This window comes from Anguilla rostrata, chromosome 11 (assembly GCF_018555375.3).
Source record: "Anguilla rostrata isolate EN2019 chromosome 11, ASM1855537v3, whole genome shotgun sequence".
Classification (NCBI taxonomy): domain Eukaryota; kingdom Metazoa; phylum Chordata; class Actinopteri; order Anguilliformes; family Anguillidae; genus Anguilla; species Anguilla rostrata.
The window spans coordinates 17,199,321-17,318,361 of record NC_057943.1 but is presented as its reverse complement, the minus strand read 5'-3'; the positions used below and the strand labels follow the sequence as shown (position 1 = coordinate 17,318,361).

The window sequence follows — 119,041 nt, the reverse complement described above, 5'->3', positions numbered from 1 at the left end:
AATGCCCTACCCCTACGGATGGACAAGACTAGATGAACTAGGGTAAGCATCCAAAACGTTCAAAAACAAAGAAAAAGAAAAAAAGAGTGCAGCTCGTATTGAAGTTTTTATGTTAAAACTAAAATAACTGACAGTGGATAGCTAATAACTCAGCATTCTCGAGTATTTGACTTAAATCGTACAATTGTGAGATGTTCCTAATTAAAGAGTGGCTGGCTACTGATTTGAGTGACTTTGACAACACCATTGTCCAACTTAATTTCCTCTTTTGTTTGGTATTGATATCATCCTTAATTATTTTGCTGTAGACATGCGCCAGCCCATTGAATTCAATTCAAACCACAGCTCATGTCTGCCACTACCTGCTATAATGCTATAAAATATAAGTGCCTCCTGCGAATGTTTTTTTTCTTCCTACGTCCTTACTAAACGTGTCTTATAAGTGCGCCTCCATTTCTCACGTTGCCTGTGAGAAATTCAGGACCTCCCTAGTTTACAGAATTGGTTCACCTTTCTTGCACAAAGAGATGATAGCAGGCCCTTTTATTGCATCTCAACTGGTACACTGTGGAAAACATGGTGGACTCATTGACTGACTCGCTGTCCAGGAGACTGGATTCCCCAAACTCACTATGCCAAAACAAAAATAAGGGTATGAGGGGTAACTATGAGCTGCAGTTTCACTTTTGATTTTCTTTTGTATAAAAGGCATCGATATGTAGGCTACTATGTGCAAATTTTACTGTTCATCCGGCATATTGTCTTAACCCATATCTACACAAATTATGTAAATATGCTATGCATAAAAGGGCAGTAATTCCTACAAGAAGCACCTGATATGGATGTAAATACGCTCATTGTTTTATTTCAAATTCAATGTGCAAAAATGACAACAACTGTCCCAGTACTTTAGCATTTCACCACGAAAAACAGCCCCACTCCATTATTCCTCCTCCACCAAACTTTACATTTGGCACTATTCAGGCCAGTACAGTTGACACTACGCATTCCGCCAAACCCAGATTTGTCAGGGAGACTGTAAAGAGATAGTAAAGTGTGATCCTTCACTCCAGAGAACACGTTCCCACTGCTCCAGAGTCCAATAGCAGTGTGCTTTACACCACTCCAGCCGATGCTTGGCATTACTCATGGTAATTATCAGCTTGTGTACAGCTGCTCGGCCATGGAAACCCATTTAACGAAGCTCTTTTATAAACAGTTCTTGTGCTGACGTTGTTTCCAGAGGTAGTTTGTAACTCTGTAGTGAGTATTGCAACCAAAGACAGGTGATTTTTACACACTACACACTTCAGCGCTCGGCAATCCCATTCTGTAAGCTTGTGTGGCTTACCGCTTTGCGGCTAAGGTGTTGTTGCTTCTATATGTTTCCTCTTCACAATAACAGCACTTACAGTTGACTGGGGCAGCTCTAGTAGGACATAAATTTGATGAACTGACTTGTTGGAATGAGGCATCCTATGACAGTGCAGCATTGAAAGTCACAGCTCTTCAGTATGACCCATTCTATTGCAAATGATTGTCAATGGAGATTACATGGCTGTATGCTTGATTTTATGCACCTGTTGCAATGGGTGTGGCTGTAATAGCTGAAACCACTATATATATATATATATATATATATATGGCCCCTTCCCATGAGTTTAGTTGTTCTGAGATAATAGTGGGGCCTGCTATTGAAGGTGCTCACCACATGGTGGTGCTGCCAACTAATATATTTAAATTCATTTGCTTGTACGATTTTGTAGACTTCTGGAGAAGAATAACTACTAACTATGCCAGTCAAACCAAAGGTCTTGTTTTCGTGGCCCTGGACAGCCAGCAAAACCAAAATTACAGACTTTTCTGTCTGTAGTACTAGGAGTCACAGGAGGTCACTTGTTTCATTCAATATCATTGAGATAGTGATTTTAAACTAAACACCAGATACTTTACTAACAATTTATAATGCTTTAAAAGACCATGCTTTAAAGACCATGTAGCAATATATTTCCTTTTCACAAATTAAAGGCACAATTTATCTAAAAAACCATTGATCTCCTCAATCATTGATGTTTATTTAATTAGTTACAATTCTGTGCTGTTCAGTTTTATGTTAATAGATGTAATGTGAATAGGACAGCTTTATAAGGACAGCATTGTAAACATGATTTGAAGCTGTAGATGCCGTTTTTTTAGATGGTGATGATTTTACTGACAAGTGTTAACAATGGTGAGACTTGCATTGGAACGAAGTGGGTGGTAGCACTCTCTGGAAGATAAGAGGTAATAACAGCTTGTAGTAAACTTCAAAATGTCTGAAGATTAGAAAAGAACATTCTTTCTTATCTAATAAGAGATGCTTTGGGTATTTTAAATTAGTAGTTACCATTTTTGTTCTGGGAAACTGGGGGCCAGGGAACTGAACTGCATCTTTGATAGTAATATAAAGGGACAGTATTCTCCACAGTGTCTAGGGGGGTTGGGGGGTGAGGGTGGTAAAGTTAGAATGATTTCAAGAGCCCTGACAGAGGCCCACAGAGAATATTAGAACATTGGCTTTTCTGAGGTGCTGTGGCCCATAATCCCCAGTGGTGCCTCTGTTGGCAAGAGTAGATTCTGTGAGTATAAATGTGCACAAACCCAGTGGCATCATCCCCATTCACTTTGGGGGACCTTACTTTTCTAATTATTCAGAAAAATGTTGGGGGATGGGGAACTGAAGCACCACTGTACAAATACCAAACACATACTATATTACCTGCATGCCAGGCTTTTCCCACAGTGGAAGGTCCAAACTGATGGCTGATCCTAGTTGTCATTGTGTTTGCTATGGATGGAGTCAAGCAAGGAATGTACATTGCACAGCCATTAGATGAGGCGGAAGCTAGATAGAAATATTGATTTTGACATATTGATATCTATAAGTAATTTATTGGCAGCAAGGTTACAATATCGGAGTTAAACAACATGATAAAAGCAATTCGCTCATAAAGTTATCTTCTGTTTTTGTACAAAAAAATATATTCAAAACAGTATAAGTAAGCCAATTTCTTGTTTGTAATTGTCTTTATTTTTTATATATGCACATATTGTGTTGTAATGTGTCCAGGTAACTGGTATGTTTGTACAAATCATTGTTTTACAATGTGCACGTGGTAAAAGAGGGACTAATATTAATGTTGTTATTATGTTCATTTAGCTGCATTTGCAAAAATGAGATCGTGCAGTGAGGACTGCTTTTTTTGCCACTCTTGGAGTGTTTTTCATCCCACTTGCGGAGTTTTTTTAAAATCTGATTTCCTGGTGGTTATTTGAAGACTTCAGCCTCTATGTTTCCCAGTTTTTCTATTTCCTGTTTTCTGTGATTCATCTTTGTCACAGTGTCCCTGTAAATAGCACAAGCCTATATGAATAAAATTGAATTTAATGTGAACCAGGCCAGTGCAGAAGCCCCTTTTGAGTGAGAGCACAATCACCAAGACGGATGAATGCAGTTCATGGGATAAGCATATAGGAATATCCCCTAAATTCAGTATCTACAGTGTAACTGATATAGAGTGTGCTGAAATCCAGGAGAAATGCGCAACTGGAGTATGAGTATAATCACATTTACACTAGCATCATGATATCCCTGGTTTGACCTGATTGTGCTGAGACTGCATATATTGCAGACAAGGATTCATTATCTAGAACAGGGACGCAACCCCAGAAATATTGCTCAAGTTTGGCACATCTTCAGACCCATTCGCGAACACCTAGTGAGAAGGGAGAGAGTTTGGCGAGTGAATAGAGCAGACACTGGTTTATCATTCTCTGCACTGCTGTGTATGAACTTTAGTGTGCTCTGGGAAATGGTTTTCAATCAAGCACTTAGTGGGGGTTTTTGAATGTCATTATTTCTGTAGGAGAAAGATATTTTTCTTTTTAAACATGATTTTTGAAAAACTTCCCTCATAAAAAGTGACTTCCATAAGAACATGATTTTCAAAACACGTTTGCTTCCAGAACAACCTGAATTCTCTGCAGCATGGATTAAATAAGATGCTGGAAATATTCCTTAGGGATTTTGATAGCTGGATAGCACCGCACAGTTCCGGCAGATTTTTTTGGCCGCACATTTATACTGCAATCCTCCTGTTCCACCTAATCCCAAAGGTAGGATTTGGGGACTGTGCCAGCTATTGGAGTAAACTGAGGTTGCTGTCATGTTCATGGAACCAACTTGAGATGATGCGTGCTTTGTGACTTGGTGCATTATCCTGCTGGAATTATCCACTGAGGTCATAAAGGGATGCACAAGATTCATGCTGTTTACACCAAATTGTGGCCCTACCATCTGCATGTCACAGCAGAAATGGATATTTGTCTCGGGAATGTTTTCCAGTTGTCAGTAGTCCAGATTTGGTGATTACGTGACCACTGTTGCCTCATCTTCCTGTTTTTAGTGTGGAGTGGAACCTGGTGTGGCCTTCTGCTGCTGTAGCCCATCCACTTCAAGATTCGGCACAGTGTGCATTCAGAGATACCCTTCTGCACGCCACTGTTGTTAACAGATGTCATTTGGCCTCTTTGCTTGAACGAGTCTGCCCAATCTCCTCGACCTCTCTCATTAACGAGGTATGTTTACACACAGAATTACACAACACTATGTTGACATTTAATGCTGATGCTTATTATTACAAAAGCAGTTCACACTTAAGATGAAAAGTAATATTAAATTTTAAGGAATATTGTTGATTTAAAGTACTGACAACATTCCTTAGAATTTTTCCTCTCTTCTAAAACAAGGGGAGAAAGTTATGATTTTTCCATTCTGGAAATTAGCAAGATGAATCAATTTCATTTGTGTCTTAGGTTTTAATGTGTGGAAATGCAGGGGGGTGTGACAGGCTGAGGAATGGCCTCACTGGCCTCAGGCTGAGGCGATGATTAGCTGCAGTATGTCTCACTCTGATTCCTGGGTACAAATGCTAAAGAGACTTTCCTCCCATGCTCTGAATCTCTTATTGCTTGTGGTATTTTATTTTATTTTTTTTAAGAAATTTTTTTTACAAAAAAAAAAACAAAAGTTTTTAAGGAGCCCCAAAGCTGTGTTTGTGTGTGTGTGTGTGTGTGTGCGCGTGCGTGCGTGTGTGCGTGCATACGTTGTCTGTGTGTGTGTGTGTGTGTGTGTACATGTGTGGGAGTGATATTTTGCAGGAGGGTTGTCTTGTTAATCTTGGTTAGAGTTTAGTAATACACTAAAGGGAATAATACCATCATTTGAGCTTTGGTGCAAAACTATACGTAGACGCTTAAACTGAGAATTAAAGGCTTTTGTCTTCTGCCGGATGTGAAGTCTGTGTACTTGTTGGAGAGGATTATAATCTTTGTTATCAATGACAACCCAGAAGTACACTTCACATAGTGGCTCATATCAGAAAAAACACATAGATGATGTATCTGCACAACTGTTAAAGTGTTTCAACTCAAGGAACACTGACTGCCAAAACAGAGTTCACTGATATCAGCTTCTGGACATGAGGAAAAAACTGATATGGGGAAAGCTCTTCCCCTTAAGCTACGGTACCAACTTTTTCATGATTCTCATTTTTAATCTAAGGTCATGAAAGTCCCTGGTTTTAGAAAATATGGTACAGTAGCCCAGGGACATTTTTTCCAGCACTCCCTGTAATTGAAGACTAAATGTTTTCATTTAAAAAGGTTAGGTTAGTACTTACACTCATTTAATACAGTCTGGAGATCCTGTGCGACCAAGCATGTTGCTTATATCTGAGTGTTGCTACCGCTGTCTTCTCTCTGTTGCATTCGATCATAATACTTTCCTGACTTTGTGCCTCCTATGGTATTCAATGTTCACTTGTTACATTCAAGCGACCTTTTTCGGTTTACCTCAATGTTATGACAGGTTAACTTGTTTGAACAGTAATCTTCCCCATCCTGTTTAGTTTTTAACTAAAACTGCAGTAGACCTGTGTGATATCCTACGCTATAGCTCGGCACTACTCCCAAGAAAGCTGTATATCCAGTTTATCTCCCAGGGAACTACACAGAGAAAAGCATTCTCATTTCTTGGCTCCAAAGCTCTATGCCTGTTTCAGTCTCTCATAAAACACCTCAAAATCAATAGCTAGTGCATTTCTCAAAACTCAGATTTATAGCCCTATAAACATGAGTCACAATGCCTCAAGCTTATGGTTATATATATATATATATATATATATATATATATATATATATATATATATATATATCCAGTGCTGGTATATTCAGTGGAAAGTGTCTCAGAAAAAGGCAAGGTTATCTGTTAAGTGAAATATACTTAAAAAATATAACACAGAGGTCCTGTTGTTTTGGTTTGTTGTATCCTCTTCAGACAAATAGTTGATACAGTGTAATATGTCTAACATTTCTGCAGTGGATGACAAGAACAGTACAATGAATGACTCACTTCTACCTTATTATATTACATATCATAGGCATAATGAGATGCTCTTTTTCTGGGCAATTTTACATAAGTGTATACAAAAAGGGTTAGGTAACATAGACCTGGTGTTAAGTCTTTGGGGTTACAACCAATAGTAGCCATTAATACATAACTTACTTATATGTAGAGCATTCATAAATGCACAACAAAATGTTAATAGCCAAAGTAGGAGAGAGAGACTGAGAATGTTGTGCTTCAAGTTGAAACTGGATTTGAGGATATGATTCTTCTGTGTAGCACTAGTAAAGCCATGTTAAATTTCCAGAGATCAGCTTTAGGTAAGCCAAAATGCATTTTGCATGATGCAAAAGTGAGTTTTCACTTGACATTTGTTGTAGGTTGTCATGAGAGGCTTTGTCTTGCTCTTGTGTTAAGGCTAGGGTGTTCGCTCAATGGTAGAATTGATTTGGTTCATTCTAACCAAAATAATGTGCTCACAGTCCACTGGTGGTATATGAGCAATTAAGACTGTGGAAAGCACAACTGTCACCAGTACTGCAAGGTACTGGCCAGCAAAATTGAATAAGCAAAAGGAAATATATAAAATTGCAATGTCAGTTACCGGGGTATTTATTATTCATTCCCCCACAGAAGACCAGCATACTTTCCAAGAACTGGAAAAAGGTCAAAGGGTAAAACAAACAAATAAATAAAAAAATCATTGCCACTTGTTAGATAATTCCTTCTGAGGTACACACAGTATAGCCTGTTTAATTTCATATTCATAATTAGGCAGTTGAAAGGCAAAATAGGAAACGTCACATTATTAACAGTTGTTTTATATCCTGTAAAACGTATATATCCATTTGTATAAGTTAATTTTATTGTTTAGGCCTATCATTCGAATAGCTTATCGTCATTTCTTCAGCAAGATTGCACTTTATCCCAAAATAATTACAATCGTGTAACCAATATTCGTGTTGAAAAACTGCCGACTGTGCCGAGAGTATTGTTCATTAGTTTTTTCAGCAGATGTGAAAATATAACAAGATTCAGATACACATGTAATTATAGCCTAAATCTAATACATTTTTTAGTCTAACCGAGGCCGCATGCGATAATGAAGCTTCACTGAAAAAGCGGTGCAATTACGCACAAAGAGATTTCATAGTCGGCTGAACTTCTTTCTCGAAGATGGGCATTGCAGACATCAATGGAGAAGGTCGATGAAAACTTAAGACTATGTGCTACATCTTAAATCGATCAGATGCCGTTACAATTCAACAACGCAATGACTGAGTAGTAGCTACACGTATATCGATGTCATTTTTACCGATATTGACATGGGAGAGCATTATTTAAACACCAAATTTGTGTATGAGGATAATTATTTTTAGGGATGAAATAACGTAACGCACGTTCAAAACACGTTCAAAGCTCTTAATTCACGGTCTTGCTGCCTACTACCTCTCTGAATTACTCTTTCTGTACACTGCCAGTATAGGTCCTCTGGCACTGGCCTGTTTATGGTACCTAAAAGCAGACTATCCACAGACCGATCCCACATAGGCAAGGCCTACTTTGAAATGCCCTCCTTCAACACCTTTGTGATTGTACTAAATTTTCCTCGTTCCTCAATTTCCTCACTCGGATGCTAATATTTTTATGTTTACAGTTGTGTTCCCCCTCTTTGTTTAAATATAGGCTATATCTACATTGCCTTGCTATGTTAAACGACTTTAGGTTTGAGAATGGCGCTGTACAAATGGACTGCATTTATATAGCGCTTTTATCCAAAGCGCTTTACAATTTATGCCTCTCATTCACCCATTCACACACACACTCACACACCAACGGTGAAAGGCTGCCATGCAAGGTACCAATCAGCTCGTTGGGAGCAATTAGGGGTTAGGTGTCTTGCTCAGGGACACTTCGACACGCCCAGGGCAGGGGATCGAACCAGCAACCTTCTGACTGCCAGACAAGCGCTCTTACCTCCTGAGCTATGTCGCACAAAAAAAAAAAAAAAAAATGGAATAATAATAACAATAATAATAATGATGATGATGATGATGATGATGATGATTAAAGTAACTTAACGAAAACCGTAAGTGCCAAGGTTAAACAACGAGTGTTTTTTGCGATTACGATGCAGTTATTCATAATTTTCTCTTCCTCTTCGGGGCTTAGGCTAATCCTGTTATCCGTGGCATGTTCCTTTCGCTAAAACGCCACAATCAACAAACAAAATAGCCTACAAATGATAGCACCTTTCCGCCATGAGAATGTTTGGCAGGATATTCATCGATGCAGAATTAATTCGGTAACTGTACAGCGCGCAGAGTCGGTTACCGATATGCGGGTTACAATCTAAATGATTTCTTTATTTGCACTTAATGTCAGTGTTTATGTTACATCTGAACATCTGTCCATCAGTGTCAGAACAGTTTGCAATAGAAATTAACCTAGTTCAAGTGGCCCGCAATAAAGGGCAATAAAACATTAATAAATAATTGTGAAATAATCTTTATTATAGTTATTAAGATGATATATTCAGATCTTTACATTAAAGTTATACATTCGCTCTCCCCTTTCTACTCCCGTTCCATCAAGTCTTCTTCATAAGCGAACCTTTTTCCTGGATGTTGTCTCTTCTCTTCGGCTCGGCTCTTGGTTGCGTTGTCCAGCAACTCCAGCAACAAGCTTGCTTTGCTGCAGCTCCCTGGATCACTGGGGCCACATGGATCGTTGGGGGCGAAATCGGGACTCGTGTTATCCACAAAGCGTTTTCCGGGGTGCTGACGCTTCTCCAAATCCGGCAGCTCACCTGAGTCCATCTCCTCCCCGAGCTCACGTCTGCCCGGGTGCTGACGTTTCTTGTACATCAGGTAGCGTTTACCTGGATGCTGCCTTTTGGAAAGCTCTACCAGGTACGCCGCCTGGGTGCCAGAATTGTCTGGTAACTGTTCCAGCGGTGAACGCTTACCCGGGTGCTGCCGCCTTTGCAACTCCACGTAATTGTCCATCTCATCCTCTCGCTTCCCTGGATGTTGCCTTTTCTGGAGATCGGCGTAATCCTCGACCTCGTCCTCCCCACGTTTTCCAGGATGTTGCCGCTTTTCTATTTCATCTTGGTATCTCTTTCCCGGATGCTGCCTCTTAGCGATCCACTCCTGTTGAGAGGAGATCAGTTCTGTAATTGAAAAAAAAGAATTACTTGCCTATCTGTATTATATACGTTGAAATTACTGATAAAATTAGACTGACATGAATTAATAAAATGCCAGACAATCATAGGCATACGCTATTTTCTGCTTAAATTGTATAATGGCATATAGCCTAATGCTGAACATTGACTTAGACTTTATTTTTTATGTCGGCCAATTAATATTGAATCAATAGCCTAGTTCATATATGCCAACACGAGGCCGTGGTATTTGCTGTCATGCAGCCAGGTTTCACTTTTGAAATGGCTGATTTCTATTTTAAATTTAATCATATTGACTTTTTTGAGGTAGACTGCTCGGATTGAAACATGTTAATTATTATTATTTTTTAAACTAAAAATTACTTTTCATTTTAAAAATGTGAAATAATTGATTACTTGGCTGTTATTCTGTGCAGCGAGGATACAATCTGCTCAATGACTGATGCCTAATGTGTAGGTTCCTTGAATTTTTCAATGAATGTTAAAATTGACCAATGGGATAAAGAAACAATTTCTAATGTATCTTTCCTCAGAACGGTAAAACTTGCGTTTATTTAAATATTTAGATGACACAATATTAACCACATAAATATGCACTTTGAAGTCTTTATATAATAAATATTATAAATAATAAAATAATGTTAGAATTAATCTTCATAGGAGCTACCTTTTGTGGGGCAACGGAGAATAATTATAAATACATTATCCGGAATAATTTACTTCCATAGTCGGACAAAACATACCGTTTGTGCTTTCGTCTTCCCCTATCTTTTTAAGTATAGATCTGAGTAATAGATTGTCCGCTCTCTGAAGCATTTCATCCAAAGTTGCTCGGTTCTCCACATTATCCTCTTCAGAGATGTTTTGTCCTAGATTCATGGTGAGATTGCAAACCGTCAAAGAGGCAAGGAGGACCAGGCACGCGGGCTTCATGGCGAAATGGGTGCTAAAAAAAGATAGAAACTTTATAATCTCACACTGTAATATCATACTGTAAGATAATCAAGAAAAAGTAGCCTACGAATAAAATCTCGCGCAACACCGAGGTGATGCTGAACGATATTTTTCAGTTTTGCTCACAAATGCAATGCACATTGTTGCTAAGCTTGAAATAATTATAATGCCTGTGTGGATTCACTATGAGTTTGTCTTAATCGTTATAATGCTCTGATAGTTCTGAAGTCTAATACTTAGTTAAATAGTTATAGGCTACGCAATGTAATCACGATAAGAAATCCGAGACAAGAACTTGTAATAGTAATAAAATGATTATCTAACTTACCCTTTTGTTTTCCGTTAGGTGAAATACGGATGTAGCTTAGGTTTAAAATGAACTTCTTCTTGAAATGACGGCAGGCAGGCTAAAGTTTTTCTGTTTGATTCCGATGGCTGACCTGTTCGGATCGGTTGTGAAGTTAGATGCCGATATGTAGTGCCTCTTAATTTATAGTTGCGCTGCACCACCGTCATGCCACAACCCTGTTGTAATTTGGGTGGCATCTCCGTCTCATTGATGTCACGCTTTCGCAAGCCAAACTGCGTTCACGTTTTTCGCTATACTGCAGATGTCGCTGTGCTGTTTCTAGGTGCAACAAGTGATTTTGACCAAAGTAAGCTAGGTCTAAGGTTAAGAGCGCGACTGTATTGAAAGTAGAGAAAACCCTTCACCCTTAACATTCTTATTCTTCCACAATTTTTGCATTTGTCGTTAATAGTAACGGTGACGACAATTTGTCAATGTTGATTTTAGTCACTTATTTTGAGTTGTTAGACTGTATCGTAAACGACATGTTTTTAACTGAAATGCTGAAACTTGCCTACAAACTGGAGTGCAGGTTGGGTTGCACGTACATTTGACCCGCATTGCTTCTCTTTTCTCCGTTAAGCTATTGGCTCCTTCTAAAGTAAGAGACCCCAGCTGGGGGAATGAACGTAAATCATATAACAGTATGTCCTCATCTTAATCATACCTCACAAGAACAGGTGTCAGTGAATTAGAGTGATTTCATCATTAAAATAAACATCAATGCATGATTAAAAAAAAAAAAACCAAACATGAGACCTATATGAAGTCTTATAGGATAAGTCTAATAAATTAACATAAGATAAGACTGACGAAATTACTGAAGAAAATATCAATTCCGTGATTTGAAAGACAATAAAACTATTACATAATCAGTTTATTGCCAAAAATTCTTTTCACAAATTAAAATGTGGAAAGTACAAATGGAAAAGACACACTGTGGTGTATTTCACTAATTCACGACTATGTGACTTGCATCTCTGCTGTTTTTTGAATGGTGGGGTACACATTCAACTGGTCCTGGTGCAGTTTCACTTCATCATTAAACTTGTAGCTCGCAAACCAGTTGAATATGCTAAAGCAAGTGAAATGGTTCTTGTTGGAGATGCTTGTTTTGCCATTAATTTCAGAAACAACGGTGCCACCATTACCCATAACAACACACCTATGATCAATGTCGTAAAATGAATAACTGTTACTACTACAAAACTATAATGGTTATTTATGCCACATTAACAAAATCCTTCTACAAAAAATAAAAATTTAAAATGTGCAACTAGAGGTAGCTCAATATCTATTGTTTATAAATAGCCCTTATTTTAACATACTGAAATTAGCATTAAAAGTTGATGAAAGCATTGCGAAGTTATTGGAAATATAAAATCATGTATATACGCATGTTTCCAGATTTGTTTCTTACAGTGTTTTTAAAATATATATATTTTAAAGGAGATCAGTCTTCCTTATTTTTAATTTTTTTTAAATAAAGAGGGAAAAGCAGAGCTATAGATTGCAATGGGATCAGAGTACAGAGTTCTGTGACAGGAGATCACACCTCTGGCTGCATGGGGGTCTATGAGTTGAAAGTCGGCTGCCCTACGGACCACACCACACGATCTCCCCTTCCAGGGTTTGATTTAAATTCAGCGACTAGCTACCCCAAGCACTCTGTTCCATGTGTGGTCACCCCCTGTCTATGCGTAGAGTTGAAAAATGCCATAACTGCTCAACAAACATTCACGTCTAATGAATACTGACATTTCCTCACAGTTGCTGCTAAGGCACATGGCTGAAACTGGTGAAAGATTTAGTAACATTACAATGCTGAAGGTACCACAGAGTCTGAAACCTTTTCTCATTTTTCCTGTTCATTTATCTGTGAGTATGGAGAGAAACTATATGTAATCGTAACATGAAATATAAATGAACAGACCACTCAATTTGAAAAAAATGATTCAGTATACTATGGAAGTCATTCATGGAGTAAAATTACAGGACAAATGAGTAAGGTCATGCCTGCCAAATATATAATTGATTAGATTTCTCAGTGAGAGGTAAAAAATATCTATTAAGGCTCTGACTGATATTAACTTTGACATTTCAGTTCATATGAATGTTTTGATAACGTCAGACCATAAATTAAATAAGTTATCTATTTATATACCACAGAAAAATCATTAAGCATACATAAATAAACACATTTTCCAAAAATAGAAGTCTAACTGTGGTTTAATTATTTTTTTGCTCTCCTGCTAACCTAAGTAAACACATTTTGAGAAATTTTGATATGTAGAAATATTTTGAGGAATTCCACTACATGACTATTGCAATGTTGGTTTATGTCTATTGTTAAATTAAAAATGTAATAGTATTTCTTCATTTAGTTGTGGTTTACTAGCACTGTGCCTCCTCATCCTCTTCAAACACAGTTCAGCAAACTAGCACACAGCAGTGTGATATGGTTGTTATAGTGGATCAAAACGTACTGTAGCAAAAATATGATGTGTGCACCAGTTCTGTTGTGCAAGTTCTCATCTCCACACACACATTAAGTGAGCTAGGGCTTCAGAGAGGAATGACTCCAGGACATCAGTGAGGAATATCGTATAAATATTCATGCATGCAAATCATTCAGCGGGAAGACAGATTCTATGGATGCGCTTGGATATTATGGCTTCTGCAATACACTCTCTCACGCATCACATTTTTCTTCCTCACACACTACTCTTAACAAGACACACACATACAGTAAACATGCACACAGCCCCTCATCTTTCCCATGGGTCCCTTTTCCTACATTTTCCATGAGATCTTTCATACGTACATAACACTTGTCCTCGTCCTTATTTTGTCATTTCTTCTTATTCTTTTCCCATAATGGAAAATGTGCTCTCTGTCCCCTCTGCATGTCCATGACAGTTGGCTGTATCGTGGTTTGAACTCTCCCTTTTACAATGTCTGCGCTTTGTGCTGGTTATCTATGCTGCCATGCATAATATATGATGAACGCTTTCCGTTTTTAACGATAAGGTAAAGTTTATATAATTATCGGTGTAAATGGCATTGGTCCTGGTTTGCCCTCTGAAAAAGAATATGCTTTTGGAGGAGATGAGAAAGAGTAGTAGCAAGAATGCACTTAAAACATGCAGAGCCTTGACCTGCAGGAGACAGGCTATCAGCAGCCTGTTATAAAGGGCTGGAATTTCAGAAACCATAATTAAGGCACACCAAGAAGCTACACTCTGGGACCAATTAAGCACGCTTTCATTGCTGAGAAAAAAGTTTCCGTTTGTTAATTTTCTTTTCATAAATATCACTTTTTCAATACTAACCAGGAAATTAAATAGCTTTATTAACCAGCAAATTATATATATATACATATATACATACATACAGTATGTTTATATATATATATATATATATATATATATATATATATACATGCACACATTTTATCATGGGAATAAAATGAAATAAATAAAATAACAAACAAAGAGTCTAATGAGCATGATATTTAATTCACGACTGAGTGCTATAATTGTATTAGAGAAGCTGTATCTATATGCTGGTATGAAGGCTACCCCACCTGATTGTTTGCTTTTTCCCCCATCCAAGAAAAAGCTGCTAGTACAAATTGCAGTGCAAATTAGCCATTTTTTGCCACAAGTGATAACTTTTTGTTAGTGTCCTTACTCCAACCTTTTGATTAATACCCTAGAGAAAATGCAACGTTTCTTACATTTCTCTTCACTGCTTCAGCTGCAAGTTCACTGCTTGAAATCTCTATCACAGCACGCACACACGCCGTGCTTCAAGCCTGACTCTTCATTGTAGCAGGCATTCATCACGCAAGCCACACAGTTGTAACATGGCCATAACTCAAATTCAATTCACCAGACTCACACCTCTATGGCAGCTTGCATTCCCCTCCTCACAATCCTTAAATTTTCTCTTCTGCTTTTTCCAGATTTTGAGCCTGTTATTAATTTGATCTGCCCTGCAGAATCGGTTGGAGTGGAGAAGTCAACAGCCCAGGAATATCAGAACAAGGATTTGCCTAATGTCCTGTGCAAATGTTTGTGAACTATTCTGTAGTAGTTATATATATTTATAGTAGTGGATACACACTCCCTATATCCTATCTCTACATATATCTACTGCTGTCTAGTTAGTCATCTCATCCATGTTTCAAACTATAAGGGTTCACTCTTTATTGCAGTGGCATTTACAGTTGTGATTTCCATTAAATCCTCCTCACAGTAATCCAGAGAGTGCTGGGAGTATTTCCTTTGAATTTTCTTTCTCTTAAAATTGATAAGGAAAGACGGGTGCTGAGGGAATGACACTGCATTGTAACTGCTCCCTGAATACAAAGTGGGAGTATAAATACTGCTTCAGAGGATTTAATTTTTTGCATCTTGGATTCAACTCTAAGGCGCACTTTGCCAGTGGAAGTGAGAGTTGTTAGTGGGTGCAGACACCAGGGTATAATTAAAAGAAATACAGCTCTTTTTTTTCAACAAAGAACAAGGCTAAAGCGAAAGAACAGATCCGCCAAGCTAAAGAAAATCATAGCAATTAGTCCTCAGGTTTGTGTGCTAATTTAAAGGACTGTTTTGCAGTAACCTTATCAAGCAGACAGTAATGGTGCTGTCCTATTTAATATTTTATACTTATATGTATATAATGTATATAAATAATTGATGAATTAAGCAGATGCAGAGCCCACCCCAACACCTTCCGAATTTTACATCCGTGTCACACAGCTAAAAGTTGTTCAACACTTCCGCTACCTCGAAAGCATCTGGACTCCCACCTGTATCATTGATCTTCCAGGCACACATCAACCTGGCCTCTTCTACTTTTGATCAGTTTTACTCTTGGGTCTTCGACAAGAAAAACCTCTGCACTTCTATTACAGGCAGTCTGTGTTTTGACTGTATTGTATGGTGCCAATGCCTGGACTCCCTATTGAAGACTCATTAAGTGACTCAAGGCCTTCAACAACACCTGCCTACAGCATATTTTAATGTCACATGGAGAGACAGAATCCCCAATACTGACTATACACTAATGCTATAATGCCAGCAGCATAGAGACAGTGCTTGTCAGATGTCAGCTGCGGTGGGTAGGGCTTGTTATGCGCATGCCCCCCAGTCTTTTAGCTCATCAGGCCATCCACTGACAGATCTATAATGCCACTATAGGAACCACCTCAAGGGGATCCTAAATACATGTGACATAAAACCTTGAGACCTTGAAAGTATCGCTGCCAAGCAGCAGTCTTGGAGCATGCGATGTGGGGATCAAATAACAGGAAATCCAATGCACCTACCACAGAGCTGCGCTACATTAGTACAGACACGCGCTACGTTACCACGACCACGTCCATCCCCTGACTCAACATTCACATGCCCCAATTGTGGCAAGACATGTGGACCAAAAAATGGTCTTCATAGCCATCTGCAATGGCTCCACCCACATTGGTGGCAGCCTCTTCAATGCACAATCAAAGCCATGTTAGTGACGTCATCTTCGGCAACAATGGACAGGCATAAGCATGCACACACACACACACGCGCACGCAGCCTTCCACCTGACCTCTGCTCAAGGCATCTGAAAATGTCCCAGGGAGGATGAATCTGCACTGCTGAGATAAATTAGCTCAGAATATAAACAGTCAATATTTTTCTGAATTAATTCAGATGCCCTAAGTTACTGAGCATAGCTACTGTTCATGACTTAGCTGGAACATCCTGGATACCTGTACTGGTCTTGCAGAGGAAATAATTCAGCCAAAAAGGAGAATGGGGAGGTATCTGCATATTGTACTACACTGTATGTACAGGCGACACCATGCTTCAAATCACTATTAATAATTCAAAATGGAATGTGGAGGACGACAATTCTTAGCACAATGATCTCTTAATTATGTTTTATTTTTTCCATTTTATTATTATTATTTTTGTTTCTTTGCAGTTTTATTGCCAAGAGCTTAGATTTGAAGAAACACCCCCAGCCTTTTACTATGCTAGACAGAAAGTCTGATGCATGCTATCTTTTAGACTTACCTGGTGTAATAATGAAGTTGGCCAAACCATCTTTAGAATGATTCAGAGCTGATGAGGTAGAAAAGATGCTGTGCTAGAAGAATCAATAAACTGTTCTGCAGGGAGACATTTTATTCCCTCAGACTGTTATTGAATACCCTGCATCAAAGTTAATCGGTTGTATTGAATCTTCCCATTAAAGAATACTAGCATTACATTTGAAAAATCAGATGGAGTAACATTTTCCTCCATTTGTTGATATGTGTTGTTAAGTGACTGGAGTTTCATTTCACAGCTACAAGTTTGGAAGCCTGAGAGTTTTCACTTAATACTCAAACATGAAGAAAATTCAGTAAAATCCAGTGGTATTTAAAAAACAAAAGTATAAAATAACAGTGAAAAAAGGAAATGAAAGGAGATTTTGATGAAAAGCAGGGTAAAAAGGTGTTATCTTTTTTCTGAGGGGAGGGTAAAATAAACAAGTGAATGAAATACAGAATGACAGTTCCAGCTCCCTTTGTTGACAGGGTGTTGATGGGGTGAGAGGCCATGTCTGTAGCTGTGTGGTGTGTCTGACATGTTGAAGTTGGGGTCAGGGCTAAGGCAGTGGGTCTGGTGGGTGATGCCCCCATCTGAGTTCATCTGTCTCAAAAGTGTAGGAAACTCTGGTCCTGGAACTGCCTCTTCAAGCAAACTGCAGTGAGGTCAGATTTTATTTAAGGGCTGGAGTTGTTAATGAATGTTAATGAGAATCAGAGAAGGGCTTATACCGGCTGCCCTTTTAATGCAAGTTGTTTCAGCTTCCGATGTATAAATACAGAAATGGGTTGAGAGCAGTCTAATTTATTGAAGGGAGGTAATGAGTTGGGATGCAAAGAACAGCACATTTGATTGGTGTGAAGAAAATACTTGGCGAAGCAATGCTTGCATTACTTTCGATTTTATGGCCCTTACAACCTGCTTTGCCCAGAGTGAAAGTAAGTAGGAAAACAGGAGATAAGCAAGTTAAATGCATACTTTGTAATTTAGAGTTAACATTTGTATATGGCATCTCCGGAGCTCATACACATCAAATCATAACTCTGCAATAAAATGAATGATGTGCCCACTGAACCTTTACAGACAGCTTGCATATCAATAACTGGCTAAGTAAGCCTTATCATTGAGATTCTCAAAATATAAATGTTGCTATTAAGATTCACAGCAATTGTCAGGTTTAAATAAGGAATATAAATTCAAATTTTATTTTATGGTTATTTCTAAATGGTTTATTGGATATAGCAATTGTGCTAACAACCTTTTGAATAACAGATATAATATTTTTCGTGTATGCTCTTATTTTTGCTCTTATTTTTCCATTATCTATTGAATACATTTGAGCCAAAATATATCTCTAGACTGGCAATGTGATGTCAAATGAAGGCTTGTTTTTTGACCCAAAGGTTGATTCTTTGCGGGAATGAGTGTGGATTTGAATTCTTTGAATTATTCAGTGTTCAGCTGTATGAACAGGGAATCAGTAGACAGTGGTCTTATCCATGCATGTGCATACAATAACTGACTGTTACCTTTTCCCATTTTTATGTCTTTTTGAGATTATCTTCAGATCAGGAGTCCTTTTATGTTCACCTCTTGCTTTCATCTTTAGTGCACAGGAAGACACTTGCACACAGTTTTACAAACCCGAACATGTTTATGACTATTTGCATCTGCTTTTCTCTGAGAGCCCGGAATTACCTGAAAGGCTCTTGCTGTGCTGTCAGACCCAAGACTGTGAGCTGGAACCAAGAGCAATCAATCTGCAGGCTACTGAAAGTCCCAGGGAGGATGTTGTCTGTGAAGGAAGGAAATCAATAAAGTTGCAGAGGGAGCAATGTGCTGCTTCTGCTCCTGTGATAGAACCTGAAGTCTGCAGTATAATAAACACTTTATTTGCAGGCCCACAAAACAATGAAGGATAAGGAATTTGTATATTTCTTTTGTTTTTTCTCTGTACATTTTTGAGGGGAGTATGAATATAGCAGATGGAGATCTATCAACTGAAGCCCTGGTTGTCTTCTTGAATAATAGTATGCTATCTGTGGAAAAAAAAAACATTCATGTAAAATGCAGCCTTGCTGGTGCCTGAAATTCACAGGACTGATCAAGCGACATAGCTCAGGGGGTAAGACCGATTGTCTGGCAGTCGGAGGGTTGCCGGTTCAAACCCCGCCCTGGGCATGTCGAAGTGTCCTTGAGCAAGGCACCTAACCCCTAACTGCTCTGGCGAATGAGAGGCATCAATTGTAAAGCGCTTTGGATAAAAGCGCTATATAAATGCAGTCCATTTACCATTTACCATTTACCAAGTGAAACACTAAACATTATCCAAAACCCGCTTCCTCCTCAGTTGCCCTTTTATCTGTGAGATGAGTATTATTGTCAGTGAGGTGCATTCTTTATTGAGCCCTTGTATCCATTTCACTATTGACAGATTCACAGTGCAGGTCCCTTGTTTGGTCGACCCTTGAAAATGGATTACTTTTTTCTTTTGTACCTTGTTGTCCTTTGGCTTAATTGTCTTCAAAATGTTTAATTCCCAATTGCCCCTCTCAGGTTACTGCTCTGCCACTCACACTTGCATACTGGGAGAATTGAAGGTAAAATGCATGCACATCCTCAGTTCACTTACAAATGATCCGTTGACAACTTTACCCCTGCAGACTGCACAATACTACAGGTGAGAGCTAATGTCTATTTGAGGAGAGGATATAATTTTCACTAATACACGCATCTGCAGAAACACTCTCCTGCTACTGAAAATTCCTGTTCTCCTCCTCTTACACCAGACTTTTCTGAGCATCCACAAAGCTTGCTCTGCGTATCATTTTTCATTATTTTCTAGTCTACAAGTATACTCATTTGCATATGTTTGTTTTAGCACTGATGAAAATTATGCCTGTAGTTGGTGCTGTGCATCTCACTGCACCTAATGTCATGTCAACCGTCTTGTTAGTTGTCTGATTTTAATGTTGCTGAGCTACCTACTTCAATAAAGTATAAAAGAGAGTTAAATAAAAGTTTAAACACAGATCTTATTCAGTTTCTCTGGGTGAATTTTACAGCATTCGCTCGGTTGGCCCATAGAGTTAATTTTGAAACTCATGCATAAGAATCTATTGTATGTGGAGATTTGCCTCATTTTTTTCTAATTCATTTTGTGCAGATAGAGAAGATTTGTGCATCAGTCTGCTTTAAATGCAATGAGTCTGCTGGTGTGACAGTCCTGGAATGATTCATAAGCTTTACTCATTATTTTCCAATTACCTGGGAGTCAACCATTTTTCTTCAAATGAAATTTTCTCGATTGATGCTTCCCCACGTCTCACTATAAACAGCTCCGAAACAGACCTACATGTAGAGTACAATGATTCACGCCGGGTCTGTGAGGAAGTCTTCAACAATATTACTATTCTCTGCAAAAAATATTTTAAAATGACTACGCAATGTCTGGGATGTACTTGGCTATAAAAATTTAGAATTACAAGACACATAACTTTATTGAATTAAATCACTAATACCCAGAGAAGCAACAGTCTTATTGTTTTTGCTGGAATGCTCTAAAATCACAGCTAGGCTTGTTCAGACTAGGTGAATGTTTTGAATGCGTAGGGTCAGTGAGTTTGATATTTGAGAATATTCAGAGAGGGTGGGTGATCCTGTGGAAGTGAAGATGTTAAAAAGGTGAAAAATAAACCTAAGTCACCAATCAAAGGAAGTCATGAAGTAATGCATCAATAGCAGTATCTGGCAGCATTAACATCAATATTTACAGTAATCTTGAGATGATTGTCAGCTCTGTAATGTGCCCCCTGTGCTCATAAACCATCATCAGAGGGAGTCCCCTGAGATACCTGTCCTAGACAGGGCCCTGCTAGACTGTCAAAGACTAGGGGGTGGAGATGGGGGAGGGCAGCCATGGTTAAACTAATGCTGTATCACAGCAGGATGATTCTGTTGCCTGGGAACAAGTGCTTCCAGGAGCCACAAGTCTGTCATTCAGCCAGCAATGCTGGCCATGGAGTGTAAGGCTAAACCTGCCCATGGGATCTTTACTGTGATGGCCTGCTGTGTTCTCCTCTGATTGGTTCCCCTGAAGCTCAGGTTCAATCCCCAGACAGAGTCCAACCTGAAAGGTGACGGTTGCTCTCAGTACACATGGCAAGCACCCGTCCTGCATTGTTGAACCTTGGGACTTCTAATGAAGGTGGATGACAAATAATTCAGGTGTTGCTCCATTACGTATTTGCTTCACATTGTGCAGGCTCTGTCAATATCTGCAGACCCACTTTTTCAGCCACAAGTAACAACACATGGCCAGTTTGCTAGCTACACAACTAGTTACTTCTGTCTGTTGATTTATTGGTTGACAACATCATCAGCGCTAAACTGTGAAGTGTACAGTCTTTACAGCCTTAGCTTGTGTGGATCACTTGTTCTTCCACTGCTTATAAATGTGATTGCAGTCTGGATAAGTATCAGCCTGGTATCTAGTCTCACAATATTGTGATCAAGAACATTACTTAATTTCCAGAAGCTCCATCGTATTCTTCTTATATTTAAAAGGCTTTACTGCGACCGCTCTCAGCTTTTAGGTCCCCAAAGCTTTATGTTCCTCCTTTCTATCTTTTTTTCAATTAAAGTTGTCAGATTTTCCTTGATTTAAATTAGTATACCTGTAACAAGATCATTTATGTATGCATGTCTACAGTATTCGTGGTGGTGTAGTTTAGTCTAGGAATATCAACATTACAGGAAAATTGCATTCTTCTTGTGTACGTCCTGAACAAATCTGGGGATTATTACATTATGATGTTCCACCTCAAAGTGTGTGCAGAAATATGGTATTGCTTATGTAAATCTGGCCATTGCTGCTCTTACCTCAGTATGTCATAGTGTGCCAAGAAATATCATTTGTATGCATTTTTAATTACATTTCAATTGCTAAATATATTTCTATACACATGGGATGCTTGGCCTTGACCAGATCTGCACATTAACACATAAAAATAAAGCGCTCAGACAAATAGAGCACTAATAGTTTTTTGGTTGAGAAAACAGATACCTAACAGGCTTTTATATACCTTAGTTCAGTAAATAATGTGAATCTAAGCCTTTTGCTTTATGATAGAATTTGACGCCTTTTAGATTTTAAACAATGTGAAGGCCAGCCTTGCTTGGGCCTTGCCCTAGTTTTGCCTTTGGAGTAACCTTATTTGCTGCGGTTGAAAGGCAAACTTGGCAGTCGATGTGTTTGCTCACTCAAGCAGTACTTCAGACAGAGAAGTTAGCACAACTGTGATTAGGACAATGTGTGTTGAAGTGCGAATGGTTGGTTATGAAGAGGCTTGCTGCTGGTCTTTTAGTCGATAACTACTGCTGTGCTATCAGGGGGTTCACACAGAATGCACAGCCTTGAAATCTGATTCTCACCAGGAAATGTTTGCTGCCTGGATTGAGGAACCTGACCTCAAGAACGCAACCAAAATTTGTGTACCTTGTACCTTGATATGTTTTACACAAGTGATAGTCGAACGCATGAGAATATGCTACTCGTTGTGATCAAAACATATGGGACAGAATGAAGTAAACATGCATAAATTCCTCAGTTTACCATAAATCAGATCATATCTATTCAATGTACTTCTCTTCAGGGATGTGAGCTATGTTTACCTGCAATCTACCGACAAAATGCCGGAAGATCAAACACATCCATTTAAATCTTTAAATGACACCAGTTACTTTCAATACAGCATTAGCAAAATCTTTTTTTTTTTTTTGCAAGACAAGCTTTAGCCAAACTCACTGTGAACCAATGATAATATGATCGTGATAAGAACACCATGTCTTAACTTTTCACATAGAAATCATAGGATCTCTCCACCACTTATTTACATTGCTAGCAACAGATAAAATATTAGCAATGGTATATAGGTGGTAATAGGTGGACACCTTCTGGCTCTATTTCCTAGATAGAACACAAATGGACAGCACACTCTAGAATACTAAAAAACTGTAATCATTTATTCCAGGGATGTATGAAGTATGATACAATTTTGTGAACATTTAGCACGCTGAGGAAGGCAGCTGCCTTAATGTTTGTGCTCATTCATGCTTCATACATCTATTGAATAAATTATTACAGTTTTTGAGCATTCTAGAGAGTGCTGTCTGTTTGTGTTCTATTATTATCTTGTGCGATTCAGCTTGCAATCATTAGGGAACAGTTTTGAGTTGAGCATGTTTCAAAATACATTTCAATTTTTCTCATTTGTTGACATGAAAAATCTTTTTTTTTTTGTTTTATATTGTAAAATATCTTCAAATTATATTTTTTGTTGAGATTTTGATAAACTTAAGAAAAGTCTTCCAGTAGAAGATGGAAACTGTGCTAGATGAAAATGTGCTTATCTACAATTATTATAATTGTAATTACAGATTACAGTTATCTAGAGCAGAATCAAAAAATATTCTTTTCAGACAGTCATTTTTACAACATACATTAGAGAAATTTCTGTGTTTGTGTTTTGGTTTGAAAATGTTGCTGTGATTAGGTATCTTCCTTAGGGCTTTTCCATTACCGAGCCATTGCCTATGGCAGTGTTAATAGTTAAACACCCACACGAGGGGCTCTCAGCTTGCCCCTGTGCTTCTGAGCATTTGCTAAAGGGATCAATTATGTTTCTTTCAGGGAAGACAGGGTATCCCTGGAGTCTCTCCCTTTTGGAATATTCCAAATCCATTCTCTACATCAGGGGCACCTGTCAATCTTAAAAGAGCAGGCCCTCCATTGTTATTTGTGAATACTCTGGCCTTCTATCTGAATGGGCCCCAGGAACAATGATATGTAATGAGGTCACATACATGGGTGATGAAACCATTGTTCTTGCCCAGAAAAGAACAGTGAAAACAATGTGCTAATCTCTCATGTCCATTGTTCTGTACACCAGTTTCTCTTACCCCTCAGAAACATATATTCCCTGGGTAAAATATCAAATCAGTGTCAAAAGATCAAGAATGACAGCTTTCTATCCCATTTTAAGGCGCAAAATGAAAACATACAACCTAGATTAAGTTTTATGATCATTTTAACAAAACGCTTGAAGGTCAGAAATGAAAAGGTTAATGGACAATGTTTCTAGTTTACCATTTTTTAGTTTTAACAAAATTAACTAAGACTAATGGAGATGTATTGCTTCTGTGGTGACAGTTCCACATACATTCTTAGGGATAGAACCATATTTACAAAGTCATCATTTAATTAAAAGTTTTTTCAAATTGTATCGCTTGTTATTGAACAAAATATATTGAAAATAAAAAGCATATATTTTGTCCCATTCATCTCGTCAATGATTTCAGAGACCTTAACTTATGACATATTTAATATTCTTGCCCCCAGTAATATCTTTTTAATCACAGTGCACCACTGAAATTATTAGTCGGGTCTCAAACCATCACTTAATTGTCTTCAAAGCAAAAAAAAAGAACATCCGTTAATGCCTAACAAAGCTACTGCCTTCCTTTTCTCATTATCAACAGCTTACTGCTTGTTTTGACCTGAGCATTGTTCATGAGAATGGAGCAGATTAGTGCTTATATGAGGAGTCCTCTGATCCTTCCAGAGAACATCTGTCCCTGCATATATTTTCCCTGATGCTGTTCAGTAATGTTTAAAGGAAGGTCATGAATAATAACCAGGAAGGATCCAGTGATCCTTCCTGAATACTTACTGTTGTTTAAAGAAATTACTTAGTACCTTGTGAGAACTATTGGCCATCTGCTTATTTACATATGTACACAAAGCTTAATCAATGGAGAAGTTTTTATATTTTACGATGCTTACACATGCACAGATTGTCCACCTTTGCTCCGATGGATGAATGGCAGTGATTTGGAGGAAGTGGAAACAATCCCTTGAAGACAGCAAATTTGATTACAGGAGCTTGTGTTCACAGTCTGGATTGATCCAGTGTAGCATTTCATGAATACAAGCGCAAAGAATGAGCACAAGTTATTGGTGTGGAGAGAAAAGAAAGAGGAAAAAACAGGACAGATGGAGCTGCATCTGACAGCTGCTTTATCACAATCAAACAATTAGTGTAGATTCAAGCCATTGTGCTTGCTGTACTGTACTGACTCTTAGAGTAGTCTTCAGCTGGTATGTAGAACAACACACACCCATTGCAAATACTGCCCCGATTCGATCATCATTTGTATTCAACTTTGACTAAAAATTAATTGCTCCTTACTTTTTAATAAAGAAAACAGAGCCTGGTAAAAATCTAATTAATTTTAAAAACTATTTGTGAGAAAAAAACTAAAGTTTGAGATAAATATTGATTGAATCCAGTCCTGTTGATAAAAGATCGCTTTAAACATTGAAAGTCTGGTAATGTTTTTTTAAGTAACTGAAAAATATTGTATTGAAAATGTACATGAACATATATGCTCAAAATGATGAATCCGCTTATGGAAAATCATGTTTGTACCTCAAGTAAATATGCAACAGTAAATACCTCAAGTAAATATGTACCATCACAAATTATCTGACGTTCGCTTCAGGTCAATCATTCTTAACATTGGGAGACTTTAAGAATGCATTTGGAACAGCACGAGCCATCAAACAATCCACAAGAATAATGCATCTCTGTTGAAACCATTTATCATTACACTGCTCTCTGTTTAATGTGCGTCTTTGAAGACTGCCCATGTTTGTGTTTGTGGTGGAGACCGCGTGCTATTGTTACTTCTCTCACAGAGACTATGCTCCTCCCCAGAGCTTGCTGGCCAGGGCCCAGCACCTGCTATATCCCAATATACTGATTAAAAAACAGAAATCAATTTCAAATGTAATTTCAGCTGGCGTCAGGGAAAGCCATTGCCCTGGCTGTCGAGAGGCGCTCCGCATCGCGTGAGATAATGGTTTTCTGATCAGCTCCAGTGTTTTGAATGGAAAGTATATTAAGGCTCAATAAGTGTGTGTGGTGTGCATCATCTGCCAATGTGATTGGCGCGCCTTCTCATATCAACAGTACACTGGCTTCAAATCGAGGGCCATCAAGAGTGGTAAGCTCTTTGAGTGATTAAATGCCCCAAAGTTTTGGTATTTTGCTAAAATGGCAGTTACCCTTTTAACTGTCTGGAGCTGAATGGTCCTTTTTCAAGCGTTAAACGAATTTCATCATGACAGAAAATAAATTCCAATAAAAAGTCAATTTTTACAATAGCTTAGAGTGTAGTTCTGAAGAGTTGGTTGAGTCATTTTTAGTAGTCGGAGGTCAGATTACAGTTTCAGTTTTATGAAAAAGAGAAAAAAATAACTAAGCTGGGATTTCCCTTCCCCCAAACGGTGTCTGAAAAGAAAAAAAACTAATTTGATGTGCTAGGATTTTTATTTTCTTTTTGTTTAAGAAAAGACATACTAAAATGATAGTTATTTTATACATATGTCACAGATCACTTACACCCAATAATACCTACAAAAATAATTCACACCCAAGGTGCACTGTGTGAAACACTAGCAAGTTATTTTGCCAGCTATGCTACTCTCTGTGGCAGGCTTACTGGACTCCGAAGGAGAGGACAAGGAGTGTCAGCCCCCACAGTATGGGCCCCCTTCTCCCTGTGTTTCACTAAACACAGACTAATTACTCCTTTCCAACGTGTGAGCAATGCATAGCGGAGGGGGGCAATTATTGCAATTATCATTTCAGCAATGCGTGGGGGCGATACTCTGCCTCTTCTGTTATTGTGGTGCTGACAGGAATTCAACATGGTGACTCAAAACCAAGCCACCCCCCCCCCCCCCACATCGAGGATGCCATTGCGATGGGACTGAAGTAAAGAATCACAAGGCCACACCCATTCATCGGGGGGTCAGATTTTAAGTGATCTTTTTCACAACTGTGAATAGTGCTGTCAAATGTATATAGCATTTATGTGTTTTAATTGTTAAAATGCAATGCTAATGGCCAGCAGAGTTATGAACACTGCCGAGAGGTGTAAAAATATAGAGACAGTCCTATGAACTCAGCTTTTCAGGTGTTATTCCCCTGTGGTCTACTGACTATTAAACTTAAATTTTCTTAGTAAATATCTATCCCCTTACATTAATAATGTACAAAAACTGTTGGCTTTCAAATCACCTTGGACCAATTCACCCTGCATATAATGTGAGTTTGGTGCAGGTGTTCCCTGTTTTCTTTCCCTGTTAATCCAATATAAAGAATAAGGACATATTTGACTGGGGACATTCCTTTACCGGACCCAAAGCACAATACTGTGGCCTCAAAACACTGTGACAGCAACCAACTTCAGATGAATGGGAACATAACACTAAACCACCAAGCATAAATGCATGTTATAAAAACACTATTTTAAAAGCTTTCCAAAAGATACACATTCCTTGAATGTTCTTTTCTTTGTGTTTTCTGTCATGGTTTTGCTTGGTTGAGGCTTGAGAACTGAGGCTTGTTTCAGATGTCTGCAACAGGGACACAAAGAAGAAGCTAAAATTATGTAAGGGCAGAGATGCATTGTTTGCCATGTACTGTGCAGTATCTTTGTTATGGGGAAAAAACAGACTTGCAATTTAAGATGCAGTATTTCGACATCAAATGAGGAACTGCAGGGGGGAATATCAAATAGCAGTTATATGTAAATTATGCATACCCATTAACTCCACACTCAGAACACTGTCAGAACTCAGTTCACTGATGTATGTGAAACATCAGGTGCCATAGACGTCTGACAGCTCCATTGGAAAGTGTCAATCAGTTGCTCCACAGGTTCCCCTGGAAGACCGGGTACAGGAATCAGAGAGAGGAGTGAATGAGTCTCTCCAGCCATCAGCAGAAAGTCACAGAGCACACCAGGCTCTGAAGCTGGTAATTGAATGAATGTTCTCATTTTCTGGGGTGCAGTTGTTTATGATGTAATGGAAGCAATGTAATGAAACCATAAAGGATATATTACAACCATCTTAGAATCTAGTAAATCCACATCCTGGAGTTCCCTTGGGGCTCGGCAGCACTCTGACTCCTGCCTCCTGCCTCCTGTGAACAGACCCCCCTGCATTCCCCAGCATGTCCCTTTTAGCTACGCCCTCTGCCTGAATAAAAACGTTCAGGCCGATGCCAACAGCCCACTGACAGCTAGTGACTCATACCCATCAACCATAACTTCTACTGAGGGGAAAAAACGAACGGCACATATATCTTACTCAATAGAAAACTTCTGAAGTTTCTATTTCTGTTATGAGGTTTAGAAGATGTCACAGTTGTCTCTTCTGGATATTCATAAATAATCTGACAAGCAGAGGAAATCTGACACATTTGAATTGCTGTCTTGCCCTGGCCTGTTTCTCTGTTATATTTGCGATGTAAACAATATTAGGTCTGAAAATAAAGCTGCAGTATTGATTATTCTCTTTCACTGGAAGTTGCTCTGGATTGTCTATTAAATAAATGCAAGGGAATTCATGTATTGTGGACTGACAGTTTAGTAATAGTATACATTTGGGCTGATGACTTTGAGCTGATTTCAGACAAGGTTGGAGTCAGATTGCTAATTCCTGCAAAATCATATCTACTGTAAGTACTTCTCAGCCTCCCTATATACTTATGATGCTCGGTTGTTCCATGCTATCCCTGTACCTCACCTGTAATTTACTTTTTATATTTGGTTGTCACCCAGATGGGAATTGATAGGAAATTTTCTACATGCTTACCAAAAGATTTTACCAAATGTTTTGGCTTTTTGGTAGCTTTTCATCCGCAAAAGAACAGTCATAATAGTCATTTCTATAAGTTATATAAAACATATCTAATAATGAATATAATGCCTTATATAAGCACTATAGAGCATCTTATATTTCTGCATTTTTATATTACATATGTCCATTGGTTAAATGCGAATGTCTGTGACTGACTGAGTGACTGAGTGACTGAGTGAAGAAGTTACACCATTGGTTGGCCGAGTTATGAAGTTATACCATTGGTCGGCTGGGTCTTGTTGTAGGTATTATTGGTACTTTGTGGATTAATAATGGCAAGAACAGGATCGGGTGGCAAATCTCGCTAAAACAACATGCATCATTTAGGTCTCCTCTGTGATGAACAACATCCCTGAGCATTTGGCTGACATTTAGAGTGACAGGTGAAGGATGGCCTCTGTGCTGCTGGGTCTAAATCTGTTTCAGGTTCCCTCACTTCAACACCAGGCTACCAGATCTGGTTGGCTTAAACTCCATCGTTGTCCAGCTGATGAGCCTCACAAGGCCTTCCAGCATTCATCTGTTATCTGGAACTGACCCACAGTGGCAGTAATGATTCAATCATCTATGAGGGCTTTGGCAGTTTCCAGATGCCACACCAAAACTGCTTCTCAATTAGATTTCTTGGCAAAAGCATTTTCATCACTGCTGAGAAAAGATTAACTGCAGTGGTCCACCCCTTGTTGATGACATTCTCCAGGATCTGCCAAGAAATTATGAAAGTGCTGGTAAAGAGCATTTTTAAATCATCAAAGTATCACAAGAGAGGAAATGACGAGGGTGGTATGTCTTCAGTATGAAATAATGGGTTTGGTCAGTGTTCTGCTTCAGAATAGTACGAAAACTTTTAGACAAGAAACAGAAGTATTCTTCAGATGAAGTAAACTGATGTTATTCACAGATCTGTTTATTTTTAGGGGTTCAAGCCCCAAATGGTCTAAAACCGTATTGTTTTTGTGCTGGTTTATTATAAATCTTCTTCAGAAATGTTTGCGCAAATTGCCGTGAGATGGTAAATGGTAGAGACATGAAATTCTGCCCATTGGAAGTTGTGTGCAAGTGCTGCCCAAGAAATATGACCCCAGTCGGCTTGATGGGGACGCTATAATTAAAGGTTAAAATTTTGAACTTTGAAAAGTCATAACTCCTGCACCGTGAGTCCGATTTACACGAAACTTGCTACAGACATCCATCTATCCTCACTCTACAAATTCACTCTCATCTCCTCCTAAACCGTAGGCTTGATTGCTACCAAATTTTCAGTGGATCATTACTGGACCAAGCTTATCAAAAGTTCTCAAATGCTTTTTGATATCTTATTGCGTTTTGAAGATACAGAAAGAGATTGTTTTGTACTCCTTTGGAGTAAATATTTTTGGAGTGCCCAAGCAGTACGGTTTTCTAACGGTGCAATTTAGTCGGTGCCTGCGGCTCCTCACATTTTATTTTCCCTCCGTTGTCACGACAGGCTTCTGTTTGCTTGGATAAAAAAAGAGGGCGGAAGAAGAGAAAAGAGTGTGGAGGACATGAAAAAGCTAAAGATAGAGAGAGAGAGAAAGAGAGAGCGATAGCGCAGGACAGCTCATCAGCTGTGAGTTGAGGTCCCCTGTCGAGCATGGGCTGGGCTGCCCCTTCGCTTGCGTCTGATTCACCTCTCTGCGCGCTGGGAGGATCCGGGATGGAGAGTGTTTGGTGGCTCTGGAGCTTAGCTGATGCAGAGAACAGGCAGTGGAGTAAGTGTGCGTTTAGGGGGATGGTGGAGTGGGACATGGTAATAAGTATGAGAGAGGCGAAGGCACACAAAGCCGCACAGGCAAGCGGGAACACATAATGGAAATCCAGAGCGCTTCCTAACAGCATAATAAGCAACGCGAGAGTGAGGTCACACCTCCTGCCTCTCCATCTCTCTGAGTGCCCTGAGAAAAACAAGAGAGGACAGTAATGAGAGAGAAATAACTTTCCACTAAGTAGCAAGCTGTCTGCCGAAGTGAAATAACGAGTAAAATAATGGATAAAATCAGTCAGCAAAGACATACAGAATCTGTTCATAACTCAATACAGTACACTCCCCTACTCTGCCCCACACACACATACACACAATAATTACATTTTGATAATATGATTTGATTCATATTTTTGTTAACTGAGTATTTCCAAAGATAGATTTGGGATGTGTTTCTCTACTTGAGGTTTAGTTGGGCACTATGTACCCCAATGAAATTATCACCAATGAATTGACATTATAGTATTGAGTGTAAATCCATAGTTCATAGATTCACCTGGGTAACTACATAGAACCAAACATATGGGAAAACCTTTTTAAAGTGCACTGTAGAGTGTAGATGCATTTAAAATATATTAAATTCAACATTCTCACCATGGGGACTAATTGGAATAGTTATAACACAGCCCTACGTGTCAGACATTTTGTTTACTGTTTTTTTTTTTTTACCAACCACATCTTGGTCACTCAAGAATTATATTTAATTAAATGGGCAGCTTTTTCCTTAAGATATATTTATTAAATATATAAGAATGAATTGAAACTAAGAATGTGTGACCAATTATTCTACCAGGCAATTTTACATTTCTGAGGATCTAATGGGAGTTTTTTCTGTCATAGAGGACCCTTGCAAAGTGTCAGCCTTGCACTTAGGGGTAAAGCACTGTGAGGGCAATCAGGGGCAGTTCTTATTTCAGAGGAGAGTGACAGCAGAACTGGACCAGACTGGCTGAGGGGTGGAAAAACGGGAAAGATTTTATAAGATCCGCTTTACAGTAAAACAAACAATATTCAAAAAGGAGCAAAAGGAGGAAAAGGTTTTCTAACAAAACTTTATATTTTCTCATTTTTTTCTGACATAACAGGCACTCAGCATGTTAAAAATCAATGGAAGAAAGTGAACAGCAGAGAATTCATTAATTGCCACGTCCTGTTTCCACACGTAGGTGGTTAAACGGGCTAGCCCACAAGATATTACTATTCTTCTCACTGTAAGGAAGATTCAATTAGTGACTGCGCTTTTAAAACACAGTTTAAAACACAGTCCTCTCCAGGCTCCCTATGTCAGATGTGTAATAGCTCGCTTCCTCACTTTAACCATGGAGTATGAATGCTAATTGGACTGGGCACTAAATTGAGGAGCTTGAGAGATTGGATATCTTCTCACTGGGTAAAGAAAATGATCTCTCAAACCCCACCCCCATAAATTAGCACAGTCCAATCATTTCAATGAGATAAGACCTCTCATTTTCTTCACCTTCCATGTCAGGCTGTTTCTGAAAATTTACAGAATTCACTGTTTGTGTGCAGGATTCCTTATGTGCATATTTGTTTTATATAACAAATTGCAGAACTAGAAATAGAGTGTTAAACCTGGTACCCCAGTGAGCTCAGGTTTTGCCCATATATAGCCTGGCTATGTCTTAGTCGGATAAAAAAACTTTCACTTTGCAACCAAAGGTAGCTGGGTTTTCACCTGAATGCCTAGGCACCATTTCACTGACTTTTCACCGCAAAAATGTTACCCGGGGCACTATTTCATTATGTATTATCATATGTATTTATTTTAATATTTTATTATATGAATGGCTGACATCACAAGGGCAACGGGAGGGTCCATGGTTACTGGTGACAGGGAAAAGGAAGTCCTGATGGTGCACTCACTGTCAGAGTTGTAATTGCTAGTGTCTATCAATTTCCTTTATTGGGAGTTACATGGCTATTTTAGAATTTTTTGGTCAAAATAATCCATTTTAATTTATTAATGGTATAGTATTATACGTCAACAATAAAAGATTAATATAAATCTTTTATTGTGACGTATACCAACCATTACCAGAGGAGGCGATTGAAGCCTCCTTTCTTTCAGGTCCTTTTTTGTTAATTGTGAAAGTGATTAAATGCCTCAATGGAACTAAATAAGTGACAGGTGGTGCCCTTTTCCTATCTGGAAGGTCAAGTCATCTTCATTCATGAAGAATTGAAATTTGCTTCATTGCTTAGAGGGCAAATTTTAAAGCTCGTGGGTTGATTAAGAATTCCAATGCAGATAGAACCCAGAGTGAGTCCTTTGTAGCATCACAAAAGGTTTAATCGCATGATCTTCTGCCGGGATATTATCCCCAATGCTTCTTTTCAGACTCACTCTCAAGGCATGCTATTTACACCTGGAGACTAAAGCGTCTGTGGAAATTGCGATCCATTCATTTGCCGCGGGCTGCTTTTTGTCATATTAGCAGACTGGTAGCTCAATTTTCATTGATATTTTCTGCATATGATTATGTGTTTGATTATTTGAGTAAGTTTCAGCATACTGAAATAGTTGTTGTGCCCTGTGAATTCTCAGTGGGTATGTATAACTTTGCTTTTATTATTGTTAATGGCCACTGTAAAATAACATAAATTGTACCAACAGTTGGTAATATAATATTCAACATTCCATTATGGTTTTTTTCCATGAGTCATTCAGTTTTGGATTTTATTCAGTGAGTGGATTTTATTAACTGGCTTTCTGGATTTTAAAATGTCTTTTTCTTTGCAATTATGTGTAAACAACCAGTGATCTTATCTTTTCACAAATTATACACAGAGGCTATGGAAATACACAGGGGACCATCTTAAGCCATCATGCTTTTATCAGTCTTGTTTTGATCTGATGCTGGGATTAGGCTTGTTTTACAGCAGTTTATTCTGTTCATTCTGGTTTGATCCTTAAATGCTGTGTTGTAACATGACAATATTATGCTTGAAAAAAGTACGTGTGTATCTCCACCTCAAAACCAGAGCCTACACCCCCTGCTTCTTTTGTTTCTAACTTGTTATGTGCGATATTTATCCTCCTGCTTACCTTTCTTTCTGGCGTTGTTCATTGTTTTCATGATTTTTCCTGTCTCTATTTCAGGTGCAGCGTTTGTGGGTGGATGGATGGCGATGTGTGCTGACTGCCTGCAGGTTCAGGTAGAGGAGAATGACTAACTGAGACCCAACCCCGTTCTCAGAATGGGGAGCACTCGGGGGAAATCACACAAGCAGATCTGCCTTCTCCCACTCTCCTGCCTCCACTCTTCCTGACGTCTTGGTTCAGACCCGAGAGGAGCATCGCAGTAATACACGCAGAAGACCAGAGGGTATGAGAGGCGCAGATCTCACTGCGGGGGGTTTGCACAGATTACACCCCTGTGCGTAAGCAGGGATCATGCTATAGGCGTATACAGTTCTGAATACTCTTATTGAAGCACTGTACAATACAGAGAGAAGCACGGCGGTGTTAAAGTTGTATGGTTATGTATAGTGTGGAGCCTTTAAGTCAGATTTGCATGTATAGATTGCTGTGAAGGGCTCAAGTTCCTTCCAGTGTATGTGGCCATTAACCTTTAAAGAGCCTGACATCATTAACTCATAGCATAAATGATTTCGAATTGACTTAAAGGATGAGTGTGCATGTAGATGAGTGCTTTTTTTCCTAACCAATATGGTATGCATTCAGAGTGCATTTCATTGCAATTTAAAAATTCCTTCCATGATAACAGTTATGCAGTAAGAATTGATTTGTTTGTGGATGCTCCCTGTAGACCAAGTGCTTATGCCCATCACCTCTGTGTTACACAGTGGGACAAGAATATCTAGAAAAAGTTGGTCTGTGGCAAAGTCCATTCGCTGCTGTTCTAGTTGGAGTGTGTGTTGACCTTCTCACTCATTTGTATGCAGGGTGTAGGAAGGGGATGTCAATCTCAGTTGCTGCAGTGTTGTGTGCAGGTGTTATAGTTTTTAAATACCATGTCCACTAGCATTTAATCTTCACATTTTCCAAAACTCCACTGTATCCAGATACAAATCCCCTATCTCCGAGATATAAATTTCAAGAGGTTGAGTTTAACCACTCAGGAAAGAATGATTTCCCCAGTTACAGAGAAAAGCATGGGTTTGGAAGAGACCTAAGGCTGATGTAGTCATTGTATTGTTCTAAAGAAAAAAGCAGATCATTCTTCATTCTAATCTGGTTCCCCCAACTCTCCTATTACATGGAACGCCACAGATGCCTTTTTGATGCATGCAATGGTTTCTGATGCTTAATATTTACCAATTACAGTTGCTCTTCACTGGGGCAAATTTATATGAACCCTAATTCTTGGTGGAGACAGCCATTTCTGCACCTCTTTTCAGTAAACTCTCTAGCTTTCTCCAAGACCAACACATCTTAGTGATGCATGATGGTCCGTTTTATTCTGCCTAGAATTCAAGTGATGCACACAACCAGAGCTCTGACCATGGCCCCTCCAATCATTTTCACTTTGCATAAACCATTTCCCTGTAGGTATTTCATCCCAGCAAGCTATTTATGCTAATTCCATAATTCTTCTCATTGCATATTCTATCTGTACACCCATCTCCATTCAGTGACAGCCTTAATCAAGTGCTTGAAAGTAGCCTTTCCTCTGGAGTAGCCTGGTTTCAATCATTCACATATGTTCTTCCAAAGCCCTTTAAGTTAAGAAATTTTTATCAGTGGTCAGTTTCAAGAGCAGTTTCAAAAAAATAATTTTTGCAGATTGTAAAATGTATCTTTGATGGCATAATTATATTGTAAACAGAGAATCAGAGGAACTAGAAATATATTTAATACACAGTTTTGAATATTGATAATAAACTATCCTTTGCAGAGGCTGCCTTTGTAAGGTTCATATGCACTTAGCAGACCTCACAGTTTTTCAATAAATTGAAATGGATCTTTTTTTTTTTTTTTACCGCCATGGCATTAAGGAACAACAATGAACTCCTTTCAGTATTTCACTGTTACGTGGTCCCCTTTTTTCCCCCTCGCTCCTGGTCTCGTGCTCTCTCCTGCTGCGGAAGTGCCTGATTGGTGACAGCGGTGCAGGTGGAAGCCTATATATACCTGCCCAGGAGGGAGAGCAGGAGCTCTGCGCTGCCCCACTGCTAGCACGTCTTTTGTGCTGTCACTTTGTTTCTGTGAGTTGTTGCTTTTTTTTTTCCACGGCAGGGCGTCCAGCAGTCTAATTTTCACCCTTTTGTTTGTCAGTTTTAGTTCTTTTCCCTTGTCTTGCTAGTTTAGGAGGTGGCAGTGGGTGCGAGGGCCTGCCGCACGGTTGGCCCGGTGCACCTCATGTTTTTTGGCCAGACCACTTACCTCATTATCTGCTGTTTCATGTTATCCTTTGGTTTCTGTCATTTATATGCCTGTGATGTTGTATCAACTATTTGTCACAAATTGTGACAAAAGGTACCACTCCTAACAGCACTGAGCACCATTTACATCTCAGAATTGAAAATGTACTAGGTGAGGATATCAAAAACACACAATTAAAAGACATTCCATAATTCTTTATATTGTTTATAACCATCTCCACAATTTTCTTTTTGCAGCCCTGGCTTGAGTTGAAAGAGCAACTGGCATTACAAAAATGTAAAATAATGATGTAGTAATGTACAAATGAAGAGAAGTTGCTGTCAATCAAGCATCCAATAATGGTCACAGTTCTAAAATGCATAATGTGCCATGAACTTGTTCTGCCCTATGCAATTACATGTATTCTTTTCCAATTATGTGAGACCACAGATAAGCAGTTACAAAGCTAATAAGATGTCTTTCACTCCTGTCTTATTTTATCATCATCTGAATCCCATTGAGTGACAGAAGTTATGAATAAGCTTCATTACCAAGTTTTACCCTATTATTAATATATTTTTTAAATTCAAATCATCCCCCCATAATATTCGCTACCATTAGATTCTTTTGAAATGCAAGTACTCACTTTTTCATTGTAATAAAGCAAACTATTGGCAGATTACTTATCAAGCGAATGGTGGCAGGGATGGTAATTGGCAGATTCTAAGAGGCTTCCAGAGGCCTGTGTCATGTTTCTTTTTAATTGCTATTTTCTGCAATTGTCAGGAAAGACCTCAGAGCTTGATCAGACACATGAGAGCAGGCAGAGCCTGCAATCCAATCACTAGGTGCCTGGTGCCAAACTATCTAAGCAGCTGGAAGGGTGAGGTGTGAGCTAAGAGTTAGAAGAGGAAAAAGGGGGAAGACTGTAACTGGATGTCACAAGAACAGGCATCTCAGATCAGGAAGAGGATCTCATTCATTCCTATCCTGTCTTCTGTCATTTTTTTATTTTGATCTCATTTTCAGGCTAATGCCACTATACCATTTCACTATCAACCCTTCTTCAGTGTGATTTGCTTTTTAAAACTGGTTTCGTAACATGCAGAATATTTTTCCATCCCTTTAGCCTGGAGAAAAATGTTGTAATGAAGATATTGTATATATTATCATAATATTGAATGACTTTCAGGAAGATGGATCCTGAATAAATGAGCCGTTTAGTGTGTGTGTGTGTGTGTGTGTGTAAGTATATGTGTGTGTGCGCGTGCGCGTATGTGTGTGTGCATTTGTGTGTGTGTGTGTGTGTGTGTGTGCGCATATGTGTGTGTATGTGTGCATTTGTGTGTGTGTGTGTGCGCACGTGTATGTGTGTGTATGTGTGCATTTGTGTGTGTGTGTGCGTTTCATTGCATTAGTCATTAACCACATGAGGTTCATTGGAATGAGCTCTGCATAGTCACGGTGACAGTCGTTCCAATATGACGGTGGATTTGACACTGTGTGGGAGCGATAGCAAAGTCGTGCCTCCCTGCCCTTCCGCGAGGGTTGCAGTCTGTGTCAGGTGGAATGCTAATGGCTTCCTCTGTGATTTTGGATGGTAATTAGCTCTCGTTTACCATGCTTGTTGTCCCAGTCCTGCTCGATTGAAGAGTAGATGGAGAGGTCCTAACCTTTTCAGCATTCCTCCACATCTTCTGCTCTCAGAATACAAAGAGGGGGTCACTGACATTTTGGTGCTAATCTTGTTGTTGCAGCAACCACCAGGAGTCCTTACATTACCCAGGCCATGTTCTCATTGCTCTCGCACACAGGGTCACAGGGGACATACTGACAACTCAGAAAGTTTATGACACCTTTATACAGTACCTATATATTATTTTTATTTTTTACCAGGGTCAACGGTGTTGATTTGAGACTGTAATCAATATTTTCTGTATGGATGAGCAGAATTACAGGGAATATGATATCTTGTCCTTTTTATCAGTGGAAATGTATTCATTTGGCTCCTTTAAAACGAGCTCATCACAGAAAAACAATGCCTTTCTTCTTATGTACCAACATTTCCCATTCACTAAACCCCTTGATTGATTCTACACAGTTAGCAGAATCGCTGTAAACTATCGGTAAAATGAATATTCTCTAGAAGGTAGTTCAATTACATTTTAGGGATTTAGCAGATGGTCTTCCCTAGAGGAACTTCTAAAACTTACATTCTTCTACATGCCATTATACAGGTGGATATTTACTGAAGCAATCTAGATTAAGTACTTTGCTTAATGGTACAATAGTGGTATATACTACCAGCATAGTATAGTAGTACAGTACTACATTGTATAGTACAATGGTACCCCACCTATGAACTGAACCTACAATCACACAGTTTCAAACCCACTTCTGTAACCAGTATGTTATCCTGCCACCCTTAACAATTGTCTCACACATTTGCAGCAGTGAAATTCAAATAAAAGGAACTCAGATGAGAAGATTAGCAGCACTGAAAGTAAATTTACTCCAACACTCACTGTTATATACTGAGGTGTTCACCTTACCCCTCAATAAATAAGATATTGCAACCTATCTGACATGTATTATTCTAAAGTTGTTTTGAGGTTACTGAAAAGGCTTCGCTTTGATTAATAGTATGGATGTAATTACAGAGATTGCAGAAAGTCAAAGGACATTTATATTTCCCATTTATAGACCTTACATAGGCATAGCATACACTTCCCCTATCAGTTCATATGAGAATTTAAGTGGAGATTAGTCAAAAAATATGTTGAAATTCCACACTCAAGTTCTCAAGAAAATAAACACAGAGATCAAGAGATTATCTGTGGTGAGTTGCAGAGGACTCTGAGAGGGAGACCGGAAGGGTGTTCTCGATTGAGCTGAGGGTCTGAGAGATCTGGACCTGCGCTTCAGAGCCCAAGCTCTCCCAATAGACACCCAGCTGTGCCCTCGCAGCGCTGGAGTATCGACTGTTTGGCCATCCACTCCTTCTCTGGGCTCTCCATTAGCCATCATTCACTAAAGGCGCCTGAGAGTAATTAATTGACAGGAGCTGCAGGGAGCTGGCAATTGCGTTAGCCCCTCTCAATGAACCTGGCCGTCCAGACCCATTCCCACAGGCTAATGTGCTCCATTATCTCCCCCTGCTGTAGGACTCAAGGCTGACAAACAACCCAGTATATCAGCTGCGCTCTTTGGCCGTCTCAGCCAATACAATTGATCTCCCTCTCTGATGTTTTTTTTTTTTCTTTTTCTTTTTTGGTGAAACAAGGGTGGAAAACAACCATTTCGTGTGTCCATTTCTGTGTTTATTTTTATGCTGTTATCACAACTCTGTTTTGTATCTTCCGGAAAAAGGGAGTACATCACGTACAATTAGTTCTGCATGATAGCTATTGCATCACTGTCCATAACTCTGGCCATCAAGAAACACTGACATAATCCTGAATCACAATACATCTTTTACAAAATATGGCTGCCTATAAGGAGTAACCTCTCTCCCTGTCTGATATCTTACTTTCATTTAATTTGCTTTTAATAATAAAAACCTTTCATTAAAAAGTTATTCTGCCCTTTTAGCTGTCTCGCCTGGCCAGGAATAAACATCAACATCGATAATATTCTTTTGTGAAACCAGTTTACAGCATACAGTATGTAAGACCAGCAATTAAATACATGCGACAAACAGACAAAACATTTTAACTATTTAGTCTAGGATTTTTGAGTGACATTTCTCATGAGTGAACCCAGTGACCACTTAAACATTCTGCATAATGCAGAATGATGGTTTTTGGTTTTAAGCATTAATTGTAAGTAGTAACAGGAGACCCAAGTCTGTGGCCAAAGGTGCTCAAGCATTTTTTTCCCCAAGTTCCTGGCGTGCCATTGATTTTATTAAAAGAATTGTTCTGTTATTGTCATTATTATTTCTGTGTTTGATTAATTTTCATTCATTCATTTTGCTAAAATATATTCTGTACAATAATTGGATGTCATAAAAAGTGGGTGGGTGTTGTAACAAGTTTCTCTAGGCTGGTGTGTCCTTTTCTGACTTTGAATACTTGCTCCTCAAAAGGACTCTACATGGCCCTGGTCAGCACTATTCTATTAACTTATATCAGCACTGAATTTAATTGCTTATATTAAATATAGTTTGTGCCATGATCTTTAAAAATCCTTTTGTCAAGAGCACTGCAGCACATAAAATTGCAAATTTCTTGAAAAATCATTACAAGGTCTGGATAATTCTGTTGCTCTCCATTTATTTCAAGTGACCAGTATCAGTCCATATTTATATACAAACAAATCAATCTGTTCAGCAGGCACATAAATAGAGACTGGCTTGTTTATAAAAAGGATTACACACAGGCCATAACATAATATTCGCCTCTTTTTCAGTTTTTGTATTATTGATCTATAATTTGTGATGACATACATTCATCATACCATCTATTTTTGACCGATCTGATAAGAGCAGATAGCTCCCATCAGGTTCTCATTCACTGTTTAATACAGAGTAATATCCAGAGGTAACATCCACCAATGTTTCTACAGTGTCTGTAAATAGCAGTTCTGTAGAACTCTCCTCTAAGTCTGTGGGAAGGAGGTTGGCTTCAGCCTGCTTTGCTCTTTATAAAATTGTGCTTAACGTAATGAATTTGTCCACATCTCTTCATAATTGGTAGAACGTCTCAGGGGATCTCCTTAGCAAGTCAGGCAGGCAGGCCTTGGGTCTATGGGAGTGGAAGCTGGTACTGGAGCTGCCAGTTTGAGTAATCATTGCTGAATCCAATTTGAGCTGGCACAGATGCCAGTTTAATGATATATTAGTTTATACAAAGTGGCAGATTTATGAACCTGCACCCTCAGCCAGCCAGATGATGGGCTCCCTCTATTAAGTCTGGTTCCATCCAAGATGCTATTCAGGGAGTCTACCACTGTCTCATCTGGCTCACTCTTTGGGGGTACAGGCAAAGGTAAACTGTGGAACTTGTAGTGACAAATTATTTGTAAAATGTGCTATATAAATTCCATTTGAATGAAGATTTATTGATTGTTGATCTTTGAGATTTCCAGCAAAATTTCCCAAGGTCTGTCTTCCTGCAGTTCATAATAAACTCCCAATTACTGCATGTAAAGCCGCGTTTCCACCGCAGGAACTATACCCCGGAACTAGGAACCTTTTGAGGAACTCAGTGCGTTTCCACCGCAGGAACTAGGGTCTAAATTTAGTTCTGGGGGCTTTGTTTTACCCCCCAAAACGTTCCTGCTCGGGGGGTAGTACTTTCCGAAAGTACAGGAACCTTTTGGGTGGAGCTTGCAGCGCTGAACATTTCTGATTGGTCGAGTACTCGCAGCATTTGTGTTGTATTTATTTTCCGCCATTACCCGCCATGTTTGAAAATATGCAGCGGCAAACCAATTTATTTTCATAATAACTTCAAATCAAACTTGTATGTTATGCGGCGCAGTAGCCTAGTTTTGGTTATAGCCTGTCAACGTCTTGGAATTAGGCTATAACGTGTGCTCTTCTGTTCTTTTCTTGCTTTAGTATTCGTTTTATAAAATGCTAACCATTCGTGCTGGGACAGCATATTACGTAGGCTACCGAAACATTCAAACGGATTAATTCGGTTGCTGAATATTTCTTCCGGATTTTCTTTGTTAGTCCGTTGTAATTGACTCAAAACGTTTGATACAGTTATGTGAGGTATGCGGTAGTTAAGTGATACAGTACAAGCAAACTGGAAATCACCATCCGCACTTTTTATCCGGGTAAAATAACAGGTTAATTCTAGTAATCTTCCCTTTAGCTTTTTCAGACTGCCGTAATTTTACTGCCATTTTTCAATTCCACGAAAAGACCAGGAAGACTATGGACTAATTTATGGTGCATGGTTCGCATCTGGAGGGCACACTTCGCTGCTCGGCTAGCAGTAACTTCGAAGGAAAGCAAACGGTGGCTGTACCACTACTAAATTTACATTTTCACGCAAGTCCGAGTTTTCGTTCTATTCTTGTCATTTTGCCATTAGCCTATATGGAATTGACGACGAGAAAGTAATCAAACAGCAAATTGTTTACAACGTGTGCATGTTTTCTGCTGTTGTTGCCAGTTATACATATAAATGTGAATGCATTCTGTCGCTTCGGATGTCAAGACATGAAAGCGAATGTTCGCATACAAACATAATGAATGTGTTTGAGAGGATATATGAAAATCAATAAATACAAAAGTAACCATATATAGTCATTGTTGGTAACCCGTTGTATAAGTGGAATAAACCCCTCCGGGCTGTCCCGGTTATTAGAAAATAATGTAGGCTACTTCGGTGGTAGTATGGGGTTACGGAAGAAATCATATGACAGATGGACCGACGACAACGTTGCTTTTTCATACGTCAGTGGGCTACTTTGCCTAATCTTCGCGGTACTTTAGACCCCGGTGGAAACGCAGACAACCATTGGCTGAAGGAACCTTTTAGTTCCTGGTAAAGTAGTTCCTGGGACTGAAAGTTCTGGGTAATTTTGGTGGAAACGCGGCTTAAGTCAACATTTTGAATGTGAAGGTGTTGGAACTTAACATGACTTTTAAATAGTAGCGTTCACAGCCAAGTAGAGCTACATCCATATTTTCATGGCAGAAGAAGCCTTTGTACTGTAGAAAAGAAAAAAAAAGAAATATATTTTTCACATCCAGTGCTAGAATTAATTAAACAAAATCACATCTTCTGAATCAACCATCCGAGCCTCAGACTGAATGATCAAAACACACCCTGTAACTTATTTATATATTAAGATATGACACAGGGCCAGATCTGTTATTTATGAAGTAAATTGAGATGATCAAACAAAATTACTATTTTATTATCAAAAATGTACAGAATAGATGTACATAAAAAATAAATGAGTCTGAATATTGTACAGTATACACATTGTAAAATAATGTTGCAAGTTTGAGTTTGCAGCTAGACCAATTAAAAAATACTTTTGGCCTTCATTAGTATTTAATTGGAGAAATGAATTACCAATTAGGGATGGAAGAAGCTTGGAAAATACAATTTGCATCTGTAATGCTAATCTAGGAGGCAACATGTGATATAAAAACACAAGCTTAATTTTTTTATCATCAGTGTTTATGATAAAAGCACACATATGCTTGGACAGAACTCAACATCATACTGGGAAAGCATTAACATGTGCAATATTTTTTTCCAACACACCTCAAATTTGGTGGACTAGCGTCCTTGGTCACCATCATTGAAGTCACCACTATGCAGACTAATTGCATTCTGCATGACCCCTGGTTGTTATGGAAACCAAGGAAAAGCCTATATAGCTTTAATAGACTCTTTCCCCCAGCTGATAGGCATCCAGTGGGCACTTCAAAAGCTTCTCCCACAGTGACATCCAGGAACTGTGGATTCTGGCCTCCCTTCCGCAAGTCGAGCTTGAATAGCCATGGATATTTTTAAAAAAATAGCATTTCAGTTTCACCTCCCTTGCGTCATGGGTGCCAACTGCTGTCTAAAAGCTTAAAGTTGTAAGGTTCTCCTCTTGTGAAATGTAATGGCAGCTGTGGTCATTGTGCCCCTTGACCCTTTCTGGACACCCTCTGATGGTTGGGTCACGGACACCTCCTCACTTTGTGATGTTGCTATCCTCCAACACTGAACCTTGTCTGAATCAGCAGGCAGAATGGGCACCCCCGGGTATCAGGGAGACGACAGTGTGCCGCTTCTGTGTGCTCTCTCTTTCACTCACCCATCACTCACTCTGTGGTCGGACACATATTGGCCCAGGCTGCATTTATTAGCAGGTGTTTCACTGAGGGGCTGGTGGAACGATGCTGTTGGATTTTTTTGGACATTGCGCTGAAACAAGAATACTTGGGGATGAACTGATCATGGCCGGGGGGGTCGTGGCAGAAGCAATCACAAACTGATTGTCGCAGACACATAAATAGAACACAACAATACAGTGTAAATGAAATGTCTCGCATGAAAAAAATGTAACCTTCAGTTATGTGTCCCAGGGATGCTTGTGGCTCTCAAAGACTGCAGTCAGCTCTGGGAAGACATGTCTGCAAAGGGAGGTTTTACATTTTGTTTACTGTCTGAACATCACCTCCTTTCATCAGTCACTATGAAAATGTGTTTTGACACCCAGCCCTGATAGAAGTCCCAATGCAATTTCTTTATGCTAAGCCTCAAATGTTTTTTCTTCTTCATCCACTTTTGTTTTTCCATACATATTGAGGGCGCATCACACCAGCACTTCAGTAAATGTGTGAAGGGATTGGTTTCATTGAAGGAGACAAAAGATGGCACCTCACAGCAGACGTGCCACCTCACAGTACACAGTACACTTACTAAACAGAGCCTATCAAGACTGCAATTAGTTTAGAATGCTGCTGCCAGATTTCTCACCAGAAACAAAAAGAGAGAGCACATTATCCCCTTTTTAGCCTCCCTTCACTGGCTTCCTGTACCATTTAGGATTGATTTTAAGATTTTTAACACACATTGTGGTCTAGCTCCTCGCTATATTACCGATCCTTTAACTCCTTATGAGCCTAAGCACAGTCTGAGACAGAGGTAGGTAGAGCTCTCCTGGTCGTTCCACTGTCTTGGCGTAAGACCAAAGGTGATGGGGCCTTTGCCATCAGGACCCCTAGACTTAGAAATGACCTGCCTGAGGAGATCAGACTTGCAAAGTCCATGTCCTCTTTTAAATCACTTTCATAAACTCATTTTTTAGACTCGCTTTTAATTATTGTATTTAATAGCTCTTTATTTTACTTCATATTTATTCATTTTATGTTCATTTTATTGTACAGCACTTTATACCTATGTTTTGATAAGTGCTATATGAATAAAGTTATCATTATATTACAGGTCAGACAGAACCTGTAATATAATGGAGTTTCTTATTGTAAATTTAAGAAAGGCTTGGTGGAAATACACTGGAGCTGTTGGAAGATTGTCATGCTTTGCTGTTTTGTGGAGACTATCAACATATAGCAAGGCTAAACAAACAAGTCTAAAATACACCAGCTCAGCACAATATGCTACAGGTAACAAGTCATGGGCATTTAATGGTGGCACAATCTTGCCTCAAGATGTGAAATTGCTCCATATTTTCACTTGTGGAAGGTGAAGGTTGTAAATTTTAGGCTGCATTTTAAGCTTAAAGAAAACAGAGATGGAGATGGTTGAATGGGTGTGTATTTTGAGGTAAGAATGTCTTCAATGTCTAGAAATTATACTCCACGAATTTAAAATTAATGCCCATGAACTTCTCCCTAAGACTTCTCACTCTAAGGATTATTTTCTTAATGGAAAGAATCCCGAGATAACTGTGACCTTACTATATCTTTAAGCGGTATCTTGATGTGTCCTTACCAAGGCTATGTATATTATAGTTTGTAATGAGATCCCTAGCAGATGACGTATATTTGTTTCATAATGACTTCCTCACATGACTTTGGTGTATATTTCCTTATCAGGCACATTTTCATATATACAACCATGGTGATGGGCAACCAATGGGCAGTTTTCATTGTGTCAGTATCAATCCTGATAAAAGATGGGGCAAAAGTTGGCCATAAGAGATGGGGCTTTTCTTGGCTGTGCCATGGGAAACAGCATTGCCAGGCCATCCAAGTTCCTGAGAGATAGCAAAACATTTTCAAGACATATTTCCTGGTGGTATAACACATAATTGTAAGGCACTATTCAAAAGATGTGGAGAGGAGGAGCATCACACTTAACCCACAGCAGCACTTAATAGCTAAATCAGTGTCCTGTTCAATTCTCAGTTTTATAATGAGGCATTGAGGCAGGAGTTCTTTCTCGCGTGCCGCAACGTGGTAACTCTCCATGTCATCTGGCTAGGAGCTGTTTCTCGCACCGCGCAGAAATTACAGCACAGAGTGTCTGGGGGTCTTCAGGCTTCTCACAGGCAAAGTGTCCTGTTTCCAATAAGCAAGGTGTCCCTTAAGTGGCGGCAGGGGATTTTCAATGTGTTACACAAGGTGAGATTAGCCAAAATGTAATATCAAGGTGTCAGTATCATCCCTGAAAGACACAAACTTCCTCAGCTCCCATGTGCAGCATAATGTTTGGTTTTCCTATGAGGGAAAACTATATGAAATATGTACTGCTAGCCTGTTGAAAATCACAGATAGCTGGTCTTGAGAGGAATCATAGCAAGGATATGGGGAAAACCTTCATTCTATTTATTGTCATAACAGGACAGGTGCACAGATCGTGATTTTCGAAGGAATAATTACCATACCATATGTACTAGCACATTTGTGCACAACTGGGAACTGGACACAGGAGATAATGAATGTATATAGCTAATGGATATTCCCACATATTCTGCTCAGGCTATAGAGGCAATATCACAATATAAGATAGCACAGCTATGAGTGGAAGTAAAGGGTGAAATGTATCCAATACCTAAACATTATGATCTTATGAAGGGTCAGCACAACCATAATGCATTTAGTACCAATTTAGTGCCATTTTCTACTAAAATTGTAAAAACTGGTTGGAATTGTCACTGTATAGTATATACCAGCATAGCCACACAGAATGAGGGAATTGTTCTACATACACTGTATTGGTGCATTCGAAAAGGCTTTTACCTAACTGCAGAGGATCATCATTAAATGTACACTGTAAGTCTATGGGCTTGTACACTTCATCAGAATGCACACTAATTACCCACTATGGAATATAGATACAGCTCCAAAGATTTTTTGCACTGACCCCCCATCCCCCCTTTCCTCGTACCCACCATTACCGCAAAAATGCTTAAAATGGATGGCAGTCTATCAATGCAGTATGGACAGATGTGGTATGGATGGGTGGGAGATTGGCTGATTATTCATTCTTCAGCATTTCAAAATTATGGTCCTGGTGTATTCCTCTGTTTGCTGGGTTTTCTTCCAGATGACCTCTCAGTTAATTGGGCTCTGAGTGGTCTGTGTCTGACATTTGATACAACATGGTTTGCATTAATAATGAAAAAAAAGATTAAGGGATTTCTTCTACTTGTTTTTTTTTTAAATACATGGCCATAATAAACAAATCTTTGTGATGCGTTTTTAGATTAACCTGTAACAATTAACTGAATAACTGATTCATCTGAAGATCAAGTGCTGAAGAAATACCTTTGATTCTCATCTTTTTATTTGCACACTTAGCACTGAAAGGTTCACCATATGTAAATCACCATTAAAATGTAAACATTAAAAAAGAAAAGCACTCCTTGTATTTTCATCAAAGTCACAATAATAGTGATAATTATTTGTTCAAATTATCTTTCAAATTATCATTTTATTTCTGTAACTCATTGATTGCACACTTGAATATCTTTGACAATACTGCTGTCTACTGGACAGCCATAATAAATGTTATGTGCAATGCAAATTAGCCTTTTCAAATTTGAAAGTTGAATTGTTCAACTGATGTTGATAAAATTTTAATGTTTTGCACAAAAGTAATATTATTATTCAATAGTATCAAAGCTGACTATTAAGTATTTAAAGAACATATGCATTTATGAAATTATTTTATTTGGCATGCAAGAAATACTATCCGCATTCCATCAGGAATTGCAAATGGATTCACTTCTATATTGAGATTCCAGTGTCTGTGGAATAATAGCTCCATCTAGTGCATGAGGATAAGGACAATAGGCAACAAAAAAGATGACCATGAAAGGTGTTTAACTTGTATCACACAACATTCTACACAACCTACTGGAAGTCATTTGTTTTTATGAATGAGAAGGAAAGGATTCCATCCCAGAGACTTTCATTTTTGTACTATGTGATTAAATACCCATATGGTATCAGCTTACCCATCGTTACTCACAAAGACAAACAATTAGTCTTACTTTTACTCCACCCTTACAGTCTGCTGCATGGTAACACTGTGTTTTTACCACTTTTGTAATATGCGGTATCAGTTATCAGAAAGACAAATACATTTGATGACTGCTTAAGTGGGTCTGCAAAATGTACTGCTAATTAGGAGGCTAAGCACCAAAGGTGCATGTACATTTTCACCCCTTTCCCATGCTCAAAAACTCACAAGACTTAGCAGTCATGTGACTCATGTCCGATATGGCTGCAAAGTTGCAAATTTATTATGCATGACACCAATGTCCCAAATTTAGGTTGATTGGAACATTACTTCAGGGGATGATAGAAAGCTATATTGTGGACAAGCATGCACAGGCATGCAGTGTTATAGTGGCAATTTTCACAAAATACATAAATATTTGACCACACCTCCTTTAAATCCAGCCTCCATTCAATTTTTACAAATGTACAAATTGAAGAGAAACCCACATAGATCATGTGTATCAAATTGCATGCCACACCATCCTAGGTACTACAACAACTCATTGAAATGGTAATTTTCAAATAATTATTACAGATGTACTCATATCCAATACACACAAAGGTTGGTACAGTATGGAGTGAATTAAAATTAGATCTGCAGTCTATGACTACCCCCATTGTACTATGGCTCACCATTTGTGTACTATGCTATATTATTAATACGTTTTCTATAGTACTTAATATTACAAAAATTTTGTATGTTTATACTGTTTTGCATTTTTATTCCCAGTTGTTCTCTTTTGAAGTAATTTATAAGCTTATATCAGAGCACAAGTTGGAGTTGAAATTCTGTTTCACATGGAGCTCTCTCTGTTGTGAGGTTAAAATATTGGAATGAATCTCAATGCAATTCCAGTTGCCTTGGTTTCTATGGGAAGAAGCTTCAGATTATATAGACATAGATCGCATAGATCACATCACGCAGACAATAAAAATCATATTTAAGATGTAGAAAGAAGAACATTTGATTGAACTGATCATCAGCCTGAATGTTGAGGCCAGGTGAGTGAATTGTCTAGTTGGGATAAATTATTAAATAGAAAATAAAAGGAGGCTGAGGATGTAAGGCAATCCCTCATCTCCCATACTACAGCAAATTGTGTTTTTAAATATGTTTATAAATTAGCTACTAGTATAAAATGCAGAATGTGCACAGAGTGCAATTAAGCTACAAAATGTCTGGGCACAGTGCTTGCATGCTTTAACAGTTCAACATTTTCCATAATCTTTGTTCCATCAGTAAAGATAACTTCTTACCTACTGGGGAATTGTAATGATTTTGCCAAATATTCCACAATGCATTTTTTATACTTTCCCCTCAAACAAAATCCCTTTGTGAACAGTACAATTTGTTGAAAATGTATATGAACAATAGTAATAATTTCAAGTTTTAATTTTGGGCCTATTACTTGAGGTTCTTCAGAATAAGGTTAGACTCAACTTTTCAGATGACTTGGTGTTTTGTAGAAGATGCCAATTTTACACCAAATGATTTGAGATGGATCCTTCTCTGGTCATAAAATGAAGAGTGTTTCTAATGGGTCTGTAACCACTAGCTAGAAATATGGAATAAGGTTTGACATTTGGGCATTTCCAGTATTGCAGTTTCTCAGGCTATATACTCCAGCCTATGAACTTGTGGAATTCATTAGTTAAGTTTGCAGTTCCATGCCCTCAGTGAAATACACAGCGTTGGAAACTGTTCATGGTCTTGTTTCTTCTCTTTAACACATTCACATGCTGTGAACACTAATAGTGATATGTAACATAATAGCAGAAATGGCTGCCAAACAAAAATGATTAACTATTCCACCCAGGGGTTGCTAAAAAATGAAATAAAAGAAGGATTAAATAAACCAGACATGCATCACAATCCTTTTGACTGCTTTAAATATTGCAGGGGAGTCCATAGAGATCTCTTATCCCAGAAGTACAGTAGAGGGCCTTTTAAAGTAACTTCACACCTGGTCTAATAATGAGTTAGCCTCAGCTGTGCATGCATGCAGGTAGATGAGACTACTGCTGTCCATGATCCTGAAGGGTGACCAGGCTTTGGGAAACAGCTAAAGAGAAGGAGCAGCTTTCTCTGCTCTTCTGCCACCACTCCTGACATCCCATCATCTTGGTATAGCTTTCCAATTCTAGGGAGCTCCATGCCTTTAAAAGCAGACTATGCAGGATTTTTTACTTGAAAATATTATAAAATAACCATTCTATGGTATATCTATGATGCATTGGCAATCTATGTTTTTCCTTAGTTTCACAAAATTTAGAATATCTGTATTTGTTATTCTAAAATGTGTTTTGGAAGCTTGTTGATTAGAATACTGTATAACATTTGTTTTAGAAGCTTGTTGTCCAAGTGCCTTTCTAGTTACAGAGAGTAGAGTTCCCCACATGCCTGCAGATTCTCTTCTTTGGGGATGACCACAAATTTAATCGCCTGGCCTGAATGGCTGGGCATACATAAAATACATTTGGCTATTATTATCTTATTTCTTATTTTCAGTTTGGAGCATTTGAAATTGAGGTTCCGTAGGGTAACGTGTGTCAAAGTATTATTTTACAGCTCCACACTATATGCACACTAACCCCTCTTTTTTGTTTATGCCCCTCTATGGCTGTTTGAGTCTGAGTTTTCCTTTTTGTAGTTCATTCTTAAACACAAATAGATAAATTTACGCATATGGTCTTAAATCCAATGACTCATTTGAACCATGAGGTTCCATTGTATTTAAAGTAAAGATTCAAAAGGCTTCCCTTTATAATTAATATTTTTATATCTTCACACCTTGGTATGGGTGAGATTGTTTCTAGTCCTTTGAACATCAAGGTAGTTACAGAGTTATGTTGCCTGTCTTTATAGTGTCTAGTTGTAGCATAGTCCGTATTACCACTTCGTATGGCTGCCTTGTGTTCCGCTAAACATAGTTTTAAGTTGTGTTTGGTTTGACCAATGTAAACATTACATTACAGCCATTTGGTAGATGCTCTTATACAGAGCGACATACAACAAAGTGTATAACCATAACCAGGAACAAGTGTGTTGAAAACCCTAGAGGGAAGTACAGTTCCAAGTGCAGGGAGCGACCACGTAGTTTAACTTGGACCCTGTAGGTTAATCTGATCAACACAACCAAAAGCAGCATCAAAGCAGTCAATGCAAATAATACAAGCAATAATTAAGTAGGCACGAGTGCAATAACTAAAATAAACTAAGATAAACAGCATACCTAGCTACAAACCTAGGCTTACATAGTCAATTAGAGACTACAGGGAGGTAGGGAGGGATGGGGAGAGGTGCAGCCTGAAGAGGTGAGTCTTCAGTCGTCGCTTGAAGGTGATCAGAGTCTCAGCTGTTCTGACCTCCACGGGAAGGTCATTCCACCATCGTGGAGCCAGAACAGACAGGAGACAGAATGTCCATATTGCAAGGGCATTTAGCATGTGTGTGTTGAAGATATTTATTCTTCTATAAGATTCTTAATAGTGCATTCCTGACTAGTTTGAAGGTGATTGAAAGTTTTAGTATCATAGTTGTTTGAACAATGTGTGCATTTCTCACAATGATAGTTACCTGGTGCATAGCACCAATTCATAGTGGAGCTACAAGATCTAAACATAAAGGTGGTCAATGAGTAATTTTTAAAGAAAATTTTGCCGAGCCTCTTTCTTATTGTGAAGTTATGAACACTGACCTCTAGCTGAAGCTAGAGAGGTCTGCAGTTCGTTTTATGTTTTTCTGGGATGTTTTGTGACTTCCTGGATGAGTTGTTGTTGCGCCCTTGGACAGATTTTGGAAGGCCGGACCCACTCCTGGGAAAATTCAACACTGTTGTCAGTGATCTCTATTTGAAGATAATGGTTATCACTGTGGTTCAGTGAAGTCCCAGAGCCTTTAAATGGCTTCATAACTCTTTCCTGACTTATATATTTCAACAACTTTTTTTTCTAATTTCTTATGGAATTTCCTTTGATGATGGCATAGTATGCTTGTAGAAACTTTGTGGTGACTACTTCACTCTGATGGTGAAGTTCAATGTGAGTGAGGTTTAGAAACAGGGCTGGCTGAAATCAAGCCTGGCTGTTAAATCAGCTGAATCTATCAGTCAGTTGCTTGATTGAGTTACTAAGGGGGCAATTACTTTTTCACATGGGAGATGCGGGTGTTTGATTTTTTTTTTTTTTCACTAAATAAAATAATAATGTAAAAAATGTGTTTTGTTTTTACTCGGTTTGCCTTTGTCCAATATTACATTTAGTATAAAGATCTGAAACCATTCAGTGCGACAAATATGCAATAATAGAGGAAATCAGGGAGGGGGAAAATGTGTTTCACAGCACTGTATGTGTATTTCCCCCTAATATGAATTTGCATACAGTATTTATCATCAAAAATAAAATAATTCTGTCAGATCTAGTAATATAGAATATTACTATAGAATATAGTATAGAATATTTGATTAGGAAGTATAAAAAATAAAAATAAAATGTTCAGAAAGAAATAAGATGGAACCTGTCAACGGTATTTGTGAAAACCAAGAACTGGAATTAGTTTGATTGCAGATGAGTCATTACTGCCTATGCACTGACTGAGCAACAGAGTAAAACAAGGACGTAGTGCATTAATTTCATGCTACAACACCAAATTAGGGCCAGGCTAATCAATAACTCCCTGATTCAACAATGTGTTATTATGTTCGTACATGCATTGCCGGCGCATGATGTGTGCTGAATTACTCACATACTGGTCATTATTTGCTATCATCTTGTTGGTGGTACAATTTCCCCTCCTAGGATCACACAACTGTTTCTACCTGCAGTAACAGTATCAAAATTCATCACATTTGTGCAACAGACCTGATGCTACTTCATGTGTAATTCTGTCCCCTAAATCGTGTACTGCCCATTCCCAGACCGGGTATATCTGTGTTTCCTCTTGGATGCACACGTGCTACTGAGGTTTAGAATTAATTGTACTCCGAGCAATGCATCTCGTAAATTATCAGAGCTAGACTTACTGTATGTATGCGTTTGGTAATTATAGCTAAGGTATGATAATTTTGATAATATTCCTGTGATATTTAGTTGATCCATTAGCAGATGATCTTCTCAGTTGGTGTTACTGACGGGACACTGTGCCCCCATTTTCTCTGTGAGTACATGCGCCAGACACGACGTGAATCAAATCAATGTGAAATATGTATTGCTGAACGCTCCATCGCTCAAAGACGCTTCGAGACATAATTTAGGAACTACATAAATAGCCCCTGTTATTACGCCGCGCTCCCCTTGCCACCAAACAAATGGTTTGTCCCTGTCGGTCCCTGCCAATGCACTCATAGTGCATGCACTACTAGGGTGACGTCTTGCGTGAAATACACGCTCTTACGTCACGGTGGGAGTACTCAATCAGGAGAAATGAACGTACATCAGCACAATCCTCTCAGCGCTCCCGTAAGTGTCAAATTCAAAAAAATCTTTCACGTTTAAATGATCGACTATTATTGAATTGGGCCAGTTATGTGATACCACTGTGTAGTTTATGTTCGAATAAAGGAAACTACATATTATGAAAAGCGTTATGCCCGCATAACCTGTCTCATAAGTGTTGGTTTAGCTACATGTAGCTAGCTAGCTACAAATGACACTCCGACCATGGCTTGAGGCAGTGCCAATGTAGCTAGTCAACCTGTCTGTCTCAGGAGTGCTTGCTATTTATTAGGCCAATTATTGTGGTAAAACAAACTGTTACTGGTGTAACAATTAGCCACTTTGTCAGTTATATATCTATGAAAGCACGTCGTTCAAAGTGGGAACTTTTTCTTGAGCTGTCTAGATGTTCTGTTTATGTTGTGGCATCGGTTAGTTAGTTAGCTAGGTAGCTAACGCTCTCTGTCACGAATCGCCGCATTCGTTCCGATGCAACTGGCAGCCTGCTTCCATTGGGACTGTGTGGGGTTGCCGGTAGCGTGCTGTCATTTTTACTTTTGTGTAAAATAAACTCGGATAGCCGGAATTTGCTATCTAGATGACTGCTTAATTCGGTAGATTTAGCTACTCCCCATTATGACAGTGACTATCTTGTTTTTAGACATCACAGATTATCTTTCTGTGATAACATGTTTTTTGGATTGACGGTTATTTTCTTCGTAAACCGAAACGTTAGCATGCTAGGGCTAGCTAGCTAATCGACTGTGTCCATTGGAATTTTGATGCCATCGCTACCGTCCTGTGACTTGTTTAGCAGAGTTTTAACCAGATGTTATTGAACGTGAGGTGGTTAGCAAGTCGGCAAAATGCAACAACTGTCAAGAGTGTTTTAAATGAAAATGGAATCCGCTGATTTTTATTTTGACCGATTAACTAATACCGGCTAACGTTAACAAATAATTCGAAGTCTTCCAGTAACGTTATATGATATGTAAAATAGCTAACACCTAGCTAGCTATTTAAAGTTAGCTAACTAACTAGCCAATCAGGTGTACTAACGTCCTTCTTAACACATGGATTAAAAAACGTGCATGGAAGCAAACTGTGTACACTGAACGATTGGCAGCTAGATCTAGCTAAACGATGTTGTTTGCTTATACCTTTAGCCTAGCACTGACAAATCACACTCCATTAACTAATTTAGCTAGACTAGCTAAATGACCAAATTACCAACCCGAAACAGCCGAAAAGTTAATGACTGGTAGTAGGATACTGTAACGATAATGTAATATTACGTTGGTATGTCTCCCAGAATAGCAAGGTATTGTAGCTAGCTAACATATCTTTGCACAACACCAGCAAGGTAAACGTTAGCAGTTATCTGGCTATCTAGGTAATGATGCTCTTATAGCCAAATAGACTAACGTTATGTGAAAAAATTCTAAAAATTCTATTCTAAATTCTAAAACTACCTTTTAGGTTTTACTTAATATATTCTCTACCCTTTGAATTGCAGAATGTTTTATTTCTTTAATTCCGGGGGGAAGAGTGGAAATACCGAAGTAATCGCTGAAATCGGACAACTGTTCTGGCGACAAGTTTTTTTGAGGATTATTGCTGAAATTTTATTCCATTTGCAAAATTGGAAGACTTGCTGTGGGATTAAATGCAGAATTTTTTTCTATTCCCTCTATACAAAGAAGAAAGGAAGTCGACTCTAATGGTTGGGATTGAAGGTATGTATCAAAGGCAGCTTCTGTGTTTTGAACTTGTACGCTGTTGTTGATTGGCCATGCTCCCATATTTTGGCCTTTATGCATCAAAATGACAGCGGCACTCAGGGGTGCCGCGTAAACAAGGCCGTTATGATTTCTAGGCGGATGACCCACTTCAGCGTAAGGATGCGCGAATGTAGTGCCCTGAAGCTGCAGCAAGAAATAGCCATTCATATTTCTCTCCGTGGGTCAGGCCACACTGATGACGCTATTCCTACTGCTCTGGTCGTTGAACCATTGCTGCATTCTCTAATTGACTTGATATGAGCTCATATTAACGCAACAGTGCCTAGTGCTGTCCTATTTTGTACCAATAGTTGGATGATTATGGCTTTGCGAACCACTGTTACCGTGCCAGTAAGCATATATCTGCAGTGACATAATTATAGTCAATTAATCATTTGTACTTAATGCAATAGGCTGCTGAATTTAATTTGCATTGAAAGAAAATATGTTGCACACATTGACAGGGTGACACATATTACTAAGCTACAGATACTGAATTGCTGGTATAATCACCTTTGATGGGATCTGGTGCAAAGTTGTTGTCATTTTAGAATTGCTCATTCATTTAGACAAATGTGCCTTTACCATCTTTGAAAAGCATCTGATCAGTGCGAATAATGTTGATACCATTTAAAATAGTATCTGAGATGTCAGATATAAAATAGTCCATTATCCATCCTCCGTTAGTCCATTATACTAGACTATTTAGTCCAGAAACCATAGTTCTTTATCAGTAATTTTTCTTTATTCAGAAATAGAAAAATAAATGTCATTGAGTAAATGCAGCATTAGCAAAATGCTTTGCTTTGTAAAAAAAAAAAAAAAAAAAATTGTGTTAAATTTACACTTACAAGATGCTATTTCTTGTAAAAAATTGTTGTCACGGTTGTCAGCATAATCATTGTTTAAGAGGATTTCTGTTCTTAAAAATTCAAATAGAAATTCCTTAGCCTGCCACAGATACGGGTGTTATTTTATCCTATTGCTGCTTACGTGCAGGTAACTCAGCCTTTCTGGAATATTCATACTGCTGAAATTGTGTCTATTTCTAATATTGACCTTTTGAGCCGCAGGAGGTTACCGCACAAATTCTACCCTATTGGAAGACCAGGCTCCTATTTCTTGAGTATCATTTGCTCTTAGCTCTGTTTTACATGCTTTCAAGTGCAGCTTTCATGTCATGAAAAGCAGTCTTCATAAAGCTGCATATTGGCTTTCCTCCCAGATGATAGTACATGTTCAACAAATGCTTTTAAGTGTGATATGTTTTGTTCTTCGCTGGGAAATGTGCCGTCTCGGGCAGTGGTCCTGACTTGCCGATTCACTGTGGTAACTGTTGAGAACAAGCCAGAAGGTGTCTGGTTGTCTTTGAGTTTAATCCAGTGCATGGACATTATTCACATAAGTGATGAGAGAGGGTGTTTCTGATTGAGGCGCACTGATATTACATTGTAATGGGGTTGCTGGGTCTTTTGGACCTTACCTGCTGGCCTTATTGGGTGGCCTGGAGTGCTGGGTCTTTTGGACCTTACCTGCTGGCCTTATTGGGTGGCCTGGAAAGTCCCTCTGTTAATCTCTGTGGGTTGTCTAATTGTGTGCCTGGTTTTAAGGATTGTCATAATGTGGTCAGATTTTATTACTTTGTTTATGCGTGCGACCCACTGGGATTTAAACTTGCATTACATTCCCCATATTTGGTACTGGGTTAGCATAATCACATGATTGATTGTACAACTGGTAGTTATTTGTGATGCTCATAAAGACAGTTGATATTCCTGATGCATGGGGAGGGAGGGAAGTAAACATGGATGGAGTGTAAAACAAAAAAAGTCTGAGCAACTGATTGTGCCAGTATTTGCCTTGCTCACTTCACACGGACAGATTCAGTGAATTCTGTAGTTTGCAGTTTGTCTGTACACACATAAAACAACAATAGATAGATATTTACAAAAAGATGTGAAAAATCAACTGTGGTCTTATTGTATGGGGACTGACAACTAGGAGGAGGAGTCAAGCTATAAGCAGTGGATCGATATCATCCAAGATTTGACTGATGCATTTCTGAGTGCAGGCGTTCCAGTAGAAAAGTAATAACGGCATTTATGTGCATTCTCAATAAGCATGTAATCAATGGAAAGGCGGTCTCCTCTGCAAAACTGCTTGGCCGGAAGTGCATGCTACAGGCTGCTGATAAATAAAATATAAAGAAACCTGTCAAGTCAGCAGACAGCATGTCTGGTCATGGACAAGTCAACAGGCGATTATGGCACAGACGTTTATATTTGGCACGATTGATTTGTTTTTATTATTTGTTTGTTGACAAGCTACTGGGAGTCGTTAAGAAGGTTTTTAAGCGAAGTAAAAAGTTGCCCTACACAGCACTTCTAAGGAGTGCTATAATGGGGCATGGTTCAGATGGGGCATTCAGCTTTGATGTGTCTTGCCATTCCCAGTACCTTAAATTCTGTTTTGGGTGGACATTTGCCCAAATACCACTGTTCAAGCTTATCTCCGGGAGTTGTTGTGTGATGGGGTTTAGGGACACAGTTTGTATTAATTCTGAAACCTGGCAATGGCCTCATTGAAATGATCCACTGGTTTCAGAGTAAAGAAATGCATGAAACAAATAGCGTAATAAGATTGAAGATATTATTACTGAACATGAATACCAAAAATAGGCAATAGTAGATGCACACGATGGTCAGAACAGTAAATAATCAATGCGGGAAAACAATTAGAGAAGTGACAGAGCAACTGGCCACATATCACAACCCTGAAGCACTTCAAATCAAACCACGTTTCTCTAAGCCAGTGCCAACATTTCTAGGGGCTTTTAGGGCTTTTAGGGCTTTTGACGGCAAAGTCTGTGCCCTTGACTAGACAAAACTCCCTCTGGACTTGATTCCTGGATTTGATGGGAGCTTGTTCTTCAGGGCATGTCAATTACAAGTCATTTGCACAAGAAAACAGAACTGCAAAGACAATGGGGAGATTCAGGGATAGAGGTGAGAAAATTTTCCCAAATATAGCATAGGCAGCAAAAAGACAAAAAAAAACAATAAAACATTCAGCTAACTTTGTCAATTAAAAAATATGTGTTTCTTCATTTATCTGATATATATCACTTGAAATATATCAACATATATTTGCATTACTTGAGTGCTTGTGATATTTATACTTACTTTCTATAACATTTTAACAGAAGACCAATATTATTGTATATTGATAAATTATCATCGCATTTTGGATATCAGGGTCCATGCTATGTGTTCTGGACTGTGTCTTCATCGCTGGATTTGCTCCAGCATCCTCACAAGCAGGGCTTTCACTGCTGAACGCTGAGCTGGGGAGAACTATAACTCTGAACTGTGGCCCAAAAAGCTGCCTGTGTTCTCACTCCTGCCCGCTGCCAGGGCAAGCCTGCAAGAAAAAATAGTTATGACTTTTAGGCTATGTTATTAGAGTAAGCTGTACTGGTAGAGAAAGCAGAATATGTACATATGTGTTTGTGGGTTGTGGGTTAGTGTGTGTTTGGTGTATTAGTGTTTATAGATACAGTAATATATATCTAGTCTGTATTCCGTTAAATATAGTTCATATAATACAATATGTCTAATTTTTATTTTTATTGAGATTAGATTAATGGGCTAGGTGCAATTGCCATTTATCTGTCCTTGGATTTATGTGCTCATAGCTTGATATAATGGTCAAAAAGCCATTTGCCAGAAGATTCTCTGTAACCTTTTGCTTAGTACAGGCCATCCTCCCATTTGGCTCCCACTGCCAGTGTTTAAACTCTCTGATTGCTGAGCAAAGCGATTCTGCCTTTGGGGCTGAGCAGCTGTGTTTTCTGGTAAGCTGGCATTCACTTAGTTTTGTCAGAAACAGCAGAAACGCTCATTCACTGACTGTGAAAGTGGAAACTCTTTAATGCGGGTAGGTGGGCCAGGCAGTATTGACATTGGTCGTCTGCCATATTCTTAGAAATAGATATCTCTCTCTCTCAATTGATTGTCTGTGCTTGGCTAGGGGAACAGTTTCTCTGTTTTTGACCCTTGTTCCTGTTTGCTAGCAAAAGCTTTCATACTGACACACCATGAGTTTTATGTTTGTCCAGGACGATGTTCCACAGCCCTGAATCATAATTACGGTTCTGTGTGGTTCTAGTTCAAATGCTTGACAAGCTCAATGATGCACCTTCCTGTGCTGACAGGCTCTTTTGTCTTTGTTATTTTAGTTGGTTGTTTTGTTTATTGTTGTTGCCTCTAACCCATGAGGGAGAAGGGTGAAGGTGTTTTATTTATTTAATTTCGTACTTGTGTGTGCGTTCTCACTCTCCATGCCGTCACTGACAGTCCACTCCCGGAACTGCCGCATCTCCCACCCAGGGGTGTCACATTGGCGTGCAACGTAAAAGGTGCCGAAACCTGGGAAGGAGCAGTCTCGGCGTAAGCTGAATTAGCCTTAGGCTGAATTCTGGTGAAGGAGGTGTGTAGCATTCGTTCTGGCAATGAACCAGATTGGTCTTGGCGACGTCAACTAGTCAGCCCAGGTGCTTAAAGGCGTGCTTCTCTCCACGGTTCGGGGCCGAGACTGAGAGCACACACAGAGAGAGCGTTTATTTTGGAGGTTTTGTGAGAGCACACACAGAGAGAGCGTTTATTTTGGAGGTTTTGTTTGTCTGCCCCCAAACGAAAGTAAACCCGCTGCTGAAAAGCTGCCACTCAGTTTTGCTTTATTTTTTCTTTGATATTTTAGTTTAAAAAAAAATGTATTTATTGGTTTTGCCTGGAACCCATGAGGGGTAAGGGTGAAGAAGTTTGATTTATTTTATTATATGTTAGTGTGGGTGCACCCTCTCTCTCCTTGCGGCAACCAACAGTACACATCGGGAACTCCCTCCCAGGGGTGTCACACCGGTGCATGACAGTACCATTAAATGTGTTTCTTTGAATTATTTTTGTCTGGAATTGTACTACAAAACCAACATTTGAGGTTGAATGAACACAAATGCACAGTAAAAGAGGCAACACGTCACCAGTCAGTCAGACCGTACCCAGTGCACACACAATTACACAACCTTCTGGCGTAGTTACACTTATTTATAGGTGTCTGTTGACAGGGAGACACAGTGAGGGATACAATGGGGGAGACAGAAACTGAAGCTGGAGACAATGTTAACAGTATTACTGTACTATGCCTAGATTAAACAACACAGGCCAGGTATTGGGAGGAAGATCATTGACTTGCTGGGGGCTGGTTATTGGTGTGGCAGGTGGTGGAGCAGTCCACCCATAACAAGCTGGGCTCTGTCACACTGGATTATGGGCAAGCACTGTGTCTAAAGGTCTTTATTCTAGCCCACCCCGTTCACTGTGCCGTATATTGAAGTATGTTCATCATAAAATATGGCTGTCATGTCTGCTTTGTTAAGGCAGGCATTGACCATTGACCATTGATTGACCATTGACCCTGAAAGACAGCGTAGCTAAACTAAGTAAACCGTTAGAAAACAGAAAGTTTTCAAAAGCTGTAAACGGGATATACGTCATGCAAGCTCCTATGACAGTTTATATTTAGGTTATTCACTCTGAGAGATGTATTAGTGCAGACCTGCTTGTGTCTGCAGTCTTCCCATGTGCACACCTGTACTCCTTTCTGGCGTCAGCATGTGCTCTCTTAGTCCTTTCAGCTCACCTGTACACATCACCTACATTTCAGCTCTTTCCTGGGCACCTTCACGTCGTATGCTGATTGCTGAACTTAGGCTAAGCCTTGTCCATTTTAACTGCAGTAATTCTGCTCCTCTGTGTTTGGTCCTATACACCTCTCCATCCTATGAGATCCATGCACTCCTCTGCCCTATCCTGTGTACTTGCACAGTGAATGAAACTCCCACCGGTGCCACTACATGCATTTCCATCTCTATGAATACCACTAAGTACACTTTCTGAATTATGACTGAATAATTCTGAAAATTATGAATTACTCATTAGTTTATGGAATGCCCTATTGTGCCCGTTAAAAGAGCTTTAAAGTTTGTGTGGCACATGGTGTGGTTTGAGGACAGGAATCTGGACCCTTCTAACTCCAGACAGAATGCTTCTGATATACTGTTTACTCATGTGATTCTGCTATAGATACAGTGAAACAAAAGCTTGCACCAAACAGCAGGCCTGGCATTTTTTGTTTGGCCAGCTGATGTGAATGTAATGTACATGGCCGCATTTGCCAGAAGGCCCATTGTTATCGTGTGGAGTCTGCATGGCACCTTTGATAGTGCTGCAGTGTTATTCAGTTTTGTGGCATTGTGCTGAATCATCACTGACCACATGTTTCTGGAACAAACCACTGTGGTGCTCGGACTGCTCATTTGTCTTATGGGATGTAGGTTAGTCAGTTCCAGAACTTGCTGTGCACTACCAATTCCTTGAATGTCGATGATCTGGAAACCCGTTCTGCGAAGTCATAGAACTGGTTGCAAAGGTGGAGACCAGCTGAATCATCACTGACTGCGTGTTTCTGGAACAAACCACTGTGGTGTTCAGGGTGCTCATTTGTCTTATGGGAAGTATGTTAGTCAGTTCCAGAACTTACTGTACACTACCCATCCCTTGAATGTGGGTAGTGTACAACACTAGGGTTTTCAACACACTTGTTCTTGGTTATGATTATACACTTTGTTGTACGTCACTCTGGATAAGAGCGTCTGCCAAATGCCTGTAATGTAATCGATGATCTGGAAACCTGTTCTGCAAAGTCGTAGAACTGGTTGCAAAGGTGAATACCAGCTTTGTGAAATCTTCCCAACGATAGGATAACCATAACTAACATTGCAAAAGTCCCTTCTATTAAAGCTCTTTTCCAAAGTCCTCCTCCCATCCCAATGTGAGCTTCACTAATATAAGACAGTCATATGACATCAGGCCCATTTTGATAGTATTTGTATGTGCAGTCATCCTCCATTCTCAGCTCAGAGGTAAGTGCTCATGACATCATGATGAGAGGGTTTAATCTGACGTGTCTGAAGAACTGCTGAGGACACCACAGCAGCAGACGGAACTTATTTTGCTTATATGTGCCTGGTTGAACTTCAGTCTCACCAAGTAGGCCTACATGTAGGCTACCTGCTAAGGGACTACAGATGAAAATGAGCTCTTGAGCTAATCTGGCACTGTATCATTTGACGCAACTGCGGAAATGTTGATTACTGTGTGTTGTCGCTTTTAAATAAATAAATAAATAAATAAATAAATAAATAAATAACTGTTGATTTGCTTCCAAATCACTATAGTCATGCTCTTCATCATGATTGTGCATATCTGATTTTATCCATGTGTACAGTAGTTGTAAAACAGTTGTGTAATTTCAGAAACTAAATTAATTGTTTGACCCAAGTTGTTTTGATATGGAACACCTGTCTTAAGTGTATCACTGGTTTGCACTCTTGGATAGCCATGTACTGACTGGCAAAAAGGCAACGGCAAGCTTCAGGTTATTTGGGCACTGAGAGGAGCACAGCACTTTTTCAGTAGAAATGCCCTAAATGGTTTAGGGCCTACATGTGACAAGTCAACCAACTGATTAAAGGCTCATATGTAACATTTGGGGGGGTGGGGGTTGGGGGGGGCGATGGACTTAATTCAAGTGAAATCAAGTTTACATAGATTGTTCACTAGGTGGGAAAATTTACTGTTTGGGCTGTTCATTATGTGGGTCATAAGATTTTCTTGAAGGAAATGAAGAATTCTTCTTTGTAAATACAATTATTTACATGTTTACAAAGGTGAGAAATTCTTCTCATGCTCAATATTGGCTTATATCATGTCTGTATGATGTATGGACTTATGTCATACCTGTAATGCCCTTTAAAGACCTTTATGCACCTACCTGGCACAACTGGTTCAGCAAGCTGTTTCAACTGAGATTTATTAAAATTTTTATAAATGTAGAAACCAGTGCAGACAGGATTAACTTGCTTTTCATGAATCTTCTCTCTGCAGTCATGGGCATTGGATTTAAACGGTCTTGCAATGCATAATGAAGGCTTTAAATTAAAGTCAAGGCAGTCATTGGTTAGCTGGCACATTGTTGGAATTGGTATAAATTAAGCTTCCCTGCAATAAGATGCAAACTAGTATAGACAGAAAGTAGAACATAGTGACAATGTAGCTCATATCTGCAACTTAACATCAACTTAATTGCTGCAAATTACTTTTTTTTTTAATTCTGTGAAATAATTCCTGTTGTTATGGGCCTGTTTAATTTTTCTTGTCACATGAGTTTGTACTGTAGGTTTGCTTTTGTGGCCTGCTAAGTCCACTCATGCAACACTGCAGTCTCACAGTGGCTGACCTCAGAGCCTTTCAGAATATTGTGTTGCCTTATCACACACAATTGCAAGTTATTGTCATTTTAGATATTCTCTTTCCTCATTCCTGTTCATACACTATACAACCAAAAGTATATGGACACCTTTTGGTCTGGGGCTATTTTTCATGGTTTGGGCTAGGCCCCTTAGTTCCAGTGAAGGCAAGTCTTAATGCTACAGCATACAATCCGATTCTAGATGATTCTGTGCTACCCCATCAGTTTAGAGAAGGCCCTTTGCTGTTTCAGCATGACAATGCCCCTGGTCACACAGCAAGGTCCAAATAGAAATGGTTTTATCAAGAATGGTGTAGAAGAACTTGTCTAGCCTGCACAGATCCCTGACCTCATCCCCATCCAACACCTTTGGGTTAATTTGGAAACCCAACTGCGAGCCAGGCCTTATTGCCCAATCAGTGCCTGACCTCACTAATGCTCTTCTGGCTGAATGGAAGCAAATCCCTGCAGCAATGCTCCAGCATTGACTATAAAGCCTTCCCAGAAAAGTGGAGATTGTTATAGCAGCAAAGGGTGGACAAACCCCTTATTATTGCCTATAATTTTGCGTGAGATGTTGGATGTCAGGTGTCTACATACTTTTGGCCATGTAGTGTCTATACTGATTTGGTTCATAACTCTTTACTACTACTAGCCAGACTTAAGTATCATTGCAGCTAATGAGTACCATTAACTTGCAGCATGTTAGCGGTAAACCAAGCCCAGAAAACTTGGCTGTACAAAGAATCTGTGCATTCTGTTTCTAACTGTGTCTGACCCAAATAGGTCGCATGGCAGACTGTCTGGACAGATCATCTTTTCACCTATATTCAACCATATCTAGACTGGGGAATCCATAATTTGCTCTATGGTTGTTATATGCTGGGTTTAATTACACTGAACCAACAGAAATTAGTTATTAATGCTGGGGTGTAAGTACTTGCACGGTATTTGTTTGTGTCAGACAAGATTCCTTGAGAACTGGGTGTGTACTGACTGCCTGATCTGTTACAGGATTAATGCTATGGGAAAAATGCTGGGGTGAATTATTGCAGGATGATTCAGTGCGTGACCGTGAGATGAGAAGGTTCTCAAATTCTATCAGGTGACATAAGCCATTATGAAGGATGATCACATGATCAAAACCACAGGAAATGACTCATCAGGCTCTGGGTGGCTAAATGTCTTGCGTCATTATGGAGGGAATGATTTCCTGAACCTGGACACTCTGCAAAATCACCCCGCCCTGCAACTGTTGTCTCTTTAATCTCGTTTACAGAACTCCTGGTAGTCTCATCCGTGTGCAGTCTGGCTGCTAATTGGTTGGGCCATCTCATGTGTTCATAATCGGAAGAGGTGATTGGGTCTTTTTTGTCACCCTTGGGTGGAGAGAGCAGTTGGCCTTTAAGGACTGGAGAGTGATTCCAGATAGACAAGTCTTGGTCTACTGGCAGTAATGGCAGCATGAACTCCATGAAACCCTCTTTGCAAAATGTTTGTAATATTTTACTTGTGGGAGGGATGTAAGCATGCAAGGAATGACTCCTTCCTTCTCTACTGTGCTGGGAATGCACAGGGTTCTTAATAGCTATTTGTGTTACCATTAGCTCAGAGGCGGGGATTAAAACTGCTCTTTATACTACCGCTAGGTCATCACACAGCGTTAAAGCAGCACGTCTGTTCTGTTTGTTGTAATGTGATGAGGGAGCGGTCACTGCCAATGAGTCATTTGTGGGGAAAGCGGGCTTCCGCAGTGGTGAGCAGTTTATCCGTACACTGACTTATACAGTGAAATGGTCACACTGAATGGCGAAGCAGCTTGCTCAGGCTGAACCATTAAGCTGGATCAATGACCCGCAGCTGTCTCCTTCACGGGCCTTTACTGAACGGCCGCCTGCAGGATTGATTTGTATTGGTGCCTGAGTAAATGGAAGGTTTGGTTTGGCAACATGCAGAGTACGTGTGAAACATTCATTCTGCGCTGGCTTGTGTCGGCATCTTGTGTCAGCAGCATGGCTGTTCCACACCCCTGCTCAGGATGTGGGGCCCGTTAGCGGTGATGTCACTGGACAGAGCCTGTCGCCTAGCAGCCGCACAGCGGCTTATAGAAGGTAGTCCAATTCAGAGGTCTGACTTTCATTATAAATCTCTACTGTTTTCCTGCTCTCAGTAACCTGTACTATTTTCGGTGTTTTTGGTTCCCTAAATGCTACTATTTCCTGGCATATTTGTCCATGTTTATTTTCATATACTGAAGAAGGCTAGTGATTACCAGTCATACATATGTTGAAAGCTGTATGTCCTTAGCTGTTGAGTGTGCTGTGATTAATGTGATCTCATTTCCTGTTTGTCTGCAGGTGACCCTGGACACTGAGTCAGGCCGGACTGAGCAGGCCTTATGGTAGGTGTGGGTTTCAGCCCTCAGAAACCCTGTCTGTAAATGTGAAGGCACTTAAAGCATTCGGACCAGTGATTTTTCTAGAATTTGTTCTTTTCCTTCCAGTAATTTACCTGGCGAGAAACATAAGTGGGTGTTTCTCAGCCAGCCACAAAGGGCATTCATAAAGTTCAGCCATAGTGAGTCAACACAGCTCAAGTGTTTGAAAAGAAAGGGGGGAAAAAATCACCAAACATACCGACAATAAGTAGCACATTCGTAAGTCATATTGCAAAGGTGACATTCTAAAACCTGCATATTAGTGTGTGCATAGAGATATACAGAGATATGCACTGATTATCTCTCAGTACATTGTTCAGAATACATGTAAATGTCAGTCATTATATTGTAATGGTTGGTGTGCTCATATTTTAGAAAAAAAAACATCAAAAGGCTGCATAGTTGTGGAGCATGGTTGGCAGCATGGAGAGGGTTTGGTATCTATACAGTTCCCTGTAAGAAATCTATGACATTCATATCAGACCTCAGGAACTAACATCTTTTCCTTAGAAAAATGTTTATTTAATGACACAAGCATGCATTTTTTCAATAATCAGTTGGTACAGAATATACAGATTTTTCCTCTTGAAAAAACATTTCCCAAAAGGTGATCATCATGGATAATCTGCTTTTGATTCAATTTTTCTGATGAACATGCTCAAATAAGACAGGCCTCTATTTTTAGAATATAAAAATCCCCTCACAAGGTCATATCACTAAAATTATGGTGATGATGATTATTGTGATGGTAGTAGTCATCATAATGTCACATAAATTTAATGCTGCATAATGATGTTTTCTTAAAGAACAGAAGAAAATTTCAGTAATTTAATTCTTTAGCAGAAACACTTGAAAGATAATTTTGTGACCTCCTAACATCATAATGGATAATCCCACATTAGTGTAGCTATTGAGAATGACTGCAAAGAGCAAGTGCTATATAAACACACAAGGGAAAATAAGGCTACCTGATGCAACTGCTTGTTTAAAGGTAATGTGGGAAAGCATCCCGATTGGCCGGTGTGCTGTGTGTGTTAGTGCCCTTAAAATTCCGAAAGTGCAAGTGCTTGCCCCAGCTTATCAACAACCTCTGTGTTCTCAGAATAGAGCGCTTATATGTAAGATGTTTCTCAGTGCTTTGTGCTCTGTGATGCGATGATGTGAATGTTAATTTGGTTCCACTATATTAAGAAAAGGTCCAACCTCAGTGTTTTTGTTTACATTGAGTCAAAAAGATTGAATTGTTTTAAGTAAAAGTTAGGAGTCAGGATCTTTCCTGGATGTAGTTGGCTACACACACGTTTTTAATCAAAAGGGCTGAAATAACAATTGTTAGTGCAATTGATTTTTTGTGATGCTTTCCGTGATTGTGCCCTGAACAATAAACATTACATTATCGCGTAAAACTATTGTGATTTCAAAGGCCATTCATTGTACTTATGATCCTGCTACTCTTCAAGGGGTTCTTGTTAAATTGTTTAATTGGGTTCTTGTTTAATTGTTTAATTCCAAAATGATTTCTGATGTGATTTAAAGGTCTCTAAAAGCCAGGCAACCATTATAAAATGGGAGGGAATTTTCAACAACATGGGCTATAAAGGGGAGGCAGACATTAGAATTAACCAATGATTGGCTCTCTTGGACTTCACCTTCTCCTGTTTTTTTTTTTCTTAAACAAAACCAAAGTATTTGTTCTAAGGCACATCAGAAATTGTTTTCTAGAGATCATTGTTTCTTTTGCATCTTCATGCCCGTCCTTGTTGCGTCATTTCTTTTAGAACATTTAATTCCAGCAGAAATTGTTTGTGCTAATTGTGTCTGTGCATTTGGTCATACAAGAAGGCATGGCGATTTTACACACGCAGAATTCTCCCCACAATTTGCAAAATGGAGTCAACAGAATTTACTCATTGTAAACCATGTGACACTGACAAGCTGTATTTTTTAAGATTGGCTTTGGAGCCGCCCCAAAAATGTGAATGGGTGCATCGTCAAACCTTCATGTGTGACAGCTAAATCAAAATGATTTGTCCCCATTGCTGTTGTTGTCCCCCCTCATTTTTGCTGCATGTCATAATTCCTTTTATTTTCTCTTGTGGTAGACGAGCATGGCTATGAGCCAATCCGCTGATGCATGTACACTCACAAGCTCGAACTGAGTGCTGCTGCCGGGCTTTGACCCGCTCCTCAAAAGGTGTAGCTAGAGCACCCCCACCCCTACTCCCCACCCCCACGGCCTCTCTATGGGACTACAGCCTGAGGCGTACTGTGTTGCCCCCTGATGGATCACAGTGGTAGTGAACAAAATGATGAGGAGCTGGACCCAGGAGGCCAAGAGGTGCCAGAGCCAGAGAGCAGCCTGTCCAAAATCACCCACAATGCCTTGGAGAATATAGGTGTCCTGGGGCAGGGCCTGAAGCAGCTCTTCATTCACCAGCGAAGACGCGCCTCCGTGTCGCCGCACGACGCAGGCTCCTCCCCCTCTGCCTCCTCCACGGGCAGTCCCGCCCCCGAGCCCCTGGAGGCGGCGCCGGAGGCAGGGGACGGCCCCCCGGCCCTCCCTGACACTGACGCCCCCGCTTCCGCCCACCCCACAGCTCTGAACCGCGTGCTGCTGCAGATCCGAGGCGCCCCCATGATGAAGCGAGGGACCAGCCTGCAGAGCCGCCGCAGCAAGGCTGCCGGGGACCCCCCCAAGGGCAGCCCCCAGATCCACCGCCGCAGCACCCAGGAGGCCCTCATACAGGTGGGCCGCCCCCGCTCCTCCTCCACCACGGACACCCCCACCAGCCCCGCCCTGGCCGATGTGCTGCTGGCCTCCGGATACCCCTCCGCCGAGGAGCCCGAGAGGGTGAGTACCCGCGCCTGGGCCGCAGAGGGGGAGGGGCTAATGGAGGAATGTGGAGACCCTGCCAGGTTATCAAACAAGCAGCCCCGCCCAAACACGACTTGTCAGATGTCACATCTTTACCCTGTCATTCTGCAGCTGTATCAGCCAGCAGCAGTGCTAATCATCTCCATACGGCTGGATAGTTGTACTCTCCCCCTGTGAAGCAGCCAGTTCCCACGCACAGGTCTGAAGCACAGTGGCTCTGTGCAGGGGCTGCTCGTTGTGAACCTGGCAGTGGTTTTGGTGTGTGGCCCCGGTGAGGTCAGTGATCGTTGGGTCCTCTGAGCGCACGTGACCCTCACTGACGCGCTGCCGCGGGACACGCTCACGCCCACACCCGTGTGCGCTTCTCTGAGGTGGCGCCCCGTGATTGGGGCAGGGTGGGTGGGCTGTATCTCTGCTCTTTACTGGCTCATTCTGCCCGCGGTGATGCAGCAGTGCATCTGCAGCTTTGCACTGCCAGTGGAACACAGGAGCTTTATGCAGCCCTTCTGAAGCATGTCCTTCTTTTTAGCTGTGAGGGTACTTGCCGCAAAGGGAAACTAACTGACCTTCAGCTCTTCATCGCTTTCTGTTGTTGTCATCACTGAATTAAAATGAATGGGACAGAGCCAGCTGCTTGGTAATGGCTGTTTCGGGTTTAAAGTCAGGCACGTTGACTCCATTAATTTGATGGTTTGTAGTGTCAGAATTGGGGTCACTCTTGCGGTGGAGAGACAAGACCTTGCCGCTTTCATCCGTGTTTTGGGCACGCTTCCTGCCCGTGTGCGGGAACTCAAGAGATGAGCGAGGGCTCCCTGTCGGTACGCTTGGTAAGGGGAGATGGCGCGCCTGGAAACACGGCTGGGCCTGTTACCTGCTCTCATGAATGCAGTAACGTGCCTTTCTCTTAGTCTTTTTCTCTTTAATTATACCTGCTGTGATAGTAAACATCCAAACTTCAGAGGCAATGTGAAATGCTGTGAGAGTGAGAAACGCCTGTCTTTCCCTCTTCTTCTGTTACTGTGCCAGGTATTGGAGCACCTTCTGTCGCTAGTTGCAGTTCAGCAACACCTACCCCTGCCCCCCCCCCCTCCCCACCCACCTGAAAGCTGGCAGATTGTGTGCCTGGATTAAACCTGACCTGGACTGCAGGTCTCATGATGGCACCTGCTGGCCAAAGAGGCCACACTGGCACAGGAGCTTTTCCACAGTGTGCTGCAGCGCACTGATGTTGTCTTTGTGCAGCTGTGCTCCCAGTGACCAGTGATGGACACATTTATCCCAGTGACCAGTGATGGACACATTTATCCCAGTGACCAGTGATGGACACATTTATCAGTGACCAGTGATGGACACATTTGTCCCAGTGACCTGTGATGGACACATTTATCAGTGACCAGTGATGGACACATTTATCCCAGTGACCAGTGATGAACACATTTATCCCAGTGACCAGTGATGGACACATTTATCAGTGACCAGTGATGGACACATTTATCCCAGTGACCAGTGATGGACACATTTATCAGTGACCAGTGATGGACACATTTATCCCAGTGACCAGTGATGGACACATTTATCCCAGTGACCATGTGGCACTTATCCCAGTGACCATTGATGGACACATTATCAGTGACCAGTGATGGACACATTTATCCCAGTGACCAGTGATGGACACATTTATCCCAGTGACCAGTGATGGACACATTTATCAGTGACCAGTGATGGACACATTTATCCCAGTGACCAGTGATGGACACATTTATCCCAGTGACCAGTGATGGACACATTTATCCCAGTGACCAGTGATGGACACATTTATCCCAGTGACCAGTGATGGACACATTTATCAGTGACCAGTGATGGACACATTTATCCCAGTGACCAGTGATGGACACATTTATCAGTGACCAGTGATGGACACATTTATCAGTGACCAGTGATGGACACATTTATCCCAGTGACCAGTGATTGACACATTTATCAGTGACTGGCACATAGCTGCTGTGTTAATGCAGCAGTGATCCTTGCTCTATTGCGGCTGACACACCATTGCTGTTCTCATGTGGAGATGACCCCTCCGTCCTTCTCCTTCAGCTGATCTACATCTGCTGGCAGCTCAAAGTAGGCCAGCAAGTTACCCGCCCCCTTCAACCTGGCAACCATCTGACCTCATGCATTTATACAGTCAGGCTGAAGTCAGTAACGGGAAGAATTTCGCATTTTAAAATAAATGAATAAATAAAACTTACTTTAATAACATCTGAACAGGGAAAAAACTATACACACAATTTCAATGCATTGAATAGCTTTAGAATGGATACATAGGCCTGCTGTAGGCTTATGAGTAAATCACCCTGGCACAGTTGGCTTTGGCCTCTGTGTATCTGTGTTGTGTTATACCTGTTTGAAAGTTGACTTCTAGAGAGAATGGTTGTATTCACCCCATCAGCACAGATGATGTCATTCCCTATATTCGAGGCAGTGTCTCAGCTGTGCCAGTGCAGTGGTGTCCTCGTCCATGACGGATGCACAGAAAGCCTTCCTGTTCCCTTTCAGGCTTTTTAAACTGGCCATAAATTGATTAATCTGAGAGGAGAGGCGTGGTCGATCCTCGGCCTGGGAAATCATGGCTTGCTGTGTGGTCCTGGTTCCTCGCATGAGCGAGCGAGCGCGCACATGGACACCCACGCTGGCTCGCTCGCCCACGCGCTCAGGGTACCGTACATAAGTCCAGTTTATGCACAAATGCATCGGAACACATTGTCATCTCAACCCCCACTCCATATTAATGTGATTATCATGAACGGCTGAGTTGATGTAAGAGTAATTTTAGTTGACCTTCTGATCCGAGCTGGAATGGAAAGAACCTCACTGCGGTCGAAGCGCAACAGAAAAAGGTGCGGTGGTGGAAATAAGTCTGTTATGTCTGCTGCAGTGAAGCGGCAGCACAAACATGGCTTCTCGTGGATAATCCCAGTGTGTGGGCCGAGGCTGTTATGTCACAGTTCACTGGGCCCTAATACCTTGTTGTAAAAGCTGATGTGTTGTTTCAGCCTGAGCTCGCTCCATTAAATCCATGAAAGTGGCTTTGCAAACTTCAGCTCACTCTGATGAGACAGGATCTGTTTGCTGTCAGAGGTCAAGGAACTGGATATCCAATCAGCTCTCCCAGCCAAGGCGCTGGAGGGTGGGGGGGGGGGGGGGGGGGGTGAGCAGCGTGCCTGAGTGTGATGCTGGGCTGCAGGCCCATGCCCCCCCTCCAGGCTGTGTGCTCCCATCACTGAACCCCAGCTCAGGTATACTTCCCACATGTCTGTGCAGTGTTATTAGTATTGGACTGAGCCACAGTCCATGAAAATAACCCCTTATGCCTTTGCTTATTGAGGCCAGAGAATGGTGCGCAACACAAAGTGGTGAGCTGCTGAGTCGCATGTGACAGTGGTCTCGCATCCCCTGGAGAGGTGGCCTGGCCTGCTGAGTGCCTTGTGCACCGTGAAGCCCGGTCTCTGGAGTCCTACCTGCAGTGTAGATCAACACTGCTCAGCTCAGCTCAGCTCAGCTTGGTGCAGCTCAGCTCAGCTCAGATCAGCTCAGCTTGGTGCAGATCAGTTCAGCTCTGCTCAGATTGGTGCAGATCAGTTCAGCTCTGCTCAGATTGGTGCAGCTCAGTGGTGCTCAGATTGGTGCAGCTCAGCTCTGCTCAGATTGGTGCAGTTCAGCTCTGCTCAGATTGGTGCAGTTCAGCTCAGCTCAGATTGGTGCAGTTCAGCTCAGCTCAGATTGGTGTAGCTCAGCTCAGCTCAGCTTGGTGCAGCTCAGCTCAGCTCAGCTCAGCTTGGTGCAGCTCAGCTCAGCTCAGATTGGTGCAGCTCAGCTCAGCTCAGCTTGGTGCAGCTCAGCTCAGCGTGCAGCTCAGTTCAGCTCAGCTGCAGATGGTCAGCTCAGCTCAGCTCAGATTGGTGCTGCTCAGCTCAGCTCAGCTTGGTGCAGCTCAGCTCAGCTCAGCTTGGTGCAGCTCAGCTCAGTGCAGGCCGTGCTGGCTCCTCCAGGCTCGGCTCTGGGAGCCAGGGAGCAGGCCGTGCCAGGCGCTGCCGTCTCCCTCTGCCCACGCGCTCTCTGTGCCATTCAGCCGCCGCACGCACGGAACCTGGAGGAGCGCCCCAGAGAACAGCTCCTTTGTTTCCCGCGGACCTTGAGCTGCCGGGGGGGAGGGGGGTTCTGCCCTGTGTAGGTTTCTCCTGGGGCTCAAGCCCTTTGTCAGGCCTGCTCATTGTTTGTGGCATTGTGCACCCATGGGGCTGAATGACAGCATGGGTGGGCACACAGGCAGCCTGGCAGGCCATGGGCATCTTTCACACAGTTTTATTGGCAGAGGGAGACGGACTGAAAAAATTCAATATCTCTACGCACTTGCAGGGATAAAGCTTTCATATTTTGTGGCTAGTTTGCTTTTCTGTAGACGTATATGCAACAGTGCGTTGAAATATTCTGCCACGATTTTATGCTGTTCAGTTTTGTTTAGTTGGCTTCAAAAGACGAAACTGCCTTTTTAGCACACGCGTTAAATGTTGAGTGTTGTTTTCACGGTCAGATGGAGGCATTACAGTCTCCTTGATGCAAGGGGGGAAGTCAAAGGGTAAATCTTCATACCCAACCGTGCCCTATGAAGGGCCTCATGTTTCAGATGGGCCCCAGAGTAAGGTGAAAAGGTCCCGTTTGGAAAAGCAGAGTCTCCCAGCTGGACCCTTAGCTGTAATGTGAACCGGGCCATCTGAACGCTGAGGAGTGTTGCATGCACGACATGATTATATTTTTAGACTCATGTTGGCTGCATTCAAAGGGCGGAGATGTGGAGGTACTGCGGTCCAGAAGGCAGTGTGACAATGGTGTGATCCACGGATTGGCACATGGTTTACCTGTGTGAGCGTCTGTCTCTGGTGTGAGATGTTTGTGCTCTGGAGAACCGCTGTGTGTGCACTGGTGTATGTGTGTGATTATTCTCCAAAAATAATTCCTTAAAGTTATGGATAGTTCATATATACATCTGATGAGGTTGACTCCAGCAGACAGCAGGTGTCTGACCAGCCAGAGGAATAGACATTGGCGCCATTACATGTTTAATGTGCGCAGTTCAGTTATAAACTGAGAATTATCTGTTTAGATTGCCGTTCATCAATATCGACATGCTTGGATTTTAACATCCCTAGTTATAGGTGTTGTATGTTTGAAGTAGTAAATCTTATAATTTCTCATTGTGTTAAGCAAATACATTTCTAACTGTTCACATTGCTATATTGCATGCAGTGGACAAACCTCTGTTTTAGCGATACGTATAGATTGCTATACTGACACATTTTTACAAGCTGTGGGAGGTTATGAACATGTGTTGCTAGGTGTAATATGGCCTGCAATATGATATGTAGTCTTATATAATGTGTATGTGGGCTGTGACCCCTCTGCTCCCCTCTATGACGGTAGTGCAGTAATAACATTAGTAACCAATAAATGTATTTCTAATATGCATACCCATTCTACACAAACGCACAATGATTAGCCTGAAGTGTGTTGCTTTTTCCCCATTACGTTACGTAACACATAGCACAGAAAAGCGAGCATGGAGAGCATATATAATTTCAGTTTCAGGGTAGCAAGTGGCATTCCCATGATTCACTTGGCTAGCTAGTACATTTATAGAAGAGGACATTTACCATGATGCTGTTGCAGCAACGCATCGTGTCTTGTGACTTCATAACATTTAATCTCATTTTGTCCCATGGTTTGAAAGTGAGGTAATGTTTCATATTTTAGCCAAATCACACCATGTTCTGTATCAGGTCACAGTAACACAACATAACGCGAGACGAGAACAGGCCATTCAGCCCAACACTGCTCGTGTATCCCTGCCACTAAACTGCACTTGGTAGTGCACATCGTCATAGCAACTTGCAGCAAATGAAGTCACATAATCGCATCACTTCCTAGTATCTCAGGAGTTTGCATGCTTTCACAGGTCGTGTTATGCGCATCCAGCTGATGCACTTCTCCCAGCCAGAGCACCTGTGCCTCTGCACTCTTGAAAGCTGCTGAATGTGGCTTTCACAGTTCTGACATTCTGGCCTCACAGTGGAACTCGCTGTTGTATTTTATCTTATCAATGTCTTACTGAGCTCGTGGTTGAAATTTCTGTCTGAATCATTTTAATTGTATGCATTGTGAGAACTTCAGTTCCTCTTGTTGAAGCTGAATTCCTTCACAGTTGCATTATACAGTGAACACTGATGCTCACCAGTGATGTGATGATTAATTGGCTCTGCCCAGTGAATCAGGCTTGATTCCAGATACTGAACAGGATTTGACATGACTTCTCTGTGATTAATGAGACCGGTTAAAAACCTACTGTAGTCTCCCACGCACTAGTCATTCAGGACCAGGGCTGAGAAACACTGGCCTACGTGGAGCTGTTCTGCTGCAGCTTTCAGGAAACTTTATCTCTCAGACACTCTTATCCAGAGCGACTTGCACAGCTCAGCCATGGTCTTAAGCGTGATTCATTTCGGTGTTTGATTTAGCCTACGTATTCCAGTGTGTAAACCTCTTTAAAACCTCTGTCACTGCTACGGGGGGGAATGTGTGCGTGTGAGCAGGCCATTTGACATGTTCTACTGCGGCCCTCTGTGGGAGCGGAAACTGTGGTGCAGTTGCAAATGGCTCCCGTGTGGGTGCTTACATGAAGTGTACGCGAACCGGCCATTTTATTACCCCGGCTTTACTGCAGACACGAAACGGGCGCGCACAGAGGCGCTTTAGAGGTTCTTTAACGCTGAGTGCAGCGTTTAGGCGTTTGTCTGTCTTAGGGAGGTGGTGAAGGCGTGAAGCTGTGAAGCCTGGCCTTCTCTTCCTGGTGCCGGCTGGCCTCCAGCTGTGAGCTCTGTGCTGCTGCTGTCTGTCCAGCCTGGTCTGATTGAGCCCAGGTCCTGCCATCTTCATTGCAACGTGACCTGGAAACGCCCAGTTTCCTCATATAAAAGCAGCCGGTACTGCTCACCTTCTTCTGGCCTTCTTTGTTTGTGGCCAGCCCTCTAGCACAGATGCTCCCTTCACAACAGGCTCCTTATTGGTTTACTGAATTATTGATTTGGTAGTGGGTCCGTATATTGTGTGGATTGTAGCGAGTTGTGTTTTTCTCTGTGTGTTGAGTGATAAGCTGGGCTGAGGCTCGATTTATCACAGGTCCTGCCATGCGCTCAAATATGTTCCTGTGGGTCACTGTCTGTTCCTGTCTGACTCCCTCTTTGTGTCTGCTCTGAATCTCTCTGTTTTGCTCTCTCTCTCTCTCCCCTCTGTTTCTCTCTCTTTATCTCTCTTCCTCTCGGTTTCCTCTGACTCTGTATCGGTCTGCCCTTGTTTTCATTCCCTCTTCATCTCTGGGTTTTTCTGCCTGCTTTGGGTCAGGATTCTGCTGCTCGTGCGCTCTGCTCTTCTGTCCAGGCCTCGTGTGATTGGAGGGCTCGGGGAGCAACGCCTCAGGGAATACTGTGGCGTTAGGCTGTGGTCTGGTTCATGTTGCAGCCGCTGGGTAATTTGCTGTACTATCCTGATGCCTGACCAGTGCCTGTTCACGTGTCCCTGCGTGGAACCTGGCTTCTCATCCCACTGTTGCTCCACAGGAAACTCGGGCCTTAAAGCCAGGGCACAGCTGTTCCTCTGCAGCCGCGTTTCACAGGCGTGGACGCACTGGCCAGACCAGCCGAGGGGCACCTTGCTGCTGTGTCAGGGCCTTCCTGTATGGAAGCACACTACGAGTGTGGAAGTGTTTGAGAGGGCAGGAGAATGAATGCGCTTCTCTTCCCTGCATTGGTGTGTGAGGTTCCTCTTTGTTTGCGGGAGAGGGAGAGAATGCATGTACGTGAGTTAAAGAATGCGCCGTCTGTGAGCGCACACGCGCGGGGTGGACAATGCGTTTGTGTGCGAGACAGAGGGCGTGTGTTTGTTCGAGGAGAGAATGTGGCGTTTGTGAATGACCTAATCTGCCTGTATGTTTGTGTGAGGAGGGAGCGCGCGTGTGTGCGTGTGAGAGAGATGTGCGTTCGGAATATGTGCACACTTGTGCGCAGAGGGATTGTTCCCTGCTGGAGTGAGAAGTGATTTGTGTGGAGAGCTGGTTTTGCACTGTAAGCCCTTTCTAAATTTGCCTGCGTCTCCTAGTGCATGCTCTTTGGGTGCACTGTAGGTCAATACAGTAAATCAGTGCCCTGCACTCTGCCAGTATAAACATGTAGGTGAAGACGGTTCAATAAATGTTAACATTCCGGGCCCTGTCTTCAGCTTTGGGTCTGAGAACGCTTTCCTGCTCTGTTTTACGCTCTTCTTTTGTACACGCCATGAGCGGAACAGTTGGTGCGTGCACACTGCTGGGTCGATAAGATGATTCACAGGGTAGGTGCGTGGTGCTGTCTGTAGAGAGGCTGACTCCCAAGCCATATGCCAGCCCCCCCCCCCCCCCCACAGCTGGGGGTTCCATTACCAGCCCTGGCACTCTCTACTCTTATCTCTTCTCTGTTATTCTCTGCTTTTCCTAACTGAATAAAGTCAAAACGGAAAAGGAGTGTGCACTGTCTGCTTTCTTTTAGGAAAAGAATAAAGGGAAAAGATATTTCTTTATATTAGCACTAGAAAACTTCTCTGTAGAAAGTACTAGGCATGCCATGAGGAGATACGCAAGTTTGTTTTTCATGAAACAATAATATTTTCAAAACTGTTGTGAATTGCTGTGCTTGCGCAGGGATTGGACAGGCTTTTGAATGATGTCATTGTTCAGTACAGCCCGGGTCTCTTGGCCAGGCTGTAGTTTTCCTGAGGTAAATGTAACAGCTGCTTCCTGCTGTTCATAGACACCTTTACCGAGACGCTTGTGTTGCGGAAGGCTGTTCATGGTGACGTGCGCTGTGTAAAGGTGCGCTTAGCGTGTCTTTGGTCGTACCATATGGCGATGGCTCCGCCCTTTCCTGCATCTTGGTTCATATAACAGTCACTGGAGACGCTGGAGCCATACCAAGCATGTGCTGTTCCGCACGTTTCCTGGGGGGGGGACTCACCCATGCAAGCTAATGGGATCTGTGTGCGCTTTTTGGAGGAATCTAATGTGAATGCGAGCTGTGGTGTGGAGCGGGACGCGGTGGTGGTGGCGGGACGCGCAGAGGGGTGCCGAGGCCGTGGCACACTGGGCTGGGGTGCGCTCGCTCACGGGGCGGATTTGGTGGAGGTGTGTGTTGGTTTTGGTGGTGGTACTGACAGTGTGCTCCCGTTGTTTTCTGTGAAAGGACTTTTCCCAGGGCAGGCGAGTATCCACTCAGAGCGACAGCATCCTCTTTTCCTGGCTGTCTGCAGGACACAGGCGCTCTCTCCCAACCGGAGGAGGGGCCCCCTTCTACCCCTCTGGGGTGAGTGTGTGTGTGTTCGCGCGCGCGCACGTGCGTGTGTGTGTGTCTGTGTCTGTCTCAGTTTATGTGTGCATGTGTGTGTATTAGGGATAAAATATCGGTACATAAAATACTGATCGGCAGGTTGCTATATCGAGAAACCACAGAGGCGAGGTAACACCGCTGCCACCTACACACCCCACCTGCTCCACCCTGTCTGCTTGACAGGTTTCGGTAGATGCAATGCCATGAACTAGGCTATAAATCTTCTTTCTGTAATGGGAAGTGGGCCTAATTAAAGTTTTTGAATTCAAGTATTTTGAATTTAGTGTTTTCTTCTCCTACTCCAATGATATTTATTGAGAAAATGTGTGGGTCGAATATGATGGAAATGTTGTGTGTGTTCTTTACTGTGCTTGAGTAAGTTTGGCCTGAATCAGCAAAAACAAAACAAACAGAGCACTTGTGGGTGAGTGAAGAACTTGTGGGAATGTATTTTAAATAAAACTATTGCATTGCATGAGATTCTTCTTCTTTTTCTTTTCTACTTCCTCTTCTTCAGCAAGTTCATACACTGTTCTGTAGCCAATATATTTTTTTTTTAATTTGCTGATATATATCAATAAACATTGGAAATTGTTCCAAATTATTGATGCCATACCTAGTGTATGGATATATATCTGTGTATGTGTGTGTCTGTCTGTATGTAGGTCTGTGTCCATGTGTGTGTGTGTGTGTGTGTGTGTGTGTGTGAGAATGTTTGTGGCATCTTGCCCTCTTTCTCTTTGTTATATTCTCTTTAGGAATGCCAATTGCCGCTAAGTTAAGTCTTTAAAAAATTAAATACTGGGTGAATGCTCATTCCAGCTTTAATCTCTTTTTTCTTGTAATGGAATATAAACCATAAATATCAGCATCTCTGTAAGAAGGTGGCCTGTCTGTGAATGCACTGGCAAGCAGTCTGTTTCAGACTGTTCTTGTGATGTTCTGAAGCTGCCTGATTACTTTTTCAGTAAGTGTTACTTCCTATTGGCCACTAGAGGGCGGAGTTGGACCTGCAATATTATGTGAACCACAGAAGAATTCTGTCCCTTATTGTTTCATTGACATCACCTAAAACACATGGGAAAGAGCAAATTGGGAATAATGGGAGAATAACATGAATACAAAAGCAACCCTTCTAAAGAAGCATTTCTTGTGTTGTTTGCTTGAAATAAATCAGGTAGGTTTTTACATTCATGGGGTGGTTCATGGACCTAAAATATGAAAAGTTTGTTGTTTGTTGTAAGTGGATTGAAATACCTACAACCTGTTAACCTACATAAGGCACTCCGCACTGCTGTTTGTACTGTATTGCATGGTGTAGAATTTGGTTTCTCGTCAGCTGATTCAGTCATGTGTCCAGGTATCTTTCCTGTGTGTACTCAAGTGCAGAACCGTGGTACAGCTTTGGTACATTAGCTGAGTTTTTCTGTTTGTCTCAAAAGAGCCAGCTTACAGCCTTTGACAGTGCACCAGAAAAGGGCAGAAAGTTGGTCCCCTATTGGCTGCAGTCGTGGTTTTCATGTGCACCTGGCATATTTCTGTTTTGTCCTAGTATCTGCTAGCTTTACACTCGTTAGAAATGAAAGGCCAGGACGGATTTAGAAGATTGTGCGTCACTATGCAGGGGGATTGGCACCTCCGCTGCTGTTAGGAGTTATTAAAAGCAGCGTTGTGGAGTGACTCACTGTGTTACTCTGTGGTTTCACAGTCCATCTCTTTCAAGGGGAATAACACACTCTTACTAGCCCTCAGCTCATCTATCGAGGGTCTCGCGCTCCTCCTCTGTATTCAGTTCTTAAGCAACTGCACAGATTTAAAAAAAAAAAATCAGCAGTTCTGCATAAATCAGTGGTTCGAAACTCCATGCTTTATCCATTCTCTGGAATCCGATATTGATGAGTACTCCACACTGATTGTTACCCTGGTGTCGCTGTAGCACTCTGTGTGTTTGTATTGATCTTTGCTCTTAGATCTTTGGTCTAGAGCCGCTAGAGTCTAGAGTCTAGGTGTCCCAGTTGTGACCTCATCACCTGATCATCAGCACCCACGAGCTGTAAATTCAACAGGTTCTGGTTCATCCTGTTCTCACAAGGTTTTGTTTCTGGAATTTATGTGACATAGGGAAATAACATGGATGTATTTCTGAGTAAAGTCTATGTACATAGTGTGCATGCCATAATGTTATGGGAAAGATATACACTTTCTACCATCTAAAGATTAAATACATTGACAGGGTACTGGTATGGTTGCTTCAGTCGGTAACATGCTGGCATAAGTTTGAGAAAAGTGTCCTTGCTGCAGTAATTATCGAGTGAAAGCCATTACAATGTTTTGAATGTGCAGGCCAAGTGGAAGAAGCCCTCAGATACGGTGGACTGCCTGCAGTCTAAAGTGTAACAGCAGCAATAGCAGCCCTGTGGCTGCAGTACATTGCTCTATGGAACAAGGGTTGTGTAGTGTAGTGTGGTGTAAAGATTGCCACAAACTGAGCTTGGGTGTTTGAAGCACGGAGAGCAGCAGTCCTCAGTGGTCTCTGGTTCATGATGGAATGAGGTCATGCAGAGAGCCTCCAGAGCCCTGACCAATGACAGACTGGAACCTTCAGCCATTCACTCTCACGCCCAGACTGAAGCAGCTCATTCCCTAATGCAGGATCCCACACTGAGGAGGCTCTGTCCCTAAATACAGGCATTTCGCCCTATCAGAGGCTACACACCCTATGACTTTTCAGGGTCATACTAAGCTGAGGTAAGTGCTCAGTCCAATGCAGTGTCCTACCGGAGCGACCGCCCCTTTGGTACGGGTTCCACACACTGAGCAGCTCCGTCCCCTAATGCAGGTTCCCTCACTGAGGAGGCTCAGTCCCCTAATGCAGGGTCCCTCACTGAGGAGGCTCAGTCCCCTAATGCAGGGTCCCACACTGAGGAGGCTCAGTCCCCTAATGCAGGGTCCCTCACTGAGGAGGCTCAGTCCCTTAATGCAGGGTCACACACTGAGGAGGCTCAGTCCCTAATGCAGGGTCCCACACTGAGGAGGCTCAGTCCCTAATACAGGGCCCCACACTGAGGAGGCTCAGTCCCCTAATACAGGGTCCCACACTGAGGAGGCTCAGTCCCCTAATGCAGGGTCCCACACTGAGGAGGCTCAGTCCCCTAATGCAGGGTCCCACACTGAGGAGGCTCAGTCCCCTAATGCAGGGTCCCACACTGAGAAGGATCAGTCCCTAATGCAGGGTCCTTGGGTTGGCCTGTCTGAGGGCAGGATGCACATTGCCTGTTACGCTGTAATAAAACTCCACAACTGTGGCCTTGGGGGCCTTGGGTGGTGTGTACAAGCTGGCCTCCCAGGTTCAGCTGAATAGGAATGTGTGCGTGCTTGAGGGAATAGTGTTTTTCTGCTGTGCGTTCTTCCAAACGTGCATCAGAACACGTGTGTCCTTCAGTGGCTCATGCAGTCATACAGTGTGGATTGTGCCCCTGACCAGCTCCCTCCCAGACTATTTCTGTAAGCAAAAATATCCGTCACCAGAAGAATATGTGTGTTCCTCTGCCTCATGCGCTCTGACTGGACCAGAACCTGAACACACCAGAGTGCAGGTGGGAGAGAGAGAGGCACAAGTCTCCCTGTACAGACACCTACCTGCATGTGACATGCTGTATGTCCTAAACCCTCAGCCTGTGTAACCTTCATCTAAAATTACAGCAGCCAAAGATCCCCTCCCCTTTTAACACCATGGAGCCTCCAGCATCAGAAGCAGCAGGTGCTCTGAGGCTGTAGGGATAATGTTGTCTGCGAGTACTCTACAGTGAGAGAAGGCATTTCCCACTAGTGATTTGGGTTCTCTGTGTCTTAGGCCTGCGCTGGAACTGTACTGAGAACTGGGACCTTTAATTTTAGTTGGTGTAATTACATTCGGGGTATCTCAGGCTTCAGCTTCCTTGATTTTTGTGTTTTTCTGTACTTGCATTTTTTGTGCCTGTGCATTCTAATGCTCGGTAGCTAACCCTGATTAGGACGCCCGTGCCAAACACAGGTCACACACCCCGGGTGCCCGGTTCACCCTGTGACCGCGTGCGGGCGGGGGCTGGCAGCGGTGTGGAGAGGCACGGGGGCTGGCAGTGATCTGCGGGCGGGGCTCCATGTTTGGCATCAGGTGTTGAAACGCGGCTCGGGCGCCGTGTGCAGGTGGCGCCGTGGGGGCATAGCAGCGCTGCCGTTTTCGGGCGGGGAGGGCGGGGGGGATTTTTCCCCGGCCACAGGACTGAAAGCGCAGCAGCTGCTGGTTTCAGGATGCCTGCGGGCTGCTGCTCTCCGCTCAGACGGCCCGGTCACGAGCAGCCCACAGACACTCCCTTAACTCTGCTGTGTCTGAGCCACGCTCGCCTGGAGCCTGCTCCGCTTTCATGTGAAGGGCTGATGTGGGACAGAGAGGGGGAAGGAGAGAACGGGGGTGGTGAGGGAGAGGGGGAGGAAGAGAAAAGGGGGGTGCGGAGGGAGAGGGAGAGGTCAGGAGGTCCACGCTTGGTTTGAGCGGAGGAGCATGTGCGTGTTCGTATGTTTCTTCAGCTCTCTGGGGGTGATTTTTGCTCAAGGCCTGTTTAAGATTGTGGGTCTAGAGTACACACCCTCTTTGTTTAAGCATCTCTCTCCTTCTCTCTCTCTCTCTCTCTCTCTCTCTCCTTCTCTCTCTCTCTCTCTCTGTCCTTCTCTCTCTCTCCTTCTCTCTCTCTCTCTCCTCTCTCTCTCTCTCTCTCTCTCTCTCTCTCTCTCTCTCTCTCTCTCACGCATAGCTGCCCCCCACTCATGTAGTCTGTCTGATGTATCAGGAAGGCTTTGCTGGCTACAGTGTTATGCGGAGGGGAGGGGAGGTGCTGGTTGAGCCAGCCGAAAGAAGAGGACACTCCCCCCAGCCCTCCCCTTCCCCTTTAACGGCCCCCCTCCCCCCTGCACGGCTTAGCGCCGGGCTGATTGACAGGAAATGTGAGCGCCGCCCTGCCTTGTGTGCGCTGAAAGCACGCTGTGCAGCAGGGTGGGAGCAGACAGAGCTCTGGGACGGCCCCAAGGAGAGGAGGGGTGCTGGAGGCGACCCTGAGCGCACACTGGAACAGCCGCTCGGTCTGGGGCAGGACAGGCGCTCTCTCTCTCTCGCTCGCTCTCTCTCTTTCTCCTTCTTCACCTTCGCTGGATTCATGTGCTCGCTGCCGTCATGTAGCGCGCCTCGCTCCGCCGCCCGTCTCCCAGCGTCCCCCCCGCCTCTGGGCTTTTTCGGAGAGGGGACAGTGGGAAGGCCAGGATGGTCCAGCGTTTCAGCCTCCGAAGGCAGTACTCGAAGGTAAGCTGCTGCTGTCTGCTTCCTGTTCTCACAGAGCAGCAGGCTGCTTGCCGAGCACAGCGCTGCGACTCGGTGTTTGAGTTATCAGGGGCAGTGCATGGGTTTCTCAGCCCTGGAGGTGGGCGCTGGGACTGACCCAGCCTGTACTATAATGTACTGTACTGTACGGGAATATGCTGTTCTGTAGTTTACTGATCTGTATGGTAATATGCTGTTCTGTAGTTTACTGTTCTGTACGGGAATATGCTGTTCTGTAGTTTACTGATCTGTATGGTAATATGCTGTTCTGTAGTTTACTGTTCTGTACGGGAATGTGCTGTTCTGTAGTTTACTGATCTGTACGGGAATGTGCTGTTCTGTAGTTTACTGTTCTGTACGGGAATGTGCTGTTCTGTAGTTTACTGATCTGTACGGTAATATGTTGTTCTGTAGTTTACTGTTCGGTACGGTAATATGCTGTTCTGTAATGTATTGTACTCTACTTTATGATAATGCACTGTTCTGTTGGGGATATGCTGTGATGTCACACCTGCTTCCTCTCTGTGTTTGGTAGGAAACTTTGGCATGCTTTGGTTCAGAGTGGTGTGCGCGTACCCTGGTCTGTTTGCTGAACTGTGGGAGCTGTGGCAGAAAGGCAGCGGGTTGTTTATGTTTTTTTAAGGGGTGGGTGAGAGAGCGGGGCGCCCGTGACCATGGTGACGGTGGTTAGAAACGCGCCCCGTCCCTGCCAGGTCGGAGCGGGCGCAGGAGGCTGTTCCGCTCTGGATTCCTGTCAGAAGTGACTCAGCCTCTCTGGCAGCTCACAGATGGGACTGCTCCCTTCAGCCTTGACCCCTCTGACAGTGGCCTGTCAAGCATTAGCCTCTAAATCACAGTGTGTATCCGTGAGAGGCTCACAATGCTACAGTAACAGCCTGAGAATATTCTATCCTGTTGTGTTTAATGAAAAAGCCAGAGAGCTTTGAGAGTCCGTCTTTTGTGCGATGCACAAAATGATAACATTTTGAACTAGCCAAATAGTCTCCTCACTATTCCGATGGATGCTCATTTATTTGTTTTTTTTAAAATCAATATTTGAAAAGCCCAGCAGATGAAAAGAGAGAGATGGTCTGATGGGGTTCACTGTGCATGATTGGCCGAAGGTTACGAGCACCGGGGGCTTTCAGGCTGTTTGAATAAACCGTATGAATGGCTGTTTAAGGAGCTGGTAAATGTCACAGCAGTTGTGTCTCTCAATGGGAGGTGTTGTTCTGCGTGGCCTCCCTGAGGGCTGAAAGCCATTTTTGACAATTTCATTGTGTTTCCCACAGACATCGACCAGAAGACTATCGCAAAAATGCAGCCTCTCCCACAATTAAAGTTTGTTCCAAATGCTGATACAGTTTGGATACTTTGGCCGGGTCTGTTCAGACTCGGAGGTTTTAAGACAAGTTCAGCTCTCTGGACACGTGTCTGAATTTAGCAGCGAGTGATCTCAATGTACAGACGTCTTTTTGACAAGTTTCTGATAGAAAATCTGGAATATTTCAGCGCTTGGACTGGGAGGGATGGCTTTCATGGGGAGAACAGCAAAAAGAGCCTGTCTCTTTATTATAGTTAGTCAGTTAGTTTTATTTCACAAATTGAATTGACTGAGTCTTGCATTGTCAAGGATGGCACAATAAATGTAAAAACTTATTTTCACTGTGGCCCTGGATGGTAAGGATTGTATTTAATTTAGTTTTTAAGTGATGTGTTTCATTATCCTGCCTTCCCTGCTCTGGAGCCCACACTGTTTGTTCTGTGTTTACTGCCTGTTCTCAGATCAGTAGTTAAGGTGCAAATGTAGCTAGCACTGAAGGTGAGTGCTGTACTGTGAGTATAGACATTGCCCGGGTAGATTCTGTTTGGCTGGGGACAGCGTTTGGTTTGCAGAGGTGGGGTCAGAGGGCGAAAGATCTGCACAGCTCCCTGAGGGTCACACTGAGCCAAGAAGGCAGGAGCGCTGTGCACCAGGAGCTGTCGGCGGGATTATTGATTTGTTATTGATCGCTAGGATGGTGTGCTTCGGCATCTCTCTTTCTCTCTCTCTCTTCCTCCCTCCCGCTCAGATGTTTTCCTCTGTCTCTTTGACTCCCTACTCCCCCTTACATGTATCTGAGACTGCAGTCTCTGTCTGTCTGGAAGCGTGGCCCAGAACACAGTGAGCGATCGATCTGTGTTGGTCCTTATGGACTGTACTAGAGCCATACAGCGGGCGGGGTGCCACAGAAAACAGCCTGTGGGCCCAGAGCACAGATTCCCAGAAGATGCTGGGGGGCGGGGGGGGGGGCTGTTAGAGCCCTGCTTTGTTGAGATACCGGCGGTGTGGTAGGGTAAAGCTGTCACATGCACATGTTTAAACCAAGGAGCCGAGCAGCCAGCGTACAGAAACAGAGGCTGCTGCATGCACAGGAGCTGCTGCTTCTCCCTGCGCGATGCAGTGATCTGTGTCAGCTGACACAGTCCAGTGACTGGGATGAAGGTGTGCTCCTGATTGACAGCAGTGAAACGGAGAGGGGGAGAGATGAGCAGCTTCTGCCGCAGCCATGCGGTCAGGTCTGCTGTTGTCTGTCGGCGTTTCTCAGCGACGCTGTGTGAAACGTGATGTCCTGAAAGCCGAGAGTAGGTCCCTTGGGCGGCCGCCTCACTGCCCGTGCCTTCCGTTGGCCTCCAGCCATTAAATGGCCTTATTAATTCAGATGCCTGTAACCTCGCCTCTCTTTAGTCATTAAGCTCTGCTTGTGGGAGAATATTAATGTAGCTATTATATTTGTGGGGGGAAAGGCCCAGCTAGTCTTGCATCTGCTTTTCATTTGTTCGACATGGTACAGTTCCAGGTTCAAACACGACTGGGTCTTTAAATATTTTACTGGTGGTCAGGGAACTGGTCCCACAGTCAAAATAAAGACTAATTGAGAAGACTGGTCATTAGAGAGAGAGAGAAAGTGACAGAGAGAGAGATGGGGAGTATGTGTTAGCCTGTAATAATCAAGATATAAAAATGATTTAAAACAAAGATATACAAACAGAGGTGAGTGGGCAGGGTTGAGGACAGAGGAAACTTTGATTGTAAACACAGGACCGTAGCATGGCTAAAAATCCTGCATAGTGTGCCTTTAACGATTGCTGACCTCGCCAAATTGTTTGCACAGTCTGCATGTATCTGATGAAAAAAAAAAACATGGTAGATAACTAAATTGCCATAAAGGCAAATAAGTTATCTAGCGTTCCTGCTAGGAGTATGTTTTTCTCATTTAATTTTAGCAATTCATCCCAGAGTAAATGGTGTAGTGAGATTGGTACAGGGCATTATACAGAACAATACAGGAGCTTCTCACTAGAAAACATCTCACGCATTTTAGCTATGATTAAATAATTTCACATAATGCAGCACAAATTCCTTTCCTCAGATATTTATCCATTTATCTAATGAACTTTAAACATTTAATGAATGTTGTACCACTTCAACCTTTATTTTTGTGTCCCTCTTTTCTATTTATACTGTATGGAGCATGATTAAATTGCTTTGCAGAAAAGTAATTCTAAGGTATACTGAAATGAGTTTGAAAGGCTCTGTTTTCCATTCATCAGATTCTCTGCCTTTTCTTTGTGGGCACCGTGAGGATCGAGTAAAATATGTGTATGTTCTGAATCCAGTGATTTTAATGGCTAACACCCCCATTGTATGTTCGGCACTCTGAATACTGAACACAAGTGTATTTTCCAAGCATTTTTATGTGCTGTGCATGTTTCTGTTTATGTGAACTGAACCAGTGTAATGAAAACAATAGAAAAATTTCATGAGCATGCGTTCACATACAGACGCATGTACACCATAAAACTCAAATGTATGTGTGAAGGTTATGGTCTAACTATGGTGGAAATGCAGTGCTGTGTCTGCTATGGCCATAGCTGCATTGCATGTAGGAATTGATCTTGGGTGTGACTTCTCCCACCAGACCAAACCCAAGTAATCTCTTTACAGCGTAGCTGCCTCCACGGCGCTGTGTGCTGGCAGCCCAGGCGGGTGACCGCACGGCCTGTCAGACCCACACACCCGCATCTCCACTGCAGTCTCTCCCGGTGCTGCAGCCGGGGCCTGGGAGCGCGGTCGTGTTTCTCCGGCGGATAGCGAGCGTGTTCCCCGTAAACTGGCCGTGACGCGCTCGCGCTCGGCGGTGGTTATCTGTGCCGGAGGACGCCGGCGCTCGCGCGGGGGCTGTGTCTCCTGGAGCGCGCGTCCGCGTGCTGCGCTCCTCTCGCGCGGCCGAGCGGAGAACGGCGCTTCTGTTCGAGCGGGACGAGCCTCTCCCTCCCCGCAGCTGTGGGGCGCTTTTGCTGAAACGGTAAATATTTGCGCCCTCGCCGGCTGCAGAAAAGGCGGGTGCTGAAAGCGCAGTGACAGGGGCGGGGGCGTCCTGCTCGGGGAGGACAATGCGCGCCCTGTATGACGGATACGGGGCAGCGGCGTGGAGTACATTGGCACGGCTTAGCGATTACAAGTTCAGCGCCTGTACAAAGGATCCTGCTTGTGCTGAATGAGCCTTTCTTTGTTAGCGCGACAGGCAACGGCAGCAGCCACTCCAGCCCAGCCTTGTGTGTGTCTTTTCAAGTGAACCCTGCGTGCCACTTCTCAGACAAACGAAATCATGGAGTTGAGTCCTTCCATTAAACCCTAACTGGGAAAACTAACTCCTAACTGAGTGTGGATAGTTGGGCTTGTGTGTTTGCCGCGTGATACCCGCGTGTTCCCTGTGTGCACACCTGCGTTTGCTTGGGCTCACAGTGACAGAGAGAAGAGAGCGGTTATCAATGATAACGTCGTTTGGCCGCATGTTCTCTTGAGGATGACCTCAGGAGGTGGCCGGCTGCTCCATCTGCTTCCCCCTCATCATCATTTAGAGGAACCAAGTGCTCCTGATTGTCCACCCCCACCATGCAGGTGCCATGGTAACCGACCCCTCCCCATGGCTGTGTCATAATCAGCGCATGGTTCGTTTTAAGGCACTGGGACTGCTGCTTCTGCTGTAAACCTGTCAGCTTCAGTTAGGCACTGCAATGCTGGCTTGTTGAAAATAAGTACCGTGCCTTCATACATAAGGTGTGTAAGGAACACTAATTCTTTAAGTCTAAACTTTTACTGAAGTTTCTGTGTTGTGGGTTAGGTCTGAAAGAACTGTATGTAATGGTGTGAACTCACATAGAAATGTATTTAAGTTTGCTAACCTAACAAATCAAAATGACATATCCCCTCTTTGTCGAGTTTGGACCATATCTGTTGAGTGACTCACTTTCTGCAATCACGTCTCTTGAATGACTTGTTCCCAGAATGCTTTGGTTTTTAAATGTTTCATTGTAGCAAGACAACAAATACAGGGCTGTGTTTTTTTTTACACCGCTGTGAGTGTTCGCTTGAGGAACGCGTCGCGGGTGCGGTCACTTCCCACTCTGACTCATGTTCAGAAAGAAACCATTCAGCAGGAGATGAATGCCTCAAAATGGCTGGAAGCAGCCTGGTAATCGGCATTAACTTCCTGATTAAGCTGACCGTCTTTCAGTCTTCTGTGTCTGGCTTGGATTCACATGTAGCAGGCTATTAATCACTCAGAAGCTTCATGGGGGGGGGGGGGGGTGCTTGTGTTGGCCATGGCCGGCCCCGTAGCTTTTTGGTTCAGGCAGCACGTTTGCCCTGCCTGCAGTCCTTTGCGAAGTTCCCTGGTAATTTAGCTGCTTATCACGCCCAGGCTTTATAATTAACCAGGAGCTTGGTTTGGGGGAGGGCGTGTTCGATGCGGGTGGATCCGTCCCCCCCCTGTCTGTGACGCGCTCTCTCTCCTGCTGTCGGGTCCATTAGCGTCTCTGTGCCTCCTGTCTCCATGTGCGGGCGCCTCCTCCCTCAGTCACATCAACGGTGTCCGTAGCAACCAGAAGATGTTCAGACACCACCAGCGCCATGCTACCTCTAATTGCCTGCTCCGAAATGATATGATAAGTGCCCATCGCTGGGGTCATTTCACCAACGCACAACAAAAAGGGAAAGGAAATTTAAATCAAACGGGGGAAATGGAGCATCGTCCCTGGCTGTTTGTGTTTTCTAGGAATTGCTGGAGATTTGTGTACTCGACTGCTTTTTGAGCGCAGCATTATAATCTGCTGCTGGTCTGTTGATTCTCTGTTCTGCCGATGGCAGGATTGTGCTGTCTCAGGTCTGCATGTTGTGTGTGCGGGTCATGGGTTCCAGAGCTCTGACTCCTGCAGTGTTACAGCACAGTCACTCCTCTGTTTGCTCGTGGTTATTGATTCAGAGACATCGATTTCGGGCCTTCCATGGAAGCCCCTGGGCTTCACGGAGGGCTGAGGAGGAAGGAGGAGGAGGTGGAGGCAGAGCAGAGGTGGGGGAGGGGGGGATAGATGGTGCTGCATCTCTCCAGACTGGGCCCTTTCCGGGTCGCTGCCGCATGCACCGGCCTCCGCTGCCCTCTGTTCCCGGGCCCCGGCTTGGCAGCTGCCTGCCTGGCCCAGCTGGAGCTCTCGCCTCAGTGCTGTGTGCACTGGCATGCCAGCCAAGGTCGCCATGACATTCAGCCTCCTCGCCACGTCCGCCAGTCCTCCCTCCTTTCACTCCCCTGCCCAGTACCGCTCTGCCTCTCCTCGCCTTTACTGAACACTCCTTCACAGGGATAGTGGTGCTACTGCACCTCCTTCACGTATTATGTGCTGTGCTACTGAACACTCTCCGGTCACAGTGGTGTTATGGGCTGTGCTACTGAACACTTTCTGGTCACAGCGGTGTTATGTGCTGTGTTACTGAACGCTCACGCAGGTCACAGCGGTGTCATGTGCCGAGTTACTGAACACTCGCTCACGCTTTCTCAGTGCAGGCTGGTCGTGTGAATGCACATGAAAACAGGAAGCGCTTCCACTTCCTCTGCAGATGGTGAACACTGTGTCCGTTTCATACCAGCATCACGTTTGCTAGGTTTTCTCACTTTCGCAGCCCTCTGATTCACTACTTCTCAGATCTCAGTGTAGATACGCAGCCTGTTAAATCCACCCAGCTTCAGCAATCTAGGCTCACCGGTTTAAGTGACAGGGTGGGTGCCTTCACTTCGTTGGGTGACTTTGTGCTCGGTAGGGGTCAGAGGGTTCAGAGTCTCTCTCTCTGTCCAGGGTTCAGAGTCTCTCTCTCTGTCCAGGGTTCAGAGTCTCTCTCTGTCCAGGGTTCAGAGCCTCTCTCTCTGTCCAGGGTTCAGAGCCTCTCTCTGTCCAGGGTTCAGAGCCTCTCTCTCTGTCCAGGGTTCAGAGCCTCTCTCTCTGTCCAGGGTTCAGAGGAAGCAGCTGCTCAGCATGTGCCACCTACAGCCCACAGTGCATCCTGAGCTACAGTAACAACATTACCTCCTTCATGCTTAGATACGCCTCCAGCGATGGCCTTTTGCATATATGCTTCTTTCACACATGACATTATAGAGTCCAGAGTAATGTCTGATGTGTAGAGTAATGTATCCTTCAGTACTGATGATGGGGAGGGGAAGAAGAGTCATAGGTTCGTTTTCATAGTGTGGTCTTCTCCCTGTATGGATTAATAATGGATGAGTCAGCCTCTCCTTACATTCCCCTTCTTCCCGTCTCTATCTTTCCTTCCTGTCTCCTCCTTCCCTTCTTGTATCTTCAGTATCTCCTTCTGTCCTCTCCTCCACCTCACTGACAAGACAAATTATCCAGCACTTAGAGTCCCCACCAGTGGCAGAGGAGATATTTCAGTGAGCCTGAGCACAGGCAGTACTGGAGGGATTTGGCCATGGTTAGTGGGCCAGTGTTAATTACTGTTCTCCAGCTGCGGTGATGTTTGCTAGACAGCTCAGCTCTCTCTTACGGGCTCGCGTCCACATGTGGGTGTGCTGGCGTGTGCGTTGGTGTGTGTGTGTGTGTGTGTGTGTGTCTGCGCATCGATGTGTTTCCTGCTCAACCCCATTTTTTTCTCTTTGAACTCGTACCACGGCCCATTTGATTTCTGTGATCCTGCCTCTTGAATATTCACTCGTTGTGCATTAGACCTTTATCCAGGGGAGCATGCATTAGTATGCGAAAGGGACGGGTAAATGTGTACTGATGAGGCCGCGTGTAGCCGAGCGCAAATCAAAGCGTGCGGTTCGGGACGCGTGCGGTAAAACTGATCAAACACAGTTATGGTGGACACGCAGTGTGGGACTGCTCTGGCAGTCGGACTCTGTCCCCGTGCCAAGAGAGACACGCTTGCTGACGCAGGTGATGTTTTTTTAAATGCCTGAGAGGCGCAGGCGTCACCTGCTTCACACGTGTGCAGACAGGAACTCTCATAGTGACGCTCTGAATTCCCTGCTCATGGTATTAACGGGTCACCTTTTCATCATTTCTTTCCCAGCTGTTGTTTTTGCGCTGGGTGTGATTTATGATTCCCGATGCTTTGCTGTAGGAGGCTGTGGGCGGGGCCTGTCTCATTGTTTTCTTTAGTGTTCACATGGCTGACACAGACCTCATTTCCTTTTTTGTCGCTTCCGTATCTGAACATTTTCTAAGGTCTAGTAGGGCCAGAATAGTGTGTGAAGAGCAGTGCTTTCCAGCTCCCACTGGCACGAGCACTTAAAGCATGCAGTGTGCTGCACTCTAAGATGCTGTACCCCAGTAACCCCACACACGCTGTACCCCAGTAACCCCACACGCTGTACCCCAGTAACCCCACACACGCTGTACCCCAGTAACCCCACACACGCTGTACCCCAGTAACGCCACACACGCTGTACCCCAGTAACCCCACACACGCTGTACCCCAGTAACCCCACACACGCTGTACCCAGTAACCCCACACACGCTGTATCCCAGTAACCGCACACACACTGTACCCCAGTAACCCCACACACGCTGTACCCCAGTAACCCCACGCACGCTGTACCCCAGTAACGCCACACGCTGTTCCCCAGTAACCCCACACATGCTGTACCCCAGTAACCGCACACACGCTGTACCCCAGTAACCCCACACACGCTGTACCCCATTAACCCCACACACGCTGTACCCCAGTAACAGCACACTGCACTCGGACACGGTGCAGATGGACTAGCTTAAACTGTGGCCGATTGGCCATTGACCGCACTTACACACAATGCTCTCTTGGACCGCACTTTGACACAGTAGACATGCACTGTACATGCGAATCATCAGCTATGGATTAACCTCATATAATGGACAGCAATAAGGTTATACAAAGGATTCTTATTTGTACAATGGCTGTTGGAAACCTTTTATGTCTGTGTGCAGCACATAAAAAATGTCTAGCCTGTCTTTGTTCAAGTGTCAGTTGCTGCTTTAATAATGTTTAAAAAAACATCTGTAACTTTGGCTCTGTGAAGTGGATCCATGTTGCATATGGCCTAATTAATATGCCATTTGCCTGTAATAAAAACAGTCATTTTAGCAATTACTGCTCTCTCTCCGGCAGTTGGGTAATTGATTACCCATGCCTTTTTCTAGTTAACATGCAAACTGCAACCGCTGTACGACCATGATAAGAGTTTATCTGTCATCATTGAGTGATGTCCTGTACGCAGTAGCAAGATGGTATGTTAACAGAGCGGCGTGAGAGGCTGAGTGAGTGATTGGCTCTGTGTGTGGAGTGTCCACTGCCAAACTCCTGCTGAATTCTAGAGGAAAGGTTGAGCTTTGTCCCAGTGACCCTTTGCACTAGCAGTAGTAAGCAGTCCAGCCATTCGCATATCCTGCATGTCCTGCTGGTGTATGACTGTGTTCAGGTTGGTGTTGGTGCTTCAGTGAAGACTGGTGCTCTGTGACAGTAGCACTGTTGAGTGTCCTCTCGGCTTCTAAACGTGTCAGTTGAGGGTGTGTTTCAGTCAGTTGGTGTGCGGTATTTGTCTTTGAGCGTGGGTTGTGTTAACAAAGGACGCCCGTGTCATTAATAACTGAAGACGACGTACTGTTGACTTAACAGGGCTGCTACATCACTTCCTTCAGATTTCACACATTCTGCTTCAAACTGAAGATTCCCTTAAGATAGCCTACCTCTTATCTTTAAAAAAAAAAATCAGTAACAGCCGTTGTGTGTTTGCTCTTATTCTGTGTGCTTGCATTTCTCACATTCTGGAAGCCATTTGTCTTTGTCTTATTTTTCCTGCTCTAGTAAACATGTTCAGAGTTACAGATACAGTGTCTCACTCAGGATATGAACCCACGAGCACCATGTCCAGAGGTCCCTGACCAGGACTTCACAGAAACTCCTGCCACGTTTTCTTTCCCCTTTCCTCCGTTTCCTCCTGTCCGTCTCTCTGCGCGCTGTTGTTGAGGGCCTGACCCAGCGTGTGGTGTGCCTGTGGACTCGGCAGGGTCACTAATGCCCTCCCATAGAGCGGCCGTGTTACACTGCAGTCCCCTGCCTGTGTCCCCGTGGTACTGCTGAACTGTTCAGCCCTCAGCACAGGCCCTGTGCTAATTTCCCTATGCTCTCATTTACATTTAATGTTATTATGATATATCTGTGACATTATACAAGAAGTGCAGTTATTATTATTATTATTATTATTACTATTACTATTATTATTATTATTATTATTATTTAATATTATTATTATTATTATTATTATTGGCAGTTTTGACTTATGATTAAACCAGAGGAATGTGCATAGGAAATGAACAGGCAGTAGGGGTTTTAGTTCTTTCACGTTCTGTTCTCCTGGCCGTTAGCTGTGGAATGTTTGGGGTACTGTGGGTCCTTCTCTGAGCGCTCAGAGACATTGTGTACAGTGTGGGAGCTGCTTACTGTGCGCTGTTTTCCATTGTTGGCAGAGCTGCTCAGATTGCAGTTGCAGTCCCTGCCAAGTTCTTTGTTAAGGGCAACCTACAGCATCTGCAGCGTCACATTATCCCTGCGACTGCAAGAGCGAAAGAAAGGACCTGATGGAGCGCGAGCATTCCCTGTAATCCCCACTCAGACTGTACCCCCACCAAGTCACTGTCTCCACTGCCTTCCTGCATGTGCTGAGTTTATTGAAACCGCCATGGGGGAGGATTATGCATTTTAAATGAAAGCCTCAAGAATTTTCCCTCTGTGCTCAAAAAAGACCCTTCTTTTTCCCTCTCTGATCTCATTCTAAGATTTTCAGAAATCTTGTCCAGTACAGGCTCATATATCAGGTTTTTGTCCACAGATTGATGAAAAGCAACAGGGTGGGTTTATTCACACAACATGTTTGATCACAGCTCAGTGATTGTGATGTGTTTTAAGAGTTGCTTATTTGACGAGTGACACACACATGATCCTGGAGCTGTAAGTACAGTTCATTCAGAACGTGGTGGTTTCTAATCCTGGGGTAAAAGCAGAGTGCTAAAGTGCTGTGCTTGTGCCACTCAAAGCAGCCAGTAGCCTTGCTGGCACAGGGCTTCAGCTCCAGGCCTTTCCAGAGATCTTGAGGAAGATGGGGGAAGGGACACGCTCGGGTTGCAGAGCGGAGGCAGAAAGATAACCACGATTGAAATCAAAGTGTTTTCACCCTTCTTACATAATTTAATGATTTGATTACATGATTATGCAACTCGTCTTTACTCAACAGTCAGAGCATCCCGCTGTGCACTGATTGGGTACGTTGTCATAGCACCCTGCCTGCTGTCTGATTGGATAGGGCTTCATAACAGCCTGCCTGCAGTGTGGTCGGGTTAGACTTCCCAGCACCCTGTCAGGTTGTTTTGATCTTTCTGTGCAATGAACAGTAAAGGCTGTCTTTTTCCATTGATTCAGCTATGCCTAAGAAGTGAAGATACCTGGTTTTGTGAAAGTGTTATTTTATAGTGAAGTGTGGGCCTCTTTGTTCGCACATAGCATTAAAACCCTAGGGCCTTGAGTTTAGCTCCACCTAGTGGACAAATGAAATCCCCTCGCAGCAGTTTTTCCTTAGGTGTAGCTCACACGTTCACACAAATTATGTGCCTTAAATATTGATTGGCTGAGATTGCTGTACAATAATAAACCAAAGTAGGTTATTGCGGTTCAGATCAAACTTAACCTGAAAATGTGAAGGGATTGAAAGTAAATCCGACTGTGTAAATATTGTCTTGATTATATTGCCTGTCCTCTGTTCATTTGCTGTGGTTTGGCCACAGAATCTCCCCCCAAATCCCACAGCAAAATAAGCACAAGGGCATTTTACCCTTTTTGTTGCTAAAGCTTACTATCATACGTGCGGCTGTAATTCAACACCTGTCTGTGAGCTGTAAAATTAATTAAGATCGCTGGCGCATGTCTGCCTGGTGTTTAAACCTTTCTTTTGGTCTGCTGATTCAATCAGTCTCTGCAGTGTTTTGTTCGATGGCTGTCAGTGTCTGGCAGCCTTGAATTATTTCCCACTTAAATTAAATCAAAACTCCCATCATCTGCTGTCTACTGAAAGCGAGCTGTAAGGCCAGTACCTTAAATGAACTGTAGGCCTCTTTCCTGCACCCTGTGGAAATCAGGTTAGTTGCTTGTGCGTGGTACATTTCCAGCCTTTTGCTTCAGACCTAGAATTGGATCCGAAAAGTACACTGCACTGTACGCAAATATACGCACTGTAACTGCCAATGGAACGCTAAATGGATGTGCCATCACATGTAGTCCACAGCCTTGTGGCCACAGAAATACCTAAATTAGATATCACATTTGAAGAGATGTAGGCGCTGGAGCGTGCTCAGCCCTGTTTTCGGCTGGTCTGAGCGGTGCACTGCAGTGTAGCCCTGCCAGTTCTCTCTGAATGGGTCCCAGCACTATGACTAAATCTGGGTCTTCAGACGGGCCAGTCCAGGCCATCCAGAGCAGTGTGACGGGGGCAGAAAATGACCCACCGGCAGCAGAAAAGGGGGGGGGGGGCTGAGTTGATTATTTTTTTTGCTTGTCATTTCCTGCTGTGGAATAGGTTGGCACGGTTTTCTTTTTTCCACCCATTCAATTTCACTGCCCGCATTGTCCCCCAGTACAGTGTGGGAACTCTTTCTCTGGTTTATATAATCTGATTAAAATGCCTGTAAATGGATTTAGTAAATTGTACCCTCTCTACAAGCCTGGCTTTAATCAGGACAGTGTCCCTGTAACCCAGACCGATTTTAACCTCGATACGGTGTATACCGGACTGAACAGAGTACAGTATCCCTGTAACCTAGGAGAGGTGTCAGTATCTCTGTGTTTGCCTACTGTTCATATACTCCTGTTTTGTGACTTTTTGAACGAGCAAACATAATTTGAAGTTCAGATAATTTGATGTGTTAAATAAAAATAGCAAGATTTTGATTGCCTGTTGTTGATGACGCTGACAAAGAGTCTGACTCCCCAGAGGGCTTGTCTGCTTGTGTTGGGATTGAACATTAGCCACAGGATGCTCAGTCGCTCATATGATCCTAATTGACTTGTGGCGGGCTTTCACCAAAGCCCGCATTTGGATTTGTCATTAAGACCGTGACGGTGGACTCGGTTATAATGCATGCTGTTAATAATCCCCAATCGATTTATATAACTTAATGAGTTCATTCATTAAAGGAATGCAAAAAGCTGTTTCCTTTTTTTAAAACAGGAAGCACAATGTTCAGTGTGTATTTTCAGGGTCACTGCATCTGTACAGAATCATCATTCTAAAAGTTTGCTCTCTCTCCAGATGGAACAAAGACTTGGCTCTTCTCTCTTTACATAAGCAGTTCTTCCTGATAACCCAAATAACTGGAGCAGCGCTCTGTGTTTATCTGAATGAGCCCCCTCCACCTGCTCACAATAGCCCCTCTCCCGCTCTGGCATTCGCATTCAGAGTAGTCCAGCAGTCCTGGTTCTTCTCCCCCAACCCCCCCCCTCACCAGTGTCCCTGACCTCCCCTGGAACTTTCCAGCCCACTCTGGCCTCGTACATGGCTGATTCTGCATGGTCCGCTGGCTCTGGCTCTGGCTCTGGCTCTGGCACTGGCTCTCTGTGAGAGGGGCCCCATTCGTTGCTAGTATTCTACTGGAACCTTCCATGTTCCTGCTCATATTCTTCTGGAAACTTCCACGCTCAAGTTACAACTTATTCTGGAACCCTCCACACTCAACCTAAAACAAGGTTCTCCTCTGATCTTCCGTACTGAGGTTAAATATTCTTCTGGACCGAACAATGTCACAAATGACTTTTCTTGGGAACATTTCTTGAGATTTCTTACTGTGTGGTGAATCGGTATTTACTGAGAATAAGCAAAAATTGGGCTTGCATTAATAATATTAGCTTGCTGGATTACATTTGCTGACGTGCGGCATGTAAGTTAAACGACGGTGTCCTATAACAGTCCTGCCCCCCAAAGACCTCACGCACACTTGGAAAAGCCCAAGTGGCCTCAGGGTCTCTAGGACTGTCCCCAGTGTTCAACACACAGAAACCAAGATAACTGGCATTCTGGATCTGCTTTACACCAGCAGCTAAATGCATTCCAGAGTCAAGAATTTGAGCGACTTTTCTTTTGCGGATGATTATCTTGTGCAGATGATCTTGTGCAGATGATTTCCCACAGTTCATTGCCGGAAGTATTAAATTGTGAGCCGCGAAATAATATTTTCAAACATTTTTGGAATGTTTGTCCTTGTCTTCAAGTGACGACAATTATATATACATGATCTGGAATTTCTGGAGTGCCTGGAGACAGTGAGGTAGCCAGTGAGGTATGTCACACTATGTGTAACATAGGCTTAGAGTAATTCTATGGGAAATGGCATGTTTTTATAATGCCTCTATGGACCTTCATACATGGACTTCAGAGTGCAGAAGCACCTTCTGTTACACTGCTGGAAAACATGTGGGCTGCATTTAAAGCAACACTGAACCGGTGGACCATAGTATTTTAAGTTGTCCCTGTCCCTACAGTCTAGTGAGTAGCAGCACAATTCTTCTGAATAAGTCTCAGAATTTTATTTATTTATTTTTTTACAGCTGAGAGCTCCCTGGGTAGCCCTCTAAGCATGTGTGAGTTGCTGCCTCGAACCAACTAAGAAATTTATATTTTTATGACAATGTAATTTAGTCAGATTTACAGTAATTACAATTAGCCTGGTTTGGAAACATGAGGAATAAGTAATTTGTTTATAAGATTGTGATTAAATTGTATCTGTATAAAGAGGTGGTATGAACTCTTAACTAATGGACAAACTACAGTGGTCAATTTTCTGGCCACGGGTTTGAATGAGCACCATTGAACCTCAGTATTCCGCACTGCGCTGCTTCTGTTCCTGAGTTTATAGACGATAAACCGTCTTCATTAAGTGTGTGGAGTATAACCCGTGCACGTAAACCCCTCTGGCTTGTGTAATCCGTAGGTTCAGCCCTCAGGCTTGACTCTTAAATGCCACATTGCTGTAATGTGTGACTCTGAAGGACGAGGAATGTGAAATGAGAGGGACATCAGACTTGTCTGACAGGTGCATGACCTGATGTAGGGAGGATGTAAGAGAACAACCTGCCAAAAACACTGGAGGCCAAAAGGCACTCGTTCCTTAAATTGCATTACATTACATTACAGGCACTTAGCAGATGCTCTTATCCAGACAGACGCACAGTCGTGGGGAACATCAGCGTTGCACTCAGGAATACAAAAATGTGATATCACCAAGGCACAGAGGCCCATTAATAATCTATAAGTGTGATGTTAACTTAACAAACAACCATTTGTGTTGTAACAAAAGAAAGTACCAGCAAAAAGATGATCTGTCTTTGCATAGCTGTACCTGTAACATTATCCCAGAAGAAAATTCAAAAAAAGAACGATTCTCAAGAGGCTCAGGGGAAGCATGGTGCAGTCTGGAGAGGTGAGTCTTCAGTCTGTGTCAGAGGATGTGCAGGGTTTCTGCTCTCCTGACTGTGGTGGGAAGCTCATTCCACCACAGAACAGACAGGAGACATGGCCTAGAAGTGCAGACATGCAGGGGACCAGGCTCCCACTAGTAGCAGACCAGCGATTTCTGGTAGGTGCATTGGGTCTGATGATCTCACAGGACTGTCCTTTTAGTTGCCCAGTAGGGTATCTAAAATGGTCACCGGTCGCCACTGTCACCAGGGTTTTGATGCAAGCTGAAATAGTTAGCCAGTGGAGGGGGATGAGAAGGGACGTGACATGGCTGAGTTTGAGGTGGATGTAGATCAGATGAGCGGCAGCAGCCTGGATGAGCTGCAGAAGTCTGATGGAGACAGGGAGGCCAGCAGGGAGGAGGTTGCAGTAGTCCAGACGGGAGATGACCAGGGCCTGGAGTAAGAGCTGGGTTCAGTCAGTGGTGAGGAAGGGGACAGATTATTACATTTCAGGAATTTTGCAGGTGCTCTTATCTAGAGCGACTTGCGCAACTTAAACTCTTTTTATAGACGACCCATTTATGCAGCTGAATATTACCGAAGCAGTTTGAACCACCAACCTCTGATTTTCATTTATTTTTGTTTTTTTTTATTTTTTAGCCATACACAAGGTCATACAGAGCATGAATGATTAGTTCAGCCTTATTGATCTCCCTATAGCTGTGTAATTGCTTCATGTCTCCATGAAAAGTTGTCCATCAAGATGTGCAGGTGTTCCTGACTGTGGTATCACATCCCAAACAATCTTTTTTCTGTACCTTGGTTGCACTTTGTTCTTAAAGGATTTCAGTAAAGATTTCACTCATAGACTAATGTCTGTGATTAAGTATTAAAACCTGAATAATTTGTTGATTTTGACTACCAGGATTGGTGATTCTGGTGCTCTTGACTTCTGTTTGAAAGCAGCCCCTTGTTTTCAGCAGAGTGCAGATTAGAGAAATATATATTTTTTGGAAGCAGTCATTGTGTAGTTTATATCCATTTTGTCTTTCTGGCATTGAAAGTTTTGTTGTTACAAACTGCCACACAATTTCATTAACTGTATTAGCTCCACGCCGCGACACTACACAGCCCTGTTAGATCAAGCCATTAGGTGTTGCGTAAGCTGCCTTTCCTCTACACTTGCTCTGTGGGTCATATTGCTATTGCTGTTCCCCTCTCATTAATTCCCTCATTCATTCCCTCGTGACCCCCCCCCCCCTCACCCCCCCCACAGCAAGCGCACTATGCAGGGCTTTTGGCAGCACGAGCTGTGTGTTACCCTTGCTCTACTCCCTACTTCCCTTCTCCCCTAATTGGATGTGAGCGTGCACACACTCTCGTACATCTCTCTCTCCCCTCTCTTTGTCTTTCTCCTGCTGCTCTGGTCATATGACTGACTGCCTCATCTCATGGCTTTATACTTGAGGAAAAAGATGTCAGCCTACGATTGATTGGTTGCTTTTGTCCTTGAGATTGTTGATGACTTTGAAAACTTTTCATTCCTGCGCGCCTGTGCTTGGACCCTGTGCGACGGTAGTGAAATCATGGCCAGCTACAGCCCTGTGAGCAGGCTCATGCTGCTGTGCAGTCTTTATGCCTGCTGGTTGTGGGAGTTTATTGTGGAGCTAGCATCATAGCACAGTAGCCTCTATGTTCTCATGAAGCACTACCATTCTGCAAGTTTTTTTTTTTTTTTTTTTTTGTCCGCTGTCAAATGAGCTCTGGGGTTGTCCTGGCCCTGAAACTTTTTAGAATGAAAAGCCTCAACCCCCTCCTTCCCCTCCTTACTCTCTCACTTTCTCCTACGCTCTCTCTCTCTCTCTCACTCGCTCTCATTCTCTCTTTCTCTCACACACACTCACACTCACACACAGTCAGCCTATAGGGAACTGCCTTTCTGAAGAGCACTATGCAGGTTTTTGTTCTTTCTGCATTCATCCGAGAGCTTCCTGCTCGTTCAGCGGGCCGGGTGCTCTGAGGGGGCTCTGGAGGCGGCGCAGAGAGCTGCTGGCTCAGGGCGACGATGCCGGGAGGCCCCCAGTACCGCAGCGCTCCTCCGGACGGCCTCCCCCCCCCCCCCCGCCAGCCCCTGCGCGCCCCCCCCCGTGAACCCCTCCGCCGGGCCCCGGCACCGCGCCGCACCGCGCTGTAGCGGAAGGGCCTGCCCATGGAGGTCATTCTCAGCCTGGTAACTGCTGACTGTTCCTCTCAGCCTCTCAGACACGGCGCTGTGAGTGATGAGTAGCGCTGCGAGCGCGTGGGCCGAGGGGCTGTGTGTTTCACAGCTGTGCGCTACAGTGCGGTGGGGATGAATTGCGTGGGGGCTTCCTGCTGTGAGGTGTGTGATATCTGTTACTCTGTTGAATGTGTGTAATGAATGTGCGGTTACTGGTCTGTTGAAATACCTGAAACAATGGTAACTTTGTGCCAGTGTGGAGTTTTATTATCTCACGTTTCACTTTGACTTCATGATTATTTCCTAAATGGGTAGCGAGGATTTCCTCTTTTCAATCTGTCGTGATGTTAGGCATTGTGGCAGAACAGGAAAAGCAGTGATTGTTATTTCAGCAGGATCTGCAGAACTAGCTATTTTCGAAAGAAGTGAAGTCATGACAAATGATGAAGTCCATTGTTGCATGCGGCCTCAGGAAAGAGGTGAAAGGGATACAGCTTAGAAACCGCTGAACTGTGAAAAGGGGTCAAAAATCTTGTGACTTCTGATGGATCTGAGTCTGGATGGGCTTTTTGAGACATGTCACGGCTCAAAGTGCGAGTTTTAGCATTGCGAGCGTTTGAATGGCAAGGCAGTGAAAAGGTTCGTGTTTTTGTGTTGTGTTGTAGTGTTTGCTTTAAGAGGGGCCCGCTTTTTAATGCCTGTGTGAGTTCTCCTTTGAGAAAAGGAAAAAAAAAAAAAAGCCTTTCTGGCCAACTCCTGTGGGGAGAGAGTTTGGCCTGGAGTGTGAGCGCGCATAGCTGCATGCCCAGTGCCACGCACAGTTATGTAATTGTCCATAAATGCTGAATGGAGGCCATTGTTGCCAGATTTCCTCCACTTAAAAAACAAAAAACAAAAAGGGATTTCCATTTAAAAAGTGGCCTTTTGTGCAAATATTAGGGCCGGCTTAATTTGGCTCGGGCCTCCGTTAGTTCAGGCAGGAGGGGAAATGACACTCGGAGATGAGAGGAGGGCCCTTCTGGGGCTAGAGAGAGTCTCCAGCCTCAATTAAAGCACGCACACCGTCTCCTGCTCACTTCCTGTCAGTCTGCACCGGTCAAACAGACCGCTCGGGGGACATTTTATATTGCAGGGTTCTTATTGATCTGGGTGCTACCGGGTTTGCCTGGATTCCGTCATTTTTCTCTCGTTTTATTTGTCTTGCCATGGAGGCTCTCAGACAGGACTATTTATTCAAATGTTAATTAAAATGTAAATTGCAGACCTACCTGCCTGTGTTTCCTTGCATACAGATGTTTCCTGGTGTTACGTTTGACGTTGTGATTTTTAGATTCTCAGAGCAAAATCAGTGCTGGTATCAGTCTTCCATGATAATTGTTGCCTTAAACGTAGACACTGTATGTTATATATAGAGTAATAATTGGCCATTTTCAGAGAACACTTACATGAAAGTGCAGAATCCAATCTCCTGTTCCCAGCCGCCTTGCTCTTACTGTAGGGATTAGAGCTAATCGGAGGAGGCCTGTCCTGTACCCAGCGTTTCGGCACATGTAACCCTGGGCCTGTTTTACATTTGTTGTGCAACGGCTGTTTTTCTGCCCAAAGGGCATCGTCTGTGATGTGAGGAAAGCCGGTTACCTCACCACCAGCAAAACAAGGGCCTGTTCACATGAAGGCCGAGCGGAGTAATGCGCCTTAGCCTTAGCCCTAGCCCTGCCCCTAAATCCACAGGCCCCTCTCCTCTCGGTCCCACCATTAATCTGATCCGCTCCTGCTCTGTGAGTCACTGGGAGAAAGCCGTGTCTCACGCCTGAATGGCAGGAGAGTTAGCGCCGCTGACTGGGCGAGAGACCAGTGCGATGCTGTAGCTGCGGTCTGCGGCGATTCTGATTCTGCGGGGCTACGCTGAGCTCCTCACAGCTATGAGCGCAGCTGAGGAGCAGAGTCAGGCAAGTGCAGCACTGAGCTGCAGAGGGGCAGGGCTGGGTGCCGGGCTGGGTGCCGGGCTGGGTGCAGGGCTGGGTGCAGGGCTGGGTGCTGGGGGCCCAGGCCATGTCCTCAGCCCTGCATCTGCAGGCCCTTTAAGAGGCTGGCTGATGCTGAGTCTGTGGGTGATGGATCCTGTTCTGCAGTGGCTGTGCTGCAGGTTGGCAGCAGAGGGAGAGGGAGCTGAGCGGGGAGGGCTGGCCTGTGCTGGGCTGGGCTGGGATGTGATCCATCAGGGAGGCGCTGGGCTCTATATCTGCTGCCGCAGCAGCGCTGAGCACAGGCCGTCCTGCCTGGAGGCTGCAGCTCCAGAGGTAGCGTGAGGCTGACACAGATACAGTGCTGTGTGTGTGTGTGTGCGTGTGTGTGTGTGTGCACGCTGAACGAGACTAGAGTGGAGCTAGGGAGCCCAGGACCATGCAGTGCTGTGAGTGCTGGCGGCGGCAGCGGGAATGTTTGTGTGCCACACCTGCTCCTGCTGCGGACGGCCACTGTGGAGCCTCAGCCAGGTGAGATCGGCAAGACGGAGAGAGAGAACAGAGGGAAAGAAGGAAGTGTGCAGGAAGAGTGAGTGGGAGTGTTGTGGCAGGAGGAGAAAGAGAAGTGACTGTCCCGTCTAGGATGGTAACTTTTTTGATTCTCTTGCTGGCTGCATAGCTTGTTTGTCGTTCTCCTAATCTGTAGCTGTGGTTGTGTGAGATGTTTGTACTCAACGAATCAGACGTTTGAATATTCTCTGTGGAACCAGCATGGCTGCTCTGTATTATTCAGTCAGATTAGGCAGCACACATACTGCAAAAGCTCATGTTAAGATCATAAGAGTCACAAAAGTGAGAAGTTAAGAAATGAGAGCTTGAAATAAGAATTGAACGAGGTTCTGAACAGACCATAGCCTCTCTGACGGAGGGGCCAGTTTATCCCGCCATTTGAATTGCTGGTGTAAAAAGTGTTATTTTGCCTAGTCGATAATAAAGCTCATCTCCCAAGCGCAGCTCTTATGTTAGTTTTAGTGTCCACAGATGCTTTAGAGTAAACAGATGGTTGGAGGGTGTCCGTCTAACTAGCCAATACCAGCTTTAAGTCTTGAGGTGTTTTGGATGTAAACATGCCGTCTGACAGAACTGTTCAGTTCATTGTCAAGGTCAGGTGTAGCTGCCAGCTCTGTGCTGTTGTGTACATGATGTGCCGGAACTCATTTTGGGATTGTATTATTTTGTTCCCTTTTCACCATGTTTTTATAGCTCTGTGGACAGCCGGAAGCTCCTGTGCTTTCAGCTTGTTTCATTCTTCACATCCAGTAAATCGGTAGATAATTTTCTGCCCATTGTTTCATTCCTAAGGAAGTGTTTTTATGTGCTTCATGTACACACAGAATTAGAGATACATTCTACCTGCAACCATTGCACCTGGTAGTGGGATGTCAGACCTAATCTGTGATGTGAAGATCACTGAATTTTTTTGTTACGTTTTGGCTGGAACACTGCATCCTGTTCTATCCACGAAGCAAGCCCCCTACATCCTGTCAGCTGATTCACCAGGAAGTACAACTGCCTGATTCATGTGCCTGACACGTTAGCTCTCTACCCTGGGGCTCATTTTTATTTTTATTTTTTTAACAAAAAAAAAAACAACTATTTAGCCTTCACTGCTGCAGTAGCTCGCTGGTTCAGATATTCAGAGGCTCGAGTTATTAAGAACTTATTCATGCCTTTAACAAACACTCCCATGCCTTTCCCTGAGTGAACTGTGTAAACTTTGTTTCCTTAAGTAAACTACTTTCTGCTGTCTAGGTTTACCTGATGGTCTTGTCTGTTCTATTTGTGCTTTTTCACAACGAACTATTTTGCATATTCATCACATGGGTCTATATTGGGAGGAAGCGATGCAGGTTATAGACCACGTTCAGGCATCCGTTTAAAAGTTGACTTCTGGTTCTTGCTTTGTGCATTTACATTTTCTCTTCCTCCCTCTTCAAAGCTCCTCAGGATTGGTTTTCTTAAATACAAACACCCAAGTTCAGCCTGCTGTGACTGGGCAGTATTGCGTGTTGTCAGTTAGTGTGGGTGGGCGTGAGAAGGCGGGTGTGAGTCAGCGGAGGCAGACTGCCTGCACTTGATCAGTGCAGCGGCTTGATCGGCTTGAGCCTGCTGTGACTTGGGCTGGCTCTGGGCTGTGAGCTCTGGCTGTGACTCTGGGCTGTGATCCGGGCGGAGCTCAGGCTGTGAGCTGGGCTGTGAGCTCTGGGCGAGCTCTGGCTGGATCTCGGGCTTGCTGGGCTGTGAGCTCTGGGCTGTGAGCTCTGGGCTGTGAGCTCTGGCTGTGAGCTCTGGGCTGTATCCGTGTACTCTGGGCTGTGAGCTCTGGGCTGTGATCTGCTTGCTCTGGACTGTGACTGGTGTGAGCCGGCTGGAGCTCGGGTGAGCTGGCTGAGCTCTGGGCTGGAGCTCTGCTGTGATCTGGCTGTGAGCTCTGGGCTGTGACTGGCTTGATCTCGGGCTGTGAGCTCCGGCTGTGATTCTGGCTGTGATCTGGGACGGCTGGAGCTCCGGGCTGTGATTGCTGTGAGCTGGGCTGTGAGCTCTGCGGCCGTGTGAGCTCCGGCGTCCGGGGGCTGGCGGCTCGGCTGTTTGGGCTCTTGGGCTGAGCTCGCTGGACTCCAGTGTGATCTGGCGGGCCAGGCCTTCTGTCTCCAGACTACTTGCTGTCTCACAGCACAACGGACTCGTGCCTTAGCTTCTTGAGTCGATTACGAAGCTTGCAAGTCTCAGTGTGCTGGGGAGATGAGCTTCTGAGATTTTTCATTGTTCAACTGTTTGATTTTAGGTATCGCTGTAGATGTTAAGTGTTGTATGACTTGAACTTAGGAAAAGCTATACCATGCTAACCAATATAATGGGCCACTACAAGGTAGGGTCTCTGAAGCTTTCTTAAGGCACCTGAGGGTATGATGTCAGCATTCAGTAATGCAGGCCAGGCAGTATGGCAGTTGCCTCTGTGTGTGAGTCATCACCCTGTAACATGAGGACGTTAAAGGTGTTCGGGCAACTGACATGGCAGGTCTTGCACAGTTGTGTGTAAGCATGGTTGTTTTATAGAAACAATGTTTTGTGCAATATTGTGATGTTCTCACTGCATCCTTATTAAACTCGCCTTTCCCTCTCTATTGAAGTGTACTCAAGTTCACAGTAAACAGCTGGTCATTCAACTAAATGTACTCTTAAGCAATCCAGCTTTAACTTGAGACAGTCACTGAACTGGAACCTCCGAGTCTTCTGCTTGATTCAACATTTGCATTACCGCCATTAAGCCTACGCTCTAATCCAAAGCAGCTTGCTTAGTTTCTATGCGCTGTCTGTTTATTCAGTTCCATGACCATTATACTGCAGTGCTACCTTGCGTTCGCTGCCGTGTGCAATTTATTCACTTTATTAGAGCAGATTTGTGTGAATACATTGACCTGCCAGATCATTTTTACGTGGTGTGCAGTTGTGCCTGTGAACGCAAAACTGGGCAAAAATGGTCGCCTAAAATGGATGTACTGCGCTGTGTTTAATATTTTTTTATATAATGTTTTATGTTAGTATTAGTGTATGCTCTTTAGTAACATTTTCAGATGACATGTTATCCATATACAGCTGGCTCACGTTTAAGGCTCGTATGGTATCATATGAAACACGTGCGTAATTCAAATTATGGCAAGCTATCTCCCCTTATCAACTCTAAGCAGTATGAGCTGCATGGACGTATTCAGAAAGCCAGTTAGGGTAATAGACCTTGATTACCTCGATTACCCTCTGATATTGAAATTGCAAGACGTGTACATTTTGTATTAAAATTACAACAAATTGCTAGAAAATCGCTGCAAAGCTTGTCCATTATAAATGTGTTGTGACTCCTTTTTGAACACTGTATGATGGTGTTGGTGGTCAGTTGTAGCTTTATTGCTGGTAGAATTTGAAAGCTGTACCGGGAACAAAAAAAACTTGCATGTATATATCATTACATTCATTGCAGTTTGGTTCATCTTTCGTGGAAAGAAACTGGTAGTGAATACCCCGTTTAGTTGCCGTTTTCGACATAAAACAGTTCCATATTTCATTCATGAGACAGTTCGTGCAGTGACGAGCTGTATGAGAAATTGAAATTCTTTGTTTTCTACTTCGACTTTTTGCTTCCATAGGATTTTGCCTTCTGTTAAAATATTTTTTGTTCTGATTTTGTTAGCTGGTGGTGCAGCATATCATCGCGGTGTTAAATGAAAAAGTTACTATTCATCATTTTAAACAAGGTATCGCATACCAATTTGGAATGAGAATGACGATGTAATAAAGGGAAACCCCTACCAGTGGCCAGGCGAAACTGGCAGAACTGGACCAGCAGTGAGACCAACCTCATAAACTCGTTCATATTAGTTAGCTGACAATAGATTGGGTGATATGATCTCGCAAACGCCCTCTTTTGTCCTGCAGTCGGTGAGGCAATATAATCTTGGTGCGCTCAGAATTGGTCAGGTATTGCCATTCGCGCTCTCGGAACGCCGCCTTCATTTGGTTGAAACTGACGCGTTTCGGAGCGTCTGTCGGTTTCGTATCCGCTTTCAAAACAAATTACTTTTTCTAAGACACATCGGTGCCTTGGAAATCGGAAAAGAGGGTTTCTAAATGAGATCGGTAGTTATGTTCTTCATCCGAATAGGAAAATGCACTGGAAACTGTTGCTTCGTCTAAAAAAGAGAAAGGTGAGACTGCTTTTCTGCGTTTGTTTTTGTACTTTCCCGATGCAGGTGCAATTATTAATTTTGATTTAGTGGATTGCAGTAACGACAGGCTACTCAATAAAAACGCAACGATTCGTCTTCCTGAGTCGGCAGACTTTTGCTGTTTTGCTAGTTGGCCAATCGTAGCCACAACCTATTTTTACTGATAATAGTGATAAGTTTTCCACGCGACAAGTTTTTGAGTTATAGTGTTTGTGGACCTTGTTACCGTATTTGCTTACTTTATTTTAGAGAATCTTTCGCTAACATGTCGGGGTTTTCCCTGTTACGGCATACGATTGCTAATCCGATGGCTAATTAACGAATGTTAATTCGCATTTATATCGCCACTAGCTGCTTAACTTAAGGTATTCATTAACGGGTCAAAAACGGCACAGTCAAAGGTTATTGATTACAAAGATTGGCTCGGATTCTCGTGCAGGTTATCTTTCGTCTGTTCAGAGTTAAACGGATCACGACTGTAATAATCAATTCAGCGGCTAATTCTTCTGGATAAACTTCCGAAAGTGGAACTCCTGCGTAATTGGATATTTATTCTAAGTGGAATGTCTAATTATTATATTTTTAATACAAATGATTAACGAATACATTCATTTCTTAAAAGCAGCTATAAAAATCTGGAGAGCATATTTCTGCAGTGAGCTATGCAAAGCTACAAAAAGTGTTCAGTTTTCAGACCTAATGATGAACGCTATGTCAAACTCATTTGGTCATTTTCTAGCCTGCTTTTTTTAACTGTAGTAGTTACAGATTATTAAATCAACAGAGTAACTTTTTATTATACCGATAGCTGTGCATGGTCGCTGTCAAATGAACCTAAAAAATCTTAAATGGTCGAGAACATTTATCGACTGCAGCTGCATTTGTATGTTGCAAGCAGAACAACAGGGAATGACAATGTCTCATTCTGTTTAACTTTTTTTAACATGATGTTTGTGGAGGTTTAACGTACAGCGTGCTTCCCAGAAAAGGCTGACCGGAAAGCCTATCATCTGACCGAGTGGGGATTCTACGCTAGACGAGGTCTCGTCCAGTTACGCGCATCAGCGGATGGCGGGCGGCGCCCCGCGGAGGTTTCTTCCAGTCTCACGCTGTCTCTCCTCCCCCTCCTCAGATCGAGCGGCTGGAGGTGAGTGGCCTGGCGCAGCCGGCCAGCGCGCTAGCCTGCGGCGCTGATGGCTCCTACGCGGTGGACGTGGTGGACAGCACGCCGGACCCGCAGCGCACCAAGCAGGCCATCACGCATCTGCAGCAGAAGATCCTGCGGCTCACCGAGCAGATCAAGATCGAACAGACGGCGCGCGACGACAACGTGGCCGAGTACCTGAAGCTGGCCAACAACGCCGACAAGCAGCAGAGCGCCCGCATCAAGCAGGTCTTCGAGAAGAAGAACCAGAAGTCTGCGCAGACCATCCAGCAGCTGCAGAGGAAGCTGGACCACTACCACCGCAAGCTGAGGGAGGTGGAGCACAATGGCATCCCGCGCCAGCCCAAGGACGTCTTCCGGGACATGCACCAGGGCCTGAAGGGCGTGGGCGCAAAGGTGACAGGCTTCAGCGAGGGCGTGGTGGACAGCGTGAAGGGCGGCCTCTCCAGCTTCTCCCAGGCCACGCACTCGGCGGCCGGGGCGGTGGTGTCCAAGCCGCGGGAGATCGCCTCGCTCATACGGAACAAGTTCGGCAGCGCGGACAACATCTCGGGCCTGAAGGACTCCCTGGACGAGTCGCAGGGCGAGGACGGCTCCCGGCCGCTGGGCGGATGCGGCCACCTGCAGTCCAGCCCCAGGTACGGCAGCGAGGACGACTGCTCCAGCGCCACCTCGGGCTCCGCCGGCGCCAACAGCACCACCGGGGCCCCCGGGGGCCCCCCCAGCTCCAAGACCAACGCGCTGGACAGCACGCAGAGCTCAGGTTTCGACGCGCTCTTCCACGAGATTCAGGAGATCCGTGACACTCAGAGCCGTCTGGAGGAGTCGTTTGAGAGCCTCAAGACGCACTACCAGAAGGACAACACCTTAATCATGGAGGCCCTGCAGGAAGAGCGCTACAGGTAACTCTCCTCTAATAACATCACAGGCTCAGTCTGCGTTTCTACTCACAGGCATGTAGGCAAATACTGCATGTTGTAATTAGCAACTGGACTGAGAGATATTTGTGCAGTATATTAATATTTGCTTGAATAGATCTAGAATTTATGTATTTATTTACGGTATAATGGGCTGAAAATGAATTTGTAATAGAAATGTAGTCATTAATGAGCATTTGATGGAAAAAAAAGTTTAGTTCAGGAAAATAGTGCGTCTCCATTTTAGTATTCTTTGAAAGCATCTCGTCAGGGAATGCTGGCAGTGTGGGAGGGCAGTGTGACTTTAACGCAGCAGGGATTGCTCATTGTACAGTTTTGATCACTGGAGACGCACACATGGCCTACAGGTAGAGGCTCCAGGCTACAGTCACTCTGCTGTTTCATCAGCTGTTTGATCCAAAAAAAGAGGCTGCAATTCAAAGTCTTTGTTGTCCTCTTGTGGTTTGTACCAGGACGTGTTTAGACCAGTCTCTGCCTGTTGAGTGTACATGAGTGGGTGAACATGGAGAGGCTCCCTGTTGAGTGACGCTAGCAGGTTTCTGCAAAGAGCTGTGCTGTACAGTGTGTGCTGTGTTAGACACAGAGTCATCTGGGCAGGGTCCAGTGCTGCTGTTGCACAAACAGCTGTGCACCTGCAAGAGGAAATGACATCATTGCTGTGAGTCACCGTGGCTTTAATGGAATGGTGAAGAGGCACCCGGGCACACACACACACACACGCGTGCACACACACACAACCTCCTGCACAGCCCTATTGGTCTTCCTCCCCATTGAACACTGTCATTGCAGTATTTCAAAATATTACAAGAATTGTTATCAACTTAACACCATGCAAAACAGCCTGTTTTAACATTCCCATTATTGTCTGCAACAAAAGATGATATGCCTAGTATGCTTCATTCTCAAGTGATAGCCTATTATCAGGAGAGATGATGGGTTGTTATAGTTGTATGGTTATGACAAAACATCGGCTGATTAAAATAAAATCATTTTCTTCACTTTGTTAATTAGGGAGTTATTTTCTTTTGGTGAGTATCAGTAATATGTATCTGTTATCTGAAACATGACTGTAAGACAGGTCATTTAAAAATCAGAGTAAGCTCAGTGCCTTTCATTCTACTGAGTGAATGTTAAGAATGTTCACTAGTTGCTCAGCTGGAAGACAGCTTGGATGGTCTGAGCAGAATCATGGTATAGCCTAGATGCCCTACTTAGCTTACAGTCCTGTAGCAGTATGGATATTCATTCTGGCTAAATTTGTCACAGCGTCAGTGTGTACAGTAGGCACCTGGGAAGATGTCTGTCATTGCTGGGCTGTTTGTATGTCCACACATTTGCCTCAGTGTCAGGGTATTGATACCTATTCAGATGTCTGTTAGTCTTGTGGTTCACACTCTTGTAGGTGAATTAAAGTGTCAGAGAATGTAAACATCTCTGGATTCCTTTTTTGTTGGTAGATATATATAGTATAGCTTTATTATTAAAGATTCCAGTGTAGATTTCTGTTACATGGGGAAAAAGATGATACTATTAAAATCTACAGATATATGACCAACACTTGCACTTAAATCAGTATTTGGACATTTGTACTCTCGTCAATTTGTCCAGGGTCAAGGAAAATTTTACCTGGTGGAATGATGGATGCTGTTGGTTGATGATTAATCTGCTCAGATACTGATTGCATGCGAGCCTCCAGATGTGCTGCACACCGTGAGCGGTGGACTATGACTTTCCGTTCAGCGAGGAGATGATAAAGCTCTCAGGGGGAGAGTTGGTAGGATCCATTTCAATCCAAAGCCTTAGGCCTAAGGCCTACTGCTGTATTTTATTTATCCGTTAGCAAAATCCAACATGAGAAGAAATGACCATCTGCCATTGTCACATTTTTAAACAGTAAACTAATGGTTAATTGTAGTGGCCACACATCCTATATGAGTCATTTGAAACTGGGTAGTCACAGGTCTGATTGGTCTGCACTGCTGGTGGTATGTGTATCGCACATGGGATTGGTCATCACTGCCCGTGGTTTCTGTCTGTCACAAATGCCTTGGTGCTGTTGTATGGGGTTAGAGACTGTAGGAGAGTTTCAGGGACAAAGGGATACATACTATCCCAATGATGAGCCTGTTTGTTCGACTCTAATCCTAATTACGGTTTGCTAGATCAGGTCGTGCGTGCGTGCCTGCCTGTGTAGTGTACAGGTAAAGTTGTGCTGCCGCTGACTCTGACCCATGTATGTGTGCAGGTGTGAGCGGCTGGAGGAACAGCTGAATGACCTGACTGAGCTCCATCAGAACGAGATCCTCAACCTGAAGCAGGAGCTGGCCAGCATGGAGGAGAAGATCGCCTACCAGTCATACGAGCGAGCGCGGGACATCCAGGTGAGGCAGCAGAGCAGAGAGCGGCCCTTATTTACCACTCTAGGGTTCAGTGCTAATGGTGAACACTTCCTCCCAATATCCGAGCTCACGTGCAGGTATGACCTCTACCTGCAAACACATCAGATCAGGAAGTTTTCAGCAGGGAAGAAAACTGGCTTTACTTCCTCTGCTTTATTTACTGAGATGTTATCCTTATCATACTAACAGCTAATCCTGGTAATACTGTTGAGTTGTGTTTATGGTGCCCTGTTTGACTCCGCTTCTTGTTATTGTTCAGTATGTCATGATTACCTAGAAGGGATCATACCATATCACACCTCCCTGTACCCTAGCACATAGTGCGCTGATAATTTCCTTATTGCTCAGAGCTGGTGGTAGTACCATGATACTCTCTCTACAATGGGTTGTCCATCTGTTCATTATATTTCCTTTATGTTGACCTATTTAACACGTGAACCCCAAATATGTCATAGTGGGGTCGGTTTGGACCTGGACACATGCATCTCAATAAATGTAGCAAATTCCTCATTACTAGCTGTTTTGTTTCCCCAGAAGCCTACATGCAGTACTGGTTCAGCAGGAAATAAGAAGTGAATTAAAGTAGGGTGAGGATAACAGCAGGTTGGACTGGAGTTTATAGTCACGTTTTGCCTGTGCATTCCATTAATAAAGAAATGTGTTTTGAACAACAGACTGCATAGGAAACAGACTTTAGGCCGGTAGAGTCCGAGTGGGCTTTTATAATGCAGTGACATTTTATGGTCTCTGAGTTATTTTGGTGTATTTTACCCGTACAGTAATCTTGCTTTTGTCTATATTATCAGCAAGCACGCTGTTTATCAGCATTCACAAATGTAATAAAGTGCTAAAGTAGCTGCCATAAAGCTGCGGGCTGCCTGCAACCTCTCGGTGTCAGTGGGTGGAGCTACAGGTGTGCTTTTGGATGATGTAATGCTGGTTTGAATGTTATCAACTGTAGAACAAGAATGACCGGAACACCCAGAAGGCCTGGCAGTGCACCAGTGCAGTTAATTGTCCTGGTCTCTGTGGCATTTGATGACAGGGTAGAGCAGGAAAAGAACAAATACAAGCACTATTGTCTCTAGGAATGGGAAAGAAACGATAGAGCATTGAAAGCGCTGGTTTATGTTGGCAGTGATGACGCTAGCATGAGATTCTTCTCTGCTCTGTGGGTGTGTGTGTGTGTGTGTGTGTGTGTGTATGCATACACTTGTATGTGTGTGTGTGTGCATCTGTGTGTTTGTGTGCACACGCGCACATGTGCATGTATGTGTGGTGTGTGTGTGTGAGAGAGAAGGACAGAGGGGGGAGGAGTGGAGAGAATGTGGGTTGTGGCCTGCCGTACCTGGCACTGCCAGCAAAGATGATATGTGCCTCTCAGTGGCCGAACTCAGACTTACACACTCAAATTGTCTTGATTTAAAAAATAAAAATAAAAAATCCATTGCATCATTGTATATTTGCTTTTACCTAAGTCTATATAAATTGCTGTAATATGAACTGAACATTAGTACAAATCTACAGGTGTGGCAGTAGTTGTTAAGAGTAGCTGAAATCTCATTGGTGGGGGTTGTTCTGAGCCTGTACTGGTCAGTGCTCCTCATAGGTGGATACTGTGTGAGCCGATGTGGCTGGGCGCAGGTGCGGCCGGTGGTACCGCGCAGGCTAACCCGCGCGTCTCTGTCCTTCCCGCAGGAGGCGCTGGAGGCCTGCCAGACGCGCATCTCTAAGATGGAGCTGCAGCAGCAGCAGCAGCAGGTGGTGCAGCTGGAGGGGCTGGAGAACGCCACGGCGCGCACGCTGCTGGGCAAGCTGATCAACGTGCTGCTGGCCGTCATGGCCGTGCTGCTGGTCTTCGTCTCCACCGTGGCCAACTGCGTGGTGCCGCTCATGAAGACGCGCAACCGGACCTTTAGCACTTTCTTCCTGGTGGTCATGTTGGCTTTCCTGTGGAAAAACTGGGACGCCATCTCGGGGTACATGGACCGCTTCCTGCAGCCGCCCAGATAGCCTGCCGCGGGACTCGCCGGGCGCACCGGGTGGCGGGAGAATTCTGACGACAGGACAACTGGGCACAGACCACGCAGGGGGCGGTCCGAGAAGAGAACGGTGGCCCGCCTTCGTTTTTCAAGGAAAGGAGTGAATCTGTTTACATTTTGGAGAAAAAGTTCTTTCTTTTCTTGCAGGACGCATTGTAATACATTTCTTCATTTCTAGAAATTCATCAGATTTATTGTTTATTATTATTATTATTATTATTATTATTATTTTATTTTGTTGGATTACATGTAGCATTAAGTTTCTCACGCGCTGGTGTCTCTGCTGGAGGTGGGGTACGCGCCAGCGGGAGAGCACACCGGAATCGGCCCCTCGCTGTGAAGAGCGAGCACATTCCAGAGAGGCGCCGGGGCCGCTCCCCGCCGCGGGCCGAGCCGCGAGGGGGCGGGGGCGCGGGCGACGCAACGCAGGGCGACACTCGGCCAAACCCACCTCACATGCGTTTGAGTTTTTACTTTTCTTTTTTTTTTTTCTCTTCACTCCATTGAGCTCGGAGACGGAAGGAGGACGACGCTCCGTTTTCTCCCGGGGGAAAAAAAATAAACGAAGCAAAATGAAAAAAAACGGACGATAAAGTCAGACGAACATACTTGAAGAGCGTCACGCTCAAAGACTCTCAGTGCTTCCGTACTGTTTCTATTAGTGATGGATTTGAGTCGTTTTTAGTTCTTTTTTATTTTTTAAAGAAATAAATAAAACGCTGTTTTAAAAGGAAGTAATGAGTGAATAATTGAAGGCGCGTGGGAGAGAAGGGTAAAGCGCGGAGCCTGTCGGTCACCGGGGCATCAGAAAGAGGCCGTGCGCGTGTTAGCGCTCTGCCCTGGCTGCAGCGGAGTTGGCGGGAGGCTGTGTCAGCCTGCTGCTGCAGTGTTACGCCCCGCGGCTCTGCACTCACACACTGCTGCCTTCCCCGCGCTCATCGCTCTGCGCGCTCTGTGCGCTCTCTGGCCTGCGTCTCGCTGTCCTGCGTCTGGCCTGCGGTGGCTCACGTTCTGCTTGCTGCCATTTTGAATTTCCCACCGGTAGGAAAATGAGGGTGCTGAAAAGCGTAGTGTGGTCTGGTGGTGCCATGGCCGAGGGGTCTCGTGTGAAGTTGTGTGGTTAGGCTCCTCAAGTAGTTTCTCTTTTTGCGGGGTGCTTAGCAGTTAGGGCAGGGGGTGGGGTACGTTTTGGACGCCTTTGAGCCGTTAGTGGTCTGGAGGGTAGATTCATGCTCAGTAACGGAAATGAGCCAGGGGTCAGAGTATTGCACAAATGGCTCCGCCCCCAGTGTCTCAGCATTACATTCAGGAGCTCATAGGGAGCACATAGTGGACATGGTTGGACTTCACTCCTCAGTCATGACAGGAGACCACAGGGGTGTTCAGTCAGAGGCAGGTGACTGTATTGGCCACTGTATTCAGGCACGTACAGGCCTTTTCTGTAGGGTTAGGAAACTCAGGCATCCTCTCCCTCCATCGCCCTGTTCTGTACGCTGGCAGTGGCTAAGAGTGCCTCCCCAGATGCTTACTCCAGCTGGGGGCCCGAGTACAGCCTTTCTCTTCATCATCCTTCGTGCCAAAAGAAGTCTTACATCAGATCCATGGTTTTATGAAGATAACCTTTCCAATTTGACCCGACTACTGTTTGTTTACAAAGAAACCTTGCACTGTTCCATGAGTTAAAATGGAAAAAGTTATTTTTGTATTTTTCAAGAGTACACATACATTCTCTTGTGGGTCTCCGCTTCATGTTGTCCATAAATGTACAGAATTCTGACCATAAATCCAGGTCGACTCCCACTGAAGGCTGTCCTCCCATTCAGCAGTGATGTTGTGCTAGCACCCCCGCCCCCCACCACCAACCCCCCACCCCAAAGCCTGACCTCTGAGCGAACTCCCGCCTCTCCGCTCTGCATTTTCCGCTCGACCTTTCTTTGGCCACCTGCGTGACGTGGCCGTACTGGGCCTGTTGTGCAGGCTGTAGTGTGGCTGCCCTGCGAGTGTGTGCGCCAGGCTGCTTATGCATCCAAAATGGACTGCCACACTGGAGCGCACACATGCGTATAATCAGGATATACCGTAGGTGCTAACGTCAGCAGATCCTCCTCAGATATGGTTTCATCAGTGCAGACGGTGATGTCGGTGGGCAGAGTTTGTTTTTCAGTGTTGTGCAGAAGCCAGTGCTCTTTCTGGTGCTTCCAGTGACAGGCTTGTTTAGTGACGGGCAGTGGTCCTGCTGTGCTCTCACCATGTGGGATTAGTGAGGGTGGAGGGGTAATGAACAACTCCAGTGCCTTTTGTGTTTTTTTTATAAAAGTGTGTGAATAATAAAGTGGAGCATTCCTGGTTTACCTGTTGAGACAGTATCTTTTTTAAAAACAAAACATTTTTTGTGAAATTTATGATTATTGTGCATTGTTGCCCATGATCTCTTGCCTGCATATGATTCTGTCATGGTATTTACAGTACAGTACAGCATTTGCCAAAAAAATATTGTAGAAATGACGAATATTGAAAATATAACTCCCTCTGAAAACATACATCCATCAAGATAACTTTTTTCCTCCCCAATTTTTTTTGTTCCATACCACCTCATGTACTACATTAGATCTATCTTGAGTCAGTACTTCGTTATTTAAATCAATGCCTGTGGTTTTGGTTCTGATGTGACAGTGCAGGGTACCCTGTGCTGTATGTTCAGTATCAGACAAATACAAAATAAGGTTCTGTGGCTGTTCACTCAACTCTCAAATGCATACTGTATGCTGCATACTGTGAGACGCATACTGTGTGATGCATACTGTATGATGCATACTGTGTGATGCATACTGTATGGGTTTGCAGTGGTCTTGAGGGTAAATTCTGTGTTTCCTGACTGGTGGATTCTGACCCTTTCAAAGACTTATACAATGGATCAAAGTGGTTATTGGGTTCTATTAAGTCGTTTGGTGAAAGGGTTAAGCTCTTAGAGGTGTGTGTTCGTGCGTGTGTATGCATTGAGGAAAGGACATTGTGAGGTATTCAGCCGTTTGTGCCAAATCTAAAATTGAAGCATCTCCATTCAGAGCGTGCGTCACATGCATCGCTTGTGTTCCTATGTTCCTATGTGCTTGCCCCTGGCTCATGCGTTATTTTTTCCTGTCTTGCATTAGGGTGCAGGAAAGCAACTGCCTCATTGCACAGTATTTTGAAAATGGCCTGTTTGGCCTAACTGCCTATAGTAAAAACTCTTGTTTGATTAAATTGGACATAAAATTCATGACGCACTGAGTAAAGCTGAGTAAATAAATTTGAATATTTTGCATACTTTTTTTTTTTTTTATTGTTTTATGGCCATATGGCAATTTGTTTCTCTCTGTGACCTTTAGAGGTCTGAGAATGAAATACTGCTCATAAGTTATTTTTAGTATTTTGGTATCAAATACTAAATGGGATTTTAATTATTTCCAAATATAGCTCTAAAAGGCCAATAAAAAAAGATACTGTCTCAAAATTTGCATTTTTTGTTGTCTTCACTGCGACACGCTGTTTAACCAAGGAAAGTCATAACTTGGAGAGCCTCCTAGTGGCGGCGTGTTGATTTTAATAAGTATTGAGGAAATCAAACTAGTCCTGTACATGTGCGTGTTGTGTGCGAGGTGGTTCAGTACCATTAGTAGGTGTCTCTTTAAGCCCTGAAAGTGTTCTCGCCTGTTATTTGACTCACAAACACGGGTTGGAAGTATGGTGAAAAGAAAATAAATTGCTTGTGGAAGTAACATTAGTTTTAGAGTCAAAGCTGCTAATTGTAAAAGGAAGCTTACTGAAGATTTATATTGATGTCCTGTTCCAGTCTGTCACAAGATTTATGTGGCTGTTTCCATGTACAATAAAACCGAAATAAAGACCTCAGCTGTTACTTCACATGGTCTTTCTCATTGTTGCGGCTTTAGGTCTCGCGGTGGCGAAGCGCTCGCCCTGCTCTGCTGTTGAGCGTAGAGCTGGCGGCTGTGTCAGGTGTCTGTGAGACTTCCTGTGGTGATTTGGAAGACTGTGGTCTGGGTAGCGTCCTCCCACTCACATGCCAGCAGTGCTTCATGCCAGTAGTCAGTGCAGATGGTATAGTGGGAGGGCTGATCACACAGACTGATGCTTTAGTGTCTCTAGGCTTT

General features: G+C 43.1%; 2 protein-coding genes across 6 annotated transcripts; one reads left to right on the top strand and one right to left on the bottom strand.

Moving 5' to 3' along the window:
• Positions 1-8,937: 8,937 nt before the first annotated feature.
• On the bottom strand, positions 8,938-11,078 carry trh (thyrotropin-releasing hormone). The gene is made up of 3 exons (XM_064298367.1): positions 10,918-11,078; positions 10,379-10,581; positions 8,938-9,620 (listed from the first exon to the last, which is right to left on the bottom strand). The coding sequence occupies exons 2-3, from the start codon at positions 10,566-10,568 to the stop codon at positions 9,022-9,024; spliced, it is 789 nt and encodes a 262-aa protein (XP_064154437.1). The 5' UTR covers positions 10,569-10,581; positions 10,918-11,078; the 3' UTR covers positions 8,938-9,021.
• Positions 11,079-53,208: 42,130 nt separating this feature from the next.
• tmcc1a (transmembrane and coiled-coil domain family 1a) lies at positions 53,209-118,788 on the top strand. 5 transcript variants are annotated; one of them, XM_064298364.1, is made up of 8 exons: positions 53,209-53,319; positions 54,812-55,031; positions 65,801-65,844; positions 68,478-68,731; positions 78,076-78,195; positions 109,479-110,413; positions 112,695-112,830; positions 114,547-118,788. In XM_064298364.1, exons 4-8 carry the CDS (start codon positions 68,516-68,518, stop codon positions 114,859-114,861), a joined length of 1,722 nt encoding a protein of 573 aa, XP_064154434.1. In that variant the 5' UTR covers positions 53,209-53,319; positions 54,812-55,031; positions 65,801-65,844; positions 68,478-68,515; the 3' UTR covers positions 114,862-118,788. The 5 variants fall into 5 exon arrangements, with proteins under 5 accessions (XP_064154434.1, XP_064154433.1, XP_064154431.1 ...); XM_064298361.1 differs by having other exon boundaries at positions 53,211-53,319; positions 67,983-68,731; XM_064298363.1 differs by lacking the exon at positions 78,076-78,195 and having other exon boundaries at positions 67,983-68,731.
• Positions 118,789-119,041: the final 253 nt, after the last annotated feature.

What these genes read in the sequence shown, in the direction of transcription:
- trh (XM_064298367.1), bottom strand. Translation starts at nt 10,568, where the DNA reads ATGAAGCCCGCGTGCCTGGTCCTCCTTGCCTCTTTGACGGTTTGCAAT. An exon ending in GGAAGACGAAAGCACAAACG is followed by an intron (nt 9,621 to 10,378) that starts GTATGTTTTGTC and finishes TTTCAATTACAG; the next exon opens with AACTGATCTCCTCTCAACAG.
- tmcc1a (XM_064298361.1), top strand. Translation starts at nt 68,162, where the DNA reads ATGGATCACAGTGGTAGTGAACAAAATGATGAGGAGCTGGACCCAGGA. An exon ending in CTGCAGGAAGAGCGCTACAG is followed by an intron (nt 110,414 to 112,694) that starts GTAACTCTCCTC and finishes GTATGTGTGCAG; the next exon opens with GTGTGAGCGGCTGGAGGAAC. An exon ending in AGCGAGCGCGGGACATCCAG is followed by an intron (nt 112,831 to 114,546) that starts GTGAGGCAGCAG and finishes TCCTTCCCGCAG; the next exon opens with GAGGCGCTGGAGGCCTGCCA.